Source organism: Cupressus sempervirens, chromosome 9, assembly GCF_028749045.1.
Source record: "Cupressus sempervirens isolate cs-2001-9-10 chromosome 9, ASM2874904v1, whole genome shotgun sequence".
Lineage (NCBI taxonomy): Eukaryota > Viridiplantae > Streptophyta > Pinopsida > Cupressales > Cupressaceae > Cupressus > Cupressus sempervirens.
This window is the reverse complement of record NC_143126.1, coordinates 335,048,812-335,192,990: the sequence shown is the minus strand read 5'-3', so window position 1 is coordinate 335,192,990 and position 144,179 is coordinate 335,048,812. Positions and strand designations below refer to the sequence as shown.

The 144,179-nt window shown below is 36.1% G+C and overlaps 1 protein-coding gene across 1 annotated transcript; it reads left to right on the top strand.

Annotated features, from left to right (window-relative positions):
- The first annotated feature begins 29,333 nt into the window (after nucleotides 1-29,333).
- Nucleotides 29,334-97,220, top strand: LOC149538707 (protein NUCLEAR FUSION DEFECTIVE 4-like). The gene is made up of 2 exons (XM_089800041.1): nucleotides 29,334-29,910; nucleotides 94,812-97,220. Exons 1-2 carry the CDS (start codon nucleotides 29,458-29,460, stop codon nucleotides 96,162-96,164), a joined length of 1,806 nt encoding a protein of 601 aa, XP_089656167.1. The 5' UTR covers nucleotides 29,334-29,457; the 3' UTR covers nucleotides 96,165-97,220.
- Nucleotides 97,221-144,179: the final 46,959 nt, after the last annotated feature.

The window sequence follows — 144,179 nt, the reverse complement described above, 5'->3', positions numbered from 1 at the left end:
GAAGTGGGTTGAGACATCCCTATTCAAAAAATTAATGCGCTAAAGACAGATGAGTTTTTTGAAGGATGCATTCTAGAAGATGGGATATCCATCTCTAACATGGAGATGAACATTGGTCCCCAAAATTCGCAACTAGGCTCAGTAGGTAATCCAATATTTCCTTGCTCCATTACTCAATCAGATGCTAATGTAAACCAGATTAAAAATTTCTCATCTACCAAAAATCTAAGAATCCTATGGAAAATCTAAAATCCTAAATGCATGTTTTCCATCGACTGATAGAAGGTTTCTATGCATAGGCACAATACAAAATAGGAAAAAGAAAAGTAGATGAAAAAGCTCAAAATATTGCAAAACAAAGTAAATATTTTTCATCAAACTAACATTTATTTGTGAGATAATAAAATAATTTGCAATTACATACCAAGTTGAGCTGGAGGTAGAGGATTTGAGGGTAATTTTGGAGGCACCATTGTCATCGTTTGCACTTACTTTTACCACTCGCGTGGTATCTTCGTCTGCACTGGCGTATTACCACTCCCTTTCTTTGCCCAAATTTTTTTAAAACAATATCCCATGCATTCAAAATCATCATCAGGTCACAATTGTTGTCATCACCTATTATGTCAAACAAACTCCCTATCATGATTACACCTGGAAATTTCCTCTTCAAACCCTAGTGAAAAAAATCTTTGATATGACCTCTTCTAGCATCTTAAAAGCATTTTCTGTTGGATTTTCTTGGTTACATGAGACATCTATGACTCATTATCTCGATCTATTTAATTTAGAATATTTACTAGATAATATATCTTTGATATGTTTACAAAATTTCTTGATGAGCCATTCTGAATTAAGGGTCAACGCAATATCTAGGATGTCAACTATGTAGAAATAGCATGAAAGCTAATGTTACAATGTTTGTGCTTTTGATATTCATATATTTTGGTCTTAGTAAAATAATATATAATATCAAAAAATTAAATATTTGACTAACATCATTATTATTTAAGTGGTTTTAATTTTATTGAAGCAAAATTTTAATTAAAATTTTTTTGTTGAAAATCATTACAATTTTAATGATTATTGAATAGAAATTTTCCTACATATCAATATAATAACAATTTAATAGATGTGCTATTTTTCAAAATGATCATTTTAAAATATTATCAAAATGATCATTTTAAAAATTAATAAAATTACAATGATCAATATTGAATAGATGTATAATATATTTTTAATTATTTGTAAATATTTTTCTTATAATAATGGATCAAATTAAAATAGACCTTTAAAATGGATTCGCAAGTAGATGGAGGAAACTCTGTCGTCAAGCATGTTGAAGTCATAGTAGTACTGGGACAGGTGACCTCATGGGAATTTCTAGAGTTTTACCCTTGTGAGCATCACCTAGGTCCAATGAGTGCTAAGTGTTCCATTTATTCTCATGAGAGATGCATTTGTGTGAATCACTACTTCTGAAACATGGTTCCATGAGTTTGACTCAAAAACTAAGCAGTTCAATCCTAATATGTAACAATATTATAATTTGACTTGCTATTGAAAATATCTCTTACTTATCATGAATCATTCATTTAGTCATTTATTTAGGTGACTAATTATTAGTGACCAATTGTTTAGTCATTTATTTGATCCTTTATTTAGTCACTTATCTTTGTGCAATCTTGTGATTTTTCTTCATGACTAAATTAGTCATCTATTTAGTCACTTATATTTATAAATTGCAAAACATTACTAGAATTTGATCAATTTTGGTCACATGACTAAAAAATTTAATCTTGTGACTAAAACTTTTAGTCGCGTGGTCATTTATTTGCCAAAATTCTACTAGTGTAGATTTAATGCTATGGTTAATTACTTCATTCCTACATTGTTATGCTTTATGCGAACATGAGTGATGTAAATAGATTATTTTAGTATAATTAAATAAATAGTTAAATGAGGTGATTTAATGCATTTATTGCTTCAGCTATGTTATTATATGCAATTGCACTTGATCGTGTTGTTTAGTGTGCAAGATTTATATCCCTAGCAGTGGCACATGGAGTTAGTGATTCAGCTATTGATATTTTACCAATGTCATCCCTATATGGTCAATGTATCCTTATTTTAATTGTTTAATTAAACCTTTTAGTGATTATAAAATCTAAATTCATTTGCATTATGTGATTAGACCAGTGAGTTTGTCTATGCATTTAGAGTTTCACATTGTTACCAAAGCAGTTAAGGAAATTTTTGTGTTTTTGGGTTTTCAAGCTTTTTAATTGATTTATTTTAATTTTTGGCAGCTTTGCCATAGATAAATTCCTATTTCTAGGAATAGTTTATTTTTGTTTGGGTCAATTTGGGGGTTTAACTAGGTTGGATGGTTATTTGCCCTAATTAATTATTCACTTGAAAAGTGAATAAATATCCAAAAAAGAATTTAATTCCTCACTTCTCACTTTTGAATTAGAAAGTTGGAGAGTAAAACTCAAAAATCCTCTTCATGAGGATTTACTATTTTTTTTTTTGTGGGAGCTATAGGCATTGGATCGTCACGAGGTTGGTCTCGTTGGAACTAGCTCAGGGAGACCTTGGATTGCCACAATTTTTAGCTACTTCTGCGAGTTTTTTATTTAATGGCTCAGATTTTTGTTTTGCCCTTTTGGCTATAAGGTAGGGCTCTCCTGTTTTATTGTTTCTACTCCATTTTAGCTTCTATTTTTGTTAGCCATTTGTTAGGAGGCTGAGAACTAGTGTTCCCCTCCATTTCTATGTGCTGGTTCTACCCAGTTGGTCGAGTATGAGCATTTCCCTATTTTTTGAGATGAGGTTTTGGGGTTTTGCACCATTATGCTAATCATTTTTGCATACAGTGTTTGAACTTAATTATTTTTGGATTTTTGGGGTTTTGTACCCAAAGGCCAAATGGGTTTTAATTTTGAAGTTTTCCAAAATTTGGGGTTTTTACCTTGTTTTGTGTGTCGCCTTGTTTTCTCGAGTTTTCTTGGCACGAGTTGGGTCGTGGACCTAGATTATCCATTTAGATATCAATCAACAATTGTTGCACCTTTATGTTTGTACTGGGACGCATGTCACATCCATGCTCCCAACTTTGTGTTCGGTTGAGTGATTTTATACCTGTTGTTATGGTTTCTTTTGGACCTTTGTTCTTGTTTCATGGACACTAGGATTCATGTAGAATCCATACTCCCAGATTGAGGCTAGTTGAGTGAGCTCATGATGTTTGGCCTTGTTGCATCATTGGGATTTGTGTAGAATCCATACTCCCAAATTGAGGCCAGTTGAGTGATTTCATGATGTATGGTTTTATTAATTTTTGGGATTCGTGTAGAATCCATCCTTCTGAGTTGTTTTTGATTGAGTGCTATTTTGCATTTTGTTCTCATCCTATCATTATGTTATGATCTTCGTGATGATGGTGCACCACACACGAGTATGTGTGCATACATTTGTCAGGTGACTTGCGAGGCCCAATCTTCTATGGTACTTTTAGAAGTTATGATCATTGGGGTTGGGTTGGGAATATGCATGCCCTTGAGAACTTGTCATAAGATGAGCATGAGTAGGGTAGGGTAACATATGTAGGGGGCTCCTATCTCATAGCCCAGTGATCATGGGGCCATGGGTTGGTAGAGGGAGTTTTATGATAACTAAATAAAATGTGTTCAAGTGGTAATAAAACGTAAGATAATAAAATTTTGTGTGATGGTTCCAAGGGAGTACCTTGTGAGAGTTTCCACACGTGACCCAAGCTTGGGCTTGTTGATGCCAAGCGACTCTCCATGATGTCAGCCCCTACTTAGTAGCCTTTTGAGTGTCTAACCAAGACCTGTACTACTTGCATTGTCTTAGGTTCTTGGTTATATTCATCATACTTTCTGGCACGAGTGTTAGCCATGGATGTTGTTTTGCATGTTTTGTGGTTGGATCTTTATCTCCATCAACATGATGGGTGTGGACCTATAGGTGCCATGTGGTTGGAAGGCTAGCTACCCATACCACTATTAGGGACCAGTGTATAGAAACAATATTTTATCCTAGTACAACCATTGTTGGATGTTTTCACTTGATGCTTTAGGTTTTGAAGTAAGTTTTTTTGTGATTTATGCTTTTATTGGAATGCTTGGATATCATGTTTAGATGATGTTATTTATTGATGCATTTCCTTATTATGATGATTAGCATGTGATAGGTGATGTTATCTACTTGTAGGATTAGCTTATGCTTTATAACTAGAATATTAGATTTCCTTATGCTTATATTGTAGCATGTTTTAGTAGTGACGTCCCTATTATGATAGTACCAATGATCTGATTGGTGGCTTGGAATGTTACATGCAAGGGATGGCTAGGATCCATGATGGTCTTATGATGCTATTGGCGGTTGGGAGGAAATGCATACTTAGTTTGGTTGTTCAGTTATTGTGATGTTATATTCTATTCATTGCGATGTTACTTCCATTTACTGTGATGTTGCTTTCAGTATTCTGCATTGTTTCCCTTCTATTCATTTTCTTTGCTATATGATTAGATGACTAGATTTTATCTCTAGTTTTTCCATCTTTAGATATTTCTTGAGTGTTCATTCCTCAATTTATGTGGATCCAGTAGTCCCTGTGTGGAGGTTTTCATGTTTTTATGCTTTTTAGTCTTGCCTTGTTGTTGTGTTGTTGTGTTTTCTTACATGGGAAGGCAGTTCCTTGTGTGAGAATGTACTTCCTTGTGCCAGAATGTATTTCATCATGTGAGAATGTACTTCCTCATGCAAGGAAACAAGGTCTCACATGGTATGATGTGAACCCTCGTGTGGTTTGGTGTGAATCCTCACATAGTTTGGCATGAATCCTCATGCAGAGTCATGCACATCCTTGCACAGAGAAATGCACTTTCTCATGTGCAATGATGCAAAGTCTCGTGCAAAACTCAAGACTAGTGCACTTCCTCACATGAGAAACAAGGAGTAGTTAGGCTTGGCTGAGGAAGTTTTGAAAGTTGGTTTTGGACACCTTGTTGGATTTCACACCTTTCTAGTTCAAAACAATCTTTCTTAAGGGTTTAAAATATATTTCACACCTTTCCAGTTCAAAACAATCTTTCTTAAGGGTTTAAAATATATCATTTAAGTACAAGTTGATGTATATTTAATTCCTTATACTTAAGATATATTTTAATATACGTGACGAGTCTTTTGAGATAGGTTTCAGACCTCTCTGAGATAAGATAAAGATTCTAGGAAATTTCAAGGCTTCAAGATTTCAAACTTAGCCAAATTTTAGGATTCTGCATTTATCTTCCAGTATGGTTTTTAGTTGATGAGTGATCCTTTCTTTGAACCCTCATCTAATGTGTGGTCATTTTTGGCTTGTGTTTGTGTATGTCTGTTTGGTTGTGGCATTTGGAGATTTGTTGGTTATCAACATTGTGGTGAAGTCTTTTGTTGTGATCTTTGTGATCCTTGTATGATGTTGTCATGTGCATTCATACTTGTAAAAAAAAATATCTTGGTTTGAATTGAATGCTTGTTCCAAGAATCTCCGAGCAGGGCATTCGATTTCCACCCTCTTTCACACACAACTCTCTACAGTCAATCACAATAAATGGGGAATGATTAATTTTTTGTTTTATTTTCATTTTTGCTTATAATCCATAATCCACAATCCACAAGATCTCTCTATATGCATGCATACATACATACATATACATTAATATATACATACATACCTATATACATACATGAAAACAATAATGCACTTTCTAAGAGTTTGCAATTGTTCAAAAAAATTAATGTTTTACAAAAAAATGCATTTGAAGAACTATTATCTCAGAAGAAAGAACATGGTGTTGAAACATACAAAAAGTTCTTGACATGAGAGGTCCGCAAGTGAGGTTGTTGACCAATCTTGAAAACTTGAATGTTGAAATGAAAGCTATTGATGATCAAACCCCTATGCTAGAGTTACAACACACTATGAAGTTGATTTTAGATAAGGTAGATGTAGATATTCAAAAGTTTTATAATCAAAATTTAAGGCACGAGAGAAAAGGATAAGAAATGGCTTTAGAAAGAGAACGAGAAGGAGCGGCTTTAAAAAGTGACCGCACGACAAAAACAACAGTTAGATAACATAGAGGATATTATGGGAGCCACTGAATAGAATCCAAGAAAGTGTTTAGGTAGATACTATGACATTGGACTCACTTGCAAGTGTCTTAGAGAATTTATAGTCCAAATATCAAATGCTTATAAGAGTGTTTCAAGTATTGGCATAGTCTCCCTGTGATGATCCCAAGTTTTAAATGCTTATAAGAGTGTTTCAAGGTTGGGAACCACTTGAACATCCTTTGCAAGGTTTAGAGGTAATGTCATTATGGCAGAGGCTTCTGCAAGGGGATGAGCCTCATGATTATGGCTAGTTTCTTTCTAAAAATATCTACTATGATATGTTTTTGTAAAATTTCTTTCAAACTCTGCCCATTTTTCCTAGTTTGCATTATTTTTGTGGAGGATCTTGAGGTAAGTCACTTAGCACGGGTTGAGTGAGTTTTATTTTTTTATTATTTGGATTCTTGAATATGTATGTAGCTGGATCAATTTTTATTCTGTGTAGCTAATATGTAATAAGCACCTTAAAAAATATCTCTAGATATACATGTTCAAAAGGAGATATAAAGAGATACCTGTTTAGAAGGAAAAGAAACCAACATTTACATGCCCTTGAAGAAAATTGTAGAGCTAGGGCATGGCAACAAAATTATAGAGCAAGGGCACAACAAAACAATGGAATTGTAGAGCAAGGGCACGACATGGCAACAAAATCGCATAGCAAGGGCATGCCAACGAAACACACAAATCACAAGGGCATGACAACCAAATCACAAAGCAAGGGCACAACAACGAAATGCAAAGATATATCACAAGAAATAAATGCACCAAACACATATGCATAATCAAGAGGCTCATTCCCTTGTAAATGCCATAACCTAGTTAAATATGTGTATATATCAACCTAGCTAATCAGCAATTGGACCCATTTAACTGGTTATGGCTTGTTTCTTTCTAAAAATATTTGCTATGATATGATTTTGTAAAATTTCTTGCGAACTTGGCCCATTTTTTGTGGTTTGCATTATTCTTGTGCAGGACCTTGAGGTAAGCCACTTAACACAAGTTGAGTGAGTTTTATTGTTTTATTGTTTGGATTCTAGAATATGTATGCAACTAGATCATATATGTAATAAGCACCTTGAAAAAGATTTCTCTGAATATATAAATAGATACATGTTTAGAAGGAAATATAAATACATACATGTTTACAAGGAAAAGAAAAAAACATTTACATATGTACCCCTTCTCACCCTTGAAGAAAATCACAGAGCTAGGGTACAAAGATCACAAGGGCACAATACGACAATGAAATTGTAGAGCAAGTGCATGACACTTCAATGAAATCACAAAGGGCGGGCAAAACATGATAATGAAATCGCAAAGCAAGGGCACAACAATGAAATGCAGAGATCACAAGGGCACAACAACCAAATGCACCAATCACAAGGGCACACACCATGACAACGTTCATACCTCTCCACCTCTTTTGCTTGCAACTCTCTCTAAAATCAAAACAAATTGAAAATGATTATTGTGTTTCTTTTTTGTTTTGTTTTATGCTCACGGGGGCATCACAATTATGATGCCAAAATCGGTATTGAAATGTCGTCAGGGACAATTGTTTAAAAAAATATATTAAAATGACCACAAATTACACGGCCGTCACAATTTGACCCCAAATGTTGTAGTGTATTTTACTATAAAATAGAAACACTTTTCTTTTTCATAAGGATTTGACCCCCTTAATCTTATCCATTTTTGAAAAACTTTTTTAGTTAAAAAACTAGGCTTAGACTACTACAATTCTCATTATTGTTTTTATCTTCAAAGTTTGAATACAAGGGTCTCAAATTACTCCTCCAAGTCTAGTTCAGTTGATCTAAAAAAATGACCATTTATGACCCCTTTTGTTCACCATCTTGGCACACTTACCTTGATACATGGTATTAAAATTACATTTTAACTCACTTCCACCCTCAATTTTAATTCTATTTCAATGTAAGAATTTTCACAACATTTCTGAAGTAAGATTAATACTTAGTATCAATATTTTTGGTTGATGGTAAAAATAGCTTTTTGTAAGAATTTGGTATAGCTCTAATACCATGTAAGAGTTTGCCTAATAAAATAATTCTACGCCAAGATCAAGAAGCTCAGTAGATAGCACAAGAGAGACAAATGATGATCAAATGAGAATGGATATTTGATGATTGGATATCACATATTTGGATATTAGATAATTGGATGAGTACACTATAGAAGTGCCTTGTATATAAAGACAACTAACATGTCTAGGAATCAACAAAGAGATAAACATAACAACTAAGCACATGTCCACCAAGAGTGGATTATCCTCCATTGTGCATGAATGTATATGCAAAAATGAGATGATAAGAATGCAAAGGTGTATCTCATAAAGAGATGTAGTAGACAACATGTGCTCAATTGGAGTGCAAACTACTGTGTTGTCAACATGACAATTCGTATGAATCTAAAAACTCCTAGGTGTCTACATTACAACTAATATGCTAATGCATTAACCTAAGTAAACTTAAGTAAATGTAATTAGTAAATACTTAATTACACCAACATGCACCCTCCCACCTCTTAAGTGCAACTTAGGGGAATGCACTTAAGCTCACAAATGATAGATGATAATGCAAGATGGGTCCCGACTACTAGGCCATTTTAGGTACCCATGTACAAAATGCAAAAAAAATGCAAGCTCTCATAAAGCAGAGAAAGAGAGAAAATCTCATGGGAAAAACCCTCCCCCAAAAAGAGAGATGGAAAAAAAAGATGCATGGATGGATGGAGTAATTAAGACCCCCCATTAAAATATACATCATGTATATATAATAGAGAAGTATGAGAAGAACATAATCCCAGAAGAGGAAAAGGTCCCCACCATAAGAGAGAAGAAGTAGAAGAAGAAGAAAGGAGAAAAGGTAGTCCCCCCTCGATACATAATTCCCATCAGTGATAGCTGCTCCAAGATGAATGTAGAAGCTGATCCATGATTGTTGAATAATATTCCTCCCCTTAGGAAGAAACAATGTCATAGGTACATATGAGATGCTTCCCCAATGTGTAGAAAGAATCCTAAAGATGAATGGTGTCTCTGAAAATTGCTCAACTATCCTTGTGTCGATACTAACGGTTGCCCCTTCAAACACTGCTGAAAAGAACAATTTTAGATCTAGCAAGGATGGATGCAGAACATTTCCTAAAGAACCAACTGTCTCCTCTAATGATAAAGAAACCTCATACAACTGTTGTACATAAGGATCCATAATCATATAAACCTTGTAAGATTGATCATGTAGAGAATGGACAAGAGGGTCAAAGTGTTCCCTCGCAAAAACTGAAGAAGGATCTTCTTCATCAAAGAGAAGATGTATATCATCAATGATGTCTCCCAAATCTGCTATGTAGGACTCCACAAACAAACCTGAAATATTTGTTATGTAGTCATCCCCTTATGCTGGAACTAGAAGACAATGTGTACCCAACTATACTAAATTACATGGACCTATCATTGTAGCAAGGTATGCATGTGGAATTTTCTGATGTTGTGACCTCATTCTACATCTGTCAAAAGGATCCCCCACAAGTGAACCTATTGAATCACTATCATTGTTGTCACTATTAGTTTTCACAATGTATGAAGTATGGAGAGGATTAGAGGATAAGCTAGGTGAACTTTCCTCAAAGTGAACATTCCTCTCTATGAATATCTCATGAGTCTTAGGATCCATAAGTCTATATGCCTTAACACTTTCATCATATCCAATGAAAGTACAAGGCCTTGGTGGCAATGCCTTGCATTTCCTTAAAGATATGTGTGCCCATGTTGGACAACCAAAAACTCTAAAGTGTTTCACAATTGGTTTTCTTCCACACCATGCTCAAAAGGAGTCATTCCAGGCTTTAGGAATTATTAGGAGTTGTGTTCATAGAGATCTCTTCTTCCACATTTCCAGCTTTAAGGATGCCAAGGGTGCTTGGGAGAAACTTGAAGGTTTGTATGGTAAGGTGGATGAGGAAAAGGGATTCCAAATTGAGGATGATCTACTTCTATTGGATCCTAAGAATTTTGACACAATTCAAGACTATGTCAACAAAGCCAATGAATTGAGATCACTACTTGAAGGGTGATAGATTGATTCATCACATCTTGAAGAGGCTACCTTTAGAGTATGCATCTTTTGTTTCGAGTTACAACACTCACAGGTTGACCATGAGAAGTTCCTCCACTAAGCCTTTATTTGATGTATTTTTAGAAATGTTGATGTTGGAACAATCCAAGGTGATAGATATGGGAATTCTCAAGTCATCCAAGTCTACAACATTGGTGGCTAGTAATGAGAGCCAAATAGATCAAGGTGGAATAAGTTTTACCAACAGAAAGAAAAAGAAGTGGAAGCCAAAATCACAATCAGAGACACAACAATCTTCCTCCTCACAATAAGGCAATTATTCTTCCAAAAAGAAGGGAAACAACAAGAAGAAGGATAAACAATTTTGTGCATATTGCAAGAAACCAAATCATGATGAGCATCATTGCAAGACCAAGAGAATAGATGAGTTGGAAAACTTACTTAGGAAGAACAAAATCAATGTGCCAAATGCTTCCAAGGATTCAAATCCATCCACTTCAAAGGGAAAAGGGAAAGCATTTATGACAAGTTCAAGTTCTTCAGGGGAATGGATTCTTGACTCGGGTGCCTCATATCATATGGGTTCTTCAAAAGGACACTTTTCTTCATTGAAGTAGTCTAAGGTACCTCACATCTTTGTAGGGAATGATACACAAGTGGAAGTTGAAGGGAAAGGACAAGTTGAGATAGCAAATGGAGAGTTAAAAGATGTTCTCTATGTTCCTAACCTTAACACTAATCTCCTTTCAATTTACCAAATCATTCACTATGGAGAGGATTAGAGGATAAGCTAGGTGAACTTTTTTTAAAGTGAACATTTCTCTCTATGAGTATCTCATGAGTCTCAGGATCCATAAGTCTGTATGCCTTAACACTTTCTTCATATCCATAGATGATAATTCTTACATGGTATCAAATCTAGGTTGTCCTTAATTTTTCAATCAACTTGTGCATCAACATCAGTGGGTTTTACAATTTTGCCATCGACATATAGATTTAAACCTTTTTCCATCAGTCTACTCCATACAATATCTTTCCATGTACTATAATTGTGTGAAGTAAAAAGTGGAGTTTTAGGTGAACCCATGATGGAAAAAATTAAAAGAGCACAAGAGAGAAAGAGAGACACAAGAACAAAAGATACCCCGCCACTTGTCAAAATGAACCAAAGTGGACTTCTAATTTTTGATATTTACAACTGAAAATATGAAGCTATATATGACTCAACAAGATAAGACACAAGACCTCTCAAGGATCTAATTAATTACAAGTGCCAAAATAGGCCAAAAATGACCAAATCCTGAAAGTACTATGTCTACTCAAAATTACTCCAAACTGATACCAGATCTGGAAAGTAGACAAAAATTATGCACTTAAAAAAAAAGCACTTGAATATGTGTCCATGTGAGCCCAAATGAAGCCTCTAAAGTTGTAAAAATTGGGATTGACAATTTTTAGAAAAATTCAGGAACAAATATCACAAACAACCTACACCAATGTGTACATCACAAAATTTTACCCCAAAACGAAAAAAATTGCACGAAAAAAGGAGTTTGTATGAGGAAGATATCGTTGTTTGAAAATCACCTCTGTAATTGTTTTTCTTGAATCGTCACCAACGCACCTCCAAAAATCAAATGACTCTAGATTTCACCTCAAATGTCCAATTTTGATGAAACAAAAGTCAATTTGGGAGTTTTTTGACCTTCTAAATGTGATCTTGTTTGCACCAAAAAGCTCCAATTTTGACCTACAAAAAAAATCTCTCCAATGGCTATACAATGAAACTCCTATGGCTCTGATACCATGTAAGAATTTGGTATAGCTCTGATACCATGTAAGAATTTTCCTAAGGCAATAATTCAATGCCAAGATCAAGAAGCTCAGTAGATAGCACAAGAGAGAAAAATGATGATCAAATGATAATTTATATCAAATAATTGGATGAATACACTATAGAAGAGCCTTGTATATAAAGGCAACTGATATGTCTAGGAGTCAGCAAAGAGATAAGCATAACAACTAAGCACATGTCCACCAAGAGTGGATTATCCTCCATTGTGCATGAATGTATGTGCAACAATGAGAGGATAAGAATGCAAAGGTGTATCTCATAAAGAGATGTAGTAGACAACATGTGCTCAATTAGAGTGCAAACTACTATGTTGTCAACATGACAACTCATATGAATCTACAAACTCCTAGGTGTCTACATGACAACTAAAATGCTAATGCATTAACCTAAGTAAACTAAAGTAAAGTTTAATTAGTAAATACTTAATTACACCAATAGTTTTGAAGGGACCTGAAACCCTTTACAATCTCAAACTAGATAGGTATTCAACATTTTCACTACATACAATTGTTACCTCACAGAAAGGTAACCCTACACATGACTGAGAAACAAACCATATGATCCACTAAGCATAGAACAAACTCAAAAACCAAAGCAAAGCCAGCAAAACAAGACCACAAAGCACCTGACTGGACTAATTGCATTAGGAGACACTTAGTCTCCTTGTCCAAGCCATGTAGCCTTTGCATAGACTCAATAACTTTAGATTTCACCTTGGGACTCTCTTTGATCTAATTAGGTTCAACTTCCATCTTCTTTTTAGATCTAGTTCTGTTACCAGGACCAATATTCCCTGCATTAGCAACTTCCTTGTCCACATTGATAATCTCCGTTGCCTTGAAACTTTCGAGCACTTCATGCAAACTTTTGAGGTTAACTCTTGAAGCTTTGAGACTTTCATGGCATACATGTTTGTGTACTAATATTTTTGGAAAAGAAAGCATGACGAAATATCATAAGCAAATGTCCAATTATATAATCAATTCTATTCTATTATGTGCATAGGTGGTTTAGAGCTCACATTTATTTTATTGTGATCCATTGCTTTCAAGCTAACCAATACATGTTTTATGTTACATGGGAAGAATAAGATAGAAACTATATCCTTTAAGTGTTTTAGAAAACAATAGATAGTTGAGCCCAAAATGTATTATATTAGCTTGGACATAGTCGGTTTGTATAATTCCTACTACAACTATAATGGTCCTTGGTAGCATATGAACCTATATCTAGTATTTAGAGGAAAATTCTTCCAAATAGATCACCTCTATCTATCATCTCTATCTTTGGATGATCCCATACACAGAATGGAGCAGGAGCAGGGGTGTTGTTTGTTTCCCCTCATGGTTATACAATCCCAAAGTCCTACAAATTATTGTTCCCATGTACAAACAATATTTCAGAGTATGAAGCATTAACAAATGGGATCAAAATGGCCCTTGAATGGCAAATAACTGAGCTACACATCTATGGGGATTCTCAACTGGTTGTGAACCAAGTGAATAATGAATATCAAACAAAGGATGACAAGTTGATCCCTTATAAAAAGTTGATAGATGCTCTAAGGAATTATTTTACCTTTGTAACATTCCAACAAATTCCTAGAGCAGAAAACAAGGTTGTTGATGCTATGGCCACCTTAGCATCTATCCTCCAATTACAAGAACATGAATTGCGATTTGAGTTCCTGGTGGAAGAATTGCGTCATCCAGCCTATGATTCCTCAGATAACCAGGTGATCTACACTGTTGTGGGTCACGATTCCTCCCGCTATGCAGCTATTTTCTCCTACCTACATGATCAGGTTATTCTTGTAACCCTCACGCGCAACCAAAAATGCCAACTCCTTCGTAATGCCTCACACTACACTTTGGTCTCTGGTGACTTGTATAGGAAGGGTCTAGACGGAACGTTGCTTAGGTGTTTAGAGCTAGAAGAGTCCAAGAAGGCACTTGCCGAAGTCCATGATGGCATTTGTGGGGCGCATTCTAATGGCCTTGCACTTGCCCGAAAACTGCTTAGGACAGGTTATTACTGGCCCACCATGCAAGCTGATGTTGTGTGCTATGCAAAGTCCTATCAGAAATGTTAGCTCCATGGCAACTTGATACATGCTCCCGGGCGAGAGTTAATCCCTTTTGTGACATATTGGCCATTTCAGCAATGGGCCTTTGACTTGGTAGGAAAGATTCATCCAAGCTCATCCAGCGGTCATAAATTCATCATCACAGCAACAGAGTATTTCACTAAATGGGTTGAAGCTGTACCATTATCTGCTGCTACAGGCAAACATGTTGCCCTGTTTATACTAAATCACATCATTTGCCGATATGGTATCCCATCCTCTATTGTTACAGATAATGGAGGGCGGTTCAAGAATAAGGACTTAAAATAGCTATGCAAAAAGTTTCGAATTAAACAACACTGGTCCTCCATTTACTATCCCCAAGGGAATGGCCAAGTTGAGGCCTCTAATAAAACACTGCTGAAAATCCTACACCGCACAGTTCACAAGTCTGGGAAAGATTGGCACTTGCAAATAAATTCGGCACTTTGGGCCTATAGAACCTCTATTTGTACTCCTACAGGGGCTACACCCTTTTCTCTAGTCTATGGCTCTGAGGCTGTTCTCCCATTAGAAGTCGAGATACCTTCTTTGCGCGTCTCCTTACATGGGTTAATAACCGATGAAGATCATAGAGCTATGAGAGTACAGGAATTAGAGACTTTGGATGAACGGCGCAAGGTTGCTTTTGATCACATGAGAGCTTATTAGAAGTGCATGTCTACACAATATAACAAAAAGGTTCACCCCCCGTGAGTTCCAAGTTGGTGAACTCGTGCTTAGAGAAAATCCCAAAAATCAGCAAAATCAAGAACAGAAAGGGAAATTTGAACCTAATTGGTTGGGTCATTACATTATCACAACAGCATTTGGGTCTGGTGCTTACCAGTTGTCTACTTCAGAGGGTGAAGAACTTGCAGAGCCTATCAACATCCTACACTTGAAGAAGTTCTATACTTAGAGGCTTGTTGCTCAACTATCTTGTATATATCTATGATCCTGAAAAAATCTTAAAAAATCAGAAAATGTCCTGAAAAAATGATCATCTTAGTGAAAACCTAGCAATAGGTGCTTTGATGTATCACCAAAAAAAAAAAAAAAAAAGTCCTGAAAAAATCTGTCAAGTGGTGAAAACCTGGAAACAGGCGCTACTTGAAACCCTTGCACCTATGTCTATCAATCTCAATCATCCACTTCGCTACACATTTCCTAGCTTGGAATTGTTTCTTGTCCTCGTCTTGGGGGCACAACTGCTTAGCCTATTGAGGTATTCTTGTGCATTAGAGTTTCTTGGACAACTCACAAAATAGTGTTTCTCAACACTTCCCGCACCTTGACATCAAGTGTTTTTCAACACCTTTCAGATAGTTACCTACGGTCTCCGATGTCGCGATATTTCTCACTATCAGAATCAAGTCTTGAAGAAATGGTCAAGTGACTTACACACACGCACTTTAGCACTTAAACGACTAAACTATGCTAATATTTATCTACTTTGCGTGCTATCTATGATGATTTCTTTGCCATGTGTTCCCTCCCTAATAGTCTTTCGAGGATGTCATTGACTAGAAGATTGGGGGCATGGGGCATGTCTTCTTGATTTCTGCTTGTGGGTATACTTTGTTTGTCTATAGTGTTGTAAGCATTCGTGCTTGTCCTATTCAACACTTTGACTTATAAATGTATCATCCTTGACTGTTTTACAAGACCGCACTTAGGGTTTATCCTGGCGCTTATGCCTTGATACAGGTGTAATCTTGCTAAATTAAACTTAGGGAATCTAATCGCGTAGTTATCTTGACTTACATGTCTCTGATGCTTAGATTAGATTTCCACATACCTATCTGATATCGATCATATTCATATCCTCATAGTTATACTAGTGATGGTTGTATGATCTCATGATGTCCCTAATAACTGCTTAATGATGAAATTAAGAGTCTAAATGTTATGCGCTTCTTGCTGGTAAACCAATTTGCATAGTAGCTTGCATTTTAGGTTGCACATTCCTACATGTGGAAGAGCTCTCTCTCTTCATCTTTTTCATGGACATATCAGTTAGCTGCTTTTATCTTTCGCTTCTACTTATCTTTTCACCTTCTTAATCTTTCGCTACATTTCTTTGCTAACCTATCATCACAAGGGGTTAATCCAAAAAAATCATCACATACGATCTATCCAAGTGTCACATTTTCACAAAAACATTTAAATCTATACCACCCATATGAGAGATCAAAAACAATACGCATAAGCATATACACATACATGAGCTAAAAACAAAAAACTGAAACATCACATGAAAGCTGAAACATACATTTTGAGACAAGTACACAAGAATATCGATAAACCCAGTATCTCATATATATATATATATACCAAATGTGTCATGGTACATATACAAATGTGAGATCCAAAATCTGGATATATGTCTCAAAAATACATAAGGTACAAATCAAAACACAATGTCATGTCTGACTGCCACCCTCTACGGCCGGTGCTAGCCCTGGCGGAGGAGCCTGTCTCCTATCTGGTGCCTGCACTGCACCCTCTAATCTGCCTGCTCACTCTGAATAATCAGGAAGACCCTGTCCTGGTGGTACCACACTCCTATAGGCAGCATAATAGTATGCAGCTTGGGCACCATGATGCGCTGCCTCTCATCTCGCAGCATCTCGCTCTCGGCGCAGCTCATCTGCTCATGCTCGCTCATCCATCAACTGCTGATCCCATACTGCAATAGTCACCCGAAGTGCCTGCATCTCTACCTCCAAGGCACGGATCCTCGCACCCTCCTCCTCTCCTCTTGCTGGCTTCTCTGCAGGTGCCTCTACCCTCACCGCTCGCCGTCTCCTCAAGGGCACCTCCTCCTCCTCACTCTCCGAGGACTCCTCTGCCGCATGCCTCGCCTGCGCTTGCATCCTCCTCTGCCCTGCTTGGGAACTCTCCCCCTCCATCCGCCTCCCCCCTCTCCCTCCTCCTCCGCCTCCTCCTCCTCCGCCGCCACCTCCACCTCCACCTCCCACTCCTACAGGTGCTGCATCTGGATGTGTGAATCGGGGGAACGGGTGTCTCTGCATCTCATAAAGATACCCCGGATCAGTCCTTGCATTTGCCACATCTGGGCGATAATCCCAGGGAGTCGCCACTAGTGCTACGATATCCCGAACTGCTGTATGATAGTCCAGCATCGGCAACCATCCCAATCCCTCATCTATGCGCATCCGGGCATAGGTATTAGTCTCCACTGACACCACCTATCACTCTGCAAACTGTCGCCATACGCGACTGATCACAAACCGCTCCACAATGTCTGTGCTCCGACCCACCAGCGGTCTGCTATACCGCATGTAATCTAACTCCCATGAATCTGACCACCGCTGACACTCCCGGTATGGTCGCCATGTGAATGTTGTCAGCTCATCAAACACGCATCGGTAATAGGTCACATCTCCACTATGCCTCTGTGGGATGAAACCTCTATAACAAAAAATGTACGGCTGGCTGCACCCGTGGTCGGATCACAGCGATGTGCTCCCAAGCCCAGATCTGTGTTAACACTGCTCCACATGCCCATGATCCACCCTCATGATATACTATCTCATGAAGCTCGTGGTACATCTCTACCAATATCGCAGGCCCCCATGCCATCCTACGTGGTCGGGAGATCAGATCATATACCAGCCGACCCCATCCTAGTGGAAAGCCCTTCTGGCCTTGGTCTGTCACCAGGGCCTGGGCTACCAAAGAACATAACAAGCTGGGCAAAGGATAATCATATCCATACTCAGTCATCAATCTCTCCCAACTCAGGTGACGATCCAGAATGGTCACATCTTGGAAAAGCTCCTGCACTCGCGCTCGCCCCTCTGTCGGGGTCGTATCATAGTACACCTGTGCCATCATGAAAACTTAACATCAGTACACCTGGCATCCAACATTGAAATGGCTAAATCAACAAACTACTAACCAAGTAACTTACCAGCTCGTCGTGGCATGGCACTCGCAGAATGCGATATACGTCCTCTAAGGTAATCGACGCCTCGCCGATCGGTAAGTGAAAGGTGTTATGCTCGCTATGCCACCTCTCTACCAGCGCAGACAACAAACCGTGGTTTGCCCGAATATGGGGCATCTGTACAACCCAGCGCAAGCCCATAGCCACTAGCGCAGTCTTCTCCTCATCGCTCAAATGCTGCACAACGCACAAACCAACCACCCTGGGAGCTCTAATCTGTAATGCCGGGAATACCTCCTGTCCAGGTAAAATAAGCAATCATCAGTAATAGTCACATGACGAAAAAAAGCATTCAGAAAAACAACAAAACAATCTGTACAACACTTTTTACAAAGAGAGTGCGACACTTTTTTAAATAGGAGTTTGACATTTTTATGTCGTGCGACATTTGGGTGTGGCTCACGCGACACATTTTCCTGAACGGTGCGACACTTTTTTCGAAAAAAAGTGTCGCGCGATAATATTTCTGAAGCCGTGTGATACTTTAAAAAGTATCACGCGACTTTTTTTCAAAAAACTTAAAAATGTGCGAAAAACTCACAAAAAGCTCGAAAAAGCAACAAAAAGATAGTCACTTACCGGCGCCCCATATCGCTCTGGCTGGTTGTGCAACCGGCTGCGCTCGAAATGGTGTTGATGAAGAGGAATGTTCGCCTGAGCCATGATGCTATGTGGACCACACAAAATCTCTCAAATCACAAAAAGACAAATGAATAGTGAAAATGACACTTGGACCCCTTTTATAGCCTCCAACCTCATTTTGACCTAATTTTTAAAACTCCTTAGAATTGCACGAAAATTGCACCCCTAGCTAATTTCGACGTCCTAGATCCATTTTCAGGATCGAAATCAAAATCTGAGTTCATCTTAATGGTCAAAATTGTCTTTTAAAATTCTACTTTCTTCTAAGCAGTTAGCTGACCTTTTGAGGTCTAATCTTCAAATCATCACTGGGGCATCTTCATTTCTTCATGTCTTCATCATTTCCATACTTCATATCTACTTCAATTCACTGTTTCATGTCTAAAATCATCTTTCTAATATATTTGACCTAATTTTTATGCTATATCCTTCAAGGTCAACTCTAGTCAAACTGGGGCATTTCATTAGTTTCTTATAGTCATTCTTGGGTTCTAATCATTTATCTGTCATATCAAACATTGCTATATCTCAAATTTTTCATGTCTATCTAGTTTCTGCTTTCTCTTACCTCATTTCAATTTCGATCCCGAGGGGGCAGAAATACTCTATTGCTGATTGTTATAGCTATCTATTTCTTAGGAGCATTTGTTTGACCTAATCACTTGCTCTCGATCTATTCGCTTTGCTAGATGTTAGAATTCTTTTCGGATCCTAACATCATCTTCCTAATGTTCAGTACTACTGCTATCAGGCTGTGCATTCAGGACATGCTATCTATTTCTGCATTTCATTCTTTGGAATCAGATATCTATATCTATCATCGCCTACTTGGCTTTGGTTTTCTTTGACATAATGTGTTCCCAGATCGATCACACATTAGTCAAAGAGGGGCAAATGTAATCACCTAAAAATGATCATCTAGACTATTAGCCCCCTTTTTAGCATTTTGGCTAAATTAATTTAATCATTTACCTAGACCAAATTGCTAATAATCAATTTATTTGATCATAACCTATAGTTTGACTATGTTATCCTAAGTTCATTATTTGATTAAAAGAGCATGTCCCCTTTTAATTAAATAAAACACCCCATTCTTCTAACCCACTTAAAGTGCACACATAAAGTCCTTTTTCTATTTTGCAATTAAAAGAAAAGGCTTTGTGACTTTTGTCTTATATGACAAGTCAACTTATATTCTATTGGTTGACTTGTGTGTGCACATGGATCAATCCTATTTTCAAATTCCACTGTTGATCATCCACCATCTTCATCTTGATCTCTACCCTCCGTACAACTTTAAAAGGGAGAGAGCTTTCCCCCTCAAATCTATCTTTTGAATATTGTCATGCTGCAGGTTTTCTAACAGGTTTCTTTGGAGCTTTGTGGAGAACTTCTCATTTCTTGTCTCATTCTCTCATTCCATCATATTAGTCTTAAGATCATATTGCATGTTAGTGTAGTTTTTTCTTTGGAAATAATTAGATCACATAGCTTAATAGTTGGATTTGTAACATTCTCATCTCATTTTAGTATAGCTTGCATTGTGCATCTCATCCTAATATAGTTTCATTTTTGCATTGCATGATCCAAGAGTTCTTTGACACTAGCACTCTTGCTCTTGTCTAAAGAATCTCCCATTTTGTGGTTTACTAGCAAGGGTTGCGTTTCTAAAGCTCAGTTGAGAGCTCTTATATGTTCATTTGTATGCCCCTTGCACTCCATGACTAGGGAGCTCTAAGTCGGCATTCGAGCTTTCCAATCTATGGAGAACCTCGGATAGAATGATTTAGAGAAGTGCACCTTTTCGAGTGTACACTTGCTATATAAAAATATAAATATTTATCTCTTAAACACTAGAGCGACTTTAGATGCTAGAGGATCTATAAAAGTGAGATATATAGGGTGGAGGACTAACTTTAATTTTTGTATTTGAATCTATACTCTTGAACTTTGATACTACTAAGACAATTATAAAATATTAGTGAAAATCTTCTAACAAATAAAAATGACTAGCAAATAACATTTCAACCTTCTATTATATTTGTCTTACCACATTAAAAAAAATATTAATCAAAATTTAACACTTTAATATTTTTAAAAATGTCATAACAAAAATATCTATTTAATACTAAAAAACCAAACCAAACAACTATTTAAAAGCTTTACTCAGATCTATAATTTTTATTTTAAATGGTTTATAATATTATAATTCAAATATTATATTGTTATCCAATTATATTTGATCCCTATTTATACCTAGATGATTATGTCAACTCATAGATCTAATGTAGCTTCTAACTTCCATGGAGAAACATTTGTAAGAGCACCATGATAATTTGCAATAAAGAATTTATTTGTATCAAATGAAAACTTTTGAAGGGACTAGTGCAATCTAAAGAAAAGAATAACACATGCCATTGAAGCTAAACAGTTTTTCTTATATGAGAGTAGCGATACCTGTGTATTATTTGGAAGTAATTTGTAAAGATTGGAAGAGTAGAATATAAATATAGAGAAAATAGAAAAGTTTTAAGACAATATTTTAGTAGTTTATAGTTCCCAATTACTGAGAAATTAATTAGGTGCTCAACATTATTGTGGAAACCACTTGGATGTTGAACATTATTGCAATTAATTATTAGTCTCTGCCTTATATAAGGCAGAGAACTAATGTTTTTGTTTGACCCCCTTTCATTTCTATTTTTAGATTAAGCAAAGTATATTTCTAAAGTTTTAGGCTATATATTTTTTAATTCATTTATGAGAATCAAAATCCCTTTTTCTCATTGCTTAAAACCAATTGTCCTGGGCATAAATTCTTTTTTTCAAATTAGAAAATGTAGAAAAAATAAGAATGTAGTTAATGATTATGTGAGAAATTATTTAATATTGTTAGAATGTAGTTAATGATTCTGTCAGAAATTATTTAATATTGTCTTTTCTAGTATTAGAAAAAAGAGACGATGGGTAGATGTGATAAGAACACATTTAATGCGTATTTAATACAGAAAAAATTACAAACCAAACTCTATTTGAAAATAGAATCAAACAACATACAGTCATATCCAAATGAGAGAATCATCACCTATGGCAATAAGAAATTGATTTGGTTAAAAAATATAAAATTTTATTTTCCCAAACTTATTCTGGCCAAAAATTTTGTTTCAATAAATTATTGCATACTCTTGTATAAAACATGAAAAACTTTGGCAGTGTATTTCACAAAATAGTAGAAGTTTTGGTCTAAGGTAAAAAAATTTGCTTATCATATATGAAGAATTATGGATGCACATGTATGTTGATTCTGATTTTTAATTTCTTAATGAATATATTAATATCTAAATTCTCAATAGATATTGTTATGTGATTCAAAGTCAACCTTGGTAATAGACGATTTAGTGTTTGAAAACAAAAATATGAGTTGCTTTGATTATTGTTACTCACATCAAAAGGATAACATGTATTAAGTTGTATTTACTATTTATAATAAAAAATCATGGATGAGTTCTGGTTTTTATTTTTTATTTAGCATTAAATTAAATGTATTTTTCTTTATTTATTTAAGATTCAAAGTTTTCATAAATATATTTAAATAGTTTAAATTTGTGAATTTAATTTTATACAAGTAAATTTATATAAATAGGTTAAATTGGTGAGTTTGTTTTTTGTTTTTCTTAAATTGAATAATTTCAATCGATCCCTATCATTAAAATATATAATCACACAAAAAATTATGTTTTAACATGGATCTAAATAGAAGTTTTTTAAGGATAATATTGGATAGTTGTGTGACACCTAATATTTGGCATTGATTGTGTTAAACATCCAATTTGAAAAGTACAATTTTTTAAAATTAAAATATATTTTTCCAAACACTTATCAAATTAACTAATTTTTTTCATTTCAAATTACTATTTTAGTTAAAATTTATAAATTATACATTTATGGGATCAATGTAACATTTTCACCACTTATGGATTTGTACAATAGATTTAATGTTTTTCCTACGTTCTCAATAATTGGTGACAGCTACAATCCCCACTATGAGTCCTCACAACTACAATCCCCACTATGAGTCCAAAAGGAAGGGACTCTAGCTCGCAAAGAGCTCTTGTTTAGCTGGTGGAATGAAATCAACAAAATGATAAAAAATAAATATCTTGTTTGCATTACATGTGCCCTACTCCATTGCTTTTGTTGCCACTTCACTATACTCCTCACATCATTGGGTTCACTATAGTTTTTCCCCATGAGGAATCATTGGATACTTTTTATAGTTAGGGCTTTATTTTTAATAAAATATGTAACTAAAATAATAAATTTAAGTAAAGAGTATTTAGTGTATAATGTGTATAACTTTTAAATTGCATGTTTATTTTGTTATTTAAGTATTTAAAGATAATGTAGATTACATAAATGGTTCATGTAATTAAATGGTTAGGATAAGAAAAAAATATTTATTTATTTCTAATTTAAAGATATGTTTATTTTGTTATTAAGTATTAAAGATAATGTAGATTAGATAAATAGTTCAAGTAATTAAATGGTTAGGATAAGGAAATTATATTTATTTATTTCTTATTTAAAGATAAGTATTATAATTGTTTTTTTTTTCATAATAGTTATTGTTTATATAGACATTTGGTACATATCAAATTGTAATAAATTTTTTTGTACATTTTATATATTTGAATGTTTGATATGAAATATTTGATGATTTAGAATTCAAGTTTAAACAATTATATGTTTAACAAATTATTATAAAAATTATAATTTAATTTGAGAGATTTCAAGTTAGGTTGTTCAATTAATTACAGGCAATATAATTTCAAGGTGATTACTTCTCTTGATAAGCAAGAGTTATTTTTGACATTGTGCAAAATTATTATGTATTCGGATTCAATGCATAGTTTTTAAGTCAACCTCATTTACATATATATTCACGAATTATGAATCCATTTCTCATGAGATTAAATGATTTTCTTAGCACACATTGTGTCTAAGTGATGTTCACAAGGGTGAAGCATTTGAACTTCTTGAGAGGTCTTCCATTCCAATATTATTTCAACTAAAGTAATCTTAACCCCATAGTTTCCATGAAGATCAAATCTACTCAACATACTACAATTAATAAGTGTTTTGCCTTATGGACCATTCATTGTAGAGCCTCTTTAGCTAATCAATTCATGAATATGAGGTATTCTCATAGTGTATCAGCTTAGGATATTTATATTAGAAATCAATCATAGCTTTTGAGTCAAAGTCATTAACCCATATTTGAGAAGTAGAGGCCAATATAAATCCATATATCATGAGAATAGATGGTTCACTTAACACTTGTTGCACTAGGGATTGCTCATAAATACTTGTATTTTGACTCAAACATGTTTACTCATAGAGTTTCCTTCAATGTCAATCCTATTTAACTTTCTACCCCATTTGCAAAGCCTTCAACAAGTGTTGTGCCTAATGTACAACCCATTATAGAACCCTTTTTAACTTATCAATTGATAAGTTTGAGGTTTAATTCATTGATTAACATTGAGAGGCTCTATAGTGAGTAATTCATAAGGCACAATGCTTCTTGAAGTTTTACAAATACGGTGTCAAACTATATGGCTTGATTTGAGAGGAAAGTCCATGGCTAAGAGTACTCGAGATTGTCTTATGGACTATTCATTATAGAGCCTATTTACCTCATTAATTGATCATAGGAGAGTTAACTTATTGATTTATAAGTAGGAGGTGTTTCCTATACAAGTGAAGGAGCTCTATCATTAATTAATCATAGGAGAGTTACCTTATTGATTGATAAGTAGGAGGAGTTTTCCATAGCATGTGAAGGAACTCTACAATAAATGGTTCACTAGGCACAATAATTGTTAATATTTATCAAATGAAGTAGCAAATTCATATACTTGATATTGAAAGTAATGATGAGCTTAAGGGGCTTTCTAATAAATGGTTCATAAGGCACAACACTTGGTGAAGGTTTTGCAAATGGGGTTGCAAGTAGAGTGGGTTCCACCATGGAGGAAACTCCTTAGTTAAGCATGTTAATCAAGTTGGAGTAGTATTGGGATGGGTGATCTCCCGAAAGTCCCGATGCTTCACCTTTGTGAGCATCACCTATATCCAATGAGTGCTAAGTGTTCCATTTATTCTCATCAAAAATGGATTCGTGGGAATCACTACTCATGAAATATGGATCAATGAATTTGACTAAAAAACTACATAGTTAAATCATGATAACAATATCATGATAATGTTGTAGTTGAATATGCTCAAACCTAAACATGAATGAAATAAATGACTTGAAAAGTTCCAAACTCCCAATACTTTACGTAAATGCAAGAAATATTCTCTTGAAAAATAATTTTGATAAACCTATGTCTACTTGAATCTTAGCATAATATACAACTTTGAAGATTTTACAAATAAAGTAAAATCTAAAATCAGATTTTACAAATAAAATAAAATACAAAACTAAAGACTGCCCAGATAAGGTTGAAATGAAATGAATGACTTCTGATATTTTTCAACAAATGGAGTCTACATACAATGAAGGGTTGGCAAACCACACGCTGAGAGAAATAGGCCAATCAAGGTAGTCATGCTCAACATTAGCGACAAACAAAATCTACTTAACAAAAAACAACTCTTGAGGGGTTCTCGCTTTGTTTTAGAGGAGGATTTAACTATGAGACAACAAGTAGAAAGAAGGATGGAAATGGAAAAAATCAGGAACAGCTATAAATGAAGGCAAAAGAGCTTGGATGTTCAAGGGAAAAGCAGTTATTGCTCATTTTGGCCACCACTACAATGAAGGGCAACAAGAAGGCAACAAAGGTGCAACAACAAACACCTTAACAGGCAACGATACAACAAGATCCATAATCACACCTAGCGATAATAACTCAACTTCGAGTCTTTCACATCAAAATAAATAGCAATCAAGCTTAACCCAGGCGTCCTTAAGTTTAGTTTGTTGGAATTGCAGAGGTTATCCTTGGAGGCGTGGGCCTGGGTTAGGGCCTATTGCGGAAGGCAAAGACATTATTTGTCTCATAGAGACACATGAGCATGAGGGATGTAAGACCCCATTGTTTGAAGGCTACTGGAAGATGGCAGTGTGGAATGAGGCAGCGGGAAATGGTAAAGGTCATGGAGGTATAATGGTTCTAGTAAAAGAAAGAGAAGGTCGTGTCATTCAGCTGGAAAAGACTGATTCTAATAAACAATTTATATGGCTCAAAATCATGGAAAATAACACTCTTCTCAGGATTGCAGCTTGTTACTTTGCTCCACAAGTATCTAAAATTTATAAAAAGTGTGGTTTAGATCACAATGACCCTTATGCTACGTTAAAGAAAGATGTTGCTATTTTTTCACAACGTGGGGATGTCCTTCTTGTTGGAGATTTCAATGCTAGGACAACAAATTGGCAAGCAAGTATTTTAAGCTCCGAAGTAAATGATAACCCTATTTGGCTCACAGAAGAGAGAAATCATCAATGGGATAGAATATCCGAAGATGCTAAAGGTTGCAATCATTTTGGGGAAGAATTGATCACTTTGTGTGGCACATTTGATCTAATAATCTGTAATGGTTTGGCTAGATGGGCTAAGTCGGGCAATTTCACTTGCAACACATACAACGAGGCAAGTGTGGTAGATTATGTAATTTGTTCGCAGCATTTGTATAACAATATTAAAGAAGTTGAAATTGGAGAGCACATTTGGGATCTCAAATTAGATCATAGACTGCTGTACGTAAATTTGTATTGGGCAAAGGATAGGAGGATTGGGGCAAAAATCTAAGGCCCTCAACATCCACCTTCTCAGGGCAGAATTTTGTTAACTTTAGAAAATAGTAACACTTTCAGGGCTACTCTTGAGGAACTTTGTATGGGACACCCTATGTATAAGCATGGTGTTAACAGTCATGATTTATCAAATCTGATTCACGAGGCTCTTTCAAAATGCAAGAGAGCAAAAAATAGAAAATCTGAAACTAATTGTTTTCTAGCCAATGCATGGTTTGATAAGGAATGCAAGAGGGCTAGGAGAAATCTAAGGGAGTCAAATAAAACTAACCTTGACATTAAGACCTACAAACATATCCTAAAGAAGAAAAAAATCGATTTTATGTCCACAAGGAGAGATGAGCTAATTTTCTTGGGCAGAAATAACCCCAAACATTTTTGGAAAGAACTCCAACCAAGGAGGAAGCAAACTGAAAATAATATTACTGCCACCCAATGGTTTGATTATGCTAAGAAACTTTATGAACAAGAGGGTGGAGTGGGACAGCCACCTTTGGTCAATGATACCACAAATATATTTTACTGTGCAAGAGATAGAGACATGGATTAAGAAGTTGGGTGGAGGCAAAGCAAAAGACCTTGTTACGCTTCAAGCTGAATATTTGAAGTGGGGTATGAAAACTCTTGCAGCGCACATCACTGAAATCTTCAACAAAATCTACCAGGAAGGGTTTCCGAAAGATTGGACAACCAGCCTTGCAATACCACTTTTTAAGAGTGGTGATGTTAACAATCCCTCCAACTACAGGACTATAATGATCAATCCCCTCTTTGCTAAACTTTTTGGCAGTATGATAGAAACTAGGATCAGCAAATGGGCAGAAGAAAATCATAAACGTGCTAAAGGGCAAGCTGGTTTTAGGCCAAAGCACTCGATAGTGGATCACTGTGTCACTCTGAGACACATTATTGAAAAAGAGTGGGAGAAAAAGGAAGAGGTTTTTTGTTGCTTTGTTGACTTCAAAAAGGCTTTTGATACCGTTCCGAGAGACAAGCTTTGGTTGAGGATGGAAGAATTGGGGATTCCTAGGCATCTGAGAGCTGCTGCTCATAGGATGTACGAAGAGGTGAAAGTCAAAATCAGAACTTCAGATGGCATTTCAGAATGTTTTAGGAGCGATATCAGGGTCAAACAGGGCTGCCCTTTATCCCCTACTTTATTTGGTTTATATATTGACAAACTGGAAGAGTGGTTAAACACGTAAAAGCGTGAACGCATTCAGCTAGGGGAATTTGTTATAAAGCTACTCCTATATGTGGACGACCTCATTTTAATTGCCAAATCTGCTTGTGGTTTGCAAGACCATCTATCTTCTCTTGAGCGCTTTTGTAGAATGGTGGGGATGCAGGTCAATATCAGCAAAACCAAGGTTATGATTTTCTCTAATAATAAAAACCAGCATCAACATGAATTTTATTACAATGGAAGTGTTCTCGAAGAAGTTGCAGAATATAAATACTTTGGCATCGATTTCAACAAAAAATTAAGCTAGTCTAGCTGCAGGTATAAAAGGACATTAGGTGGATGGAAGGCTTTCTACGCTCTTTAGAATAGGTACCGTGAAGCGGAGTTGTGGGATTGGAAAACTATTCAAACCTTGTTCGGTCTTCTTGTGTTGCCAGTTGTTCTTTATGGGTGTGAATTATGGGCCAACAACACTACTATAGCACAATGGAAACAAATCGAAAGAATCCAAAAGTGCTTGATTACAAGCAAGTTTAAAATTAAAAGCACTATTCCATATGACATCATGCTAAGTGAAATGGGGGCTGCGCCTATCAAGGCACTTGCTATGGTTCGCCTTTTAAGCTATCTAAAAAGAATTGAAAAAATAGAAGAGGATAGATGGCCGAAAGTTGTCTTTAGGGACACACTATGTAAGCGAAAAAGGACATGGATGCAACAAACCATCAAGTGGATGAGTAAATGGAATATTCATTTCAATATGTGCCCCACAAATAATAAAGAAATAAAGGTCTTTGTTATGGAGAAATTCTACAAGAGAAATTGGGGAAGCAAGATTGGGAGGAAGAAATAATATTATATAAATGAGTTCAACCCCAATTGTGATCAACTCGAAAAAGTGTACATAGGAGCCAACATTTCTTGGAGAGCTAAAATTCTTATTGCTCAGCTGAAAACCAACTCTCACCAACTTCGTTGTGAGACCGAGCGTTGGAAGAGGCCAAAGGAGGCTTGGGAAGAGAGAATTTGCAGATTTTGCAACTCTGGGAAAGTGGAAACTGAACAACACTTTATTCTAGAATGTGAGGCCTACAAGGATAGCAGGGATAAGTTTGCGGATACTATATGTGACAGTTCTTGACATAACCTGTTCAACGAAGAATACATTGAGCAATTGGGAGGGCTCATCATTAGTCTACACAAGAGGCGAACAACGCTACCTAAGTCTGCTTGAGTTGTCTTGCTGTCCCATAGGCTATTTTTAGCCTCGTGGACGTTAAAATTTTATCTATCTATCTATCTATCTAAGCTGCCTATAAACTTCACAATTCGAGTGAGTATTAGCTGCCTATAATCTCTGTCAACGTCGAGAAAGTTACGGGCTTACATTAATGTTAGTATGTGCCAATGAGGTGACGTGTTTTTAAAAGGGATTACGTTCGCAACAGATGTCAATCCAATTCGAAACCCCGAGGGCACAACCTACAAAGGACCTTCAAGATGGCATATAATGATAACAGCCTTCTCCAACAGAGAGGGAGGGAATTTTTTAAGAGTGAAAAGATCGATATTGTTTCATGGAAAAGCTGGCAGAGAGGTTATGGAGAGTGATAAGGAGCAAATGGTTTGTGATTGTTGCAGGAGTGTGGATCCAATGCACGAGCGGATCGTCATACACGTTTGGTCTCTACTCAGAGACCCTTAAATCCAATCTTAACTATGATCAGTCTACTTTGGACACCATCAGCTGGTGCAAAGACATTGGCGCAAATATTGGGATAATATCAGGTTTTGTTTATGGAATATCATACCCATGGGTTGTGCTCTTAGCAGGAGCGCTGCAGAATTGTGTGGGTTATGGCATGATATGGCTCTCTGTCACTCACAGAATTCACCGCCCTGAGCTCTGGCAAACGTGTTTCTACATGTTCCTTGCTGCACATGCTCAGACATTCTTCAATACAGCCGTGGTGGTCACAAGTGTCAACAACTTCCCTACCTACAGAGGGACTGTCATAGGCCTTATGAAGGTAAACCGCACGTTTCCTTTTGGGGACCATGATTTCATCAAATTTCTTTTCATAATTGCACAATAAGTTTTTAATGACAGAAAAAAAAGAAAGTCCAAACAGAATCCTGCAACTAAGCTTCTACTAGGTAATATTTATTGGCTTTGAAGATCAGACTATAGAGTGTGGTCTTATATCATAAACCTCACAGCTGCCAGTATAATAGATTTTTTTATTACCATAGAAGTTCCTCATTCCTGGCGCCCACCGCAGTTCATCTTATGCATATATCATTTCTTGGCTCTTGAGGGTATTTGCAGCGGTTTGTATTTTTCGTTCCCCTGTTTCGGCGCCCCACCTAAAAGGTACACTGTTGAACATTGTAATCGAACAAAAGAATGGAGAAATCATCACTACTTATGGTTGTGTATCTATCTACTCCTTGGTATATTGTTGATGTTCTTTTACATCATTTTTGTAGGCAGATCTGTAGCTTAACAAGGCATCTTCATGGGGAAAAGCTAATCTTTGTATGTGTGGAAAAATCAGGGTTCTCCGAGTTTTACGGATAGGGGGATATTATGATGTTGATATGTAAACTAAGACAGAGTTCCTATACTAGAGTTTGCCAATTACAGAGTTAATAAAAGGAATTAAAATACTTCAAGCTACTGAAGAAGAAGGAACCAGAACAAGCAACGCGAGAGTGAGTGACCCAAGGTTTTACCTTGAAGAATTGAATTTTGAGAGAAATATCCAGCAAAAGCGAGGTATAAAGGCTTCCTTGTTCACTATCTCCAGTCTGATTACGATCTTAAGCCTCTTTGGCATACGGCAACAAGAACAGTATTTTCCCCTTAAATCAACCATTAGATTATATTCCATCCTGATTCAGGCATCCTTATGTCTTTTGATTGGCTTATTGAAGACTCTGAAAGTGGCTTGAGGTTGGGAATATCATTGGGTTTAACAATTAATGTTTTTGGGGTGCGCCTCTTTCAGATTGGGCGTAGGTGGGGGGTAATTGCACTGCGGGGAAGATAGTCAGGGCCGCAGAAATGAAACTCAACCGGAGCCAAATATGGAGAGAGGGTTGCATATTAGGTATGCATAGTGCGAGGGCTTCGACGTAGAGGGGGACCAAGAGGAGATAACGGGGGTTGCATGGGTATGAGAGAAAATGTTTGCAGAGTTTAGAGGTGCTAGACCTGTGAAGAATGAATGGGAATGAGGAGATGAAATTTGGAAGGATGCTTGCTTGGGAATGAAGGGCACAAAGTTAAATTGAATAAGACGTTGATGCATGAGGAGCATCTGACGTTGAAGATACTGAAGAGTTGCATGTTATAGTTTGTGGGAGAAAGTAGAGGTCAATATGAATTACATTATTTTTGTGAAGTTATTTTAATATAACTGTTAAGAAATTTGTTTGAACAAAATTGTTTCATGTTGTGGTGCAGTGTGAGTTTTACCTGGGGGTAGATAGTCTCTACATTGTTAACAGTCTAGTGTTCTATTTTTGTGTTGTGTATTCAAGAGGCATTACTGTCTTGCGTCAGTTGTATCAAAGGGGGTTGGTTATTACTGTGTAGACAAATTAGTTGTAGGAAGCCAGTTTGCAACAGTATTGAGCTTGTGGGTATTGTGGAAAATATATGTGAGAGGTACCCTGCCTGGTTAAGGTAGAGGTGGAGTTAGAAGTAGGGGAAGAAAATCTCCAAATGCTGTCCGTGGTGATGATTTCAAGGCTTTGAGAAGACAAGTTGAAGCATTATAAGAAGAAATTAGGATTTTTTCTCAAAGGAGACAACTTGAGAGTGAAGAAGATCAAACACAAGTGATGAAGAAGATGGAACAATTGTGAATGATCCTTTAGTGGGGGTATTGTCAAGAATAGGGAAAAAAGACCAAAGATTGATGTCCCTACATTCAGTGGAAATCTGAATTTTTGAAGAATTATTGATTGGATAAACGACATGGACCAGTATTTTGAATTTGAAGAAGCTGAGAACCCCGGTAAAGTGAGATTTGCAAAGGCCAGATTGAAGGGACATGCTTCTATTTTGTGGAAATAGGTGCAACAAGAAAAAGGGGCGAAGACCATATTACTAAATGGGATAGAATGGTGGAAAAATGCAAAGGCAGTTTATTCCAGTTGATTATGAATTAGACTTGTTAGAGAAGATGCAAAGTTTCGGACGATGAGGAAGATCAGTTAAACAGTAAACATAAGAGTTTCGTAGGATTTTGTTCTGGTTGGTCATTCAGAGGCCAGCAAGGAGAAGGTAGCCCATTACGTTAATGAGTTGAAGCCAAGTATACAGGAAGAGATGGGTTTGGTGAGAGTTTGCACAATGGAAGATGCAGATGAGTTTTCCTTGAAGATTGAAGGAAGATTGAACGAGAAATTTGAAAACAAGCAAGGAAAAAGAGGCTGAGATGAAAGGCAAGGTGGAAGATCATATGGAGATAGGGATGGATACTTAAATTTAAAAAATCAGAAAAATGAAGACCAAGGCACGTTGAGAATGAGAGATATGAGGATTCACATCGTCCTCGAGATCAAAGTTCAAGAGGCAGAGGAAGATGGGATAGAGGTTATGGGAGGGTAAATTGCGGGATTATTTGTTTTGATTTTGGTGAAGGACACAGAGAAAGTTCAAGAGGCAGAGGAAGATGGGATAGAGGTTATGGGAGGGTAAATTGCAAGATTATTTGTTTTGATTTTGGTGAATGTCCAGAACATGAAAACACAAGAAAAAGAAATGAAGGCAAAGTGAGAGGTGCAAATTTGAATGAGGAAGATGATAAGTCATCACAGTTGGAAGATACAAAAAATGGAGAAACACTTGTTGCAAGAAGAGTCTTGATGAATGTAGGTTGAGAATCAATTCAAAGGAAAAGTTTATTTTAGACAAAGATGTAAGTGTAAGGGTAAGGTATGCAATGCCATTATTGATGATGGAAGTACAAACAATCTTGTTTCAGAAGAAATGTTAAGCAAGTTGTAGTTAGAAAAAAGGCACCTGCATTCATATTAGATTGCTGGGTTGCTAGATGATCAAAAAGTTTTGGTGAATGGACAATGTTCAGTTGAATTCAAGAGAGGAGATTACCGTGATGAGGTCTTTTGCGACATCATGTCAATGAATGTTTGTCATATGTTATTGGGAAGACCATGCAGTTGGACAAGAAGGCAATGTATGATGAATACATATATATTGACGAAGGATGGAGTTTGAAAATTGAAACTGTTGAGTAATAATGATGGAAAGGTATGTAAGAACATTGTTAAATATATGATCAATGGAGTTAAAGAATTAGTCAAAGAGGATGAAGATGAAGATTATGATTTACTCATGCAAGTTGTAGCAGTGTTGATTGCATTCCAAAATGGCAAAATAGCAAAATGACAGTTTTGGTGGAGAAGAAAAAAGAGGTACAATCTGATGTTTATGAGAACATTCCTGAATCTAATTTGTTTAAGGATGATGATATTGTTATAGGAGAGAATGTTGCAGTAAATATTCCATCTGAATATGAAGTTATAAATGAGGAAGAAGATGAGCAGGTGAATGGTGAATTGATGGATGATCGCCTACTTGATAAAGAGTTTGTTGAAGATGATGGTTTCACAACTAACAATTTGTTACAGGATGGGAAATAAGATTCCCTTATCTATTTTCCTAACATTGATCTGAATGCAGAAAAGGAAAATTTTGCAGCAAAATGGCATCTTTTAAAAGACATGAACAAATAGGAATACAATGCTGCAGAAGAAAAAGATGGTGGACAAATTGTTGCAGCAATTTCAAGGAAAGATGTACATAAATTTGATTACTTCACCAAAGAGGATGACTTTGGAGCTTATGATTGTTTAGAGTCTCCTAATGCATATTGAAGGGAGTTGGATTATCTGAAAAGAGAGAGAAAGAGAGGAAAGATGAAGGATGGAAGAGACATCAAATTGCAGAGACAAATATGGCAAAGAAGTGGATTCAGAACAAGCATATAACTAATAGATGTTAATCAGTTAAACTCCTGAAATCTACCTTAAGTGTCTGATGCAAGACATCCATGTGGAGGGGGAGAAACTTCAGTCTTGAAATTTCAATTTTTCTTCTTGTAGTTATTAGATTAGGGTATTTATGTCTTTTGATTGGCTCATTAAAGAGTCTGAAAGTGGCTTGAAGCCGGGGAATTTCATTGGTTTTGCAATTAATGTTTATGGTGCATCTCTTTTAGGTTGGGTGTAGATTGGTGGAGGTAATTGTGTTTGGCTGCATGGGATTGCAGGAAAGATAGTTAGGGCTGCAGAAGTCAACAACCTGGGCCAAATTTGGAGGGTGTGTTATGAAGGGGCTGCATATTAGGGATGGATATAGAGGGTGACCAAGAGGATATAATGGGGGTTGCATATTATGAGGGAAAATGTTTACAAAGTTTAGAGGTGCTAGACTTGTGAAGAATGAAAGGGAATGAGGAGAAGAAATTTGGATGGATGTCTGCTTGCGAATGAAGGGAGCAAAGTTAAATTGAATAATGCGTTGAAGATAGTGAAGAGTTGTAGGTTGTAGTCTGTGGGAGAGAGCAGGTGTCAATAATAAATATGACATTATTTTTTAAAGATATTGTAATGTAATTGTTGTTTACAAATTTGTTTGAATACATGTTTTTTTGCAATCTGAGTTTTGTCTGGGATTAAAGAGTCTCTACATTATTAACAGTCCAGTGTTTTCTTTTTGTGTTTTGAATGCAAGGGGCATTGCTATCTTGCATCAGTTCTTGTCTGGTCTGTTACAACCTTTGTGGTACCAAATTCCAATTACTCACTATAGAGTGAAAAATTGCAAATGTACATCACTCAGATGATTCTTTTATATCCTCTATATACAAAAATGCATTTACAATTTTCATTTATGCCTATGTTCCACGGAGTTTCCGGGACGGGGACGTTTTAGGGGACGGGGACGTGTTTCCGGTACGGGTACGGGTCGAAGCCAAAATTTAGGGGACGGGACATCAGGGGACGGCGATTAAAAACATAGGGGATTTTTTTTAATATAGAGACAAAATTCAAATATGTATATCATAACATTGATAAAACCATTCACCATAGACATTTTAGAAGATAAATACATGGAATATTATCAAATGGCAAACACTAAGTGCTTCCATTATAACAATATCACATACATATATAGCAAAAATTAAAATGCCTAAAGGCTTCAAGTATCATGCTGAAATCAGAATGAAATAAAGAGAAGTCCAACTAAAATAGTTAGTAAATAGTAAATACCGAACGCAGTCTTGCCTCACTAAACACAATCTTTGCTCATTGCTGCTACTGCTCTTATGTTTTTTTCCTTCCTCTTAGCAAGTATGTTAAATCGAAAAATGAGTAGAAGAGTTAGTGTTTTAATGGACCAAATATGGGTTGCATAGTGTTATTATGTCTTTAAGATGACTAGGGGCCACACGAACAACAAAAATTACGAAAAAATGTTTTTTTGGGGATGGTTTGCCTTTACCAGATTGACTGGAAAAAAGGGGACGGCCAGCAGTTTCGGGGACGGATAGGGGACGGCAAAACTGTCCCCGATAATGCTGGCCGTCCCCAAGTTTCCTGCCCAAAAAAATTGGCCGTTTCGGGGACGTTTCTGAATTTTTCAAAAAAGGGACGTCGCAGGGTACGGCCAAAATCCGTACCCGCGTCCCCATTTCGTACCTGGTACGGGTACTAGGGTACAGAGGCAGGGGACGCGTCCCCGTGGAGCATAGATTTATGCTTTTACAAGCCAAAAGAGAAGGGGAAAGTACATGAGAAAGTTAAATAATGTAGAATTTGAAACAGCACAGGCCATTTTTCAATTTATGAAGAAATTGCCACTTTTTGGAACAATCAATGGCATGATTGCTCCAGCAGAATATAGAAATTGGCACCACCCTTCATCAGAAGAGTTCAACCAGAGGAGTTTGTCAAGTTGTGTTCCACATTATCATGGATCCATTGTGTGACTAATTCATTTGCTGATCCATTTATGGATTACACCTCCCTAGCATGGAGGCTTTTGATTTTCAAAAGCTATGAAGACCCTGAAAATGAGGGATATTGGATAACTCACTCAATGGAGGACACGTCTTCTCTTGAACCCCACACCACTTCAACCAAGGGTCTCAAACTTTCCCTATTCAACTATCCAAAGATATCTATATTGTCAAAATGCTTGGACTAGATGGAGTTACGCTTTTATGGTATCAATACTTCTTCCTACACTCAAGCAGAATGGTTGTAGTGCTCTTATTGAGCATTCTCCTCTCTTGAAGATTAACGATGTGGGTTGCTTGGACATGCCCTTGTGGGTATGCAACATGAAGTTGTGCCTACTGTTGAATAAGCAATATTTATTGTGCCCACTGTTGAATAAGCAATATTTATTTTCCCATTTGTGGTAAATGACCTGTTGCAGATGCAAGGGCTGTAAAAAAAACTCTAGGCACATCCAATGGAACAACATCTATCCACTTGTCATCAATAAGATGCTGGTTAACACCAAAATTTTAATCAACATTGCTAGAATTGAACATTTTCAACACCCTTTTTTATCAAACCCATTTCATATGGCTCGTGCCGTTCAATAGTTTCTAAACAGATATTTAGTACCGATTCTTGAGAAATAAGTTAACTTAAGAATAATAATAAATTTGTAAGCAAATTTAATTACCTTGATCCGAATATTAATGTTAAACAATTATGTATGCTCTTTTCCTTCCTGTGCTTCATTATCAAAACTTAGTTCTTTCTAGTATGATAAATTTTAGAATTTATCTCTGATCTACAATCATTTTCCTTTTGATTGATGGTGGGCACAATGGTTTTTCTTATATGTTGCCACTCTGATGTGAATACTTTTTTGGACATAGTTCCCAATATGTTTTATCTATATGGCATTTGACATCACAATGGCTGCAATATCTTGCAGGTTTTAGAATTTGGTATTCACCTTTTTGCCTTTTCAGCTCCTTGTGCCGTTGGAGAGAAAAGTAGATCATATGCTTTGAGGTGGGGATCATCTGAGCATGTTGTCGGTAAAAACTATATTAAAGCCGACAGGATTAGTTAGTGTCCGAAAGGTTGCGTGACAGTGGAAGATATATGTACATTGTCCAAATGGAATTATGAAGCATCATTGTCCTCGTGATTGTATATTTGCTTATATGAATAAAGAATCTTGTTCAGTGTTACATTCTAGTCTCATAATGCGATAACTATCCGTTTACCTTGTACAGTAAACATTTGGCGTTGTGGCCAGTCGAACTTGGTGCAAAAGATGTGGTATGAAGATTAATGCTGAATTTGCTCAATAAAGATAGAAATAAATAAAAGAAAAGGATGATGCACGTGTAGCACAGGAAGCATTAATTCTCACACAACAGGCGGATCGAAGGCAAAAGTTTCAATAGCTTGTTGCCGGGCACCGAAGTGGTGAAGGAGCACAGATCAATAGAGTGCATTCACCTAGCAGACCAAGGAGTGCTGATGACTTGCTTGAGGAGATGCAACAAAGATTGAATTTAGTGGAAGAGACAAGGGAAGAGTTCTTAAACTTGTATACGCCAAGGGTAGAGAATCCAGATGGAAGAGAAGGATTCTGCATGGCTCGAGGTGCCAAAGGAGCACGAGCGCGGGGTGAACTCTTCGTTCTCGATACACTAGACAATTGGATACAAGTTGAGAATCGAACAACTTCGCTTGTAGAAGACCTCTTCACATCATAGAGTAATGCGGTTGTGTAGAACAAAGTGGGTGCTTAGAACAACGCGAGTGTGCAGAACAACGCGGGTGCTTAGGAAAGTGCTGGTGTACAACAAGTACAACAGATATAAAAGAAGTTAACAATGGCAGGGCCAAAGGAAAAGCTACTAAAATTTAATGGCAATGGGACGGTTGATCTAGTTTGACATTGTAAAACGTGTGAAACAATCTTGACTGCGAATGGCGTAATGGACCAAGATGACTGGATCTGATAGTTTCCAGCTAACCTACGAGGTGTAGCGATCGATTGGTTTTTAGATCGACCCGAAGAAGCTAACTACATGGGTGAACGTCAAGAAGGAATTTACAATAGAGTTTCAACTACTTAGGGATGACAATGAAATCGTAGTGGAAATTTACAGTACAAAACAGAGAAAGAATGAAACAATCCGCGTATATGCGAGGAGACTGAAGGAGCTGGTAGGAAAAATGGAAAGCCAACTAGCATACGGGTTAAAGAAAAGATGATTCGTCGATGAAAAAGAAACCTAGCCAAACGAGAGAAGGGAAATTATGGTGTACGGATTGCAAGGAGGGCCACACAAAGGGCTCTTGCCCTAAGAACCAATTTTGTGATATCTGCCAAATCGCGGGACATTCCACCAAGGAATGCTTGTTCGATATGAAAACAAAGTGACACCAACAAGTGGTGCTACTAATGTAAGAAGTGTCTATTTCGGGAGTAGGAACAAATACAAACAATGACACAACAACTTTAGGAGGGTATCGAAACAATAACCGACGCAGACAAGGCGGCAATAGCAATAGCAATAGCAATACCGAGGGCCATAATCGGATATAGTACGATCCATTTAGACAACCAATGATATGATGCCGTGTAGGCAACCTTTGGGGCCACTTTGCCATAGACTGTACTATAAAGGGAACACCACAACTGTTGTGCAGATGGTGTGGTCCTGGAGACCGTCCTAGAGACCACGAGAACTCAAAATGCCCCTAAACTCGGGGCGAACCTGTTGACCATAGAAAGATGTGAGGAAGAAGCCGTGGTAATCACTTGCACAAAAGTGAAGAAGGCAATATACCCGAATCTAGAAGAAGGAAAGAAAAGGATGCAATAGGCAAAAACGGAAATAGAAAAAGAGATGGAGGCTGAAAAATCGCAAATGAAGGACACTGCTGGCACCTCAAGGAGGAACTAGACAAAATAAAACATCATACGACAGGTAATGCAAGTTGAGGTTCCCATGAAATTGAATGACCTTTTTACAATCCCTTAGTTACGGACTGCAATCTTAAACATGATGCCATCTTTGAAGGTAGTGGAAGAGCTAGGGAAGAGTACACAAGGTGGAAGCGGAAAGACCACGTAGACCCAATGCTACTTGTGTTGAACATAGGAAGACACCCTGTAGTAGTCGAGATGGGTATTTTTGGGACTAACCTCACGGACACCATCATAGATGGAGGGTCGGGTGTAAATGTTTTGCTTGAATAAACATGGAAGAAGTTGGGACAACCTACCCTATGGTCACCTACATTCCAATTGCTCATCGTCGATGAACACGGAATCAAAGCCCTTGGAACTCTAATGGCGCAACCCATAACGATTGGGGCACAACCCTTCTTACTTGACTTAGTGGTCATTATGTTGAAAAGGGAAGGGTACGATGCCATCCTCAGAAGGGGCTAGCTGGTGCAGGCAAAGGTGAAACACGATTGGAAAAGGAACACTTTGTCCACGGAAAGAGGAGGTCGTAGGTTCGTAATTGACCTACACACCTATATGGTGGTAGAAGAGGTGACGTCGTCAGACTCCAAAGGCAAAGAAGGAGACGACGAAGGAAAGAAAGAAATGTAACCCAACGAAGAAGGAATCCTGAAACTGGAAGGAGAGTTCGACGATGACGACTTGGACTTGGTGAATGGCCTACTCTATTTGCAAATGGAGGACTATAAACTCTTTTAGAGCTGTCACATGTTAGGGTTCGAGGAAGAAAGTAAGGGAGAGGAAAAGGATGATTTTCTAATGGAATACAGAGAGGTCAAAGAAGGGGAGGCTCAGATAGATGAAACAGACATTTAGCGACGAGAAGCCTATTTAATACGAAGAACTCGTAGTGAAGATGGTGAACTTAGGGGATGAGGCTAATCCAAAAGACATTTGTGGGAGATGATTGGAATCCAGTTTTGAAAGCAACAACATTCATTTATGATATTTATGGAGTATAAGGATGTTTTCGCGTGGATAGGGGGTACCTCTAGAATTGTGTGTACACTGCATCCCACTAATACAAGGAGCAGTACCCATACGGAAGCGACTGTACTGCATGAACAAAAACTATGCCACACGGGTCATAGACTAGATTAATCGGATGCTTGAGGCAAGCATTATTTCTCATGTATAGACGAGTGAGTGGGTATTTCCAGTTGCAATATCACTAAAACAGGATACCGCCTAAATAAGGATATGTGTAGACTTTCGTCGTCTAAATGCAGTAACAATTAAGGATCCATTTCCAATACCGTTTACTAATAGTATTTTGGAGGAAGTGGCAGGGCATGAAATATATTCATTCATGGATAGATTTTCCGATTACAACCAGATATCCATTACAGAGGAAGATAACCTCAAAATGATCTTCGTGGTAGAAGATGGAGTTTATGCTTACAACAAGATGCTGTTTGGTCTGTGCAATGCCCTGATAACGTTTCAAAGAATCATCTTGCACATCTTCGACAAGATGTCAGTAGGGAACTTCAAAGCATTCTTGGACGATTGGTCAGTTTTCAGTGCGGAGGACAAGCATCTGACTGCACGCAAGGAATGTATGGAAAGATGTAGATAGACAAGACTAGCACTAAACCCTAAGACGTGCAGATTTATGGTACCTCAGGGAAAACTGTTGGGACACATCATGTGCAAGGCAAGATTGAAGACAGATCTCGTTAAGGTCTAAGTAATTTTGGAAATGCCACCTTCGACAGATTTGACTGAAGTGAAATCATTCCTAGGACACATAAGGTTTATTAAGAACTGTGCCAAAATATCTTACCCTCTTGACAAGCTAACTTTGCAAGGGAGAACCCTATAAATGGGAAACAGAGCAAGATGAAGCCTTTCAGGAATTGAAAACACGGCTAGCCACAACACCCATTCTAGCTTATCCAAATTGGGAAAAGGAGTTCCATGTACATGTCAATGCGTCAAACTACGCAATCGGAGCAACGGTGGCACATACAGGTGATCATAGATTGGAACACCTAGTGTACTTTGCAAGTAGACTATTGTCAAAAGCAGAAAAAAATTATAGCATGACGGAGCGGGAGGCTCTTGTAATGGTTTATGCCATACAAAACTTTAGACACTACTTACAAGTGGCTCCATTCGTGTAGGTCATCAGGCCTTGCTATATCTGGTGAATAAACAGATCATTTAAGTACAGATAAGCAGATGGCTACTTCTCTTGCAGGAATTTACATTTAAAATTGTGGTATGACTTGGGAAAAGCTACATGAGTGCGGATCATCTATCCAGGATCAAATCGGGAAAACCTCTGGAGGAAGTCAGTGATGACTTTTATGATGCACAACTATTTCAGATCGCCACACTACCATCTTGGTATGCGAGTATCGGGGAATATCTTTCAATAGGGCTATTTCCTAGGGAAATGCCACCAAGCGAGAGGAGGGAATTAGTATTGAGAAGTTGAATGTTCCAGTTGATCAATGCGTTGCTATATAAGATGTGACCCGATCAGATTGTACAACGATGCACTTAGGAGGAAGAAAAATTGAAAGTATTGAAAGAAGCACACAAAGGACCCGTAGGTGGACATATGGGGCCGGACACAACTACACGTAAGATACTTCTCGCAGGATTGTGGTGGCCAACCGTGCACAACGATGTCAGGGAGTGGGTCGTTGCATGTGATACATGCCTAAGAGCCGAGAAGCCATTAAAGAGGGATTTTATACCTCTGAATCCCTCACATGCGCAGGAACTATTCGAATGGTGGGGGCTAGACTTTGTTGGGCCACTGAAGGTAAGCAAAGTGCGAAGATGCATAGATATTGTAGTAGTAATCAAGTACCTTCCAAAGTGGGTAGAAGCACAAGCCCTACTAGACAACTATGCACCAAGCATGACAAGATTTATCTACAAATAGATCACTACGAGGTACAAAATCCCGATACAGTTGACAAGTGACCGTGGAGGACATTTTGTCAACCATGTCATCCGGCTACTCACCACGGAATTCAAAATCTACCATTCCTTGTCAAGCTCGTACTACTCGAGAGCAAACAGAAAGACAGATTCTACAAATAAAATCTTGGTTGCAGTAATATACAAGTCTTGCGTAGTTGAAGGTGAAGATTGGGTGGAAAAGTTGCCATCGGCGTTATGGGCATACCGTACCTCTTACAAAGTTACCACAAGACACACCCCATTTCAGTTACTGTATGGTCAGGAGGTTGTGGTACCGACAGAGTTTATGGTACCGAGTTTGTGAGTAGCGACTGAAAACAAATTAGGAGACATGGAAAGTCTCAGGGAAAGGCTATATAACTTGAATAAACTTGACAAACGATGACTACAAGCACAATGGGCCACCGAGGTTTCACAACATAGATGCAAGGTTTGGCATGTCAAACATTTGAAATTGAACAGGTTCCAACTAGCACAATTAGTATTAAAGTATAACAGGCGTAATGAAATCAAACTTGACAAATTTAAGGTGAAGTGGGTTGGGCCATACAAAATTCGTGAAATGGGCAATAACGGAGCAATCAAATTATGGACATTGGATGGGAAAGAGGTGGCTGATGTAGTAAACGGGTTGAAGTTAAAACCTATCACCAATGGAATGAAGTCCGGGAAGATAATGACACCCGGACGAACAATTAAGAAAGAACGTAAATAATTAATAATAATAATATAATTAATAATAATAGTAATAAACTATAGAAGAATACCAACATCAAAATTATGAGATGGAGATAAAAGTAGTATCATACAACTATATTAGCCATACCGTATGGTGTCCTTGCATTACACATTCTTAGCCGTACTTTACGGTGATGGTAAAATAGAAAAGCCTTTGTGAAGTCACGTGGAAAATTGTACGGTAGTATAGGAGATACTGTACGGGCACACAATTAGAAGCTGTGTCAAGAGGTGCGAGTATACACATCGTACGACTAGCTAGACAAAGGCATTGTACAATCAAATGAGTGAACGACACAGACAAGGTAAAAATAAAACAATCGTACGACCAAACCTACCATACAACCTTAAAGAAGGCGATAAGAGTAGAAGCATCACCATCGTACGAACGACCTCGAGCAAGAAGGGAGGAGGTGTACACCGTACTACTGTATGACCACAAAACACCATAAAGCAACACAAAAATATTGTATGGTCATAGGACACCTGAGATAGACAAGATATTGTATGGCTAGAGGGAGTTGCTGTTTAATGTACGACCCATGTGGACATCATCGATTAGGCACACGGTTAGAGGAAGTGGTTGAGCGATGTATGGTCCTGTACAAACATTAGTTAAACACAACCATAATCAGACAACCAGTAGTGATGACCCCTGTGATAGTGCGGCTCAGTCGACTGCAGTGACCCTGACCATTGCGGAGGTTGTGGCTATAGCTCAGATAGAGTCCTACCCATCATCGCCTACAACCTTTGCCAAATGAGGTGATGGAGTTACCGGCACATGAGTGAGGTTCTTGAGAGTTAGGGGACACCACAGGTTAGATTGGAGGTAGTGGGATCCGATGCGGTGGTCACGATAGATAATGCATTATTGGCTACCATTGAGGGTGTTGCAGCACAAGACTTGAGCGAGTGGGACTTGAGCATGTACTTGAGTAGGAGATTCAACATTAGGCCAGTAACACCGACATCTGCCACTCTCTCACATATGAGAGAAGTACCTCAGGTGATGGATCCTCCAGCCCCACTAGAGGAGAGTCATCCAATTGTTGCAGTTGAGCCACCACCCCCACCTTTGACAGGGAGTACTGTGGAGAGGATTTTAGAAGTAGTAGAGTCAGCGATGGTCATAGAGCACCCCACATCACCAGACCCCTCGATAGCTATAGGGGAGGATGTTGAGACGTACTTAGCAGATGTGGTGACTTGAGGTCACCAAGTAGTAGTTTCAGCATAGATACGTGCTTTGGAGGTAATTGTGAGAGTGTTAAGCAGGTGGTGTCATTCGTGCGAGTTGGCTATCCAACAACCTTCTTAGTATGTTTCGAGGCACGAAGATGGCCAAACACAGTGATCCCTGAGATACTAAGGAGCTTGTAGTAGAGAACAGAGTTGAGAACTTGATGCGAGAGATAGTACAAGTATATCTGGAGGCGCACCATGCTCTACAAAAGAGTGAGGTAGATTAGGTAGCAGTAGTGAGTGCTCGGGAGGAGACAATTACCAGATTAGTCATTGTAGAAGTCAGTTTGGCTGCACCGCAGTCAGCTTGGGAGGAGTGGAATACTAAGGAGCTTGTAGTAGAGAATAGGGTTGAGGACCTGACGTGAGAGATAGTACAAGTATATCGGGAGGCGCACTATGCTCTACAAAGGAGTGAGACGGATCAGATAGCAGTAGCGAGGGCTCGGGAGGAGACAATTACCAAATTAGTCGTAGTAGAAGCCAGTTTGGCCGTGCAACAGTCAGCTTGGGAGATTGAGCAGGCAATACTCATTGCTAAGAGGGAGTTGGAGAAGGCAACATTCGTTTCTCAGTTGAGGGGCGCGATGAGGGAGTTGGATGCAAAGGAGGAGGAGCTCTGAAACATTAGCTGAGATGATGAAGAGAGCATTAGAACTTTAGATGCAAGCTAAGGTGAATTTGGGTGCCCGAACACAACGGGTACATGAGTTTGCGGGAACAACTGAATGAGTTACGGGCACAGAGGACATCTACTACACCAGCCCTACCAAGGACACACCCCTCTTTTTCTTAGTTTTGAGTCTTGATGTACTTAGTAGTTTAGTTGTCTCTATTTTGTCGTCCGCAGACGACTTTTCTTTTGGGGGGATAATGTTGTCGGTAAAAACTATATTATAGCCGACAAGATTAGTTAGTGTTCGAAAGGTTGCGTGACGGTTGAGTCACCCCTTCAGAAGATATATGTACATCGTCAGAATGGAATTATGAAGCATCATTGTACTCGTGATTGTATATCTGCTTATATGAATAAAGTATTTTGTTCGGTGTTACATTCTAGTCTCTTAATGCGATAACTATCCATTTACCCTATATGGTAAATAGAGCATGCCTCAACAGTGTCCTTAGGTTGGAGAGAAAATATGAGCCTTCAAAGATGGATCTGAAAGCCTCCGATGAATTTCATTACCACCTCCTCATAATCCAGATCCTTGTCCATTTGGACAACCCTTTTTAAAATTCACTAGTATGCGTGTACACACTTTGTCTTTTGTTTTAGAAGCTGTCACTCCATAGATTGTGCCTCTCTATGCGATGCTGTTGTTCCATTGTAATTGAGTTTAGTGGCTAGGATGTGTACTGACATTTGGTGTAGATCTGCAAAACTCTGAATAATTTCTAAGTCTTTGATTGGATTATATGCCTGAATCTAGAATAATTGATTTTTTTGTGCTGCTTTTTTATCATCTAAACATAAGGATATAGAGAGGTTCTCTTGATTGTTTGACATACAACTTACAAGCCCGTTGTTGAGTGTGTAACAGTGAGGTCTATGAAGTTTGTGTTGCTGGACTGCATGCCCATGATATTGACATGTTATATGAAAATTGATTAATAACCAGTGTTATTTGTTGTCGCTTCCATAATCTGTGTTGGGGAGGTAAAAGTTTTTGCAATTTCTGAATAACTAAGTGACTGTAAGTAAATGGGTGAGTGGGTGATTGGAATAGTTGCTCTTCACTGGCTGCTTGATCTTGTGACTGGATTAAATGGTATGAGAGCAACTTTTCTCATTGTGATGTGTTTGAGATCACATTGGTCGCGTGAGATTTTTAAGTAAGATTTTTTTGGCTAAAATGTCTCTCAAAGGCTCCGCTAAGGTTTTCATTATGGATTTTTGTGACTGTAGAGTTGTGTGTTCAAGAGGATGTATTGCAGGTGCGCAGTTCTATAATTGCAAAGAGCTTTGTGTTGTAGTGGATTTGTTGCAGATCTTTGTAATTGTAGAGAGTTGTGTCCTCTAGTGGGTTTGTTGTAGGTATGTGCAGACTTGTGATTGTAGAGGGCTGTGAAGAGGTGAGTGTATCAGAAAAAGTATTGTTGTCAAATGTGAGAGTTTGTTAAAGGAAAATGTAGGTATTGCAACCAAGGAAAGATAAAATTGGGATTAAGATCATAAAGTGAAAGGTATGAAGTGCATGAAGTTTGGGAAAGAAGTTAATCCGAGTTGAACACAGCCAAATCTTGAAATGAACTACAGTGACAATTTTAAGTGCGATATGTTTTTGAAGGTGCTGAAATATGGATTTGAGAGTGAAAGCTAGAAGCAAATTTGATCTTGACCATCACACCTTTGATTAAACAAATTAGATAATTATACACATTGAAGAATCTGATTTTGAAGAGAATGAAGTTCAAACAAAGAAATGAATTGCCCCAAAACACTCAGATGACTTTTTCTCATGATCTATTTGGGCGACCCAAACGTCAGAATTCTGATCTCCTTGGAGCTCCAAAGCCCAACACCATGCTTATCTCTGCCCAAGGTTGATCATGAGCATGACACATTGTTAATGTCCATCAGCCTTTGGGAGAGAAATTAGAATGTTGTATGGTGAAATCAGACTTTCACTTAGCAATAGAACATGGCAATGATGGTTTAGGAATCAAATATAAAGTAAAGCTGGGTATCTCTGATCTGATTTGAAACATTTCAAAAGGTTATCTAATGACTGATCTCAGCACTTGAATATATTGAACTCAATGAAGTAGGCCCCAAAAAGCTCTAGAATCCACTCAAAGTAAGCCTTAACACAAGTTGAACTCCGATCTGGATTGAATGGAACCTAATAAGAGGACATTTTCCGGTCTACTACAAAGCCCAAGGACATGACATTCTCCATTGAACTTGTGAGTCCGCCTAAACAATCCTCCATTTCTGCAAAGCACTTGGAGTACGAGCCCCAACACCTTCTGATTTTTGCCATGCTTGAACACAAGCCCAAGAGGGCTGCTGCAATTTCCACCCAAAGTATGGAGCCCAACAAAGCAAGATGTAGAGCCGGAGACAATGATGATTTCCACTTTAGTATATGGGGCCCAACAACATGACAATTTCCAATTCGCAATGAGACGTTTGCCCAAACATAGGAGAAATTCTGCCTTGGTGTTCTGGTTGAGCCCAAGAGATGGACAAATTTTTCTTTTGATTGAAGCCATGAGGGCCACAATTTCCACCTAATACTCAAGTTGAGCCCAAGAGGGAGGTAAAGTAGAAAAATGCAAGCCTAGCAAGAGTACAATTTTTGCTCCTATTAATTGCAATTTAAATCCATTAGAATTTATGCACATATCCTTGAGTAGGTTGGCTTGGAAAGAAAGTAAATTGAATTTCGAATTTAAATCAAGACCCAAGCATAGTTAGCCTACATGAAGACCAAATGATTTGTAATGTAATTATACACCTTATGATCAAGGGAAAGAGCATGTCGTTTGGATCACATGCCTCTATATAAGAATGGGTTGAGCTTACAGAAATTGTGTATGTTAGAGTAAAGCGTTAATTTAATTTAATTTATTAATTACCTTTACTCCCTTCTTAAGATTTCACTTTATGCATTTTGCATTTCCGTTTAATAATTAATTAGTAATTATTAAATGTCATTTACCTCTTAGAGTTTCCCTTTTAAGTTTTTGATCTCCTTCTATAAGGATTGATCTTTTGTAATTATCTCTCATCTTTTTAGTCTAATAATATAGTTCTCATATTTTCAGAGCAAAACCCTTGCCTCTTCTTTCGTTTTTCTTCTTTGTGACAGGTTCTTGCAATGCCGGTGTTCTTCGGGGTTTGTGGATTTGTATTGCTCAAATCCTTCATGGTATCAGAGCCTGACCTGCTGTAGCTTGTTCAGTATTTGGAGAAAAAAAAGAACGAGGCTATGACAGAATAGATCTGGCGTTTTTCGGGTATTTTTTGTGAAATTTTCAGAGCACTTTGAGGCCAAACAAACCTCATGGTTGGCCTTAGAAGGTGTCAAAACCCCCATTCTCATATAAAATTTGTTGAATTTGGACAGTTGGAATTTTAGGCAAAATAATTTTTGCTTTCAGATTGGACACGTTTCTCGAGGCGATGATTTTCTAATTTTAAGCATGCAAATTGAAATTTTTCGGCTTGAAAATCAAGATTTTTGGCACGCAAATCAAGATTTTTTGGTTTGAAATCAAGATTGTTTGGCATGCGAATCAAGATTTTTGGCACACATTGAGATTTTTTGGCATGCAAATCTAGATCTTTGGTGCACAAATCAAGATTTTTGTATGCAAATCAAGATTTTTTGGCATGAAAATTGAGCTTTTTGGTACGCAAATTGAGGTACTTTTGTAAGAAAATTATTGCATTTTGGCACGGATCTCAAGACATTTGATACTTGTTTTTCGCTCGAAGTCAGATGATCCTTTTTAACTTCTTGGGGGCATAACTTGTTCATTTTAGCTCCATTTTTCGATCTGAAAGAAGCGCTGGAAAGATCTTTTTGAGCCTTACCCAAATTCTCTGTTATTTTCATCAGTATTTCTCAAAGGTACACGTGTTTCTCAAATTGAAGCCATTTTGCTCTCTTCTTGTTTACACATTCCTACTAGTAACTGGGGTTCGGGTTTTGGCATTGTGGGGGGGTGTTTTGTATTATTGTTTCTGTCATTTACATTAGGAAACCAGAATTATTTCAAAAAACAATTCAACACCTTCTAAAACAATGGCTTAGACGTCTTATTGTCTAGAACTTCTGACCCCTCATAACTATCACACATGGAAGATCTTGATGACATAGCTTCTTCGGTCAAAATGGTTGTGGTCTTGTTTAGATGCAGTGCAACTAGTTTTATAGAGGCCTTTTGAGGTCGTGTAGCACAGGAAGAAGATGGATGAGGTGATGGGGTTGATTGCTTTCCAGGTATCCGACAATCTACAGTTTCATCTTGATGGGTGCAATATGCCTCTAGATATGTGGACCAAGCTTGATGGCTTGTTTGGTACAGTGAATAAGTTCAGGGCACTTCAGATCGAAGCAGAGCTTACCTCTCTTGTACCAAATTCTTTTCCTTCCATTGAGGACTTCTTGATGAAGTTCAAACAACAAAGAACTTTATTGCATGGTTGTGGGAAAACCAAGACTAACACTGAGTGCATTTACTTGATTCTTTCTAAGCTTTGTGGAAATTTTCAGATTTTTGCTTCTACCTACCAAAGATGCTTTGGGTAATAGATTTACCATGCCATCCTTTGAGGTTTTTTGTGATCGTTTGACTTGAGAGCAAGTTAAGCTCTCTTAGTTGGATTCTCGCACAGGCTCATAGATGTATGCATTAGTAGCTCAACCATCTTTTGGGACGAAGGAGAAGACGCAAAAATCACATTCTACAGAGTCTTAGATTGATACTAGCCCTCACAGTTCATCAGGGCCACCTCCTCCTAAAGGGGGTAAACCAAAGCCGGAAAGACCGAAGTGTGCTTATTGTAATAAGCCTAATCATGATGAGTCACATTACTATACGAAGAAGTTAGATGGCTATGCTAAATAGGTTTTAGATTTGACTGCTCTCCTTCAGATTAGCAACATTGATATTCCTTCTACTTCTCATAGATCGTCTTCATCATCATCATTTCAGTCAGATGGTAAAGATATAGGAAAGGGTCATGCACTATGACCAACTACTACTCCACATTCTTCTAGATGGTTACTAGATTCAGGTGCTTCACACCATATGGCATCTTCTCAGGATTTGTTATCTTCTTTTGAAGCTTCTCTTGCTCCGCACATTTTGATGGGGAACAACACTGTTATGACTGTATGTGGGAAAGGTTCTATTGGCATTGATGATGGTACAAGTCAAGATGTACTTTGTGTTCCATCTTTGTCCTCTAACCTTTGTTACAAGCTAGGGTTGCCGTTGCACCAAAAGATCGACTTGTTAATGCGCGATACAACTACTAAACTTACAGAACATAGGAGGTGGTTAAGTCATGTCACAAATCTCGAAGGGGAAAGTTGGCAGTTAGTCCAACAACTTTCTCTTTATTTATCACATTACACACAGTAGGATAGTGAAGATGGTTGAGTTTGTACAAGATTCAATGCAAATAAGAGATAGTGAGACAAGCAATATTGTTGCTATAGGGATTGTTGATCACTCTTCCCGCCTATACTCTTTCTCTTACTATGGTCCACCATCTCCACTATCAAAGATTCACTCTCCTTCACGAGAGACTACTTAGGTGAAGTCAGGTCGCTTGAACTTATATGTTGTTCCTGAGACAAGTGTTGTGACTTCTACACCTCCACCTCTTGTTCAGAGTCCATCTGTCGCACAGGATTACTCTTCAGCATTACCTACCATTGTAGCTCCCATCGAGCCACCTACTGTAGTTGTTGAGGACATTCCTCTTAGATGACAAATTCAGCACACTTGTTATCCCACCTCCATTGGAAATTCCATTTCAAGATTCTCATTCATTCTCCTTTGAGCATTTGCTAGGACTTCCAGCTTCACCTTACATTCGTGGGTTTTACCCTCCTTGTCCACTACTTTTGTTTCTTTCAGATTGGAGACACATTGGAATGTTCATCGACATAGGAGTTCTGCCATTCTGGGGGGGCTATGGAGTCTCATGCTTCTATCATAGGGGGTTTTATTGTACTTATGGTCTTGAGAGAGTCTCTTGAGATATTTCATTTGTGCATCCTTTTCTATCTCTTTTTGGAGTAGGGTTTTTCGCACTGGGTTTTCTCTATTTCTCCGTTTCATAGAGATTTGGTTGTGATTGAGTATCTCAGCAGGCCTTGTTGTCGGGACCCAAATTTGCTTTCAGCATTGCATTGTAGTTTCCTTGCTTTTTCTGCATTGTTTGTAGTTGCATTGCTGCTCATCTTAAGGGGGGTGTTACAGTAAAGCATTATTTTAATTTCATTTATTAAATTACCTTTACTCCCTTGTTAAGATTTCACTTTATGCATTTTGCATTTCCATTTAATAATTAATTATTAATTAATTAAATGTCATTTACCTCTTAGGGTTTCCTTTTTAGGTTTTCAATCTCTTTTTATAAGGATTAATCTTTTGTAATTATCTCCCATCTTTTTAGTTTGATAATATAGTTCTCATATTTTCAAAGCAAAACCCTTGCCTCTTCTTTGCTTTTTCTTCTTTGTGACAGGTTCTTGCATGCAGGTGTTCTTCGGGTTTTGTGGATTTGTATTGCTCAAATCCTTCAGTGTATACCCTAGGATCTCAAAACTTGGGAATTCCATTAGGTATGGAGGAGAATTGATTTTGGGATAATTAATACACAAGTTCAAGCAAGGTCTTTGGTTAATTTTTGAAGAAGAATAAATCTCTTGAACTCAGCAAAATAATCAGGAGTTCAAAACCAAATTTTAAACTTAAAGACCAAACTATAGTTTCTAACATGTGCATGATGAAATTGATTAAAAAATGGTTCTAGAGATAGGGGTTTTCAAGTCAATTTTAACTATTTGAACTTAGAATGTGAGGATGACATTGAATAGATGTTTAGAGATCATTTGAATTAGAAAATGCAAGGATTTTGTGGGGTTTCATATATCCATTTCATTGGTTTAACACAATTGTTTTCTTGTTTGCAATGTGGAATGGAGATGAGTATGGAAGAGAGGAGTTTCAAGCAAGATTTAGAAAAATGGGAAGTATGAGTGCAATGACAAGAATCTCAAGACTTGAGGAAATCATTGATAAGACGAGGCAACCTAGTAAAGAGATGAAGATGCATGTTTGAGATTAGGTTCAAGTCATCAAGATGGAATTCAAAGAGCAAGTTGTACAATGACAATGAACAAGTCTACAAGTAGAGAAGACAATCAAAATCTTGAGTTTCCTTCGAAAATCCAAGTTCAAGTAAGAATGATCCAATTGCATGAAGTACCTCATCATTCTAGAAGATTAATGTGAAGACATCAAAATTTCAACTATAAGCAAGTTCGAAAAATCATATCATTAAGAAGATTTCAACTAATTCATGGTGAAGAACTTCCAAGGATGGAAATAATGCACGAAGATGAAGCAATTTGGGAATATGAGCCATCACAATTAGTTGAAGGTTTAAAATTGTTGAGAATCACAAAATATTACTAGAGATGCAAAAAATTCTTAATGATGGTGGAGTAGTGGAATTGATGAAGCTTACAAGATAAACATGCTAAGGTGGCACCTCACCATCTTCAACCAATTAGATGATTCTAGTTTCACATATTGAAGATTATCCAATCAAGGTATTGGAATGTATTTAATGCCTAATGGCAATGCAATTTTCTTATTGAACCACACAGTGGTGTCTTCTTGTAATTAGATGACATGTAATGCTTGTAGCTTGTAGTCGCATTAGGGTTATGTGGACACAATCTAGGCCATTGATCTTGAATCAACCTATCTATCCATTATACTTGGAGACTCTATAAAAGGCTACCTTAAATCATTTGCAAAGAGAGAATTGGACAAATTGTTGCTAGAATGCTGCCTAAGTAATTTTAGGTTCATTTGTGTTATTGTGGTGAATTACTTGTGTTATTTTGGAGTATTGCATGCTTTTTGTATTTCCTCACTTAAATTAGGATTTTATTTATGTTGAACAGAAGTAGAAATAGATGAATTAAAAATACTATTGTTGGCGAATTATGGTGAAAATTATGTTCATACCTGTTGGGTGGATATTTTACAACCAACTGTTCAAATTCAGTCCCAAAATAGGATGACCAGCCTTAATGTGTGAGACAAAGTCTCCCCTACCATGAAGGGAAGGCTCCCCCTTCTCATTGTTCCTTGGATCAACTCAAAGTAAACAAGAAGTTAGAGGTATTTTGAAGGGTGTTGCTAATATTCTTTCCTCTTGTTTCAGGAAAGAATCCACTTACTCATGGAGTAGGTAATGGACAAGAACCTCTAAACTACACTTCTATCTAGAGATTGGAAACAATGATATAGATAAACCAACACCAACTCAAAGGCTGATCAAAAGTGTGCCGGATTAGATCCAAGTCCATTTGTTCTACACTGTAAAAGTAATTTTACTAATTTACTACTATTGGGATGCAAAGACTTCCAGAGGTAGATGATTGGAAACAATGATACAGATAAACCAACACCAATTCAAAGGCTGATCGAAAGTGTGCTGGACTGGATCCAAGTCCATTTGTTCTACACTGTAAAAGTAATTTTACTAATTTACTATTATTGGGATGTATAGACTTCCAGAAGTATGATTTCTATGCTATAATTCTATAAGTTATTTCAGTTCAAAGACATGGAAGTAACTAAAATCTAACAAAGTGTGTAAATATCAGACAATAATATAACCCACAAAGAAAGCTTCTAGTCTTATATTGCCACAATTGCTCCAAGTCAAAGCTTTGGCTCCAATTGTTTGTTTTACTCACTCGTATAAACATACAATAGTAACATGAATCAAAGACAATAGACACAAATTATAGTCAAAGCTTCTAATTTTCTCTATCACAATTGCTTCCAGTCAAAGCTTTGAATCTGCTTGCCTCTTTGTATTCACTTTTCTTCCAAATTGGTACTACACAATCAAAGTTATGTTTGCATAAGTTTGGCAGAGCTCTCTTGCATAAAATAAAAGATGTTTTTTACAATGAGGGGGTACTCTTTATATAGGAAAAAGGAGTGACAAAAAGGAGAAAAAGGTGGGAGTAACTCAACCACCTTGACTCGGTCATACTAGGAAAGAAGATTTATTAGATTACATGTACTAAAGGTTCATGTAATCGAATTACATGCAATTTGGATTACATGAAATCTATCTTTTGAATCTACAAAGCTGAAAATGCTAAAAACTAAAAGAAAAAGATGGAAAAATTTGAATCAATCCTATAGATTGTCAACAAAAGTCTTATACTTGGAAATACAATCATGAAGCATAGGAAGACTTAGAATCTTCATCGTTTTTGAAATGACGTCAACTTTGACTGCATTGGCATGTCCTGTTTTTACAACCCGATAGTTTTCCACAATGGAATTTTACAAGTGCTTTGCCACAGACTTATATGTGGCGAACTTAATCCTTTGAATCAAATTCAACATTAACTTTGTTTGTGAACTCTGAAGTCATTTCTTCTTCGTAAACAAGTTGTCATCCTTTGTGAGGACCTTGCATCCCATTTGTCTTAGATCACCCATGATCTCTATTTCTATAGCCTAGCAGATTTCTAGCACTCCTTGTGTCTTCGTCAAAAGCTTTTCCATCACCTACGCCTTGTGACCCACGAGTCTTTGATATTCATAGAACATATCTAGGGATGGAATGATATTGTATTTGATCAAGACATCCAAATCAACCTTTGCCATTTGATCCTAGGTGCCCAAACCTTCTTTCAGGGTACTGATCTCTTGATTGAAATAAGCAATCATATCATGGAGCCTTTCTTTAACACCTTTGATACATTTAAGGACTTTGAGCGCATCTTTAATCGATTGATCTCCCTTTGAGATAACCTCCTCGAAACAGGCCTCTACTACCTCAACTCTCTGATTTTCTTGAGCTATTTGTGATGTGATGACCACGAGATGTGAGGATTGTTGGCAAATGGTCTTGTGAAGACGAGCATTCTCCAGCTTTAATTGAGTTTTCTTTTCCCAGAGCTCATTACTGGTCAATGACAAATTATAGAGTGCATCATGGGCGTCCTGTAGACACCCCAACTGTGATTGTTTCCCAAGTTCAATTTTGGTTAAATTCTAATGAGAGCGATTAAGCTCTTCGGCTGGTTTATCCACTAGAGCCTCTACAATCTCAACATATTTGGTCTTCTCAGAATCAACAAGGATTCTTGAGACAGCCTTTGACTTTGGTAGCTTAGACTTGTTTTTCTTTGTAGTGTGGTCATCTAGGGCAGCTTGATCTTTCTCCTTTTCATGGTGATGTTTCCTAACCATGTAGGGAGGTTGAAACCTTCATCCGCTGAGACTGGAATAGTGGCTATGACAAACATTGATCCTGATTGTGTTTCCATTTTCATACTGTACACTTCAGTTTGCACAATTGGAACCATGGATGTTTTTGGGAAATTGTCAAACACATTTCCCAAATTCTCACATTGTTTAGTTGTGAGGATAGGAGCTACAGAAGTGATAGACAATGCTGACATATTCACTTTAGATATTGGAATTGTAGGCGTGATAACGATGGAGAATGAATCCACATCATTGTCTACGACAACTACGATAACCAAAAATGAATGTTTCCTCTTGGGTAGATGACTCTTGGTTGCTTGGCGACTGTGGAGGAGATATTATCATTATCTCTTCCTCTTCCTCTTCTTCATTTGATTCTTCTTGCAGGTTTGCTTGAGAAGAGTGTGAGGGTGGAATCACAACTTTTCCACCTTTGAGCTTAAAATTGAGAGTTTTAGTTGGCTCTTAGGAGGATGAAATGTCTTTCCTCTTGATCTCCACTTAAGACTTCTTATTGTAATCTACTTCAACCTTTGGATGAACTCTTTTAAGACCTTGCTTTTCAGCCATTTGTTGATATTCAACAAAATAGACTGGAATCTATCAAAGATAAAAGTTATTTCTTTTTGTTTTCATTGAACAGGAATGGGAAAAAGCTTTTGGAGTTGGCTATTGTGATATTCTGGATCCAAGAGTTCGCCATCATCCTCAATCTCAACCCCTTCTAAAATTTGGACAATGTTGAGGTCAATAATTTGCTGCAAAGTAAGCTTGGAGTAGTTCATCTTGATAATGTCTACCTCCCTGCGTAGGTCAATCTATACACCCTCCATGCGATGAACATGGGTGAATGCCATTTTCATCTTTGAATGCATACCTCTGTAGTCAATGTCGGATTTGGCCTTAAACTTCTTCAGGGTAATGAGTTGAAGCTCGAATTCCATAGCTTTTGCTGAATACACTGAGGTACGTGCATATTGACCAATCTAGAGAAGTTTGGTGGTGGTAATGCCAAATCTTGGCTTGTGGTGGCTGGTTTCAGATGTTTGCGCTTCCATAAGCTGTTTGGCCATTTCCATGAGAATTATCCTATCAATAGGATATCTCAGTAGAATGTATGGTTCTCCTTCAAAATAACCAACTCTCGGGTAGGTGAAAGTTGGAAATTGCAAGAAAATGCACCCATACTGATGTACTCTCTCTCTCATGCCTCATCTAATGCTCTTTTGGTGGCCAACTCTTTGTTGAAAAGGCACTTGAAATGCCCAAAAAGTGCATCCTGAACCCTCCTGTAGTGATGCTTGTTTTGTGTTAGCATGAGTTGATCATAATAGTTCTTGATGGGAACCAGAGACAGATCTCCCTTGGTAGAGAGTCCTGAGAACGTCCCCATAGCTGCAGCAATATAGCCCAAGTGTGAAATGTGGAATGAGGATGATGTCCCCACATGAATCAATTGTTCGCACAATGGTGTTCTTATGATCTCTCCCCAGTAGATGGGTTCTCTGTGTTCAAGAATCTGATAGATGAACTTAAACAATCGGATCTCAAAGTGATTGGATTCTTTGAGACTACAGAGCTTGCTAGAAGAGTTATCAAATCATTGACCTCTTGGGAGAAGTCGGATCTGGTATTGTCCTCGGTTGTCTAGAGAAATTTGATCTCTTATTGACCAGCTATTTGTCATTTGTATGCCTTTGATAATTCACCTTGTTTTGATTCCATAGCTGCACAAATATTTGCTTGGATAGATCAACACATTTTGGAGATGTAGGAACCTCTAAGATTTGTTCAATTACATCCAAATTTAGTCTAAAAAGCACTTTGCCATCTGCATCCTTAACTGTTTTTGACTTGAGGCTAAAATGATCTGCACATTTCTAGATGAACTTGTTTTCAAGGGCTGCCATAGGAAAGGTGGATACTAGATGGGTATGACTCCTGATACACTGCATATCTTGGCTGGAAGAAGTTTCAATCCTTTGCAAGAAATTTGCCATGTCAACATGACCAATCTTTGTATCTGAGATTTGATCAAGGGTAGATGAAACATGTGACGGAGTTGCGTGTGCTAATTCCTTATCATATTGATACTTCATTTTTTCCTTTGGCCTTGGGAGGTGTGGACATATCTCGTGTTGCAAATCCAAAGAGTAAATACATCGTTTGATGGGATTGGATCCATGAAGGCTTTGGATTTTGGGTCGTAATGGTGGATCTATGAAGAATAGGTGTTCGAAGTATGAATTAGATACTCTTATTCAACACATTTGATGGTTGGAAATGAATGAGAGAACATGTATTTTGGACAAAAAGGGCCTAATAGAATGATGGATTACATGTAGGTAGAGTGGGGCTTTTGTTTTGAATGGTCAAGAATGCAAGTTGTATGCATATGGATATGTACAAAATGATAATTTCGGTATTTAAAAGTGTGACTTTTCACCAAAATCGGGTTTATGAGAGTTGATTACATGTGGTAAAAATTCATCATTTTTACTTGAGGTAAATATGCAATTGGGTTTGGGAGGTGCAATTGCATATGTAGGAAGATGAAGTTGGAATGTATTTGGAAAATGGATTGAGTATGGAAGATGAAAGCATGGATACGCACTTGCATTCTTGGGTGAAAATCTTCAATGTTTCTCAAAAAATAAACCAAAACAAAGAACAAGATACATACAAAAACTAAACCCAAAAAGAAAGACATACCTCTCGCTTTGACTCAAAACTTTGAAAACTCCAAAACTTCTCTTTGCTTGCAATTTTGTTTTTTAGATGGAAGAGCTTTGCATTTGCAACAAAGATAAAGATTTCAAGCTTATTTAGTAACTTAATGCATAAAACTAGGGCTGCATTTGAACAAATGGATAACAAAGAGCCAAAGAATGCAGCAATATAGCAAAACAAGCAAGAAATGCAAGCAAAATCGAATCCTTACACTTACTTGGAGACTAATGAGCAAAATCTAGAAGAAAAAGAAGTTGGGATGAACTTGTCTTCTTCAAAATCGGGTTCTCTAAGTGTGTTTGCATATGGTAACCAAAGATCTTTGAAAAATTCAAAGTTTAGCTTCAAATCATGGTCTCCAAGGGCAAACACAATTGCATGAAGTTAGGCAAATCCTTTGAAAATCCTTTTCCCTTAAACGTTTTGTGCCAAATCGGGTGTAAAAGGCCCTAATGCATCAACGTTTTTGGCTTTGGAGCAACAAATTGTGCTATTGGAAGTTCAACGCATGGAACGTTTTTGGTGTTAATGCATGCTTTCAAGGCAAAACGTGGTCTTGGGAGTCAAATGCATAAAACGCCTCCTTGCATGAAGCAAATCAAGGTCTTCAACTCCAAACGCATGAAGAGAAAAATGAAGGTAAATTCATATAACACATGTTTTAACCCAAATTGCACTCCCCAAGGGGCATTGCATGTGATGTTTTTAGCAAAAATACATGCCTTCAATTTAAATCGTGGTCTCAAGATGCAATTGCATGTATATTGCTTAAGTTCAAACATTTTCACTTGGAGAGCAAAAACAAACTCTCTAGATGCAATTGCATGTTTTAAATATGCAAGGTAAAGGCATGTTTGACCATTCAAGAGAAAATCAAGGTCTTGAGATGCGATTACATGCTGCATTTTGAGTGCAAGAGGCAAATCACACTCTCCAATGGCATTTGTGTATTTTAAATATGCAAGGAAAACACATGTTTAGGCGATCTTGGAGTCCAAGAGGAAAAACGTGGTCTCCAAGGGCATTTGCATGTGCATAGAGCCAAATTCGCACTCCCTAGATGCGAACGCAAGTTTTAAATGGTCAACAAACATGCATGTAGCACAAAATCGCGGCCTTGAGAGGCTTCAACATGTCATGTTTTTGAACTTAGAAGAAATTCACACTCTCTTGATGTCATTGCATGTTTTAAATATGTAATGCATTTGCATGCATTTACATATCTAAGCCAAATTTGGGTTCTCTAGATGCATTTAGATTTATTTTATTTTCAAAAAAGAATGTAATGTAGTTACATTACTGAAGTTTTCTATTTAGTACACGTCTAATTGATAAATGAGTAAATATCAATTAAAGGGGTCAAATATAATATTGAGACTATATAGTTTACATATTATGTGTAAATATGTTCAAAAAGTAACATTTCACTTTAATGTTTTAAATTAAAACGTTAAAGTAAATCTCAACATTAAATTAGACTATATAGTGCATGAAGTCACTTAAGCGAAAAATCAAAAAGCAACTCAATGTCAAAGTATAACATAAAGTGCACTATAGTGACTTAAATCACTTAGGTGATAAATCAAAAGTGATAAAGTAACTTTAAAACCTAACATAAAGTCATTTTAATCTATATTTTTCAAAAAGTGCAACTCAACATTAGAATATAAGACCATTATTTTAAATATGTAATTGGACTTGGAGAACCCACTTTTTAGGCAATTAAGCCTTGATATCTTTTGACTAATAACTCCGATTAAGCCCCAAAAGATATCAAATCAAGAGCAAGAGAGTGAAGGAAATTAAAATATTCAATCTAAACAAACACTCAAAAATGCAAGAAGGGACTTTGAAGGCTTCAAAAAGCAAGTACCTGCTAACAAACTGAAAAACGAAAGACTTGATGATAGCCTTCAGTAAAAGGACTCTTATATCAATTGAGAACAATTGGTTGGTCAATATTGGCCAGTTAAATAACGAATTATCTCAGAGAAATGCAAAACTCTATTGAAAAAGTTTCGTATTGTTACTTGCATTTTGTAATGGCAAATTGCAGGACACCAATACCTTTTGGTACTTTTTGATTGCAAGTAGTAGTGTTAGGTTGGTTTTCTTATTGCAAACGGTTAACTACAATTAGAAACGTTCATTTGGATTGTGTGCCATCATTGGGTATTTGAATGAACATTGACAATATGAAAATCACCTAAGCATTCTTAGAAGATTGCACCCTCCTATGCTAGTTGATTTAGCTATAAGCAAAGGACTGCTTAGTACCACTTCACCATCTATTTTTTTACACATTGCTAGAGTTAGATCAGAATCCTACACCCATATCTTTTTGCACTTTTTTTCATTAGGAGTTGCTGAGGAGCTCAAATTGCCAAATCATTCACAATTGCAGAGTTGATAAATTGCCCATGCATGAATAACCCAAGTCCCTGCATGGTTACCAACGAACCACATTATAAAATTGGGCTGTGTCCAATAAGAGTAGGAACCTTAAAGTTGCCTCTGTGTTCATTTTTTGTAATCTTTAGCATATGTGGTGTCTTTGTTCAAGAGAAGATTCAAAATATGGTGTTTTATCTTGAAATATTAAGTTTTTTGTCCTGGACGTTGGAGTGGTTACAAAACTCATATCAACACTTCTTGCACCCTTACTTGTTGATATAATGCCTTTTTTCTTTGATGAGCTCACCCTTACTTTTGTGGCACCTCATTGTGCAAAACACTTAGCCAACCATGATAATCTACTCCATTCTTAATCAACATTAACTTCTTGACCAAATATGGAATCTTTGTGATGCCTTCTACCATTCCAACTATTGATAAATTTCAACTCTACCTCCTTAAGACAGATGCCAGGTCCTTGCCAATGCCATCAGTTCACAACCCCTTCAAACCATGGTCCAGGAAAATTGGTTTCAAATAGCATAATAAGGTGACACCAAAGTTAGCAAGGAGATGCTAGCCATATAGACTACAATGAGATCTAATTAAAATCAGGTTAAATATAGTAGGGGCAATGTTGGATACGAAAGGTTTTGACTCTTTTATGGTGAAATGATTGACTCCCTAAAACATAAGATGTATAGGGAGATCATTAACTTGTACATAAATCAATCAACTTGAAAAATATGAAGTGATTTATAAATAATCACAGCCAAAGATGGGTAGTAGCGTTGGAAAATTAGCTTAATTAAAAATAAACTATAGTTCTCGAAAGGCAACAACAATGCGCAGTGACTCATTTCTTGTGAAGGGTGGTGTATCCTTCAAGAAATGGATATAAAGGGTGTTATTCTTGTAACTTCAGTTGGATTGATTTAACCATGAGATACATTGTTATAATTCTGATTAGTAATCATTAGACAATCAATGTGTATATATATATATATATATATATATATATATATATATATGTATATATATATATATATATATATATATATATATATATATATATAATTAACAATTGTCTAATAATTACTAATCATAAATAATGAAACAATACATGTTAATGAATAGACATGTCACATGAAGGGACATGTTTCCCCTTGTCTCATCCACAATAGAAATACAAGAGAGATCACTGCCTTTGGAAGACACAAATTATCAGCAGTGTTGTAAATTTGCAGCGATCCTACTTTAACATGGTATTAGAGGAGGTTCTTTGCCACCCCTGTGAGGTTAGATACGAGGTTTAAAATTTTATATGTATTGATGCAAAATTCACAACAAATATTTAGAAAGGAGCTTTGGTGTAAATTGCATTTAAGTGGATATGACTCTGAATTCATGGATAGGTGTAATATTAATAAAGACAACTTTAGTGCGAATTTATGTTTGCAAGCCATCACAAAACTCTAACTGAGATGTGGAAGTTGTGAGGCATGTTTCTAACATCTTTTGGCATTGTAGATTCTCTGCAACTATTTCCATCACTATTGTTGGGCATGTCAAGCAAAGCCAATTCTCAATCTCCTCCCTCAACTTCATCAGATGCATGATAACTCTTAAGGACAAATCAAAGTTTGGATTCCCAAAGCCCGAGCATTGGTTTCCTCAATTCCATTATCGAAATGGAATGAATTCCTTCATTTCTGCAACAATGGAATTTAGAGAGAGCAAGAAGACAAAAAATTACACTATGTAGGGTTTCTAACAATATGCTGAACAAACAAGAACCTGTGCATCTGTTGAAGCCCTTTCTTGTAAACCCTAATAGAAATGGCAGCATAAAAAAGACCAACTCAAAGAAGGAATAAGGCATTCTACAAGTCACAATCGCTCATGATGAACTTAACCACGCTTTTATCAACTTCACATTGAGATTATCCTTGGAGAGAGGAGCACAGTCCAAGAGAAGCCTAAAAACCTTGTGCAAAGTTGCCAAATGCTTGAGCAAATCCTTTTATTCCAAACGACCAACAATTCGCTTTCTCTCTTTTACCAAGTCATATTTGGTGTGCATAAATTCAAGGCAGAAGTGCAAGTAAATAAATAACTTCTTATCAAGGCTGAGTATTCTTTGACGCAAGAATGGGAAACGTCAAGGAAGTGTGAAATCTGGTGGAGTGAGGACGTGAAGATTTCCTGCAACTGGGCGACTTAAGTATGGTGGGGTTGTTTGATGATTGTGTTAAACACTGAAGGAGATTAGAGAGCAAAATTCCATGAGCTCGTGTTTGCCAACTGTCTCTCCATAAAGGTGGCGAGGAAAGCTCTTTTGCGAGATTTATGAGGAAAGGTGGTGGCAATGATTCTTTAGAGGTGCTTTTTTTGGAATGATTGTTGTGCTTTGTAGCCTTTATAATAGCGACTTCAAGGTCATAGAAATGGCTCGTGGCAGTTTCCATTGTTGCAAATGTTGCATCTTTCAAAGAATTCCAAAGCTTCTCCAATCTCCTCATTCTTGCTTTATTTTGAAGTAACATTTAGGGCATGTCTCATGCTTGCATATGAAGACTATGAAAAGCCATTTCTTAATGTTTGATGTTGTGAGCAAGTTTATTCGACAAGAGTAATCGTAAGGAATGAAATAAGGTTTCACTGTAAGATTTGGGCTAGTGCTGATAGAGGCACCTAGTATGTGTTTTCTAATATATTGGACATGAAGGAAGCTAAGAATTGGTGAATTGGAGTTTGTTATTGACTGTACTATATATGGTTAATATTGAAAAGATAAAGTTACTCACCATCTCCAACACATTTTGGTTGACTTCATTGGAGGTCATATGCAGAAGGTGTAAGGAAATTATTCTTGGAATGTGTGGAGAGTGAAGTACTAGATCTCCATTGGACTAATGATTGTAGTTAGATCATATCAGCAAGTATTGACAAGACTCTATGAGCTTGGGATGCAATTGCAAGCATGTAAGGAAAGAATATGGAAGAGCACTCATCATTTGGTAATTTTTGTTACCCTTATGTAGGGGCCCTCCACTTGTGGTGTCTCTGATGTTGGTACAAAAAAGTCTTAGAAACACCCTAAGTCACTATGGATGAAAGCCTTTAAATAAGATACCCGTTTGTAAATTAAAAGGTTCCACATCATCAACATTCATTGCAATATAATTTATCAAAACAATGGTAGTGCTTTTGAGGCATGTCTATGTTGTACATATCCCGTAATCATAGAGTTCCACATTATCATGTGAGAAGGGAACATTATAGCCTTATCCTGTGATATTTGTGGTTATCATAATTCTGAGGTAAAGCAAGGTGGTAGTATCCTAAAGAAGTTAAGGAAGATTACTACCTTTATTTTATATATAAAAGAACTTGGTCGGGATGTTATGATCACATCGTTGCTGAATCTGGAACTTGCCCCTAGTACTCTTGGAGGTCTTGTTATGTTTGATGAGAAACTTATTGTCACAATTAGTGAAAGATTAAAGAGGGCACGCAGATTCAACATTAGTGACAAGTCAATGAATGCAACGACTCCACTATCTTAACAACATGGAACATTAGGGGGTTGAACAGTACTCATAAATTGGACATTGTTAGGAATTTTGTTAGAGAACAAAAGCCTAATTTTCTCCTGCTTCAAGAGACTAAGATGATTAAAGAGAAAGCAGAATAGATCAATGCTTTTAAAAACTATTCTTTAAAAGCTAGCAGTTCTGAAGGAGCTTCAGGAGGAACTTTGATGTTATGGAAGAAGAACTATTTCTCTGGAACTATATTCTTTGCTAGTAAAAACCTTATGATAGCCAAAGTTTCTAGTTCAGACCAGAAGGAAGAGTGGTATCTTGTGAATATTTATGCTCCTAATTCAAAGCCTTCAAGGAAAAAGGTTTGGGATTTCATTTCTAACTTTAAAAAGAATAACTATTCTGCCCGATGGATCATCATGGGAGATTTTAATGTCCCTCTATATGACCACGAGAAAAAGGGAGGAAATGCTACTCAGTTGGAAGGAAGATTGGATCTAAGGGATTTCATCAATAATGAGGGCCTTATGGACTTGGACCTCCATGGAATCCAGTACACGTGGAGCAACAAAAGAATTGGCAATGAATGTATTCAGGCTAGGCTTGACCGTGCTCTTATAACTCCTGATTGGACTAAAGACTTCATCTGTAAGCTGGAGGCTTGTCAGAAAATTGGTTCGGATCATTTCCCTCTTTTATTCTCTACTGATAAGATTAATCTTAAGAAGAATTTTCCTTTTAGATTTGAGAAGATGTGGTTGTAGCACCCTTAGTTTGAAAATAAACTGAAAGATTGGTGGAATATTGAGATTGAAGGTACTGCCCTTTTTAGAATTGCTTCCAAGCTAAAAAATGTTAAAAGGGAAGTCAAAAATGGAACAAGAACAGCTTTGGGAACATTTTTGAGAACAAATTTGTGGTTGAGGAGGATATTCTTAATATTTAGGAAAAAATACAGAAGGAAGGTTATACCTTTGATCTCCTCCTTGAAGAGAATGAAAAGCTTGTCCAATACCATGACATCATTACTAAAGAAGAATTTTTTTGGAGACAAAGATCCCGATTGCTATGGTTGAGAGAAGGGGATAAGAATACTAAGTTTTTCCATCTTTCCACTCTAAAGCATAGGGCCAAAACTCGCATCTCACATCTTAATAGGGGTGATGTGAAAATTGTTGATGATAAGGCTATCATGAATGAGATGGTGACTTTTTTTTCTTCCCTTATGACGGTTGATTCTAACATTAATGTGGAAAGTCAGGCTGAACTCCTCAAAGTGATTCCACCACTGATTACTAAGGATCAAAATAAAATGTTATGTTCAATCCCTAAGGATGATGAAATTTTCAAGGCTGTTAGTTTGCTGGGAGGAGATAAAGCCCTTGGCCCTGATGGTTTCCCCATGTTCTTCTTCCATAAGCTTTGGAAAGTGGTTGGTATAGATGTTTGTGATGCGGTTAAGGAATTCTTTGGGGCTAAATAGTTGCTCAAAGAACTCAATTCCACTTTTCTGTGCCTTATTCCTAAGAAAGTTGGGGCTGATTCTCCGGATCAGTTTCGTTCGATCAGCCTTTGTAACTCTTTCTATAAAATTATTTCCAAAGTTCTAACTTCCAGACTTGTTAAGGTGATCCCATTGATAGATAGATAGATAAAATTTTAACGTCCACGAGGCTAAAAATAGCCTATGGGACAACAAGACAACTCAAGCAGACTTAAGTAGCGTTGTTCGCCTCTTGTGTAGACTAATGATGAGCCCCCCCAATTGCTCAATGTACTCTTCGTTAAACAGGTTATGCCAAGAACTGTCACATATAGTATCGGCAAACTTATCCTTGCTATCCTTGTAGGCCTCACATTCTAGAATAAAGTGCTGTTCAGTTTCCACTTTCCCAGAATTGCAAAATCTGCAAATTCTCTCTTCCCAAGCCTCCTTTGGTCTCTTCCAACGCCCGGTCTCACAACGAAGTTGGTGAGAGTTGGTTCTCAGCTGAGCAATAAGAATTTTAGCTCTCCAAGAAATGTTGGCTCCTATGTACACTTTTTCGAGTTGATCACAAGTGGGGTTGAACTCATTTATATAATATAGTTTCTTCCTCCCAATCTCGCTTCCCCAATTTCTCTTGTAGAATTTCTCCATAACAAAGACCTTTATTTCTTTATTATTTGTGGGGCACATATTGAAATGAATATTCCATTTACTCATCCACTTGATGTTTTGTTGCATCCATGTCCTTTTTCGCTTACATAGTGTGTCCCTAAAGACAACTTTCGGCCATCTATCCTCTTCCGTTTTTTCGATTCTTTTTAGATAGCTTAAAAGGCGAACCATAGCAAGTGCCTCGATAGGCGCAGCCCCCATTTCACTTAGCATGATGTCATATGGAACAGTGCTTTTAATTTTAAACTTGCTTGTAATCAAGCACTTTTGGATTCCTTCGATTTGTTTCCATTGTGCTATAGTAGTGCTGCTGGTCCATAATTCACACCCATAAAGAGCAACTGGCAGCACAAGAAGACCGAACAAGGTTTGAATAGTTTTCCAATCCCACAACTCCGCTTCACAGCACCTATTCTGAAGAGCGTAGAAAGCCTTCCATCCACCTAATGTCCTTTTATACCTGCAGCTAGACCAGCTTAGTTTTTTGTTGAAATCGATGCCAAGGTATTTATATTCCGCAACTTCTTCGAGAACACTTCCATTGTAATAAAATTCATGTTGATGCTGTTTTTTATTATTAGAGAAAATCATAACCTTGGTTTTGCTGATATTGACCTGCATCCCCACCATTCTACAAAAGCGCTCAAGAGAAGATAGATGGTCTTGCAAACCACAAGCAGATTTGGCAATTAAAATGAGGTCGTCCGCATATAGGAGTAGCTTTATAACAAATTCCCCTAGCTGAATTCCTTCACGCTCTTGCGTGTTTAACCACTCTTCCAGTTTGTCAATATATAAACCAAATAAAGTAGGGGATAAAGGGCAGCCCTGTTTGACCCCGATATCGCTCCTAAAACATTCTGAAATGCCATCTGAAGTTCTGATTTTGACTTTTACCTCTTCGTACATCCTATGAGCAGCAGCTCTGAGATGCCTAGGAATCCCCAATTCTTCCATCCTCAACCAAAGCTTGTCTCTCGGAACGGTATCAAAAGCCTTTTTGAAGTCAACAAAGCAACAAAAAACCTCTTCCTTTTTCTCCCACTCTTTTTCAATAATGTGTCTCAGAGTGACACAGTGATCCACTGTCGAGTGCTTTGGCCTAAAACCAGCTTGCCCTTTAGCACGTTTATGATTTTCTTCTGCCCATTTGCTGATCCTAGTTTCTATCATACTGCCAAAAAGTTTAGCAAAGAGGGGATTGATCATTATAGTCCTGTAGTTGGAGGGATTGTTAACATCACCACTCTTAAAAAGTGGTATTGCAAGGCTGATTGTCCAATCTTTCGGAAACCCTTCCTGGCAGATTTTGTTGAAGATTTCAGTGATGTGCGGTGCAAGAGTTTTCATATCCCACTTCAAATATTCAGCTTGAAGCGCAACAAGGTCTTTTGCTTTGCCTCCACCCAACTTCTTAATCCCTGTCTCTATCTCTTGCACAGTAAAAATATTTGTGGTATCATTGACCAAAGGTGGCTGTCCCACTCCACCCTCTTGTTCATAAAGTTTCTTAGCATAATCAAACCATTGGGTGGCAGTAATATTATTTTCAGTTTGCTTCCTCCTTGGTTGGAGTTCTTTCCAAAAACGTTTGGGGTTATTTCTGCCCAAGAAAATTAACTCCTCTCTCCTTGTGAACATAAAATCGATTTTTTTCTTCTTTAGGATCTGTTTGTAGGTCTTAATGTCAAGGTTAGTTTTATTTGACTCCATTAGATTTCTCCTAGCCCTCTTGCATTCCTTATCAAACCATGCATTGGCTGGAAAACAATTAGTTTCAGATTTTCTATTTTTTGCTCTCTTGCATTTTGAAAGAGCCTTGTGAATCAGATTTGATAAATCATGACTATTAACACCATGCTTATACATAGGGTGTCCCATACAAAGTTCCTCAAGAGTAGCCCTGAAAGTGTTACTATTTTCTGAAGTTAACAAAATTCTGCCCTGAGAAGGTGGGTGTTGAGGGCCTTGGATTTTTGCCCCAGTCCGTCTATCCTTTGCCCAATACAAATTTACGTACAGTGGTCTATGATCTGATTTGAGATCCCAAATGTGTTCTCCAATTTCAACTTCTTCAATATTGTTATACAAATGCTGCGAACAAATTACATAATCTACCACACTTGCCCCGTTGTATGTGTTGCAAGTGAAATTGCCCAACTTAGCCCATCTAGCCAAACCATTACAGATTATTGCTGATCAACAGAATGGTTTTGTCCCTGGTAGACAAATCCTTAATTCTATCATCTCTGCTCATGAGAATATTTGTTCCTTGTCTTGTTCTAACAATCAGGGTTTCCTTATGAAAGTGGACATTGCCAAGGCATATGATAGAGTAGATTGGTCTTTCCTTTGTAATATTTTGCTTGCTTTTGGCTTTGATCATAAGGTTGTGGGTCTGATTCGCCAATTGGTTTCTACTGTCTCTATAGCGGTCTTGGTTAATGGTAGTTCCTCTCCCTTCTTTTTTCCTTCTCGTGGGCTAAGACAAGGCGATCCTTTATCCCCCATCCTTTTTGTTATTATGGCTGATTATTTGGGGAGATTTATTGGGAACTTGGTCCAAAAAGGTCTGCTCAAGGGCTTACAACCTTCTTCTCAACCGTTAACTTGCTCCCATGGTCAATTTGTTGATGATACTATCTTCATGGGAAAGGCTGAAGTGAAGGAAGCTAGAATTTTAAAACAGGCTATTAACTTATATTCTGCTGCTTCCGGTCAAGGGGTTAACTCGAGCAAAAGTGCTGTGTTCTTCTTGAACACCACTATCCACAGACAAATCAAAATTGCTAAAATCTTGGGTTGTTCTATAGGTTCTCTCCCTTCCTCTTACTTGGGGCTCCCCCTTGGTCTAAAGGTCCTTGATGCTTTCTGGGAATATCTTATTAACAAATTCAGCAAAAAGTTGGCGGGATGGAAAGGTAATCTTTTAAGCCAAGCTGGTAAGTTAACTCTTCTCAAAGCCTGTCTCCAGAGCATTCCTACTTATGCTTTAAGTCTTTGTAGAATTCCTTCTAAATTTGCTGAGTTAATTGATAAAATTCAAAGAAATTTCTTATGGTCTAGCTCAGAGGATAAAAGGAGAATGCCTTTAATTGCTTGGGACCAAGTTTGTAAACCTCGCAGTGAAGGGGGATTAGGAATTAGTAAAACCAATAGTTTGAATAAAGCCCTTCTTGCCAAACAGGGGTGGAGAGTGTATCATGACAATAGAGAGTGGAGTTCCATATGGAAACATAAGTATCTCTCCAGTGCCTACTCCCTTCCTGATTTCCTTAATTCTCCTGATGTTTTTCATTCTTCCTCCATATGGGCAGTTGTTCAGGGGACCAAGAATACTTTAAAAAATGGTTGTGCTTGGAAAGTTGGCAATGGATTTAAAGTGAATTTTTGGGAAGATATCTGGCTTTTGGATCACCCTTTGACTGAAGATTTTAATGACAAGACCTTTATTGATCGTTGCAAGCAGAGATTTGGCCTTCTTGTTTGTCATTATTGGTAGAATGACTCATGGGTGAATTTAACTAATGTAAGCCAAGTGTTCAAGAATATCCAATTATCCCTTAATGCTGTCTCTCTTTACCCCTGTCTGGAGGATGAGATTATTTGGTTTGCTGAACCTAGTGGGAATTTCAAAGTCTCTTCTATCTTTGCTCCTAAGAATAAGAACAATCAACCTCTTTGGACTCTAGCTTGGATTAAGGGTCTTATTCCCAAAATTAACATTTTCTATTGGACTCTTCTCCAAAACAAAATTCTGACTCTGGATAATTTGCAAAAAATAGGTATAAATTTGGTTAATAGGTGTTCTTTATGCAGAAAGGGTTATGAAGATAGAGATCATATGTTTTTGAGTTGTTCTTTTTCTCAGGAAGTCTGGACTGAAATTTTGAACTTTTGGGGCATGACATGGGTTCATCAAAACAATGTGGAGCTTGCTTTCAAGAGCTGGAGATGCCCCTCAAAGGATCCTAACGCTCAATTTCTTTGGAAACTAACACTTCCCCATCTTTGGTGGGGTTTATGGAAAGAAAGAAATAAGAGGATATTCAGAAACAAAGATCTTCCAGGTTGGGTGCTGGGTCAGAATATTATCAGAGCATGCAAGGAGAATTTTTTGTCCCAGAGGGAGCCTGCTCAGACCTTCCAACTTGATCACCCTTTAAGATCTCAAGATCCTAAGTTGAAAATTGATAATCCTAGATCGATTATAAAATGGCTTGTTCCTCCTAATGGATGGATCAAAGGAAATTTTGATGGAGCCGCCAAGGGCAACCTGGGAAGAGCAGGATGTGGAGGTGTTCTTAGAGATCATATGGGAAATGTTATTGATGCTGTTGCAATCCCTATTGGTCACTCGAATAGTCATCTTGCTGAAGCTACTGCTGCCCTTTATACTACCAGTTTAGCTGTTGAGCTGGGGTACTCCAAATTATCGTTGGAAGGTGACTCTCTGAATATTATAAATATCCTTAATAAAAAAAAATACTATCTCTTGGACTATAGAGGCAACGGTTATGAAAATCAAAACTCTTTTTCAAAATTTTGAAAAGGTGGTCATCTCCCATACTTATAGAGAAGCCAACGGGGTTGCTGATTGGATAGCTAATCACACTGTTCAAACGGGGCAAAAGATGAGGTGGCTTGATGACTTGCACAAACAAGTGGATCTTAAAGCGGTCATTAATTATGATGTTATTCATTCCAGAGTGGGAAAGATTTGCTTGGATTAGAAATTTAATGATTTGCGGGAGTGGCCTTACGATTGTTAGTTCTGCAATCCCTAAGAGGTACATTCATGTGAAGGCTATTTGCTCTTTGCACATATCCTCAAAAAGGCATTATTGATATCGTGTCACGAAAAACTGGTCTCACTTCTTTCTCTCTGCGTTTGATATCTGGGTGTCTCTGGTTTTTTGTCTGCTCTGCAATATGGGAGGTGAACTGAGGAAGCAGGAACCCAAAAAATGTGATGATTAGAAGGCTAGGTAGGCAGGATGTTTGGAAGATTCTCCAGAAAGAGAAGGTGGCCAGCTACCTGGAGCGGTTGCATGGATTCAAACCCCATGTCACCACTGCTTTCTTTAAAAATTGGGCTGACGACAAAGTTACCCTACATGGAGTGTCTGTTAAGCTGACTGAGGAATTCATTGCCGAAGTCACCGGTCTTCCCATGAAAGGTATCAAGTTTTCGAAGCAGACTAGTATTTCCAACGCGGCCTACAAAAAATTCCCGAAGACGAAAGAAGAAGAACTGCAATTGGAAAAGAGCGGCGACTTCTTTGATATGCAATAGATAAAAGTTATTTGGCGTGATGTGCTTGGTTGTATTCGCGAATATTTCGTCCTTGATGGTAGAAGTAAAAGGGTGCACAAATTCCATTTTGTTTTCCTTAATCATTTTAGGTACAAGGACAAAATCTCCTTCCCTTTCTATTTGCAGTTTTCTTTGCTCCAAAGTTTGAATGCCCATAAAAAGAAATAGTCTCGACCCATATTACATGAAGGTCTGATTTTACTCATTGAGGGTTTTTTTAAAAATAAGTCCATTGCTTCGTCCTCGTTGATTGCCAAGAATAAGAGTCCTAATCCTGTTACTGGAAAAACGGATGAGAGTGTTAAAAAGACAACAAAGGTTAAATTGAAACCCTCTAGTTCTCAAAGACATATAGAGGAAGAGGACACTGAGGTGGAGAGCACTGATGGCTCTGATAAGGACGCCCCTGAGGAAGAGGAGGGGACAGATGCTGGGGAGTTTAGCTCTAACCTGGATAGTTACTCGGACTCGAAAGACAATAATGAGGAGGGGAGAGAGGAAGAGACTACGGAGGTGAATTCGGAACAGAGCAAGTTTGAAAATGAGGACACTCATCTCGAGTCTGGGGGAGGTGACAAAGAGAAACAAAATAATGATTTAGCCATTTTGAGTGAGGAGGAAAACACGGGGAAAGCTTCCACTCCTTTGAAGAAGACTGAGGGACATGATAAGGTGGGACAGAGCCACCATATTCAAGAGGAGCTTGGTGAGATGGAACCGTTGGACGGGGGGATTCATATTGATAAAGATGGCCCTGTTCCACGCACCATTGTTGATGATGCAGGTGACTCCTCGGAGAGGGAAACCAGTCTTTCCTTCCTCCACTCTGCTAAACAAAAAGCTGACTCTTTCCTTCAGGTCGACTCCTGGTTATATAATGAAATAATGGGGCTGAAGAAGAAAGTGGATACATTGCAACATAACCAGGAGGCTGACCGAGCTATTATTCAACACATGGAGGTGCAAATGGGAGATATCCCAAAAAGACTAAAGGACTACGAGCAGAATCTTAGACTGCTCATCAGGGAAAGTGGAACAAAAATGGAGCAAGTTACCTCAAGCCTTTGTGTAGCTGCGGCAACTCTGGGTAAAAGAGTTAATGAAGGAACTATATCTTCGGAGGGCCCAAGCAAGAGGACAAGACAGAGTTCGAGGAAAAAAGCTTTGATTGATGCTGCTTCTTCGGCTGCTAACTCCATCCAGGATACGGCTAAGATTGGTAAGGAGGCTGTGAAGATGCTTACGGAATTGCAATAGTTTCTTGGGTCTTCTTTTCTGGTCAGGTTCTTGTGCAGGTCCTGTTTGCTGGCTGGTTCTTCTGGCTCTTGTGTTTGGTCTTGGTTTCTGGTTTTTAGTTTTTTATATAGACTGTCGGTTCCAGGTCCTTGTAAAACCTGGGTTTATTATCTGGACTTTAATAGTGATTTCAGGTCCTTGTAAAACCTGATTTTGATGCTACTTTTTAGTAGGTTTATGGACTCTTTCCTTTTGGTTAGTGTGTTTTTTCCTTTTTTGAGGATGTAAAAGGGTTTCGGGGTCCCTTCAAAACCTGTTTTTATCGTAATCTAAAACAACATGGAAGCAAATAGTATTTGTAGACAAGGTCAGTGTGATATTTGTTGTACAATCTGTTTTGAGCCGATAGCCTTTAGTAGCAAAAGATTGAAAAGTTTTGGTTTCTTGAACACGACAATATTTTGTTGTGGGATTGTTGTGCCTAAGCTTGCTATTGCTTCATTTCCAAAACACATTACTTTGAGCACTTAGCAATTATTGCATGGTGAAAATTCTTGATAAGCTATGATTTAGCAAGGGGGAAACATTTAGTGGTGGTCGTTCATGTTTGGATGCATCTCTTTGTAAGCTTGGAGAGGGGAGACAACTTGTACATTAGGAACATAGATGGTCTAAGTGATGGTCAATAACATAGCCTATGAAGACCTCATAATCTATCATATAAAAAGGACGAGCCAAAAAGTATAAGAGATTGCATTCAAGGAAGAAAGATCTTGATGTGTAGAGTCATGGGATTAAATAGCGATTGAAAACTCTATAAAATGGAGTAAATGAGAATTTTAGATTGTGGGGGGGATAGTAACCAATGTTCTAGTCCCATTGTTTGACAAATGCTTATATGGAGGCCTTTTTTGATTTGTTACAAATGGACCCTCATTGGAGCAACTTGTATCAAGGATGTATATGTGCAATAAGTACTTATTATTCTTGAGTTTTACATTTATCTACACATTATAGGCTCTCTCTTATTTGTACTTATAGACGTAGTATAAAGAGCTATTTGCTTTGATCTTTTCCTTCGTCTTTGGGGATGTTCTTGTAGGAAAAGAAGATTAGTACATTAGGCATGCTACCAAATATTGTGTAGGACTCAATCTTATGAGAGCAACTTTTAAAAAGTTTTGATCTAGGATTCATTAGTCATTTGATGATGTTGCTAGATAAAGTGATGCTCTTTAAGTGAATATCTTTGATAATTGATATCTTCTATATCAAGAGGGAGCCTGACATTTCATTAGAGGCAACCTTGGAAAGAGAGGGAGAAGAAGATATGTTTCAGTTGACTTTTGAGGATCTTGATCATATTTACTAGAGGGAGTAGACCATGTTAAGATGGATTCTCTAGTGATCAAGAAATTGTAGCAGTTAGAGGACTATGATTCATGAGATGAAGTTCCATATGTGTAGACTAAAAGGCCTTTATGCAAATGCCTAGACTGTAGATGGATACTTGGAATACTATTCATAGAGAATACATTATCATTGAAGATTTGACAACCATAAGTTTTTCCAAGCCTTCTTCCAAAATGAAGTTTGTACATTATTGAAGACAAGCTTGAAGTAATGGATCAAAACCTTTAGTGAGAGGGAGCCTCAACATTAGAGATTACCTGAGATGTATTATAATGCATCCTTCTCTATGACAGAGAAGTTTGAGGTGAAATCCTTTGTTCGACCCTTTGGAAATGTTCATGGTGGACATCATGTGAGTTACTACACGACTTCAAGAAAACAGCATGAAAGGTAACAATCTTTTATTGATGTTTGTTTATGGTTAGTACAATAAGGTAATGATCTTACAATAGTCTAATCTTCTATCATGATGGATGTCATGTGGTTGATATCTAAGTAGGTCATGATAGATTAAATCTTGTAAACCAATCAACTAAGAGATAGATATCGTCACGTAGATATATATCATGGTGGATTAACATCCGTAAAGTAACCATGATTATAATTTTCCTATGGTAAGTATCATAAGGTGATACGTGTGCACATACCTTATGAACATTGGAGTACTTGGTGAATTTCATGCGACTTGATATTCCAAGGCCATTACTTTGAGTATTGGTAAATATCATGTTAGTTGATATTTGTAGGCCATTACTCTCAATATCATGAGATGATATCTAAATTAAGATATCCGTGGAAATGCCATACAATCTGATTGTACATATCTTATAGATAACTTTTAAAGCTGTGGTACTGATATATGACATGGTGTACACTATGAGACATAGTATTGGAGACACCATATGTAGATATTTTCGTGGTAGTCATCATGGGACTCGATGCCAATGCACATACCAAGGAAATGTAAGTATGATGAATATCATATGGTTGATATTCCTCATGTAATCATACTTCTGATGATATTGAAAGATGACATCTAAATTGGCGGGTATATGTTGATATCCTTAAATATGGCATTTCCGAGAATTTCATATTGAGATGATATCTCTTTGTATTGCTTGAGGGTAAGGTGTGTCAATAATATAACAATCCTTCCTAACTAAGAGGGAGTGTTAATGTTGTAACTCTAGTTAGATGGATTTAACCATGAGATACATTATTATGATTTTGGTTATTAATCAATAGACAATTAATGTGTGTGTATATGATTTAACAATTGTCTAATAGTTACTAATCATAAATAATGAAACAATATGTGTTAATGAATAGACATGTTGCCTTTGGAAAACACACAAATTACAGGCAATGCTGTAACATTTGCTGGGATCCTACTAGAACAAAGGGCTCATTGAGAAAATCATCAATTAGGGGAATAAATATTATGATTGTATACTAGTTAACTACAGCCAAAGAGGATGAAAATTCTCCAATGTAAATTAAGAGTTTTAACAGTGTAAACCCTTAAAAAACTTTGAGCAAGTTGAGGATGAACACCTATTATTTTTCCATAATAGTCATACAATAGTAAATCATCAGAGTTTGAAATAGAAATCTAGGACAAATTGTATTTAAGAATTATTTGTTGAAGTATAATGTTAAATATAATAATGAATTTCATCATTTTAGATTAAGTTATATTTATAAAGATAATGCAATCATCAAAGTTATGCTTGCACAATTTCTCCAGAGCTCCCTTGCATACAATAAAGATTGATTTTACAGTAAGAGATCACTCCTTTATATAGGCAAATGAGTTGAAAAAAGATGGAGGAAAAAGTGGATGCATCTCAACCAATTTTGACCGAGTCTAACTAGAAGAGAAATTATTGGATTACATGTAGCTGCACATGTGATTCGCATTACATGTAATTACATAATTCCATGCAATACATCCTCTTAGATCTACAAACAAAAAACAAAAACAAAATGACAATCTTAAAGATTGTTCTTTAGTGCCTTGAATTTGTGGATAACATCATGCACTATAGGAAGATCATAAATCTCCATTGTCTTTGATATTGCCTCTATTCTTACTGCATTTGCATATGCTGATTGCACAACCTTGATATTTGCCGCCAGAGAATCTTGCAATTGTTTTGCCAAAGATTTATACAAGGAAAATTTGTTCATTGTGTGAGAATCAAAATCCTCAGAACTTAAATCAACATTCAGCCTAATTGTATATACTGTTGTGATTTCTTCAACTACAACCAAGTTATCATTCTCATCAAGAACTTCACATTCCATTTCGTCTAAATCACACATGTTTCTAGTTTTGATGGCCTGAAAATCTCCAAGGGCTGCTTGCAACTTTGCTATCAGTTTTCTTATTGTTTCTTCTTTGGAGTCCATAAGTCCTTGTTGCAACTTTGTTATCAGTTTTCTCGTTGTTTCTTCTTTGGAGTCCATAAGTCCTTGACATCTGAAGAACATTTCACAGGATGAAAGAACATCACATGTGACCATGGCGTCTAAATCAGAATTGGAAACTTCATCCTAGTGATTCATAATCTCTTTTAGGATGTTAGCTTCTTGACTTAAAGAGGTAATCAGGTCATGTAGCATTTCTTCAGCACTCTGATACATTCAAGGACTTTGACTGTATCTGTAGTGGCTTGTACCCCTTCGGAAATGACTTCTCCCATCCAAGACTTCGCAACTTCCACTATCCTTTTCTCCTTAGGTGTCTGAGATACAACAACTACATGTTGTGAGGATTGTTGTTGAATTACCTCGTTTAAGAGAAACCTCTTGGTTGAGCTGATTTTTCTTCCCATAATTCATGTTTACTTTTTGACACATTAGCAAGTGTGTCTTGAACATCTTGTAAGAAACCCAGTCATGATTGCTTTCCAATTTCTACCTTAGTGAACTTGTAATTAGAACGATTAAGTTCCTCAACTGACTTGTCTACCAATTGTTCAACAACTTCTACAAACTTGGTCTTGATTCTAGAAACAATCTTATTTTTCAAAGATTTAGACTTTGTTTTTTTTACAGGAAGGTTATCTAGGGGTACCACAACCTTTGTTCTTTTCATTGTAATCTTACTCAACCATGTAGGCAAGATGAAACTTTCATTTGTGAAAGCAGGTACAGTGGAGACCATTGGCATTGATTCTAATTGTATCTCAGTTGTAACTGAGCATATGACTCAATTTGCATTGTAATCTTACTCAACCATGCAGGCAAGCTGAAACTTTCATTTGTGAAAGCAGGTACAGTGGAGATCATTGGCATTGATTCTAATTTTATCTCAGTTGTAAATGAGCATGACTCAATTTGCACAGCTGAATTCATGGGTGCATGATAAGAAGATTCTATCAATAACAACTCAAAGCCAGCCATAGAAGTGTCAAGTTGGGAAACTCGACCCTCTGTGAAGATTGGAAAATCCTCAAACACATTTCCGAGATTTTCCCGTTGCTCAACTGTTAGAATGGAAGGTGCTGCCAAAGATATAGGGAGTGCAAATGTATTTACTTCCGATGATGGAATAGGTGTGAAGACCGTAGAGAATGAATCCACATCATCATCAATTGTATTCAAAAAAGGCGCCTCCTGCATAGATGGTTAATGAGTTTGTGCAGGTCTCAAAGGAGATATGATCATGACATCTTCCTTTTCATCCTCTTTATCAGATTCTTCATCAGATTCTTCTTCCGTTTCTTGAGCTTGTGTAGGTTTTTGAGATGTTTTAAATACTTTCCAATCTTTCAATTTGAACTTGAGGGATTTCTTCGCATCAGAGGAGGATACACCATCTTTACCCACAACTTCTAATTGGGACTTTCTTCCAAATGGACCAAAACTTCCACAATCCAAACTCAATTTCAGATTTACCCTTTGAGACCTTTGATCTTCAACCATTTGTTGGTGTTTGCGAAAATGGATTGAAATCGATCAAGGATAGAAGTGCCTTCCTTTTGTTGCCATTGTATGGCAAAAGGACATTGTTTGTCAAAACCAGCACGATGATATTGTGGATCAAGAATATTACCATCATCTTCAAATTGAAAATTAGATGGAATTTCAAGCATATTCAAATCAACAATTTGCTGCAAAGTTAGCCTGCATTAGTCCATCATCATAATATCCAACTCTATTCTCCTATAAATCCAAATGTCTTCTATGCGATAAACATGAGTGAATGCCCTCTTAATTCTTGAATTCATTCCACGATAATCAAAGTCATATCTAGCCTTGAACTTCTTCAATGTGATCTGCTGAAGTTTTGTTTCCATAATCGTAGCTTTGTAAACTGAATTGATCGTATAATGACCAATTGCCAAAGGCTTAGCAGAGGTGATACCAAAACTTGGCCTATGTAGAATGCTTTGATCACATTGTACCTCCATGAGCTGTCTGGACAACTCCATTAGAATGATTTTGTCAATGGCGTACCTAGGTAAAGTTTGAGGTTATCCTTTGAAATATCCAACTCTCAAATAGGTAAAGGTCGGAAATTGAAGGAATATGCAGCCATATTGATTAACCTTATCCCTAGCCTTATCAGACAATCTTTTAACAGACAACTGTTTATCAAACAAACACCGAAAATGTCCAAAAAATGCATCTTGAACTCTTCTGTAATGGTATTTACTATTGGTTAGACTAATCAGATCATAGTATTCCCAAACTAGAATTTGAAGACGATATCCTTTGGTTGAAAGTCTAGAAAAAGATACCATAACAGCAACAATTGTTTACCATACAGGGTAAACGAATAATTATTGCATTAAGAGACTAGAATGTAACACAGAACACAATAGTACTTTATTCATATAAGCAAATATACAATCACGAGTATAATGATGATTCAGAATTCCATTCGGACAATGTACATATATCTCCCAAAGGGGTGACTCAACCGTCACGCAACCTTTTAGATACTAACTAATCCTGTCGGCTACAAGATAGTTTTACCGACAACATCATCCCCCCCAAAAGAAAAGTTGTCTGCGGACAACAAAATAGAGACAACTAAACTACTAAGTACATCAAGACTAAGAACAAAACTAAGAAGAAGAGGGGTGCGTCCCTAGTAGGGCTAGTGTAGTAGATGTCCTCTGTGCGCATAACTCATTCAGTTGTGTTCGCAACTCGTGTACCTGTTGCGTCTGGGCATCCAAATCCAGCTTAGCCTGCATCTGAAGTTGAGAAGCATTGGAAAGCTACAACAAATGACATTAGAGAAATGTGCAACACTAAAACTAAAAATGATAAGAACAAGAAGTGTAGAAAAAAGATGAGCACAACAATGCTTCAAATGATATATTTCTGTTTGCAGATCAAACTAGAAATAACTCTCTGTTTGAAGAGGATACTCACCATGAATTGGGGAATGGTAGAAAACATATTCAGCTTGAGGGAATCAGAACGATGTTTATTAGACTCTTACACTTATATAATACCACTCTGTGGACTTGGAATAGTTGAAGGATGTATGTCAAGAAACAAGTTGAGAAGATATATTTTCATGCTATTCGAAAAGAAGTATATATGTTAGTTTGAGTCAGCCGTGCAAACGATAGGGAAGATGATAAAATTTTGTGAGCCAACACTCAAGAGGAAATGTCAATCGAAGGACAATACAATGAATTTCCATGAAGAAGACAAAGTTTGATGTCTCCAATATTCAGCGAACTTCATAGACAAATCTCAGAGACAAGTATGAATGGATAAAAGGCAGCGTTGGCAATCACTTAAGTACCACTCTTAATCTATGCTAGATAACCCGGAAATAAGGAGACATCGTGAGTTTAATATATGCATATATCCATACATGGAGGACATGATTAAAAAGTAGCATTGAGGGCCAGTAGCATATAAAAATTCCAATAAATATATTGGTCAATGGTGAGACCATACAGGTCCGAAAGACGAAGACTTGCTCATATATACTTAATATTCTTAGCAATATATATAGTGGGTGTAACTGAAATTGACACATCTCCCTTAGTTTAATCTCATATGGTTGCTATCGCATGAGGAAATAAATAAAAGAGAATTTGTTGTCCATGTGTCTACAAGAAAGGACTACACATGTTTATTCCATACTTGTGATGAGCAGTGAATGGACCAACGATGGAGCAGTATAGTTTATTCTTTCAAACAATTTAAACCTTAAATGCTTGTCTAGGCTATGCAACGTCAAAAGCAGCTTGGTGTTCAACAAAATATTTCATACCCAGTCAAGCAGTGAAATGGAGGAAACAAACAAATTTTGTCGGAAATTGAAAAGTTATTGAACTATAACCTTATACAGTGGCATTTGAAGTATATATCAATCCACTATAAAACAAGATTGTTGGTGACAAGATAAACTAAATTTATAAAATGATGCGATCAATTAAAAGTGATTAGTTGATTAAATTGAAGAGGGTGCGATTAAAAAAAAGGACTAATGAAATGGTATGTGATATGACTTTTCATTTTTGAAAAGTCACATCTTTAAATAAGAGGAATATAATTAGGAGTTATTTCATTTTGAAAGAGAGATATTCAACATTCGAACAAGCAATTATAGGATGTAATATATTTATTTGTATAGAAGGAAAGTGAATCTTAATATGACTTTGTAATAGGATTTCAATTCTTTTATTTTAATGATAAAATAAAACATCCTTTGTTTATTTTTGCTAAAGGCATGGAGATTTAAATTGCAAATGATTCATCCTTTATAAATATTTAAAATTTTGTGTGCAATTTAAATATAAGAAAAGTGGACACGGTCGTTTAGCTTCTTGAACATGATCATCATAGATACAGTGAAATATCAAATTGTTTCCGTATCTGTGTCCAGTTTGTCTCCCTACTAGAGGAGTTAAAGTTCAATTTGGACTAATTTAAGATTGCATATATATCTGATCTATTGCATCTTGATTATTTAATTGTTGACAGTATAAGTGCATAGAATTTTATAAAGTTGTATGTGAAAATATTCATTGTAGTTGACTCTAATTCCTGAATGAGCAAAGACACTGTTCTTTTTATTATTGAAGTTAGAAAATCTATAACTTCCTTCTTGAAAGCATCAAATCCACTTTTAAAAACTTTATACAATTCATTTATATCAAATACATAGCATTCAATTTCATTTTAATTGAGTTCAAGGACTTTGCCAACTGAAGAACTCTTCAAAACTTAAATTCGCTTTAGAAATGCTCTGAACCAAGTGATCAGGTTCGAGGAGAAGGTCTACCCGCCTAGGTGTAGTGGAGCTTGAATTCAATTTCATTTTAACTGAGTTCAAGGACTTTGCCAACTAAAGAACTCTGTAAAGTTTAAATTCGCTTTAGAAATGCTCTGAACCAAGTGATTAGGTTTGAGGAGAAGGTTTACCTGCCTAGGCGTAGCGGAGCCTGAAGAGTAGGGGAATCAAGGTGATTCTCGTTCATTGGCCATAACTGATTACGGAATCCTATCGGAGAAGTGATAGGCTCTTGGATTTCCAATCTGCGGTTTTGGGTATGAAGACAAGGTATACTTTGTGTTTTCTAGTTGTTAAATCCTTCACCAAGATGATTAGAACCCATACTTGCTGGCCTGTCGATGGACCTTTTTGGTGCCACATTCTTTAAATCCCGTTTAGCAATGTGTTCACCCCTTTTCATCTACTCTTACATCTAGAAAATAATATGTCCACGATAATACCATATAACTCAATTTAGATCAAGATAACTATAAACAAAAGCATTCCATAATTGTCACAACGGCTAACCACCACACCACTAACAACTATCTTTATAATTTCTTGAAATGTAAATATTTATTTTTAGTTGTAATGAGAAATTAACAAGTAGTTTTCACATGAATCAAAATGGTTAACCATAATTTCCATTTCACATGACCATAACATTTAATTTCTTTTAACTATGTAACTGTCATTCACATGAAATATATAATGGCTATATGATTATTTTAAATAGGCAAAAAATTTGGGTTGTAACAATACATATAAAATAAACATTAATTTGATTACCTTTTTATTGTTAAGATCTTTGAGTCGTCACTAAAATGTATGTCTAAATATATTGACACCATGTTATCTTAACGCCTGTACTTGCACCTACATATATATATATATATATATATATGTGCATAAATCAATATGTTGATTAAAGGAGTTACATGATCTAGTTCACGTATATATATATATATATATATATATATATATATATATATATATAGATAGATAGATAAAATTTTAACGTCCACGAGGCCAAAAATAAATAACATGATGCCAATATAATAAAATATAAAAATCATGAGAAGTATAATCTTAATGTCTTTAATATTGGCTCCATATTGATGAGTGACTGCCACCTTCATATTGTCTTATATTCCTTTTGAAATTTTAAAATTGGTGGAGCTACTTATGATCGATGGTTGGCCATGCATAGCCACTCTCTTCTTTAAATTGGCAGAATGTGTGGATGATCTATTTATTCCTTCTCCCCCTGCCTGAGAAATGTTCTTTCTCTCTCCTCGTATTTGGCTTTGAGTTTTATATCTAGCAAGAACTCGCTTACGGCTTCAAGTCGACTAGAACTTCCATCGACAGTATTTCATTAATCCCTGTTCCATATCGTGATCATTCGAGCTGCAAATTAATCAATGCTATTGCTATTAGTTCTAGACCTTATTCATCGTGTTGGAGCTTGTTGATTCCGAGTCGCGATAGAAAAAGCATAAAACTAATCACAGGTCATGCAACCATTTGTTTAGACTATATTACCTTATGTTCTTTTTTTCTTGTTGATTCAGTTATGGAATCAACGATGTACTTGAATTGCTGTAGTATCATTGTTCATCCTCAATCATGAATGAAGCAACAATGGCCATAAATAAAGGTTATAGAATGTTGAATTAGAAAGTAATAGAAATTTCAATATATCTCTTATTACCATGCTGATCCGGTGCTGATGAGCATACATACCCATAATTGTAATGGAACAGGTTTTCATCACTATGAATATTCAGCAAGTACATTGCTAATGGCATACTTGTGCATGAATATAAGAAGCAAGCACTAATGTATTACATCAGACATATACAGTGGTATTGACCATATACCACTGAGATAAGATCAGTTGGATGAAGTAAATCTGAATTTTTAAATCTAGATTTGCATTATACATGGCTTTGAATCTCCTAGGATGCACCCAAGACCAGGATAGTCAAGCGTTAATGGGACGGGAGGAGAGGTATCCTTGCAACAACAATTGAATGTCAGTAAATGAATAATTAAATTGTATATACCGAGTCAGCTCATGGTTGTCCAAATTATATTCTTGTTGTCAAGTCGACCGGTGGGTGATTGGGTTCTTTAATAGCCCACTGAGATTCTTGGCTAAGGTAGGATAGTGGCATGCTCACCACAATTGATCACTAGAGGTCAGAGTGCTAGTTGACAGAGGGGAGGTTGATGGAGGATATCCACTGCCTTGTTTGTTACTTAGCCAACACTCTTAACACCGGTATGCTCAAGTGGCAGGACCATGGTGTCCCAAGCCTAACCCTAGTGTAGGGAGAACCTTTCTTGAATGAGATTGTGTGGCGATAAGCTAAGGTCTGCGGTTGGAAGGTTAAGCCCGTGCCAATGCTTCTCCTCTTCACTAGATGCCTTGGCTTGCACAACACAGTGATAGTTATTTGATACATGTATGACACTTGTTCCTTTCGTATGCTCTTTATCTTAATTTAATGTTTCCTTGAGATATATATATGTATTTCTTTGATGTTCCTAGCGAATGTATTGGTAGAAGATAGTTATGGAAGTTAAAATAGTTTCCTTTCATGTGAACTAGCAAAGGGTCGTTATTTTATTTCTGTTTATTCATTCTTGTACAATGAAATTAGTTGTGAGCTCTTTATTCTAAGTGAAGTAATGAACATAACTACCTTTATGTCATTCTGTTATGAAATCCCATTTTACCTTAGAATATGTTTCTTCTTTTAGCTTACGGAAAATGGAATGTTACTAGACTTAATTGGCTTCGGTGGCATCTCGTCATCACTAGAATAAGTTTGGATCTTCTTAGGTTCCACGATCTTTACCTCAAGGATCCTTCCTATAGCCTTACCTCCTTTGATGGTGACCTTTGGAATGGATAAAACTCGAGGCTTAGAGGTTGAGGTTGACATACCACCCTTACCCTTGCTTTTAATTTTAGACCTTAAGCAAATTGGACCAACAGGGTCAAAGTCTTTCCCTGGCTTGATTTTGATACATTTAAGGTCTCCTCTCTTTAACCAAATATTGTATTTGCAAGGATGGATTGAAACTGATCTCAGATAGAGGTCTGCTCCATGGATGACCAAGAAGATGGAGGAATGGTCAAGTTCTCCACATGATGCTTTGTGTAATCTAGATCGAGGATGTTATCATCATCTCCAACCGCAACAAGGATCTTTGCAATGTTGAAGTCAATGATTTGCTTGATGTCATTTGGCAATAGTCGAACCTTTAGATGTCCACCTTTATACACAAATCAATCCATTGGTCTTCAAGGTGATGCGCATGCTCAAATTGCCTCCTCATTGTGTCATTAAGGTCTCTCTAGTCAAAAGAACTTCTAGACATGAACTTCTTGAATGTGATCCTTTGGAGTTCGAGCTCCATGTTCTTTGCCTTAGGTACCATGTTCAAAGAGTATCCACCAATCTATAATGGATTTCGTAAGGAAATTTCCACCCCTAGTTTACACAACGTGGGTTGATATGCTTGTACTGCCATGAGATGTCTCGCTAACTCCACCATGATCTTATTGGTGGGCTACTGAGGCAGTGTATATGGTTCATGTGTAAAATACCCCACTCGCAAATATGTGAAGTTGGGGGACTGTTTGAACCCGCAACCATATTCATTTACTTTATTTTGTGCCTCATCACACACGTTTCTTTTGTAGCTCATTATCAAACAAGCACATGTAATACCCATAGAAAACATCTTGTACTCTCGAATGCATATAACTGGCCCTCAAAGGCAACTGATCATAATCCTCCCAAATAGGCACCATTGTCATATCTCCTTTGGTGGAAAGTCATGAGAAAGATGCTGAAGCAGCAACAATGTACACCAAACAATAATTCATGTAGAACATCCCAGTGGTAGTGACCTAGGATAACTGCTCGCAAAAGATATCACTGATCATCTCTCCGCATAATATCTTCTTTTTCTTGGTTTTGACAATCAAAGAAATGTATTTTTACATCCAAGGCTCAAAAGTATCAACTCCTTTGAGTCCCTTGATGTGGCTAAGCAGCGTTGATGAGATCATTAATCGCCTCTTTGAATTTTGAGTGGCATACCCACTTTTGTCGTCTCGTGAGGTTGGGCCTTTTGTTGATCAACTAATTATCATTGATGCATTTGATGCAATACGTACTGGCTTCATTCCACCTGTCCAAAGCCTTTTTCTTCGAGATTTGGTGACTAGTGGGGAAGGAGGAACTCGGAAAATCCTATCAATAGTCTTAGGATGTAGACTTAAGGTAGTGTTTTAGTCCTGATCTCTAACGATTCTAGATGGATGATTAAAGTTTTTGGCACAAACAAACATGAACATTGGTTCTAGAGCAGCCAAAGGGAAAGTGGAGACCATGTGTTTGCTACTCTGCTTTATGTAAAACATATATTCTACCACTAGGACATCCACTCTTTCGAGAAAATCTTCTATTACCATGTGTGGGATATTTGTATCTTTATCTCTTCACAATATGACTTAACCTGTGAAGGAGGAATGGAGTTTTGATACTGATCATATTGGTATTTCATTTTCTTTTTCTCTTTCCTTTGGCTGATGCAGCTTCTTTTGACATGGCAATCTTATGAGTGTGAGTAACTGTGACATGAAAACTCCTCAAGGTGAGAACATTAGCATGGGATGGATCCCTTGCACGCTTTAAGATGCACAAGTATGGGTTTTAGACTGTTGTGAGCAAGGAAAATGGCTGGAAAACTTTACAGCAATGAAAAGGTGATTGGATTTGGGACAAAAATAGTCATTTATATGGTGGGAAAAACCAAAATTGGGGTTTTCAAAGGGGATTGCATATGCGTATAGCAAGCTTTGTGATGGAAGAATGCATCAAAGACGAATGGTATGGTGTCTACTAAAAAATGTAGTTTTGAATTTCCATTCCAAGTGAACTGGTAAGCAACTACCAATGAGAAGTTTAAGTTACGTGGCAGCAGTAGAATGAGTACGGAACATAAAATGCGTGAAGGTGGGTTTTTGAGATGTATTTGCACGATGTGACAAAGAGCTTTCCTTTTTGTATACTTCATTCATAGAATTGGGTTTTTATTTTTTAATCCTGAATGCATATGCAAGCAAGAGTAGGTACTTGCATATGCAACTTAGAGAAACTAAGATGAAAGAGAGAAGAAACAACTCATAAACAAAACATGTGCAAATCTGAAAATGAAATGAAGAATTTGCAACTATCAACAAGAACAAAATATTATACGTAAAAAGCCCTAAGATAAACACAAGAAAACTTGCCCCCCTTCACTGAAAACAATACAAGAAGTCTAGAATTCTTTGAGTGCAAAATGTGAATCAAATCCAAGAAATTTTCACATTTAGAAAAAGATCGTAAGAAGCGGATTATATAGACAACAAATTTCGACTTAATCCTCTAGAAATCGATGCATGTTCGTGTCAAGATTAGCTGCTAGACAAGTATGCATAATGGAGGAATAAAATGCACCAATATAGCACTGTTTTGAATCATTCAAACCTAGAAATGCTTGAAGAGATGTCAATATGCATAGACAGCCAAAAGCGGTGTCTAGTGCGTCAAAACGTAGCTTGCAAAGAATGAAGAACAAGCTTGAAGTGCCATTTTTTTTCCATAGACGGCTCCCAAATCCAAAATGCATGTGTATCAAACTTGAAATCAATCTCTTGTAATCTGTTTTTGAGGATTGGAATGCCCTAGGCAGGCTGTTTTGGAAAACGTGCATGCATCTTGAAACATGTAAATGCTTCTAAAATTGCCACCCAAGTCTGAAAACTCAAAACACAAAGATGAAAGGAAATGGGCTTTCCACACTTGTTTGCACATAAAAATGACATGTAAATACTAAAAGGGCTGGAAATTGCGAGCAAGCCAAAACACCTTCCATATGAATGCAAAACCCACTTTAATAACATGCAATGGGCTTCAAATTTGCCACACAGCTCTTACTAACTAAAATGCAAGTGAAAAATGCATATAGACGTGCTTTTTAGATGAAATTACATATGCATATGGATTCCAAATTGCCACCCAGCACTTGTATGCATAAAAATGTGGCTCTTAGGAGGAAAAACGTATAAAAAGAACATTCAATCCCCTCTCAAATTGCCATCCAACACTTCAATGGCAAAAGATAACACTTAAATAAATAATGGTGGGCTTTTAGATGCCAAACATACATGCATTTTGACTTGAATTTCTCATTGTGCCCTTTAACTCTAAAGGTGTGCTTTTCATGCTCAAACCCATATGTATTTTGATGTGAAATTTGCCACTATGAAGTTTTCAAACTTAAAATCCATAAAAACATGCTTTTGAAAGTTACATAGGCTCACTTTTTGGGATCATCTACACATGTATTTGATTTTACAAATGTTAATGTATGCGAGTGTATAATGATGTTCTTTTGAAATCACTTTGCATATATTTTATAAACACGTGTATTTGCATTTTAAAACCCCACCTTTATGACTTCAGACTTAAAATATATTGATTATGGAGATTAAAAGATGATTTGTATTACGATGACATTTAATGTTGAATAAAAACCCCACTTAATTGCATCAAAAGTGTCTCATGTTATTATACTTATATGTAACTAAAATTTTTAATGATAAATATGCAAAAGGACTTGAAAAACCCATCTTAGCATTAACAAATCATTAAAAACTATACTTAAAACTTCTCAGAATGATGTGAAATTTTAAATTGGGGTTCTAAACCCACTTTACATATAAATGACAATCTTATTTTGTCCAATTCTCAATAAAAAACCCCACTTTTGAGGGATTTTTTTATATAAAGACATGCAATTGGGCCGAAAACCCCACCTGAAGCATGCTTAAAACCTTAATAACTTGAGGGAGACAACTTCGTTTGAAGCCTAAGAGAGTTCAAAACAAGCGGAATTTCAAAGGCTACAATCGTAGGGTAAAAATAAGACTAAAAACTTAACACAAAACCAAGAAAAACAAAGCAAAAACTTGAAGATTGCCAAAAATCAAGTGCGTGCAGTCAGAGAAGAAAAACCGGTCCTGACAAGCAATGAGGAGATTAACTTTATGGACACCGTCAAAAAGGGATAGATAATGCTAAATAAAGAACAATTCAAGGATGGCAAATTGCTTTCATGACACCTTATCAATACATCAAAAACATAGAGGATACACCTACAAATCCATGAGAAAATTGCGTAGGGTTGCCCCAATTTTGTGATGTCGAAATTGAGGATAACACTATCTCTATTTTCCATTGATCGCTGCCTTTATTGGATGCTCCAAACACACTCTAGACTTGATTGTAGCCAACGTGGAATTTGCAGAGGTTTGAGGAATTTTTGAGGTGGGTGGAATTCTCATATGGTTGTGGATTTCATGATTTGCTTCCCACACCAAGGGCAAAAATCAGCTCCTTGAGCAGACAAATTCCTCTTGGGGTGGCTGAATTTGCCACCCTTTGAAGATTTTCCTAATCCAAGGCCAATGTCCACTAGTTAAAAAATGCTCCATAGCATTCACTTAATTTATCGAACACTCATTTTGTTCCATCATTGCATGAATTAGAGGTGAAGACCCTATGTTTCCAAACCCAAGAGATTTCCAATTTGGCAGAAATTTGACATGTAGGAGGATAATCAAGTAAAACTTTGTCTCCCATCATGTTTTCATCACTCCATCTTACCTCATTCTCCCGTTTCAACTTGCTTTCAACTCATCAACAAACACGAAGACAGTGTCATTTATCCCCTATCTTCGTTACTCCTCAAAACACCAAGGCAAAATCAGGAGGTAAGGAGGATTTTATTTTCATAAGATTAGCGGAAATACAAGGGAAGCAAGGAATTCACCTTGTTGTCAAGATCGGCCTTTTGAGCCTTCGTGGGAGGGGGAGTTTATGCTGGATGAGGACAAAATCCTAGGTAGTGGGCAGATTTTTCTCCTACCTAAGGATCCCATGGTTTTTGCATACGATCAAATCTAACTCTATTAATCTCCTATGCATCATCCAACCCCAAGGTTTGGTCCCTCATTCACTAGCTTGCACTATGTGACCAAAATTTGTTAAATTGTCCAAGTTTTTGAGGTGGCGAAAATCTGGTAGTTGTCCGGATAAAATTCTAGGCCAGGGGCAAATTTCGCCCCTTCTTGAGGATTCCAACACTTGTTCCTAAAGTTTGTCTTCATCAACTTGCATTTCACCGAAATGGTTCTAAGGTGTTTATATTAGTGAAACCTAGTGACTCGTACCCCCCCAAAACCTCAAAGTACTTGTCCCTAGGATGTCCCCACACTGGGTACTTGGAGTACCTGAGTATCCCCACCTTCATCATTCTGCAACCACATGTTGTCGGGACGGGTATCTAAATTTCTTTTTGAATTTTGATTTTTAAATGTTACTATTGGGTATGTACTATGTCACTATGTTGAATGTTCAATGGTTTTGGTTTGTGTTGCAATTTTTCTATGTTCATTTATTTCAATTTGGTATGTTAGATTGAAACATCAATCTATAGCTAGCATTTCATATTCTATATGTATAGTATACAACACTCCTTGCCCCCCCACTGTACTGAAATTGAGGCCCTTTGTACCTCCATCCCAAAAACTCGTCTCGACATCCCCATGTACCCCAACACCAGTGTTACATTGGTTTATATCAAGGGAGGTCTAAGGAGTAAGCCTTGATTTGTATTTAGAGAGGGGGGCATAAATCTTCATGTAAAGAGTATTTTATCCTCAAGTGTAGTCAGATTTTGCCTACACCGAGGACTCCCTCACTCAACTAGCCACTCCCCACACTTGGTAAACTTTGCTATTCTCTTGAACTCCTCAAGATGATCATGGATTGAACTTGAATGCTAATATTCTCACTATCTTGAGACTATTTGAAATCAATCTATCCTATGCCTAAAGGAGACTTCTCTCTATAGCTCAAGGATTTGACTAGCTTTAACCTCCCCTTGACTCTAACTTAAATTGTTTCCCCAGGGGGTGGAGACTTGAAATTGCTGCTAGCTAGAACCCCTAAGACTATCTACTCCTGCAATTGAAATGGAAAGAGGGGGTCCCCATTTACAATGGAGTGATGGTGTGAAAACCTCACAATAGGTCTCTAATAAACTATTCAAGTGCAAATAAGTTGTTTCATTTTAAGTGTTGGTGTTGCTCAATTACAAATACTTATTCACTTGTACATGGTAATTGATGTTTTTATTATTGTGTGTAAAATCTTAAGATTCCATGTAGAATTACAAATAACTCCATATTAACATGCTATACATCAAATTTTGACTTTACACCCTAGTAATGTACAATAGCACATGGCAACAAGAATATCTACCCATTCATGGTGGATTTGAGGAAAATCATGAGATACCATTTGAGAATAACACATTTGATAGAAAATTCCAAGTCATGTTGGTCGTCTTGGATCCAGTCATTCTTGTCATGTTATTAATGTCGATGGGGTTATTCTCGACTCCACTTGCAAAGATGTCTAGTTGTGGTTTACAACATAAAGGTCGTCTTAGATCTAGTCATTCTTGTCACGCTATAAATGTTAATGGGGTTATTCTTGACTCAACTTCCAAAGATGTCTAGTTGTGGTTCATTGTTACAACTAAAAACTCTTGCAGATTGTTTAAGTAAAAGATGAAATTTTTCTTGATAAATGGAGGAGGTTTAGCTAGTGAGATCAAAGTTTATATGGCTTACATTTCTGCCTAAAATGATCAAGTTTTGGCAGATGGCTAAGAGAAATCATCCAGTACTCCATTCAAGTGACCAATTGGCATAAGGTGAAGCAGGGGTAAATTGTAGTTTTGGTGCACAATTTTAGTGGCAATGCCATAGGAAATGTGGTGAGGTGGAAAACCTAGTCCAAAATGGTGCCAAGGGTGAAAGGGTGTCAAAGACATGAACGACCTGCCCATGTAAAGGAGTCAAGTGAAGATTATGCCATAGTGCAACTTTTCCTTGGCAAAGCCAGTCTACAATGGCGATTAAGAGACAAAGATGAGAAATTGCAACAAGAGTTGATTTTTTTTCAAGTCAACTTTCAGCTGGCAATTTTAATAGGAAATGCTGATCATGGTGGCAAATTTGATCCAAACCGTGACAATGAAAGGAGATGAAAGAATGAAGTTTATCGTCCTTTTGAGGCGGTGCAACCAAAGGAAAAGTGCACAAGTGGCTGCCCCCTAAGTGAGTTGTGACCAGCACAAAAGACTAAAACCAAAAAGTGTAAGTGAATTGCATTATTAAATGGTTTTGCCATTACAAAATAGTGATCAGGATGGCAGATTAATAAGGCATGACTAGGGAGTTGCCATCTAAATAGCACAAGATGGGCATGTCTTTCACTTGGAATTGCCATCTAAATAGCACTACTAAGAAGTTGATTTGGCTGTGAACAAATCCAATGCACATTTTCAAGTTTTAAAAGCAAAAACCACTTAAAGCAATGGTAGTAGGTGATGGAACTCTAAAATTTGCCAAATTTTAGAGTCCCAAATATCATACCAAAGAGAGAATTTTCAGATCTTACCGACTATTGTGTTCAAACAATTGTTGGAAACTCCTGATTAAATATTGCAATTAATGAGCCAGATCACACAAGTGTCAGCATAAATGTCAAAAGGAGGACTAGAAAAGATGCAGTTCTTGTATTACAGCAGAGGATTCATGTTATTCAAGTTTTTCAAAGGGTGGTCTATTTAAACATACCTATCAGTATAATATGCCAACAGCAATCCATTTAATCAGATGTGAAGAAATGTTTTCAATCAGTAAGGAAATAATACATACAATAATACTATATATATGAATACATCATGTCTTGAATAGTGACCAAATGATGGGAACATTTTTCTATCTCAGATTACAGAGGTGAGAAAACATATTGGACTGTGGTATCATGATGTAAAGAGATATATTACAGCTCATACATTTTCACTTCGTGAGTGGGCTGTGGCAACTTCAGAATGCTTAAGCGAGGATTGTTTTGGTCAGGTTCTGGCTATTAAATGGCTTACAATATTTACAGAACTCATCATATGCTTCAAAACAATAATCAGATTTGTTTTGAAGCTGAAAAATACCAAGCTCCAAATGTCAATACATAAAGATTAAAAACAACGATATATGCTACTGTTTTGCACAGAATACTCTAAATAGTTTGTGGTAACTTATATTCATTCATTGCGGACTCTTGGTCTCCTATGTAACTACAAATGTTTGCTTTCAGAAGTCCACCAAAGGAAGGTTAAAAGCACAGATTGATTATGAACAAAATGACGAATTTGCATGGAAAGTGTGAGACAAGGAGCCATCGTGATTTTGCAAGGGACAAGGAGCAAAGTAATATTGAGAGTCAATGAAGCACGAGACACATATATGACTTGGCGATATATACCTTAGCATATCCATTGTCATATCATCATCTGTAGCAGATGGACTGACTAATAGTTGACCTTTGAGCATGAGTGAAGACAATCAGATTTTTAACTCGCAGACTGGGACAAACAGTAGCAAGAGATAGTAATGATGACCAAGCCAGCCTGGACATCACGTGTTGCTTCATTTCTGAGGAAGCAAATGAGGGCATGGTGCGAGGAGAAAGTTGTGGTATCAAGCGCAAGAGTTATCGCAGAGCATAGAGTTCCAACGCTATGACAATCACAAGAAAGAAGTGACTACTGCGAATTCCTACGCCATGGCATCCAAAGCCAAAGTGATTAAGCAACGGATTAATCTCCAGCTATAGTTTATTGAGATACCATAAATATTTAAAAGGGCTCGGGGTGCAATTATAAAGGGTTCCGATGCATAAAGGTTAATAATCTTAGAAATTAAAATTTGTTTATGTGCCAGCAATTTCAAAATAAATTTGAGAAGGTGCGATTAAAATGACGAAGGGTATAATTTGCAACTAGTTATGTGTGAAAAGGTGTATCTTTTCAATAAAGAGACACTCATCAATTCATATAAAGACATAAATGTAAAAGAGAAATGGAACAACAATTCAGATTCAATATTCGAACATCTATATTCACAAGAAGAGAAAGTATTTTATTATTTGTTTGGAGGAATAAGAAGCATAATATGACTTTGTAATATGAATTCAATTATTCTATTTTAATAATAAAATAAAAGGTCCTTTGTTTATTTTAAAATGACATGGAGATTTAAACTGCAGATGAATCGTCCTTTGTAATTATTTTTTGGAATTCTGGAGACAATTTAAATGTCGGAGAAGTGGACATGGTCATTTAGCATATCTTGAATATGATCATCATAGATATAGTGAAATATAAAATTGTTTCCGTATCTGTGTCCAATTTGTCTTCTTACCAGAGGAGTTAAATTCAATTTGGACTAATTTAAGATTGCATAATATTTGGTCTGTCGCATCTTGATTATTTAATTGTTGGCAGTTCAAGTGCATAAGAACCTTATAAAGTTGTACGTGAAAATTCACTGAAGTTGACTCTATTGCTCGGATGAGTAGAGGCACTGGTCTTTCTATTATTGAAATCAGAAAATCTATATATTCCTTCCTACAAGCATCAAATTCATTATTTACAAATATTATACAATTCAAACATTCAACATTCAATCCTATTTTGATCGAGTTCAAGGACTTTGCTAACTGGAGAACTCCAAAGCTTAAATTCGCTATAGAAAAGCCTTGAATTAGGTAGTCAGCATTTGAGGTGAAGGTTTACCTGCTTGGGTGTAGTGGAGCCTGAAGAGCAGGGGAATTGAGAAGTATTCCCGTTCATTGGCCAGAACTGATTGAGAAGTCCTATCAGATAAGTGGCAGGCTCTTGGATTTCCAATCTGCAGTTTTGGAAACCAACAGTAGGGATCATCAGTTCCATTGGTCAATCATAAGGAGAAAGCAGATTTTTTAGCGAAGAAAGCCTATTTTAGGCTATTGAAGTATTTTTTTTACTCCCAAAAGATTAGAGAACTGTTTTCTCTATAGCACAACTTTTTTGAAATCATTTTACTAATTTTTGATCCCTAAAAGCTTCTTCTAACAAGCTTATAAATTAGCACAACTTTTTTGAAATAATTTTATTAATTTTTGATCCCTAAAAGCTTCTTCTACTGATCTTATAAATAAGTGCCTTGAGGACATAAAATAGAATGAGATTTTTTGCCAAACTCATTGCTAGAGAAAAAACTGTCATTTAAACCTATGTTGCAAAAAGTTGAGGTCATTGGTTTTGTGTTTGTGATTCTGAGAATTAAATTGAATTAACTTTCTTAATCTTTGCATTGATGTTTGTTATTTATTAAAGTAATAAATTTGTGTATTCTCAGCAATTTATTTTCTGGAATTGTCTGCTGTGTATCCATTTAATCATTTTTTGTTGATGTAGAATACTGGACTCTAATTTAGTCAATGCTTGGCACCCATTGGTGTTATCCTATTAATTTTTTTTTTACAGCTTTACTAGTCTTTGTTTTAACCAATAGAAAGTTGTTTATGCATGAATTGATGATCCTCCTTAATCTGAGCATCTTGTTGCAGTGCTTGATTGTTGACGGTTTTGCATTTACATCTAGGGAAAGAGCATTGCCAATTGCAATTTACATTTGATGCAAAATCCCCATGAAATCTTGTACAGTGTATATACTTGTAAGTCCCTTTATAATTTGAAGAATAAGCAAATTAAAATGGAGTTTTGTTTTTGTTTAATATTTTACATTCACATTTTCGGTTCTTTTCTTGATGCCCACATCTTTTTATGGTTTTATGCATTCAGAATATTAGGAAATTTGAATTATAATTTTCACATTCTAAGACGTACTATAATATTTTGAACACAGGGTTTCCTTGGATTAAGTGGTGCTATACTTGTACAAGTTTATCATATGGTGTACGAGGGTAATCAAAGTTCATATATCTTTATGCTTTTTTGGTTGCCCACACTTGTGTCTGTGCTGCTTATGTTTGTACTACGGATATATCCATCTCATGAATGTGATGGGAAAAAAACATTGGACTGGTTTTCTGCCATTGCAGTGATTATTGCTTCTTATCTAATGGCAGCTATCATACTTGAGAATGTCTTGCCTATGAATTCCTCAAGTTATTTGATCATATGTGTGGTTCTTCTCATTATTCTGCTATCTCCTATGTTAGTGGCTATTAAGTCTGAACTTGACTATTCTCCAGTTGTGCCTCTTTATACTCCACTAATAATTTCACAAGAAAATTACCCAGAAGCAATCCCTTGCCAAGCAGAAGTTGCAGCGCAGAGGCCTCCAGAATGTGCAGTTGGGTTTGATTCTGGTATTGCAGAGGCAGATGACCAAAGAAAGCAAAGTACTCTGCCATCAAGAAGTCTAATATACTCAGAAAAAAAACAGATCCAAGATGCACAGATGTGCTCAAATGGTTCTAATAATGTAGCCCAAGCAAACAGGGGGAATCTGAAAAGAGGACAACACTTCAATCTTATTCAAGCAATGGGAACAATAGATTTCTGGCTTCTTTTTGTGTCAATGGCATGTGGCATGGGTTCAGGACTTACTACAATCAACAATATGAGTCAGATAGGCTCATCTCTTGCATACAAATCTACAGAGATCAGCACCTTAGTTTCTTTGTGGAGTATATGGAATTTTATGGGCCGTTTTGGAGCTGGTTTTGTTTCTGAAACGTTTCTGCACTCAAAAGGTTGTGCAAGGCCCATATTCATAGCGATATCTTTGTTTGTAATGAGTGGTGGGCATTTAATTGTGGCATCAGGTCTTCCAGGTGCCCTGTATGCAGGCTCGGTACTAATTGGTGTCTGCTATGGTTGTCAGTGGTCTCTGATGCCTGCAACAACTTCAGAAATTTTTGGGCTTCAACATTTTGGTACTTTATTCAATGCAATTGCCACTGCAAGTCCCATTGGTTCATATGTTCTGTCAGTAAAAGTTGCTGGGTATCTATATGATTCAGAGGCAGAGAAACAGAACCATTTAAAAATTGTGCATATTGCAGGTTTTACTAAATCGTCAAAGCTAACATGTCACGGTTCTCAATGCTTCCGACTAACATTTCTTATCATGTCTGCTGTAAGTCTTTTGGGTTGCTTTATTGCACTGGTATTATATCAAAGGACCAGAAAGTTCTATAAAAGAGAAATATTTGAAAAAATTAACTCCCAGAGTTGCCCCACTGGAAAGTAATGTAATAATATTTCGGATGCAAGGGTGCTATTTTAAAAATTGAATATCTCTTCCTTCAGAGCTCTTTAAAATCACCAGAAATGGTTGAACAGCTTATATGGTATTTGTACCATAAGTAAGTTAAAATACATTTCTACTCTGCTGCTACAATAGTTTCTTTATAATGGCAGGATTGTTCATTCGTACTTGAATAGTATTAGCTGTATACAAAATTCTAAGAGAGGTTAACCAACCAAAATATCAGGGACGGTTATTATGAAGCAGAAGGGTGTAGCTTTGAAGATTCATTCATTTCCTTTTTCTTCAATCAAAATTGATAGTTCATGTCCCAATACTTGGTTTCATATCAGGGTCTCTAAAGAATGCCGAAATGTGTTCATGCAAGAGTGTATAATGTATATGAAATAGAGAAAAATGACTCGGATAAGTGACAGAACGATGCTATCAGGTTTGTTAGGTGGTGTCTTCGAACAGAATACACGATTGAAAATATCCCGTTGAAATTCCATAGCAGCATTGGTGAGAGCACTATGAAAAAATCCTTATTCTAGTGTTTGGTATTCTGGTTGAGTTTATATGTCTGCTAAGGAACATATTCGAGCATTATTGCAGCTCATAATATCTGCCTTTTTTGCATATTTAGCTTGGATAGGAATCACGGTTCAGACTGATGGTTTTACAAGTTGGGAAATTATTTCTCGCCATGTGTGTATATCTGGCAATAATGGATTTGGAAACAGGTTATGTTATTGCGGTCTAGATGGTGATCATGGGGTTTAATAATGATAATATGTTTGCAACCTTCTAAGGTGGAGCACATTTATCCATATTCTGTAGTTTTTTGTCAAGAAAATAAATGTTTTTAATGTAATATTGGCTTTAGAGACATGTCTGTGAAAAATGTTTCTTGTAGCACATCATGCGGACTGGCATCACTTTTTTGTAACATCTACTTCTGTAAAAATCACTTGTATGAAAAGGGTTACTGCTTGTACTTTAAGAAAAGACAAATATTCACTTTCAGTTCAATAAAAAGGTTTGTGACAATGACATCCATTCAAGCTGTGGGGATATTTTATAATCAAACACTTCTAAATACTCTATTTGAAGAAGTGCAGCTAGAGATCAACAATGTTTATGATTAAAACACATTGTCAAAGAGATCTGAAGAACAGGTTACCAAGTGCTAAAGACCTTGGCACCGTATTCTTGGGTGTGTGCCTACTTAATAGGTCGCTTCGTGGACGTTATAATCTGTCATTCTTTCTTTCATTCATTCAATCATGTACTTTGATTGAATCCAGCACATACTAATCTTGTGGTTTATCATTGTTGGAAACACTATGATGAGCAATTTTCTGTTAGATATTTAAAAAATAAAAATAAATTTTTTTGGGCATTTCAATGATTTTCCTGTGGGTTTAAATATATACATGTTTTAGTTTTCTTAAGAAAATTTATCTGTTGACTGTTTCACCTTTTGTCAAACTCTAAAGCAAATAGATCGATTCAAAATTCATATGACAATATTAATAGAAACATGTGGCGAATAATTTTGAGGTACAGAGTTTAGAAATAGCTGTGATTCTAACTTAAAAAATTAATTTCTTATCTTGACGATTAGCTATCTGTATATTGTTTGAACCAGGAAGTAGACTTACATTTTCAGTAAATAGTATCTGTTACACGGCTATTTAACCAATAAATAATACAAGCACTAAGGCACTACAATTCGTATACCAAATGTTTAGACTTTGTATTTGATTAAAATTTCATGTACAATGAGTGGCGTTTTCAAAATCAAGAATTAGGACTTATTTGATAACATTCTAAGGCTATACTTCAAAGATAAAGTATGTTAATATTTATTTTTGTCAAAAGATAAAAGTATGTTAATTTTTATTTTTGTGTAAGACTTATTACTGAGAAATAATTGAAAATGTATTTCTCTCTCTCACACACACACTATCTATCACTGTCATATTCTGTTTTAATCAATCTATCTATATATACATTGACTCTTTATGTTTCTCTATGTATTTCTGTCTCTTTCTATCTTTTTACCTAACTACCTCTTTTTTTCCTTTATATTATTCATGTTACTCACTCTCACCCCATCCCCTCACTCTTTTCTTACCTCTTATTATAATTATCTATCCCTTTAACTATTATTTGCTATATTAAATGGAAAACTTGCTATATTAAATGGAAAACTTAGCTATTTTTTATATTGGTACCTGTAATTTGCACATTCTCCAAGTATCTACCTCCATATCCTTTCTTTTTATATATTTCTTATACGAACATGTACTCCTTTTTCCATTACTTCCTTTAACTTATCTTACCCCTTTCTTTACAATTCACTTCTCACTATCTATATTTTATTTTTTCTATTTCTCTTTGATCTTCCACACATATCTATTTATATACTATCTATCATCTAAAATTTATGTATTCTATCTCTCCACCTCCCCACTCTCCTCTTTACTCCTCTCCCACTACCCCTTCGTATTTACTCTCTCATAAATGTACACCCCCTCTTGCTATTTTTTCCTTCTTATTTTATATTAATCTCAAAATTTTCACCTATCTCTCTTTTCTCTTCATATTATTCATCTTATTCACTCCCTCTAGTTTCTCTTCCTATCCCTTTCTATCACTCTGAAATGAATTATAAATATCTTATTTACAAATAATATATAGTATTTTAAAATTTTCTTTTATCAATCTTATTATATTAAAATTAGAATATGTTATATTATTTTATATTATATATTATTTAGTTATATTTACATTTGCCTTTACCATGCTAATTAAAATTCATCAATTAAAAATAATCACTATAATTCACTAACTAATTAATATTTAAATATATATTCAAACATGTTAATTAAAATTCATCAATTTAAAATAATAACTATAATTCACTAACTAATAAATATCTAAATATATATTCAAACACTAAAAGATTAATATATAAAAAATATTCAAATAAAAGAACCGCTACATACCAATGAATACCAACGTATAAATAGAAAACCCACAACTCCCATACCCCATACACCATTGCCCCTGACCCTACTATACAAAGACTTATAACAATAGTGGCGACCATATTGAAGCAGGAGCTGCTCTACATCGGAACAAAGGAACCAGTGAGATCGGTATATTAGTTAGGCAGATAAAAGACGAGAAATGGAAGTATATCACTTGCGGATTAACGCTCTTTCGCCTCACTTTCCCATTTTTGGGGCTCTATTTCGCTCATTTACATTCCATCACCAAATTGTTAACTGTCATGATCCGTTTGTTGGCTTTTTCCTCAATTTCTGGGGTGCTCTCCTATTTTGTTTATCGAAACATCACCGAGGAAGAGTGATTCAAATCAGAGGGAAACTCAGAAAACAATCAAAATTTTAGTTGCCCAGTTTAGTTATGTCTTTTTAAGACAACCATCACTTATGTTCTGGTCCCCGTCAATGCCATCGACAAATATATTAGTGCTCACAGGCCATAAATTGTTTGGTTTTTTTTTTGGGGTGTATATAGAAGTCTTTGATATGCACAAATGATCATATTCGCACCACAACTACTTCTTTTTATTGGTGTTTCTGACAACCACCGCTAAATGGGTTTTCGACCGTTCCTAACATCCACCGCAAATTGTTTTTTCAATCATTCACCGTCCGGCTATGCTGGATTGTCATAACAATCCGGCAGCAACTCTGATACTAATAAGCCTATCGACTGAATATAAAAGTCACGAGGTTGCTTTTATATATGTTAAGAGTTTTAAAATGTTATTTTTCTTTTCATGGATGGGCCAACAATACCTCTTGTGAAAGACTGAAGCAAGTTTCAACGAATTAAAATATTGGCTTCATCGAACTCGAGTTCAAAACTTGGGAATTTTTGGACTTATCTTGTGTTAGCTGTGTAGCTTGAATTTGGTGGATATATTTTAGTGCAAAATATACCGGCTCGTTGTAATTTGTAGCTAAGGTGCAAAAAGGCTCGTTACATTGATTAATCAGAGGAAATGCAATTAGAGGAGAATGCAATTAAGAAATATTACTACCTTATATATATAAAAAAGCGGAGAGATATCTTTTTCATAGCGTCTATTTTCATAATCCATATCATTGAAACCCTTTCTTTCCTTTAATTTAAGTTTTTTATTTTCATTTCAATAGAGATCTTCAAAAGAAATTCATCAAGATTTATAAAACAGTGCCTTTGCCTATACAAAATTTACAAATTCATTCTTCAATCTGCACAAACAATTTCATTCTTCATTTTGCACACAAATTTGGTAGCAAAATCTTTACGAGCGATTCCATTGAAAATGCGCAAGAAGATCTTGCATTTGAGCCAATTGCTGTTTAAGAAAATTGATTTGCTGATTATAATCTCGAGTCTGAAGGATCGATTCTGCCTCCAAATCCTCCAGTTGTGAACACAACCACCCCTCTGCTTCTTCTGTTTGTAACAATCTCATCCTCACCTTCTCCAAATCTGCCATTAAACCGTTGGCTGTCCTCCACAAGCCTTTGCAGTTTCACATTCTCAGATTTGAGTGCCTCTATTTCTGACCTTTCGATCTCTACACTTTGATCATCAATGGCGATCTCCTTCTTGTATATCGACAAAATAGAAGGCTGTGAGAAGGAAAAGAAATTCACAAATACAGAAGCCATGGTTATCACGATTCAAACGTTTGCATGAATATAATCAAATGTCAGTTATGTCTAATCGTTTCCACCGATCTCTTTATTTCTACATGCACTTGTAAAATCATGGCAGCTGCCCGTCAATTTTTTTAAGATGTTGGATTGTTTACAACGAAGGATGCTCCCATTGTAGAAGCCTCTCGGCTTAATTAACACAAAAGTAAATGTCTCTGGTATATTTTCAGCCATCCTTGTTCCAGAAATGTATCAAAGACTTCGACTTTGACTTCTAGAACAAATTAGACTTCAACTCTCAAAGTAACACAAATTTGACACATTGCTTGAATTTCTAAGCATTGGGAACCAATCTTAGATCATGAAGTACACATATTTTTGATGGCTAAAGGATTTTTCGTAATAAAGTTTAAATCTGTTGAAGACAGGAAGTCTATTTTGTGCAATAACAATTTTTCATGGGAGGACAGATTTTCACTTATGGCAAACCTTGGCATATGGATTTCGATCCGCTTACTGAATCCTTTAACAGGGTTCCTCTCTGGGTCCGGGTCCCGAATCTCCCGATGCATCTCTGGCTAGATTTATGAAGCTATTGGGGAGGCCATTGGTGATTTTTTGTATGTGGACTCAGACACTTCAGATATTCTCCATTCGATGTATGCGCGTTTTCTTGTTGAGATGGATATTTCTAAGGGCCTCCCCGAGAAGGTTTGTTTGGAATCCTCGCAAGGATCTTGGACCCTTTCTTTGGATTATGAAGGTATCCCTTTTTGCTGTAGAAAATGTCATAAGATAGGTCACATTGTTGCTTGCTGTGCTGCTGGGAAGATTAAATTAAGGTGACCACCTTCTTGGTGGTCAGGGGCCTCTTCTGAACACTACACGGTGGTTAAGTCCATGGATGCACCTTTAGATTCAGTGGTTGTCTCTGCGGATGATTCCTTTGCCGATGATCTTTTGGTAGAGGAGTTTATCCTCCCTGTTCCTACTCCCACCTCTGTTATGGATGTTCCTCCTAGTCCTGTTGGGGACCAGGGCCCTGTACCCTCTCCTGCCCCCTCCCCTGTATCGGACTCTCTTGGTTCAGTGGGGGGCTAGATGGCTACGGGCTCTTCTAGGGAGATTACTGTTGTTTCGGATTCCCCTGAGCTCCAAGATTTTGTTTCTTCAGGGGATTGGATTGCTGAGGCAACTAAGGTGGAGTATGGTTGGACTGTGGTAAAAAGAAAGAAAACTAGGCCATCTGCTCCTCCTTTAGTAATGAATGTCCAATCATGCAAGGGAGGCTCTAAATCAAAGGAAAAAATGTGATGTATTTGGCTCTGCCTCCTTGTTGGATCTTTGCTTTTGGTCGGTGATAGGTTTTTTGTCACCTTGGTTACCCTTTGTTTGGGGGGTGACCAGTTTCACATTGGTTTGATGTACTTTTTTCTTATGCACTTATTGAAAATCTTTAGACTTGTATAGGGTTTCAGGCACCCTTCAAAACCTGTTTTACTTAATAAAAAACACAAATTTGACATATGAATTCTGTTGATTCTTATATTTTAAGGTTGTATTATGCATTCGTACATGTTTTTATCTATATTTTCATATAATTATATTAAATTTCTCTATATATTTTAATTTCCTTATTGTTAAATATAGTCATCCCCATTTGCCCTCAACCCCCCGGACCCCAAAATTGACAAAACTTATTAGCATCTTGAAAATCATCCCACTATCCCTTGTTGTCCTCATCCCAGAAACTTGAGGGAACATAGAAAAAGTATACAAGAAGATATACATGAAAATAAAATCTTGTTTGGTAGAGAAATTCCACTCCGAAACATGACCAAATCAACTTGTGTTATCAATAATAAAGGGTATAATATTTGTTGCTACAATACAATGTTTATGTACACATCGTTACAATAGTTGGAACAGTGCTAATAGCATAATTTTAGAAAGGTTAAAAGAGGCTACCATTTCTTGGGTACACAAGAACTTTTTGGGGCTAAGATTTGACATTTTTTATGCTTCTAATAATCATAATGGTTTCAATGAGGCTATTAGAACAACAGATTAAACTTTTAAAAAAGAGAGGAAGCAATTGGTCAAATAAGAGGTTCACTAGGGACTTAAAAGTTAAGCACTTCAGCTCAACAATGATAACAAGAACACAAAGTACTTCTGTAGTTTTGCTAGCTATCAGAAAAGGAAAAACATTATATGGAATTTGACAAAGGAGGATGGATTGGAGGTGGATACTTGTGCAAAGCAATTGCTTATTTGGTAGTCATGCATTGCAAATAATTGTGTAAGGAAGTAGACAAGGTCAACATTATTGACATTGTAAGTTTTGTTGATGAGGCAGATATTAAGAGACTTATGAGAGAAACATCAATTAAAGGGGGCTGGGGAGGGGTGAGGGGGATGCTATGTACTAATTAAAAAAAAAAAGTCCTAGATTTGATGGTTGGATGATAGAGGTTTTCCTTTTTGATTTATTATTCTCTTGGTACTCACATCCTTCACTTGTTTGAAGAATCATGACAATGTAAAAATGTTATTTGGACCTTTAATAAGACCTTCATTGCTCTCATTTTTAAGGACTAGCTAGAAACTTTGAAGACTTTTTTCCCTGCCCCCTCTTGTCTTTGTAACTGCATATATGAGATTGTTGTGGAAGTTTTGCTTCTAGAGTTAAGTGCTATCACAAAATATATTTAGTGAATAATTTGGTTTCTTACATGGAAGACATATTCATGAGTCCAATAGGGTTGAACAAGAAGACATCCACACTAGTAAAACTATTATCCTCTCTCTCTAATTGCATATATGAGATTGTTGTGAGAGTTTTGCTTCTAGAGTTAAGTGCTATCACAAAATATCTCTAGTGAACGATTTGGTTTCTTACATGGAAGACATATTCATGAGGCCATTAGGGTTGCACAAGAAGACATCCACATTAATAAAACTAAGAAGTTACCAAGGATGGTGATAAAGGTTGATTTTTGCAAGACTAATGACAAAGTAAATTGGTTATATATTGAGATATTTTTGATACACCTCCATTTTTAACAAATGGTAAATTGGATTATGGGCTGTATCACTTCTCTCTCATATGCCATTCTCATAAATGAATCGGTTTCAAAATTATCTAGCCCTTCTAGAGGGTTGAGCCAAGGTCGTCCACTCTCCTTAGATTTTTTACTTCTTGTTGATTTGGGGCAACTAATCAAGAATGTACTATTGATTTTTGGTTAACTCGTCAAGCATTTTTGAGTTGACTCATTAACCATTCCTAAGGGTGACTTGTCAAGTATGTTCAGGGTTAACTTGCTAAGGTGACATAAATCATGTAATATTGTCTTAGGGCTAAAGTGAAGGTATAACTTCTTGCAACGTTATTGAACTATAAGGGAGGTTGAAGATTGTAACATGTTGAAGTTATTGGATAATAATATTAGAATCATTGTTTGGTGGACGTAACCTAGTGATTGGGCAACCCACATTAAATCTCTGTCTTTTATGTGTGCTTCATTCCTTTGTGATATTGGATATATTTACATGTAACTGTTATTTTCTCTCTATCTAATCCTAACAATTGGTATCATAGCCTAGTTGTTTTAGTTATCCTTTGTAGGAAGGTCTCAAGGTTGAGTGGGAGTAATGTCAGACAAGGGTAAGTTGAAGGTTGAGAAGTATAATGGGTAGAACTTTTAGTTATGGAAAATGCAAATGAATGACTATGTTTAATTAGAAGGATTTATGGCAGTTATTGGGAGGAAAATCCAAGAAAGAATCAAATATGTTAGATGAGGGTTAAGATATTTAGGACAGAAAGACACTTGTAAGTATTTTTTTTATGCTTGACACAATTAGTGGTATTTTATATTATGAAAGAAAAAATAATTGAAGAGTTGATGGAAACCCTAACAAAGTTTTATGAAAACCTTTCGCTTCGAACAAGGTATTTTTGAGGAAGCGTTTATTTAATTTGAAGATGGTATGAAGTGGGTCTATTGTTGATCATTTAAATGAGTTAAATACGGTTACCAATCAATTATCTTATGCAAATTTTAAATTTGATGAAAAATTATGGCTCTCTTAATTCTATGTTCTTTGTCTGAAAGATGGAATGACCTGGTAATAACAGTAACTTTGGCTCTAGTTCAAATACCCTAAAATTTGATGTTGTTGTTGGTGTTATTTAGAGCAAATAAATTCGTAGAAAAAGCTTAGGTGGATCTATAATAGGTAGTGTTTTGAATGCAACAAGTAGGGGTAGAGGGATAGAGAAGAAATAATTTTAGAAATCATGGGAAATTAAGAGGAAAATCAAAGGGAAAGAGGTCTCAATCCAAAGGACCAAGAGATTGTTGGTACTATGGGAAACCATGTCACAAGAATTAAGATTGCTGGTCTTGAAAGAACAATGAAGGAGATAAGCAAGGATACAAATGTGGTAAGATAAATTCAAAGAGGATGCTTTGTTTCTTTCCCTTGATTCACGGGTTTTAGATTCAGAGGATTCATTTCATGCTACACCACATAAAATTTATTTTACTGATTATGTCCAAGACTATTTTGGGCTAGTTTATTTGGGAGATAATGAACCTTGTCAGATTGCTAGAAAGGAAAAAATTAAGATTAAATTGTAAAATGTGAATCATTGATTATTAAAAGAAGTAAGATATGTTCCAAGGATGAATATGAGTTTAATCTCAATAGGGCTACAAAGTGACGAGGGTTGTACAATTACTTTTAATGATAAAAATTGAAAGATTTCAAAAGGTTCCTTAATAATAGAAAACAATGTGTAAGTAGACACCTTGTATATTTGTACAGGTCATAATGTTCCTTCTACTTTAATTGTTATAGAGAAAAGTCAATGTTTAGGAACAATTATTGTAATTGAACATGATGAACGTCAAACAATTGTTGTAGATTCTAAAACAACACTATGAGACAAAAAATTTGGGGACATGAGTGAATAATGTCGAAAACTTCATTCAAACAATTTTTTACCAAATCTAAAATGTGTCAATATGGATTTATGAGAAAGTTGTGTGTATGGAAAAAAAAAGAGAGTTAGTTTTGTGAGGAGTGGGAAGGAAAAGGAATATGAGAAATTAGATTTGGTGAATACAAATTATGGGGACTAGCTTAGGTATCTTCCCTTGGTGGCCCTTAGTATCATGATACTTTCATAGATGATTTAACTAAAAAAATATGGATTCATTTCCTTAGATAGAAATCTGATGTATATGAAACTTTTAAAAAATGAAAAACTTAGTTGAGAATGAGACTGGTAAAAGACTAAAATATCTAAGATCTAACAATGGTGGTGAGTATTGTAGAAAAGATTTTGATGATTATTGTTCTACTAATGGTATTAGTAGGTGGAAACTTGTTCCAAGGACTCCATAAGAAAATGGAATGGCTGAACACATGAACAAGACAATAATGGAGCATGCATGAAGTATGAGGTTGCATGCTCGACTACCCTTAAACATGTGGGAAAATGCATATCGTTGTAGATTTAATTAGTGGAGGTCCCTCAACTCCTTTGGGTTGTGGTATTGTAGAGAAAACATGGACATGTAGGAAGGAAAGTTATTCTTTTTTCAGAACCTTCGGTTTTGAAGCATTTGCACATATAGATTCTAAAAATAGAATCAAGCTATAAATTAAATCTAAGAAATGTGTATTTGTTGGATATGACATTGACAATTTTGGCTATGGCTATGAACTTTAGGATTTTTAAAATCATAGAATTGTAAGAAGCAAGGATGTCATATTCAATGAGAAAGTATTATATAAAGATCTATTGCAACAACACAAGAAGAAACAAAATAATTATGTAGTACTAGATGATACTCCAAAAGACGATGTTCCAATGGTCTCTCAAGCTCTACAACAAATATATATATCACAAAGTCCATTGAATGTTAGACAAGGCCAAGTAGACCTCCAAAAATATTTTCCCCTTTATATTCTCTTTTATAAAGAGATACAAACAAACTCAATTGTTATGATGAAATTGTGTAGCTAGATACCGAGTTTTAGTGAGAGCATGAAATAAAAGAAGAAATGGACTGTTTGTTGAAAAATTAGGCTTGAGATTTATTTAAGTTTCTTGTAGGTAAAAGGGCTTTACAAAATAAATGGATTTATAGGTTGAAAGAAGAGGATGGAGCTAACAAAAGATTTAAAGAAAGGTTAGTTGTCAAGGGATTTTTATAGAAAAAGGACATTTATTTTGATGAGATCTTTTCTCTAGTTGTTTAAATGACTTCTATTCACATTGTTTTAAGTATTGTGGCTATTGAAAATTTGCATTTGGAATAACTTGATGTTAAAATAATTTTTTTTATGGTGATTTGGATGAAGAATTATGTATGGAACAACCACATCAATTTGAGGTTAAACATAAGGAGAATTTAGTGTGCAAATTAAAGAATAAATTATATGGTTCAAAGGACGTGCCTTGACAATGGTATATTAGATTTGATAGTTTTATGACTAAGTATGGATATAGTTAGTGTCATCCAGACCATTGTGTTTATTTTAAGAGGTTGGATGATGGAAATTACATTATTTATATTTATATGTTGATGATATACTTGTATCGAGGTCTAACATGGATCATATTAAGGGATTGAAACAACAATTTAGCACATCCATTTGGTATGAAGGATTTGGGGGCATCAAAACAAATCTTTGGTATGACAATTTATAGAGATAGGAAGAACATGAAATTGACTCTATTTCAGGTTGATTATGTTGAGAAGGTTTTGTAGAGATTTTATATGGTGAATGTGAAAATAGCTTGCACACCTTTACCTAGTCATTTGAAATTGACTAAGGAGATGTGTCCAAAGACATAGGATGAGGAGGATAAATTTTCCAAGGTACCTTATGCTTCAATAATAGGCAGTTTAATGATTCCATGGTATGCACTAGGCCATATATTGCAAATTTTGGGGAAGTTTTTTGTAGATATATGGGTCATCCTAGAATTGAACATTGGAATGCAGTCAAATGGATTCTCAGATACTTGAGAGGTACATCTAGTAAATATTTATATTTTTGGGGTTCTACAACTAATTTACAAGGCTATATTTAATCATATTTGGAAGGGTGTTTAGATACCAAAAGGAGTACTATAAGATATGTATTTACTATTGGTGGGATAACAATGAGTTTGATTTCTTGATTGTAGAAGGTGAATGCTTTATCCACTGCAAAGCTAGAGTATGTTACTATTGCTAAGAGAACTAAGGAGATGCCATGACTATATTTTTTCATGGAAGAGTTGGGACACTCATAGAATAGAAATTATCTATATATAGATAGCTAGAGTATCATCCATCTTGCCAAGAATTTTGCTTTACATTCATAAAAAAAACACATACAATTGCGATATGATTTCATTTAGTCAATTTTGGATGGTGGGTAGTTAAAGATGGAAAAGATACATAAAAATGGAAACCCAACAAACATGTTTATAAAATAATTTCCAAGGGAGAAGTTGAACTCATCTTTAGCTTTGGTTGGTCTTGTCGACTAAAAATAATAAAAGAACAATAGAGTCCAAGGTGCAACAATCTAGTGGGAGCTTTAGGGGTAGCAATGTGGCTATAGGGTTAGTCTCGAAATGGAGATGGTTTAGTGTGGAGCCTAATTAGTCATCAAAAAGGAGACTATTGATTTATGGTGACTAATTTGGAAAGTACTTTGTATTTTTCATTAGCTATAGGGTTTGGGGTATCATTCTGATTAAGTATTTTTGAGTTGACTCATCAAGAACTAATAAAATTTAGTTATATTTTCGACACAAATTCATTTGTATTTTGACTAGAAAATATCATATATATGGCCATTGTTATTGTCACTGATTTTTCTTTGGATAGAAGGAAGACCAACTTGGTCATCATAATTACAACCAACACCTTGTTAGAAAAAAGGCAAACATGGTCAAAAGACGTCATCAAAATCAAAGAAGTGGATGTTGGGATTATGACCAAAACTTTGTCAAAAAAGGTGAATGTGGTCAAGAGTTGTCATCAAAATTAGAGATTTTTGATGCTAGCAAAATTCAATTTTTTACGAGGATGCTATATAGGTGACGCAGTCTGATGAGGCCAATCTAAGGCTTATTTAGTTCATATTTTCATATTATTTATATGGTTAAGACTTGAGAACTTTATGAGTTTTTGATGAACTTATTCATACTATTTATAGTTATACTGTTAGATGTGTGCACTTTGTCATTTTTGAAATTAGATTAATATCCTATATATTATATGGTTACATAGAATGGAATGCTGTATCTTTCTATCTTGCATTAATTGGGTAGTTAGTCTTGTAGCCACATGATATGAGAAAAGATAATATGAGAAAACTTATTATGAATTTTATCTTGGGTATGTATTGCAATTTTTGCATGTTAATATTTTGTAGGATAATGGTGAGTCAAAAATCAATGAAGAAGTCAACATCAAAAGATAAAGTGTTGATAAGAAAATGGTTGACTATTGTGAGTTCACAATGATCCCATGAAATTTTAGTTATTGGTTATTATTACGGGTCGAGTCAAAGCAGTTGTCACTCATTATGGATTAATGGATCTATAAGCCATGTACTCATGAATTGATGTAAAAATGAAGTGTAACTTATTCCTATATTAAATAATATTGTGTGTTGTCAATCTTGTCATATCCTTGGCATTGAAGGTACCTAGATCCTAGAAGTTTTGTTTTATGTTTATGTTATAAATAAGTTGGAGTTTAGATTCTGAAATGTCCCTTTCTCTGATTTTATATGATATTTCAAGCCTCAAATTAGATCTTTAAAATCAAACAACCAATATTTCAAAGATCCACCAATTTCTCAATAAACCCCAAATCGGGTATGCCGAAAATAGTGCCAAAAGCTTCATAGCTTCACCTATTATTAATAAATCTGAAAGTGGACATTTTTACAAAAATTTGAGCAGCATAACATCCTATAAAATTATATTTCTAGATCTGTATAACATGCACACAATAGCTCCCAAACGGAGGACAAAAACAATGCTCATCGGGCTCTCGAAAATAGCACAAAATAGCCTGGAATCACCACAAAAACTTAATAATCTATCACAGAAGTATAATCATATCCAAATAAATATATTCAGATCTATTTTAACATTTAAAAGTCTGATATACAGCAGCAACCCAAACTGATATGAAATACTCAATCGAAAACACCAAACTCTTACAAAAATCACACCTGAAAATCCACAAATCTGCACTGTTCAGCACAAAGGCAAACTCTGTATGAGCATGCACATGGAATGGCTTCAAACCCCCATCCTTAGCCTTCCTAAAAATCTAAAACCTAACATTATTGGGTCTCCTTCTCCACAGGTTTGGCAGCCTCTGAAGAACAACAAAGAAATGAGCAAAAATCAAGTTCTGGAATGAGCCCAAAATGCCTCCAAACTCCTTAAAAGAGGGCATAACCCTAACTCACGTCCAAGAGGGGTTAATAAAATATAATTTAATAATAATTTTTATTTATTAGTCCATTGGTTTCCAAAGATTAGCCCCTTTTGCCAAAACTTCACCTATTTGGAGCTTGCCTACCTTAGCAAAGTTCATTATTTTTAATTATTTGAAAAGGGGACATGACAAGTCCTCCCCTCCCAAATATTTCTTGTCCTCAAGCAATGAAGGTTGGAATTCTCAAGAATATGTGCTCCTTCCCAAGTTGCATCCTCTAGTGGTAATCCTTTCCATTTGACCAAATGCTCTATGACGCTCCTATTTCTCAATCTTTTCTCTCTTGTATCCAAAATCTCTTCTGGTATCAAAACTAATTTCCCTTCATCATCAAGAGGTGGTAATTCTATAGATACTATGGTTTTCTGGCCGAGAACTTTCTTTAGGAAAGATACATGGAAAATATTATGTATTTTGCTATTTTGTGGGAGCTCCAATTCATAAGCTACCTCTCCTACCTTCTTGATGATCTTATAAGGCCCATAGAACCTTGGCTTGAGTTTCTCTGCCCCACTCCTCTTCAAGGTGCTTTGCTTATATGGATACAACCTAACAAATACCAAATCTCCCACCTCAAAAGATCTTTCAATCCTTTTCCTATCAGCATATAACTTTTGTTGGTTCTATGCATGTTGTAGATTATCCTTGAGGGACCTTATTATGTCTTGGCTTTGCTTGACGAAATCACTTGTTGCAGGTACTCTGCTATCGAAAAGTATTAGATCAACAAAGGAAAGGGCATCATAACCATAAAGAGCACAAAAAGGAGGCATACCAATAGACATGTGATGAGACGTATTGTAACAATACTCCCCTAGGTGTAACCATTTCACCCAAGCATGTTGTTGATTTGAAACATAGTTCCTCAAGTATCCCTCTATCCATTTATTAAGTATCTCTATTTGTCCATCTGTTTGAGGGTGATAGCTAGTACTGGGAGTGAGTTCAGTTTCTGCCAAATGAAAGAGCTCCTTCCAAAAAGAGCTGAGGAATCTACTGTCCCGGTCACTAACAATGTTTCTAGGCAAGCCATGTAATCTAAAAATTTTCTTGAAGAACAATTCGACCACTTGTGATGCCTTGAAATCAGATGTGATAGGAAAGAAATGTGCATACTTAGTTAGTCTATCTACCACCACATATATGCAATCCTTACCTTGAACCTTGGGCAACCCAGTGATGAAGTCCATGGAAATACTTTCCCATTTTTGTTCAGGAATATGAAGTGGTTGCAACAACCTTGCAGAAAATTTTTGCTCACTCTTGCTTTGTTGGCATACCATACATTCCTTAATGTGTTTAAGGACATCCTCCTTCATACCCTTCCATGAAAACCGCTCTCAAATTTGCCTGTATGTCTTGAAGTATCTCTGATGACCAGCCAAAGGTGTGTCATGAAAGGCCCTCAATATCCTCTCCTTAGTTTTTGATCCTGGCACTAAGAAGATCTTGTTCTTGTAATAAATCAATTCATCAACAACCTTGTACTTGTTATCATCCACTAACTTATCCAAAATCGTGGTGGCAAAGGAATCTTTAGCATACTCTAAAATTATGGAGACTTTCCAATCAACAGAGATAGATGTTAAGGAACACAAAGTGGGCTTTCTTGAGAGAGCATCAACAACCACATTATTCTTTCCTTTCATGTATTCAATATCAAAATCATAAGCTTGCAATTTGCTTACCCATTTTTTTTGATGATCATTCAAATCCCTTTAGTTCAAGAAGAACCTGAGGCTATTATGGTTTGTCCTTACAATGAATCTCCCACATACCAAATATTGTCTAAACTTATGAAGTGCATGCACGATTGCCAACATTTCCTTATCATAGATGGAGTAACCTTTCTCTGATTGATTTAATTTTCTACTCTCAAATGCTATTGGATTTCCCCTTTGAGTTAGGACAGCCCCTATACCTTCTCTAGAAGCATCACATTCAACAACAAAAAGTAAAGAGAAATCTAGAATTGTAAGCACAGGGCATGAACTCATTACCTCCTTAAGCTTATCAAATGCTTTTTGTGCCTCTTCTGTCCAAACAAAAGCTCCTTTCTTTGTCAAATTAGTCAAGGGGGCAGCAAGCTGAGAAAATCCCTTGGCAAATCTCCTATAGTAGCTACACAACCCAAAGAAACCTCTCAACTGTGTAAGATTAGTGGGTGGAAGCCAATCCAAAATTGCCTAGATTTTTTGTTGATCAACCTGTACTCCTTTAGAACTTATAATATGTCCCAAATATAGGATCACTGTCAAACCAAACTCACATTTAGATAGCTTACCATAGAAGGATTGCTGCTCCAATATTCCCAAAACAGTGTCTATGTGCTTTAGATGCTCTTCCCATGTTTTACTGTAAATCAAGATATCATCAAAAAATACCAAAACAAATTTTCGAAGATGCTGGCTGAATACCTTATTCATACAAGATTGGAATGTTGCAGGTGCATTAGTGAGGCCAAATGGCATAACACGAAATTCAAAGTGCCCATAGTGACATCTAAAAGCAGTCTTTTCCACATCTTCACTCCTCATTCGGATTTGATGGTACCCTGATCTTAAGTCAATTTTTGAGAAGTATACAACACCATGTAACTCATCAATGAGTTCATCTATGCGTGGTATGGGATTTATTTTTTATGGTCTTCTTGTTTAGAGCCCTGTAGTCTATACACATTCTCATTGTACCATCCTTTTTCTTGACAAGTACCACAAATGATGCAAATGGACTAGAGCTAGGCCTTATGAATCCCATGTCCAGGAGTTCTTTAATAGTTTTTTCAATTTCTTCCTTATAACCTCTTGGATGGCGGTATGGAGTTTTTATAACTGGTTTGGCACCCTGTTCTAACTCTATAACATGCTCAAAACCTCTATCTAGTGGTAATCCTGGAGGCAAGTCATTGAAAACTATACTATGCTTATCAAGAATATTTTGAATTTCAAAATGGAAATTACCTTGATTCTTTGGAGAGCTTGTTAGATGGATTATGACTCCTGCTGCCCATGCTACTTGTCCTCTTCGAAAAGTCCTCTCCATCCTCTTTGCAGATACCGCCTTAGGTGCTCCATTCGATAAACCTCTCAATATGACTTCTTTCCCATTGGAATGAAATTTAAACTCCATAGTTGGATGGTTCATGTAATAGCCTCCAATAGAGTGCAACCATTGAACACCCAATACAAGATCTGTCTCCCCAATACCAACCACATAGAAGTCATCACATAATTCATAATCTCCTAAGGTCATCTTGATTTGTTTCACCACATGTGTGCAAGGCATAGTGAATCCATCAGCTACAGTAACATTGAATCCCTCAAAATCTTCTTCTTTAAGCCCTCTTTTCATGACAAATCCCTCATCAATAAAATAGTTGCCCCACTATCAAGAAGAACTGTCAACCTTTGCCCTGCTAGTACCCCTCGAATTCGAAAGGGATGGTATCTTAGGACTCTGATAATGCTGCTAAAGTGCCATCCTTGCTGATTTCTTTTTCTTTCTCTTCTTCTACCTCCTCCTTAGTATCATGAAATTCCTCATGCTCATCTGAATCAAATTCTGAAGAAACTTCAATATAGTGCACTTGACCTTTCCCCAAACATCTATGTCCTAGAACCCATGGTTCTTTACAATTAAAACAAAGCTTTTTCCTTCGTAATTCACTCCTAGTCTCTTCATCTACCTTCTTTTTTGCCACATTTATAACATCTTTTGGTGGTAGTGTTGGGAAAGTCTTTTTCTGAAAATTTCCCTTATGTTGCCAAAGATTTGGGGGTTTTTGATTAGTGACTGATTTCATAGGCACGCAAGTTTCAAGTTGCAAGCTTCTTTTGATAGCTTCCTGTAAGTTTGAGGGTGAGAAAGCCTTAACCAAACCCTTAACAGAATCTTCTAAACCATCAAGAAAAAGATAAACAATCCTCTTTTCACTCATAGTAGGTACCATAACAGCCACTTTTTGAAACTCTTCTATATACTCATTAACTAATTTGGTTTGCTTCAACTTTGACAATTCTTTAAAGTACTCTTCATCATCCTTGAGGTCAAATCTATTTATCACTCTTTGACTGAAATCATCAAATGTAGTTACCTGATCATGACCTTGAGTAGTCATTCCATGATGCCACCAATCATAGGCTGCATCTTCCAAATGTAGACTTGCAAATTGAACAACAACACTCTCCTTCATGGGGTTAAGTGTGAAGAAAGTCTGTAATTTTTGTAGCCATTCTCTAGCTGAAATTTTATTTGTTCCATCAAAAGTAGGTGCTGTAAACTTGCTTATTTTATTTTTGAGCTCTCTTCCACTTATGTCATGCTCCCTCTTGTTCTCTTTCTTGGGCATCAAAGTGTTCATCATATCCACATATTCTCTAAAAAAAATTGAACTACGAAAGTCATCATCTAAGCCATTGTAAGTAGCTCTTAATGCAATCAAGTTACCTATAACCTCTTCCATGGGATTAATGGTTGGATTTGGTAGTGGTGGCTCATCTACAGGCAAGAAAATAGTTTTGGTTGATTTAGATGGTGTGGATTTCAGATTTCTTGGCTCCTCTGAAGTGCTTCCTTTCTCATTAATAGATGCAACTCCTTGTAGTTTTTCTGACAATATTCACAAAGCCTCTCTAGTTTCTGCCAAACTATCCACTGTTTGCTTCTAAGTATTTTGGATGTCTTGGAAGAATTTCTTTGCCATCTCATTTGGATCAGCCATACTTTTCCCTTCCTTGGATTTTGTACTTTTACTTTCAACTGGAGGTTTGATCAAAATTTCTTTATTCTTTTCTCGCTGCAAATATCTTTTTTCTCTTTCACTTAGTTGCATGCGACCATAAATTTTGACATACAACTGATTAGAAGCAACATGCAACCATAAATTATGACATGCAAGATCTGGGTAGTTGTCAAAACTGACATGCAAACTTCTACAAACCCTCAGGCTGGCAAGATCATTGCTCTGATACCATTGAAATTTCCCTTTCTCTGATTTTATATGATATTTCAAGCCTCAAATCAGATCTTTAAAATCAAACAACCAATATTTCAAAGATTCACCAATTTCTCAATAAACCCCAAATCGGGTATGCCAAAAATAGTGCCAAAAGCTTCACAGCTTCACCTATTATTAATAAATCTAAAATTGGAAATTTTTACAAAAATTTGAGCAGCATAATAGCTTATAAAATGACATTTTCAGATCTGTATAACATGCACACAATAGCTCCCAAATGGAGGACAAAAACAATGTTCATCGGGCTCTCGAAAATAACACAAAATAGCTCGGAATCACCACAAAAACTTAATAATCTATCACAGAAGTATAATCATATCCAAATACATATATTCAGCTCTATTTTAACATTTAAAAGTCTGATATACAGCAGCAACCCAAACTGATATGAAATACTCAACCGAAAACACCAAACTCTTACAAAAATCACACCCGAAAATCCACAAATCAGCACTGTTCAGCACAAAAAAAAACTTTGTATGAGCATGCACATTGAATTGCTTAAAAATACCATCCTTAGCCTTCCTATAAAATTTCAAACTCCCATTCTCGGGTCTCCTTCTCCACAGGTTTGGCAACCTCTGAAGAACAACAAAGAAATGAGCAAAAATCAAGTTCTGGAATGAGCCCAAAATGCCTCAAAACCCCTTAAAAGAGGGCATAACCCCAACTCACGTCCAAGAGGGGTTAATTAAATATAATTTAATAATAATTTTTATTTATTAGTCAATTGGTTTCCAAATATTAGCCCCTTTTGCCAAAACTTCACCTTTTTGGAGCCTGCCTGCCTTAGCAAAGTTTATTATTTTTAATTATTTGAAAAGGGGACATGACAGATTCTTGGGTTCGATTATTCCATGGGAACTCTTTTGTAATCCATCAACAGTGATAAATACAATTCTGTTGTTTCAATATGTACTTATAAGTTTCTCATGAATAAAAGGATACTTAAAATTCTTAATCTCTGATTTGTTATTTATTCATTCTTTCGTGGGGGCCCACATGGGAGGTGAATGTAGTTCATAGCTAGGAAGGATCAATCTTTCATTTCCATAGAATAGACGCATTTTAGAACTCTATTTCTCCTACAACCATATAGTAACATAACTGTTGGTTGTTTCCTGCAACATAAGTAAAAAGCTCAACTTCATGATTGTAGCCTCATTTCTGAATACTAAGGTAGATTTATATTTCATTTCCTAGTCAAGTGTTTCTTTCAACATTCTTGTTGCAAGGTCTCAATGACATATCAAATGAATTAAAACATATACTTTGTGGGCATCATTTCAAGTTTACGTCCTTGGTCGATAATTTAATGAGTTTAGTACATGTTATTCTAGTACATTACTTGGCACTGATAAGGTACAAAGTCAATGCAAAGATGATGTCCAATCCTTAGATATAGAGTCATTATATTGACCAACCATTTTTGGCACTGTTGGTGAGGATGGTGCTAATTTAATCCATATATGAAGTTATTGCTTTAGTTTAGTTTGTGCATTTTTATGCCTAGAAGAAGATATTACCTTGGGAGATTCCTTCTCTAGAATATTCAATTTCATCTAGAAGACATCTTTAATCATGAACCCGAGGAACCCCAAGTTAAGAATGAAGAAGAAGAACTATTTGAAAATATATTTGCTGATGCAGAGGACCAATTATCACCACCATTTGCTGAACTTGAGTATCCAGATAATCCATTAGCCCTTATTATTTATCCACTCCGACCACCAGTTCCATCACCAAGGATGGATCAACCTACATTTTCTTTCCCTATCCCTGATTTGCATGATAACTATAATTTGAAAAATACACCCACCTCTACACTTCCCAAGTTTTATGGCCTCATCACAGAAGACCCCAAAACCTTCTTTTTTGAATTTGATATACTCTGTAGGAGCTATGATTATACAAAAGAATCCCACAAGGTGATTTTTTTCCATCTACTCTTAAGGAGGCTACTTTAAGATGGTTCATGGGATTGGGTGCCAATGTTATAAGAGATTGAGATGCAATGAAAAGTATATTTATTGCTAAATATAAGGAGTATTATAGGGGTCATGATATGAAGGGAGATGAAATTTTCAAAATGTCATAGAAAGAGCATGAGACCTTGGAGGACTATGTCTCAAGGTTTATGTTTAACTTGCAGTGTAATACCCAACACTCGTTGAATAAGGAATCCCAGGAACATCTTTTTTTAAAAGGTGTAAATGATGCAAGTATAAAGGCTTTATAACTTATGGTAGGATGAGACATTACTCAGAGGAACTGGAATGGCATACTAAGTATATGCTTGAATTAATCAAGAGCTAATATGAAGAAGGGTAGAAGGCTCAGGGCCATGCCTAGTAAGCCTAATAGTTCATGAGTATCTAAGGTGGAGTTGCCCAATCTCTTGTCTAATTTGAACAAGACATCATTAATGATGTTGTGATTCATCTAGACAACATGCATGCAAGAAGGAAGAAGTTGACAATATGTTAGCTAAATATTGTCCACACTATAGAGAGAGGAAGAGGAACTGCAAATGCAAGATTGTTGCAAGCTTGTAGCCACAAGCAATGCTTATTGAATTTAAAGCTATTGATGAACATACGAGGTACTATATGTTTCTCAATGAAGGCCATGGGCCCAAAAACTAGGTATGCCACAAGACCGTCTTCAAAGTTATTGTAACAATAGTCAATGGAAAAATTATTAGATTAGTGGTCCTCAAGGCTTTAGTGCTAACAAAAATTGGTAACAACCTTAGCAAGGTTGGCAGTAACCTCAACAATGGTCTAAGAAACCCAATCAATAGGTCATGGCACCACCTTAGCAACATGCTATAATGCCTCCTCTTGCAGCCAATAAAAACCAACTAAAAAAACCCAACTTCTAGCTCAGCCTAATCCTAATCCTAACAATAGCAAGCCACCAAATTAGCAATAAAGTTATGCTATCTCTTTGAATGACATCCATTTAAGGTTAGGACCACTCTTGCCTCATCTCAAGGTCCTATAACCACAAAGGTTGAAGAGCCTTTTGATAAAAAGGAGGATTTTTCCTCTCAACAAGTTCCTCCTGTAGCAAAAGATCTACCGTTTCCTCAAAGGCTTGTAGAATCAACTATGCCTATGTAAAACCAAAGTGTGACAATTTTTCTTAACCAATTGAGGAAAATGATTGTGAAGATACCATTACTAGATGCTATAAAAGAAGTTCCTATTCACAATAAAGTCACTAAAGAAGTTTTCATAAAAAAACTAGGGAGAAAAAGGAAAGATCCTAAAACTATCCATGTTGTAGGACAATTGTTAGACCTTATGTTAGAAAAGTTGACAATACCTAAATATTTTGACCCAGAGAGTCTTGTAGTTACTATCACTATTCATGGAAATCAAGTACATAATGCCTTGGTTGTTTTAGGTACATCTATTAATGCAATGAAAAAAGAAGTCTTATCTCACATGAACATTATTGGCCTTAGAGAAACACCAACCATTCTACAGCTAAATGATAGTTCCACTATTAAACTAGATGGAATGATAGAGGATGTTATAGTTTCACTAAATTCTTGGGAATATCTTATAGACTTTGTTGTCCTTTTCCCAAAGGCCAATATGGATGGGTATCCTCTCATTTTAGGGAGACCATGGTTAGCTACTATAGATGCCTATATAGCTTGTAGGTCTAGAAAGGTGACGATATCTAATGGGATGCATACCAAAAACTTGACCCTATACTCTTGTGCTTAGCCTTTATTACAAGATGAACAAGTAGTGTGGCCTGATCTAGGAGATGAGGAACTAGAACTTAATTCAGTCCATTAGCTTATGATGATAACTAAAGATCCATTTGTAATCTCTCAAGAAGATGATAAATTTATCTCATCAATTGTCACAAATGAGTACAGAGTCAGTTCTCAGTTATGTTCACAACATGACCATACCTTGGAAACTATTCTTTCACCTCCAAATACACCTCAAAATTCAATGTCCTCCCAATTTATTCATTCATTACTCCCATATGAGATGCATTCAAATCCAATTTCTCAAATATCCATGATGGAAAAAGTAAGAAGGGTTGAAGTGAGTTCAGGAAAAGAGCAAAAAAATAGTAATGCTCTGTCCCCTTCATTTAGGAAAGTATATTAAAGTTTTTGCAAGAGAATCAACAATAATTTTCTTGGGATTACATAGACATGAGGGGCTTTGATCCTAAGCTTTGCACTCATAGGATTTACATTATCCTAGAATATAAGCCTACGAGACAACCTCAAAGAAGGGTTAATCCTATCTTAAGAGAAATAGTCAAGACTAAATTGTAGAAACTATTAAATGTTGGTTTATCTACCCAATCTTTGATAGTCAATGGGTTCCCCCCCTAGTCATTGTACCAAAGAAAGGTGGAAAATGGAGAGTTTGTGTAGATTACAGAGAACTGAATTTTTCCACAAAAAAAAACCATTTTCCATTGCCATTTATTGACCAATTCCTTGAAAATCTAGCTAGCAAAAAGTATTTCTCTTTCTTAGATGGTTTTACTCACTATAACTAGATACAAATAGGTCCAGAAGATCAAGAGAAAACCACTTTCACATACCCACGAGGAATCTTTTCATACTTAGTCTTAGCATTTGGCTTATGTAATTCTCTAGCTACATTCCAAAGAGTTGTTATCAATATTTTTTCTAACATATCTGTTGAAGGCATAGAAATATACATGGATGATTTTACTACCTATGGGACCACTTTTGAAGAGGCTAAAATAAGTTTGGAAAAGGTTCTCCAAAGATGCCAGGAGTACAATCTTTCTCTCAATAGTGATTTTTTTTTTTTATGATGATGGAGGAAGGTGTTTCCTTGGGTCACTTCATTTCATCACAAGGAATTCAGGTGGATCCAACAAAAAATGAAGTAATCAATACTTTACTTACTCTTGAGAAGAAAAAGAATGTGATAATTTTTTTGGAGCATGTTAGTAATTATAGAAGGTTTATCAGAATTTTTAGTCAAATTGTCATACCTCTCTACAACTTGTTGAAAAAGGACTTTGACTTCTCTTGGGACTTTGATTGCAATAAGTCTTTCCTGTAGCTTAAAGAGGTACTTACAAAAACACCAGTACTAAGAGGTCCCAATTGGGGATCACCATCTCATATTCATATTGATGCCTCTGATTATGCCATATGGGCAGTGCTAGGACAAAAAGGAGTGGTAGGACATGCCATTTATTTCATTAGTAAAAACTTGCAGGGAGCTAAATTTAATTATATTGTAAAAAATAAGGAGTTGCTCACAATCATTTATGAAGTAAATAAGTTCAAGCATTATATTACTAGTTATGAGATATTTGTCCATACTAACCATTAAACTATTAAATACTTGATGAATAAACATACCATATCAGGCAAACTAGCTAGATGGCTTCTGCTTAAGAAAGAATTTGATATCACCATTGTGAACAAACTTGACAAAGCCAATGTATTAGCCAACTTCCTATCTCATTTACATGTCCTTGAGGATCTTGCAGTCATTGATGATAGTTTTCCAAATGAGCATATTTTCTTACTATCAACACAAAATCCATGGTATGCTAATATTGCAAATTATCTAGCCATAGGGAGATTGCTTGTTCATTTTTCTCCCAAGCAAAGGAAATTTTTAGCAGAAAAGAGTTTCAATTTTTCTTGGATAGGTGGATTTATGTTCTACACTAGTCCTGATCAAGTAATGCGTAGATGGGTTAGGGAAGATGAAACATATGAAACATATGACATTCTTCGGGCATGTCATTATGTGGAGGTCATTTTGCTGCCAAAAGAACAACCTTCAAAATATTAACTATAGGATATGTTGGTATACAAATTTTTCCTTTAATAAAAATAAATAATTAAGAACTTCTATGCCCAAATTTGCAAGACAAACCCAAGCTTCCAACAATTGAGGAACTATGATTTCTTTAATTCCTCTCTGAATTTTAGTAAGGTTTAGCTTCCTTATTGTATTTCAATCAAAAATTCCTTCTAAATGAGGGTTAATTTTAACTAGAAAGTAGTAGGACTTCCCATCTATTCTTGGATAGAGGGACAATCAGAAAACAACAAATAAACAAACAAAAAAGAACAAAATGGAGAGAACACACAATTTCTCTATCAATCACTTCTTAGAAAGGTATATAAAATAGGAACTTATTTAACATTTCTACCATATATCATCCAACATCAGAAAGGTATTTCAAAAATTTTACATTAATTCAATACTAAATCAACAATGAACTAATGAAAAGCATACAATCTTCAAATAATTAGAACTTTCTCATTCCAAAAAGAACAATCTTGTTCAAGAACAATGTTGGAAAACCTAAAATATGTATATAATTATTAAAAATTAGATTAAGTTCACAGTATGATATCCATCAAAAACTACCAACCTGTAATGCTACTAAGTTTCAGACTTAAATAGAAAGCTATCTGAGAATCTCCCTCAAAATTGAATTCTCAGACATTTTAAAAGTAGTTATGAAAACTAGCTTAAGGGTATGCAAACCCACAAATTAACTTGTAAAAATAGAAACCAAATGTCTTAAAAGTATTTGAAAGATAAAACTAATCATCCGATGATTGGTCAAGTGGTTCTTCTTCCTCCTCATCTTCAACATCACCTTATCCATGTGCAAGCTTCCATGTCTTGAATGTGTTCATGAATTTGGTCAGGGCAATTGTATTTGGGCTCTTGATGCTTTGCAGTGAATTTTTATAGACATCTCTATCCAATTTCATCTTATTTACGGTATCCAAATAACTAGGAAGTCATAGAGTACACATGCTTGACATTATCTCACTCTTAACCACCTTGGAGAAGTCAAACAATGTGAGATTAATTTTATCTTTCATAGAATTTATGTGCTCCTCATAATGTTTAATCATGATCTCTACATTGAAACCTCCTTCTTTAAGAGGAGTGGAAAAGTCTGAGCCTATGGACTGGAAGTTCCTGATTACATTTTCAAGCCATGTTTTGAATTCTTTTTCACATGACTACATCCTGGAAATAGTAGAACTATAATTACATACCCTTTAGGCTATATTCTTTCTTAAAACTTGAATCAACCCTGTGTCTATGTATTGCAATGGGTTTTCCTTTAGAAACTTTTCTAGCCCATAATCTTCTACCTCTACTAATTGAGTTACCATAGCTAAGAATTTTTTGACTTCAACCTTCCAAACTATTGATTGAATGTGAGATTTGTCGAGTGTGACCCCGGCTAGAGAAATGATTTTATGTAGATTTCGCATGAGTTTAGCAACTTGATTTATAACTAGGCCAATCCAACTAAACATAACTGCCATCATAATTTTTTCCTTCTTTAAATCACCTAGCAATTGTTGGTTTTCAGGGGCACAAGAGTCAAAGGTAAGCCACAGTTGGTCACTGAGAACCAAACTATGACCTTTTAGTGAATTTATGTAATTGGACATTGCATTGATCTCAACTTTTAGTTTTTTCTTTTCAATCCCATCTTTCTGCAATTGAAGCACAATTTTTTTGGTGGATGCTTCCACCCAGCGTTTCTTTGTTTCATGGTTCATCACCCCTCTATGCACGTGATTTCAAAATTGTTTAGATCTGATTCATCAGTTCCCTCTTTTTGATTGTAGGTGACCACTTCAGCTATACTTCTCTCCATTGCACCATCCAAAGTTATTCTAGCTGTGCTTTTAGTCCTTTTAGGTTTTGGGGTCTTGTTGGTATATTTTCTCACAATGTTGTCAATAGGAAAAGAAATAGGAACTAAAATCCTCTTCTAATTTACTTAAGCTATGAGCCAACTAGGAGTAGTAGCATCCTTTTGTGATTAATTACCTTTTTAAGGGGCATTTATGACTTGTATCCTTAGAGGAGATGAACCCACTATCATATAGACTCTTTGGCTATTGTCAATAAGTTCACCACCTAGGTCTTTATCTAGTTCACCATCTACATAGATTTCTTGGTGAAGTTTAATAGGTACTGGCATTTTGGCTTTCTTTTTAGAATAGGCTTTTTTTACAAGAGGTAGATTATGGATCTTCTTCTTAAAAATCCTTAGCAACCTTCTGCTACCTGCAATTGTAAGATCAATAATGGAAATAGGGTCAATCTAGTCACTAGTATGTGTTTCTTTTTTAATTCTCGACCAAGACTTCATCTTTTCAATCACATTTGCTATTCTTTTAAGAATATTATCCTCTTCTTTAGAGTTCCAATCTATAAAAACCATGTTAGAAATTATGGGTTCAATTTCTTGGGGGGCTATGGTATCAATTTTGTGTTGTTCTATGCCTATGATATCTATAACCAGTTTTAGTTGAAATAGGTGGACTTGTACAATAGTTAACCTTGATGACTCTCTTCTTCTCACCTCCAACTCATCTGCACAATCCTCCCAAAAATCTTCCACATTAGGGACATGTACAAACTTTGCATGAGTGTCAAATAGACTATGAATAATTCTTTTACTGTCAAAGTTTGGTCTAACTTGGTATAAGCCAAAACAAGCTTAACCAAGTTAGAGCTTATACATGTTGCATCTTCCATGCTTTCACATGTCAATTTTCCTAACTTAAGTGGGAAAATAATATCACAAGCTTCTTCAGTTAAGATTTTGTTTATCACAGAATTAATTGCCGAGCTACCTTTGCCAAGACAAAGCAATCAAGAGAGAACCTGGGAAGGCATATAGGATCTTCATCAAAATCCCCTGCCTTGAAATAAGTGAATTTAGGGAATTAGATGTACAGGCTACCAAAATATTGAATGAGCTTTTGAGACTCAGGGGACAATCTATGGTGCAAGGGGATTTGAAATTCAAAACACAACTTTCTAGAAAAGACGTCATGAACCCTTCCGAAGTCTTCCAAAGCTCTATCGTTATACAACATGGGGCAATAATTATATATTGTAATGTTATCATTCCAAGGTTTATGGGGTAAATATTTTAAATCTTGAGTGCTAGCTAGCATATACGTCAAATAAGATGACATAAAAAAGTTCTTTTTCAAATTTAGAGCACCCTTCAGTTGATTTCTTAGAGAGATAACTATTAATTCTGCCCAATCTAGAAATTGCAAGCCTTTTAACATAATTTGAATATAAAAATACATCCACTCTTAAAAGAAAAAGACATTGGGAGAACCACAAATTCTATGCAGTAGAACCATTATGTCCTAGACCTGAATGATCATTTGGTTTTTGTTCAAGGTTTTCAGAAACCTAGAACTACCTTTGTTGAAAGACTCATTCCAACTCTTCACTATGGTGTTCCTATAGACATTTAATTTCTCTAAAAATCTAGCCATGAACAATGTAGGGGTTAGGTTATAAAATTGCTACTCCTTTAGGCGAAATAATCTGGATATGATTTTTCTATTGACATCAACAACACACTTCCATATTTCTTCAATATATTTCCCCCAAACACATTATACATATGAATGCACTCTTGAATTAGCTCTAGACAAGGGTAGGTTGGTGGGAAAGTGGAGGCCATGAGGAGGTTAGTATCCAACACTTTAGTCTAAAAAGGTTTTGCAAGTCTTTCACACAATCTCTCTGCAACACCCCCCAAATCAACTCCTAATTGGTGTGTATCAGACACTATAGGTGATTTACATTTCAAACTATGAGTATTCCTCAATAAGTGTAGTGTCGACTTCATGATTTATGAACTTTAATGATATTTGAAAACAAATAAACAACCACAATTATGTTTCACTTAATAGGTGGGAGAAAAATAACTAGAGAGCAGAAGGGTTACCTGAAAAGAAACAACCATTACAAATATGGAAGAAGACTTTAATTTCTATCTCCAACTTTCTTGTGATTGACTATTTTGGACAAGAGAAGAAATTTTATGATATTTTAAAGGTAAAGCCTTTTTCATATACATCTCAATAATAGGGACTAGTCATTATTATGTGGAGGATAAAAATAATTTTAGCATGCCAAAAGGTAGGGTGGTGACATAAATTAGTGACTGACATTCAACAAAAAACAAGTAATTCAAATGATTACTACCCTTTACATGTGCCAAATCCTTATTTCCATACTTCCAAATCAAGGTTCCAGCGTGATCATTTATGATGACCTTACTTCAACCATCAATTACTTGCACTTACCCTAAATCATGACATCACCCACGATTATGTCAAATTTGACGAGGCATCCATCTGTTGCATGTCCTTCACACATGTGTATCCATGAGATGTTGATTGGGCCCACCAAGAAACATTGTCTTTGAGAACCAGATGAAGCATTGAACTTGTGAACTAGTTCAATCGGTACAAAGAGTTCAAGGAAGCTTCGTGGTATCTGAACTTGGTATGAAGAGTACAAAAGGCTCAAGGGGTGCAAGAAGTTTACATTTTATACCAAGAAACTTTCAAACTTTTTGTAAGATTTTTTTGGGATAATCACTCTTGATCAAGGCTTTCTAAGGGAAAGAATTGGTCAATAATAGGCTTAAAGGAAAATAATATAGATAGGATGAAGTTCACTGACAATTGATGATTTACAAGACAAGACCAAGGGGAAGGAAAAAATAATGGTTCAGAAGTAAAAAGCAAAAGAAAAAGTGAACCAAAAAGAAGAAAATAAATGATGACTCTAAAAAATTTTGAACTATTAGGATACTACTGGCCAACACTTCACAAAGATGCATCTCGATACACCAAGAAATGTGATAAATGCCAATACATGAGAAGGCCTAAAAAATTAGATTAGATGCCTTTGCAACCACAAGTTATTGTAACACCCTTTGACAAATGGGGGATTGACTTTGTTGGACCTATTGAACCTACTTCAAAAGGTAAATCCTACATTCTAATTTGTACTAATTATGTCACCAAGTGGGCATAAGCCAAACCAATGAAGCATCTTAGGGATAAAAATGTTGCCAATTTTTTATATGAATATATTTTCACTAGATTTGGTGTTTCATGAGAATTGATATCTTACGAAGGTCCCCAATTCATTTCAAATCTTATAGTTGCTTTGATGGAGGAATATAAAGTTTGGCATTGCAAATCTTCTCCCTACCATCCATAAGCCAATGGCCAAGTGGAGGTCACCAACTGGGAATTGAAGCAATCCTTACTAAAATAGTGTCAGTTCATAAAAAATATTGGGCTACAAAAATTCCTAAAGCACTGTGAGCTTACATAACTACATGGAAAACCACCACTCGATTTACTCCTTTTCAACTTGTCTATGGAAAATCTGTTATGGTGCCTATGGAATTTGAGTACAAGACATTAAGGACAATATTGGAATTACATTTGGATCTTACTACTATCCAAAAAGAGAGAATTTTAATACTCAATGGATGAGATGAATGGAGGAAATCTTCCATGCATAATACATAGATGGTGCAACAACAATGGAAGAAATGGCATTGCAAGTTTATGACTGGACCCTTCTTTATGATTCCATATATCACCATACACTTGGTAAATTTAAAACAAGGTGGTTAGGGCCTTATGAGATTGTTTTTCTTTCCAAATGGTGTAGTTCACTTGTCAACTATTGATCTTGTGCACTTCAAATTGCTCATAAATGAACAAAGGCTTAAGCTTTATCATAAACCTAAAAGAAAAAAAGAGTTCCTATAGTAGTTTCAATTCAATGATACTGAAGATTTTCTTGTAGAATCTAGACTTGAGCCTTCTATTGAGGACCATTCTTCTCTTTAGAGTTCACATCATTTCATAATAAATACTTTATTTTTGGAAGTGCATTATTCATAATAAATTCCACCTCACACTTTCTCTCATTTTAACTCACCACCTCATCATTATTCACTACAAGATGACAAAATTTTTCTACCATCAACACCTCTGATAGGTTCGTACATCCTATCCATGATACATATTCATCATTTGTTTTAATTTATTAGTAGCACTTAGTTCACATGTTCAATTGTGGGACCAATTACTCAATTAAGTTGGGGGCGGGGGGGGGGGGGGGGGGTGGGGGGGGAGGGTATGATTTTTTTTGTTCTTTGTGACCATTTTTGTATATGCTATTTATTTTTTAAATCTTTGCATATCTTGCCACATATCCAATTTTTCCTATGATGTGATAGTTCTGAAATTTCACACATTTTGTTAAGATGACTGGTACATGGAATTTGAGGAGATAATTATGAGAAATGAACTTGAGATATGTTGAAGATTTGTAATTATGGTTCAATAAAAGCTTAACTTATTTATCTTTTTCATTTCCTCCTATAATAATTTCTTTTTCCATCTCCATGATTTAAAATTTTCTTTTCTACAAACCCTTGTTGTGATCTTGAAATTCACTCATTGCTGCAAACTTCTTTGTCTGTGTGTTTGCTACGTTGAGAAGATGGGGGGAGGTTTGATTTGACATGAACCTATAGTTAATTATGTTTTATTAGGATACCAATCATGCAAGCCAATTTTTTAAGCCAAAGGCTGGCTTAACTACTTTTAGAGGCTTACCAGTTGGGATAATAAAGTGGCCACTCAGTTTTTAAGCACATTGAGGAACAATGTAGCTATGGTCAAAGGGTTAAGGGTGCCATTCATAGAGGAAATTGTAGCAAAATTTATGGGATCACTATGAGAAGGTGACCATTTTTTAGACAAATTTTGACCCTACATCAGCTAGAGCTCAATTTACATTGCATTTAGACCCACCATTGGGCATCGACAAGAAACAAGGTAAGGACAAATTATCATTGCTAGACCCTTATATGAATGGTGTGATATATATTATTAGATATTTTACTTGTGAAGGGTGGAAAATGTTTCTATATTCTGTTCATTTCAATTTTTAAAGTTGTCTGTGCCATGATAATAGGCTGGTAAATGTTCCCAATTTCTTATTTCATATTTTGAAGAAAAGGGCTTAACTCGTACAAGAAGGAAATATTAAACTTGTTTCTCATCACTGTTTGATTAAGTTAATTATGGAAAAAGCATTAAGGGAACAAACAAACATTTCATGAGAAGACTTTCTTTTAGGATAATGTGAGAATCAAACCTTGAGTCCTATAGGATAGAAATTAGGAAAATGGGTTCATATTGAACATGGGGTTAATAAGATAACTGAGGAAATGGAATAAACATCTTCCTCTAGAAAATGTAGAGTTTTTAGACATATAAATTCTGAGAATTCTTGTGGAGCCTCTACGTCTGGGTTAGACCAGGCTAAAGACAAGAAGAAAGTAAAATTTTATGAAGAAAAGATTACACCCTCTCCTGCAAAAACTAGGGCTTCTATGAAGAAGGAAAAAAAAGAAAGTGAAATTCCCTCTAGTTGCTATCAAAAGATAAAGGAAGATGTTCCTAGGAAGTGAAATAAGCCTATAAAAGAAGAGGAGATGCCGATAAGGAGAAGTCCTAGGGGGAAAGAAAATTTGTTTGTAGATAAGCCACTTGAGCAAGAGGTATATGAACCTAGGAGTCCTCAACAAAGTTTGTCCAATTTATCACTTGAGGTTGAAAAAGAGAAACCCCCTTCATATAAAAAGAGTGAATAATGGATAGTAATTGAAGATGATTATGGTTTTGATGAATAAAAAATTATATTTTGGAGGATGGGTTCATCTTCTCATGAGCCTCAACTATTTAATGACTCTATGAAGTCAGAAAATGACAATATGTCAGAAGGAGACTTCCTTATGGAAGAAGATATCCTAGAGTCACCCCCTATAGCATTAGGAGGAAACTTTTTTGGGGTTCACATGAGTTTCATAAATGAAGTGGCAGAAAAAATACTTAAATAAGGATTAGATGTAGTGGCCTTAGCTATCTAGTAGATTGACAAACATCAAAAGACAAGAGTAGAGGAGACACACCCTGAAGGGGTTGAAATTTTGGTAAAAAATGAGAATGTTGTTCATAGCATGAATACCAAGTGAGTTACCTCTCATTCTATGTCACTACTCTTTGTTATATTTTAGTTGTCCAATTATTTAACTTTGGAATGAGAACAATGGAGGCATCAACATAAGAGAAATCAAATTATTGATAATCATTACTAGGATCTTGTGGAAAAGGAGGAAGAAGTAGAGAAGTTACAAACTAAGCTTACCAAGGTAACCTAAATGATACATAAAATTATGAGCTACCATTCTCCATCCCCTATCTATGCATTATTATTAAGAGAAAAATTCCTAAATTATCAAATGACTTGTGTAATGAGAGAAAAATCTCCATTCCTAGTTGAACCCCTTGAGTTTTCACAAGCCTTCCATAGTTTTGTTGCAGTTATACAAAACTTCTTGTGTGATTTTTTCTTACATAACCTTGTAGTACCTAACAATAGAGAATAGAATCCCTTCTTGTATGTTGGGGATATTAAATTAAGAGCCCTTATGTCATGGATCTAAAATGAAATCAGTAGGGAAGTACAAGCTAAGTCTTATAGGGAATTAGAGGAAGAGATTCTTCTATACCTAAGGCCTCAATCTAGAGATCCTAAAACTTAGTATTATGATTGGTTAAAGATTTCCCTATTAGATATAGAAAGACATACAATTTATCCCCTCAGGGATGCAACATTTGATGGATATGATAAAATAGGAAACCACATTCACCCCTTAACTTCATTTTGGCTAACATAAGAGCTCCTTGGTATATAATGTTAGGTAGGGTTTGACAGAGTTCCTGGATTCCTCGTACTCTCTAGCTAGCAACGCTTATTTCTCCTTTTCTAGCTAATACTAAAAATTTGAATGATTATGATATGGTAGATGAGGTAAGAAGATGGGAAAAGTATAGAGACACAAAGAGCTTTTACTGGAGCTTTGTAGGAGGAGTTACAAGACAAAAAACTACTGTAGACTATATAATATCGGATAGGGTAAAGAAATTAATGTTTTTTGGAGCTTTGCAAGAGGAGGTACAAGACATAAAACTACTATAGACTATAGAATTTTGGCTAGGGTAAAGAACTTCATGTTTTATGGAGGACCAACAAAAAGAAAAGTTGGGGGGAAATGATGAGGCCAATCTAAGGCCTATTTAGTTCATATTTTCATATGCTTTATAAGGTTAAGACTTGAGAACTTTATGAGTTTTTGATTAACTTATTCAAATTGTTTATAGTTATATTTTTATATGTGTACACTTTGACATTTATGAGATTGGATTAATAAGCTATATATTATATGGTTACATAGAATGGGATGATGTATCTTTATATATTGCATTAATTGGGTAGTTCTTCATATAGCCATGTGATAAGTGAAAAGATGATATGAGAAAACTTATTATGAGTTTTATCTTGGGAATGTATTGTGATTTTTGCATGTTAATATTTTGGAGGAAAATGGCGAGTCAACAATCAAAGAAGAAGTCGACATCAGGAGATAAAGTGTTGATAACAAAATGGTTGACTATTGTGAGTTCATAATGATCCCATGACCTTTCAGTTATCAATTATTTTTGCGAGCTGAGTCAAAGAGATTGTTAATCATTATGGAATGGATCTAGAAGCCATGAAATCCTAAATTCATGTGCAAATGAAATATAACTTATTCCTATAGAGATTGACATTGGAGGGACATGGAATTAGAAAATGAGGACTTTGACAAGTTTTGCGGTGTCTAAAGACAAACTATCAGGATCTTGCTCCACAAGATGTGGGGATGACATTCTTTTTGTTCCCTTATCTGACTATCATGTGCTCAAAAGGGACCCATTGCAGGAAAGTAATTTTTTAGAGAATGTAGATAAGAATGCAAATGTGTGCAAGGAAGAGGAATAGATGAAGGAGAAGGTGGAAAGAGATCAATGGATGTGGTCTTCTTTGTTTGGGAGAAGATATGGAGAAAAATCATCTTTTCCCTTGGTTACATCAAAATCTTGCTAGGAGAAAGGTGAATTTCAAATATTTAGTCTAGATTTGATTGCTGATTTCTCTGTCTCAACTATGCATTTTACTCTAGTTGGAAAACTCTTGGGGGCTAGGCCTGATACTAATTCTTTGAGAAATATGATTAGAAGGAAATGGTTTATTCATGGTCAAATAGACATTGTACCTATGATGAATGGTTTCTTTTCCTTATTTTTTTTTAACCTATAAGGAAGATTTAAATATGGTGCTATGTGGTGGACCTTGGTCATTTGGTAATAGTACTCTTACGATCAAAAAATGGGAGCCAAATATGGATCTATCTAATGCCTTCTTCCTTACCACTTTGGTTTGGGTACTACTTCTTGGTTTACCCTTGGAGTTCTAGCATGAAGATATCTTCAAAGGAATAGCTAGATCTATTGGTGAACTTGTTGTGATAATTCACAACTTCAGAATCAAAACTTTAGTATGCTAGAATCTATATGAAAGTTGCTCATTTGAAGAACCTTCTCTAGAAAGTGGAATTGAATTCAAAACTTGGTAAAAGGATGAAAGAGATAACCTTTGAAGATCTTCCAAATTCTTGTTTTTTTTGTAAAAAATAGGGTGATTGGGCAAAAAATTGCCCTTTGAAAAGTAAAAATCAACCTAAGTTGGCTAATGTGGAAAAAAAGAAAGATCTAAGATCTAGAAAAGGGTATGGAAACCTAAAGAAATGCCAAAAAAGGTGATTAAGGATAAATATATCCTTGATAATCAAGATTTAAATAAGTAGATGGAACTAGAAGAGATTTCTAGTGTGTAGGTTAAAAGAGAATATTGCAGATCCAATGAATCAATTGGTTAATTATTAGAAAAATGAGTTAGAATGGGAAGATTTAGAAGAGATAGATGAAGGATAAATTATTGAGGAAAGGATTTGTACTCTAGATTTAGAGAATAAATAGGTTGATGAACCTCAATTTCAAGAGCCCCCCATTTGTCAAGAGATTATATCCTTTGAGAATATACTTGAATTCAAAGGAGTGGATGTGAATTTAGATAAGAAGTAACCTAAATAGAAACAAACTCAAAGAAAGAAAACATAGAAGAAAGGTAACACTTTATCTAAAGGAGTGGAGACTAGAAGTACTAAATTGGAAATGGGCTTTTCCAAAATTGAAATCTAATGTTGGTACTCCAGAGAAACCTAGAAGAAAAACATCTGAAAAAACTAGAGAAAGTGAAAGTTTACATAAATTACTGATGGGAAACAAACAACTACTCTGGATTTTACCCCTAAAAAATTATGATGAATATTATTACTTGGAATATTACGGGGTTGAATAGTATTCATAAATTAGATATTGTTCTAAATTTTTTTAGAGAGCACAAACCGGATATTTTAGTGCTCCAGGAAACCAAAATGGATAAAGAGAAAGCTAAAAAGCTTAAATCTTTTAATAATTACTCTATTATGGCTAGTAGCTCAAAAGGAGCCTCAGGGGGGACAATGATTATGTGGAAGCTATAAATGTTCTCAAGTATCTTGTTGAATGCTAATTAACATTTTATGATGGTCAAGATAAAGAGTATTGTCCAGAATAATGAATGGTATATTGTTAATGTGTATGCACCTAATATCAAGAGTGCAAAAAAAAAGCTATGGGATACTCTTACTACCATAAAGAATAATGATTACTATGGTAGATGGATTTTTTTGGGGAATTTTAATGTTCCACTTTATGAGCATGAAAAAAAGGGGGAAATGTCAGTCAACTGGATGGTAGATTGGATTTTATAGATTTTATAAACAAGGAAGGTTTAATGGATGTTGATCTTCTCAAGATTGATTTCACTTGGAGTAACAAAAGGGTTGGTGATGAATGTATCCAAGCTCACTTGGATAGAGTTCTTATATCTCCAAATTGGACTAAAGATTTTGTGTGTAATCTTAAGGCTATCCAAAAGATTGGTTTGGACCATTTTCCTTTGATTTTTATAGCTGAGACTATCCACAAGAGAAAGAATTTTCCTTTTAGATTTGAGAAAATGTGGTTGCAACATCCACAGTTTAAAGATCAATTGGCTGAATGGTGAAACATAAATATTGAAGCTACAACTCTATTTTGGGTGGCCTCTAAACTTATAAATGTTAAAAAGTAAGTTAAAGTTTGGAATAAAAGATGTTTTCGGAACATTTTTGATAACAAATCTAAAATTAAAGAGGAATTTCTATCTAAGTAAGATAGAATTCAAAGGGAAGGGTACTCTATGGATTTAGTGATGGAAGAAAATGAGAAGATGGTGGAGTATCATGACATTGTTACTAAAGAAGAGATTTACTAGAGGTAGAGATTCAGATCTATCTAGCTAGAGGAAGGTGATAGAAATACAAATTTTTTTCATATATCTACTTTAAAACATAGAGAAAAAAACTCAAATTTCAAGTCTTAATAAAGGAAGTATGAATTTAACTAAGGAAAAGAAAATTTTAGAGGAAGTGGTTTCCTTTTTCTTTTCTTTGATGTCCTCAAATCCTAGTATTGATTTGACTGATTAGGTTGAGTTGTTGGATGTTATTCCTTCATTGGTTATTGAAGATTAGAATAGAATTCTATGTGCTATCCCTAAGGAAGAGGAAATTTATAAAGCTATTTTCTCGTTGGGAGGGGATAAATCACCAAGGCCAAATGGTTTTCCTATGCTATGTTTTTAGAAAGAATTGAAACTGGTTGGGAAAGATGTTAGGATTAAACCAAATATAGAAATAAAAATTACATACAAATATAAACAATAAAAAAAAATAATAGATCACACAAAAAAGAACACATGACATCAATATTTAACATGGTTCACCCAATCCCTAGACTACATCCACCAAACAACAAGTTCAATATTATTATGATCTAGTGATTACAACCTTATTATAATTTGTAATCCCTTATAGCTCAATACCACTGCAAGAACCAATTTTTGCATCACCTACAATGAAAAAATCACTAACCCTAAGCCCTTTAGTACAAGTATTTATATGCCGTTAGGGTTAAAACATGTTGACCATATGTTGGCCATACGTTGGCCACAATGTCAGATACAACCTAAAAAACCTCAAAGAATTTATGAAGTATGTACAATACTTCCTTGATTAGTCACCACAAACTAACAATCTCCCACCTAAGGACTGATCAGACTCCACACTAGACAAAAATCTCCCACTTGGAGATTGATCCTATAGTAGTATCGCTACAACATGGGGCTCCCACTGGATCAAACCACCCTAGACTCTACTGTTCTTTTATTCATGTTTAGTTTAGAAGACCAACCAAAGTTGAAGAGGAGTTTAGCTTCTCCCTTGTTACTACCTTTGTAAACATATATGCTGGATTATCATCTTTATGTATCTTGTCTAGCTTTAATTGTCCATCATCCAAAACAGACTGAATGAAATAGTACCACAACTATATGTATTTGGTCTTTGAATGCAGAGATGAATTATTTGCAAGATGAATGTCAGTCTAACTATCTATAAACAAATAATTATCCCTCTGAGGGTGTCCCAATTCTTCCAAGAAGAATTGAAACCATATCATCTCCTTTGTTGCCTCTGTAGTAGCAATATACTCTAGCTCTGTAGTGGATAAAGCATTAACCTTCTATAACCTAGAAACCTAGCTCACGACTATCCCACCAACAATAAATACATAACCTGGAGTACTCTTCCTGGTATCAATATCCCCTAGAAAAATTGAGTCAACATAGCCCTATAAATTAGTAGTAAAGCCCCCAAATTGTAAAAACTTACTAGATGTTCCTCTCAAATATCTGAGAATCTATTTAATTGCATTCCAATGTTTAATTCCTGGATGACTCATATACCTGCTAACAACTCCCACTACATGTGTAATATCTGGCCTTGTACATACCATAGCATACATCAAGCTTCCTACAACTGAAGCATAGGGTACCTTGGACATCTTATCATCCTCTTCTTGTGTCTTGGGACACATCCCCTTAGTCAACTTCAAATGACCAGGTAAAGGTGTACTAACAACTTTAGCATTGTCCATAGAAAAATGTTGCAACACCTTCTTAACATAATCAGCTTGAGATAGCATAAATTTCTTGTTCTTCATATCTCTACAAATCTTCATACCAAGGGTTTTTTTTGCTGCCCCCAAATCCTTCATAGCAAATGCACGTGCTAACTAGTGTTTCAGCCCTTTAATCTGATCCATGTTAGAACTAGCTGCAAGCATATCATAAACATATAAACATAAAATAATGTAGTTATCATCATCCAACCTTTTAAAATAAACACAATGATTTAAATGACATCTACTATATCCATGCTCATGCATAAAACTATCAAATTTTAGATACCATTGTCGAGGTGCTTGCTTCAATCCATATAAACTTTTCTTCAATCTACACACTAAGTTTTCCTTACCTTTGACCTCAAAACCATGTGGCTGAGCCATATATATCTCTTCATCCAAATCACCATAAATGAAGGTTATTTTAACATCAAGCTACTCTAAATGCAAATCTTTAGTAGCCACAATACTTAAAATAGTACAGATAGAAGTCATTTTAACAACAAGAGAGAATATCTCATCAAAATCAATGCCCTATTTCTATGTAAATCCTTATACAACTAACCTAGCTTTAAATTTTTTATTACCTCCATCCTCTTATTTTAAACTATAAACCCATTTATATTATAAATCCCTTTTACCTATAGGCAACTTGCATAAATCCCAAGTCCTATTTTTTAGCAAAGAGTCCATTTCGTCTTTCATTACAAACTCCCATTGAATCTTGGTATCCACTTGCATAGCTCCATCATAACATTTAGGTTCCCTAGCATCTATTAGTAAAATAGAATATAAAAAGGGTGAAAATATTTCTGGAGGTCTAATTAGCCTTGTTGACTGTCTAACATTTACTGGTGTGTGTGGTATTTGTTGTTGTAGTTGTTGTACATCATGAGGAATGGCTAGAACATCATCTTTTGGAGTATCATCTAGCACTACATAATCATCTTCTTTCTTCTCATGTTGTTGCAACAGATCTTTGTACAACATTTTCTTATTGAATATGACATCCCTTCTTCTTACAATTTTATAATTTTTAAAATCTCAAAGCCTATAACCAAATTTATTAATGCCATATCCAACAGATACACATTTCTTTGACTTAGCTTTTAGCTTGGTTCTATTTTTAGAATCTATATGAGCAAAAGCTTCACAACCAAGCGTTTTGAGAAAAGAATAACTCACCTTCTTACTAGTCCATGCTTCCTTTGGAATACCATAGCCCAAAGGAGTAGAGGTACCTATATTAATCAAATATACAATAATATTGATAGCCTCCACCCACATGTGTAAGGGCAACCCAAAATGCAACCTCATGCTCCTTGCACACTCCATTATAGTCCTATTCATACGTTCAACCACTCCATTTTCTTGTGGAGTCCTTGGAATAGTTTTCTATCTACGAATACCATCAGTGGAGTAATAATCTTCATATTCGTGACTACAATACTCACTACTATTATCAGGTTTAAGACATTTTAATTTTTTACCAGTCTTATTTTCAACCAAGCATTTCCATTTCTTAAAAGTTTGAAATACATCATATTTCTATCTAAGGAAATAGACCCATACTTTTCTAGTTTTATCATCAATGAATGTAACATAATAATGAGACCCATCGAGGGAAGATACCTGAACCAGTCCCCATACATATGTATGCACAAGCTCTAATTTATCTCTTTTATTTTCCTTCCCAATCTTCACAAAACTCACTCTCTTGTGTTTTCCATACAGACAACTTTCATAGAAATCCATATTAACACATTTTAGACCTAGAAAAATTTCTTTGAATGAAGTACTTTCATACCTTTCTCACTCGTGTGCCCAATTCTATTGTGCCATAATGCTATATCAGAATTTATAGTAGCTATTTGTTCTCCCTGCTCAATTCTAGAAACTATTCTTAAACACTCTTTTTTTTCTGAAACAATTAAAGTAGAAGGAACAATATGACCTATATAAAGATATAAGGTGCCTACTTTCACACCTTTTAATACTACAAGGGAACCTTTTGAAACCTTCCAATTTTCATCATTAAAGGTAACTGCACAACCCTCATAATTGAGTTGCCTTGCTGAAATTAAATTCCTACTCAGCCTTGGAACATGTCTTACCTCATGTAGTAGCCAATGATTCCTATTCTACAACTTAATCTTAACTTTTCCCTTTCCAACAATCTAATAGGGTTCATTATCCCCCAAATAAAGAAGCCCAAAATCCCCTTGGACATAATGAATAAAATAACATCTATGAGGTGTAGCACGAAATGAAGCACCAAAATTTAAAACCCATGAATCATCAATAGTTTTTAAAGACAAAAGAAAAGCATCCTCTTCAAATTTGTTACTTACCACATTTGCCTCCTTGTCTCCATCTAGTTTATCTCTTTCATTTTTCTTTCAAGTCCAACAATCTTTCTTTTTATGCCCTGGTTTCCCATAGTAATAGTAGTTGTTTAGTCCTCTCGATTGAGACCTCGTTCCTTTTGACTTTCCTACAATTTCTAGAATTATTTCTTCTCTCATTTTTTCTTCCTTGACTTTGTACATTCAAAGCACTTCCAGATGTAGATCTTCCTGAGGATTTCCTACAAGTTTCCTCACTCTAAATAACACCGATGACATCATTATATTTTAGGGTACTTGATCTAGGAACAAAATTACTCAAAACCATTACCAAGCTATTCCAACTTTCAAGCAAAGAACACAAAATCAAGAGAGCCCTAATTTATTCATCAAAATTGATATCCATAGAAGATAACTAACTAGTAATAGTATTAAACTCATTTCAATGATTTGCAATAGATCCACCTTCTTCCATTTTCATATTAAATAGACGTTTCATGCGAAATACCTTATTTGAAGCAGAGGGCTTTTCATAATGTATTAACCTAAGTAAACTTAAGTAAAGTGTAAATAGTAAATACTTATTTACATCAACAACCCCCCTTAAGTGAAACTTAGGGGAATGCACTTAAACTTATGAAAGCTAGAATGAAATGCATGATGAGTCTTGGCTACTAGGCCATGTTAGGTACCCATGTACATAAATGAAATTCAATCTCTCATAAAGTGAAGAAAGAGGAAAAATCTCATGGGAAAACCCTCCCCCAAAAAGAGAGATGAAAAAACTATATGCATGGATGGATGAAGTAATCAAGACCCCCCCATTATGACATACATCAAGTATATACAATAGAGAAATGTAAGAAGAACACTATCCCAAAAGAGGAAAAGGTCCCCCTCCATAAGAGAGAAGAAGAAGAGAGACAAGGTAGTCTCCCCCCCCCCCCCCCCCCCCACAAATGAAGAGTGTCAATAAGTGATAACTTCTCTGATGTAGAAGCTAATCCATGACTATTGAATAATGTTCCTTCCTTTTGGAAGAAATAATATCATAGGTGCATAAGAGATGCTTTCCCTATGTGTGGAAAGAAGCCTAATGATGGATGATGTCTCTAAAACCTACTCAACTGTCCCTGTCAAGGATGAATGTAGAACCTATCCCAAAGAATCTACTATCTCCTCAAATGATAAAGAGAACTCCTACAATTGCTATACATAAGTATTCATAATCACATCAACCTATGAAGATTCATCATGTAGAGAATGGACATGAGGGTTAGAGTGAGCCCTTGCAACAACTGAAGAAGGATCTTCTCCATCAAAGAGAAGATGTACATAATCAATGATGTCTTCCAAATATGCTATGTATTACTCCACAAAAAAACCTAAAATGTTTGCCAAGAAGTCATCCTATAATGCTGGAACTGGAAGACTAAGTGTACCTTACTGTGATGGACCTATCGCTGTGGCAATATATGCATGTGGAGTATGCTAATGTCACGACCTCTTGCTATAACTATCGATAGAACCCCACATATCTAAATTTGTTGAAGCACTATTTCTAGTGTTAGTATCAATTTTCAGAATATATGATGTGTAGAGAGGATTAGAGGATTAGTTGGGTAAACTTTTCTCAAAGCGAACATCCTTCTCCACAAAGATCTCATGTGTCTCAGGATCCATAAGTCTATATGGCTTAACACTGTCTTCATATTCGATGAAAGTACAAGGATGAGGTGGTGGTGCCTTGCATCTCCTTGAAGACTTGTTTTCCCATACTAGATAACTGAAGACTCTAAAATGTGTCACAACTAGTTTTCTACCACACCATGCCTCAAAAGGAGTCTTTCCATCTAAGACATTATGAGGAGACCTATTAAGTATGTGATTGGCACTACTAATTGCTTCAACTTCAAGTGATGGATCTAGAGACTTGGCTTGTATCATGCAACTTGCCATTGACTTAAGAGTTCATATCCTTAGTGTTGCAACATCTATCTTATGTGGACTGAATGCTAGTGGATTCTGAAGATCAATACCCTCAAATTTGCAAAAGTCTTTAAGTCTTTTGTTCACATCTTTTCTTTCATTGTTCATTTGAAGAAATTTGATGGCTTTCCTCAATTTGTGTTCAACATGAGTCTTGAAGGCTAGAAACTTGCCCAACACTTCATTCTTGTGATGAAGAAATTAGACCCAAGTATACTGTGAAAAGTCATCAATAAAAGTATGTAGTAACCCTAGCTGACTAATGTCACTACAAAAGGACCTACTGGTACCATATGAACCAACTGAGGAACACTTAGTGCTCTTGAAGACTTCCCTTTAGTTAACTTCTCTTCTAGATGCATATTCACTAAACATGTAGAATAGTCACCTTGGGAAAAGTTGATTGTAGGTAGACCTTTGACCATATTGTTTGAGAAAAGTTGCTGAAGATAGTGGAAGGCAAGATATCCATACTAATCATGTCATAATTTGATTTGTGAAATGGATTGAGTCAAAAAGGCTTGTGAAGGAGACTTTGGCACAAATTGGGAGAAGGAATACAACCTTTTGTCATGATTAACTTTCTCCACTGCAACCAGTGAATCATCTTTTAGAGTGTGCATCATTACTAAATCAAGAAGGAACTCAAATTTATTGCCATCTCTAAGGTGAGTGATTTGGTAATTGAAAGGAGATTAGAACCTAGATTAGGAACATAGAGAACATCTTTGAACTCTCCATTTTCCATCTCCACATTTCCTTTCCCTTCAACTTCCATTTTGGTATCATCCCCTAAAAAGATGTGTGATACCTTTAACTACTTCAATGAAGAAAAATCTCCTTTTGAAGAGCCCATATGACATGAGGCACCTGAGTCAAGAATCCATTCCATTGAAGAACTTGAATTTGCCATGAGTGCTTTCTCTTTGCCCTTTGAATATGAAGAAGACCCTTTCTCTTTATAAGCATTAGGCAATGGAACATTTTGTTTCTTCATGATGTTCATTAACTCATCAATATTTTTATGATAACACTCATGTTCTTCATGACCCAATTTCTTGCAATAGGCATACTTTTTATTCTCCTTATTAGTGTCCCCCTTCTTGTTTGAATTCAAGGAAGACTTGCCTTGTTGATTTGATGATGGTGTTGTCTTTTTTGCATCCTCTGATTTGTTATTCTTCCACTTCATATTCTTTCCATTTCCTTTATTTGAAGATTGACTAGCTGAATTTTGAGAACACTCATTATTTGCCACCAATGCCTTAGACTTAGATGACTAATGAATTCCCATTGATTTCAACTTCTTTTCTTCTTCATCCAACAGTATAACATAGTGAGAAAAAGAGACTTTTTGATAGGCAAACCCTAATGTAGTCTTTGAGGTGTTATAAGAAGAAACAAATGTGGAGCACTCAGATGGCAACTTATTATGAATGAGATAGATTAACCTATGATCTTTAATAGGACTCCCACAATCATCAAGCTTCATTCTTAATTCATTCACCTTTATGATAAAATCATGTATGGAATCAAATGCCTTAGGATCTAAGGAGACAAGCTCATCTTAAATTTTGAAAACATCTTCCTCAAACACTTTATCATATAGGTTTTGGAGGGTATCCCAAGCTTCTTTGGATGTACGAGACTTCTGAATCTGCTATATGATCTTGTCTTCAACCTCGAAACAAATATCACCTAGGGCTTTCCTATCCATTATTTCCCAAGCTAAAATTTTAGTTGTAGATACTTGATCACCTATTGGTTTAGGAAGGGTACCATCTACATATTGAGAAACCCCTTTATGCATTAAATGAAACCACATTTTAATGGACCATGTAGCATAGTTATGTGGAGTTAATTTTGGAAACTCAAAATATCCCATGATGTAAAAAAAGAAAGAAAACAACAAAAAAAGAGGAACACAACACCAAGAACACCCCCCCTTTTCACTCAATCAAGAAACCCCCCCCTAAAAAAGAAGAAGAAGAAGATGCTTTTGGTACTTTATATGTAGTGCATTTACAATGGCCACTTGCCAATTTTGGCCTTAGTGGACTTTTGATTTTTCCTTTTTACAACCTCCTTATGGAGTTCAAAACTAGAACATTATAATGTAACTTAGATATACAACAATTTTGAAGATATATTAAAGTATTACAATGAAAAAAAGGACCTAATTCTGAAAGTGACACTTTTTTCCACGCAACCTTATAATATGATTATAGATCTAGAAAGTAGATGAAAAATAATGCACTTAAAAAATAAAATAGAACCTATTTTCATGTCCAGATGAACCCATACGGAGCATTTGAAGTTGCAAAATGCAGGATTAGAGAGGTACAATTGCCAAAAGATGCAATTTCTAACAAATTCATGCACCAAAACTAGAAAAGAGCTACACTTCTAAAATGTTTAGGAAAATCTACCCAAAATTAAAAAAAATCACACCTAATTTGGAGTTCAGATGACTGAGATATGACCTCCCAAAGTTGGACTGCCAAATTAAAAATCAATTTGGAGGGGGGTTGGATCAACAAAAGACAGGGTTATATTTAACAATCATATGACCATCATAGTAGTTAAAGTTTTTCCTTGAATGATGGTTAGATGGTCATCAAATTTAGAATAGTGAATGGTTGACATCAACGTACTCGGGCCCTTTGATGGTGTGGCACTAACATAATGATGACATCACTTTATATGGATTATACAGATGAGGATGATGTGTCCAAGTACAGATCTAAGCTAGCAATATGGTTGGGTGTTGATGTGGATGTCAATTTGGTAGCTGAGAAGGCAGTGTTGATGTGGACTAGTGTCCAATGTGGCGGTTGAGTCAATTAATGACTGCAGGGCTGGAGGCCATGTGGGTGGCTATGATAATGTCATGTTTCTACAAAGGACACTAGGATATTTGTGCAACAACACTAGATTCTGGTTTACAGGACCTAGAGTTTAGGCCAGGCTGGACTGTGATCGCTGTGCTAGAGGAGTCTTTCCATCATTGGGAAATAGACCGTTGGGGTGTGTAGAATATTCTGTGATCAGAGAATTTGTGCAGGCACCAGATTTTGCTAAATGGTTGCCAAAATTTGTTTTTTTGGGATAGAGTGTGGGGTTTAGTCCCACATTAGGTAAGAAAACACTTTGCAAAGTGTATAAAACTAAACCACCTCCCACTCTATGTAAAGCCCACTGAGAAACAATCGGGGTTGAGGCCTGTGGTCTTATCAAGAATAAAGGGTTCCAATCATGGTTATTTGGTGCTCTCACCAAAATTTAATACTACCCATAAATTTTTGTATGAAGTCCATTGAATTTACAAAATATTAACTAGAATATTCTTTGCAAGGGTCAAGGTGTCATTGCCCGATTCTTGCAAAACAAATTTCTCTGCATGGGCCTATGGGGCCGAAAAAATTCCAAAAAATACCCAATTCAAAAATAATGTAGAGAATAAATAAAATTGTAGCTATGAAATAATTTAAATGTACATATCTAATAGATCATACTAGATTTTCAAATCGGGCCTTCGGGTGACAGTTTGCAAAATTTTTTTGCCTCAAAATTGACTTTAGCCCAGCATAGGTGAATTTATATATGATTTTCATTGAATCAACGTTCTAGACACAATGATGAGTTTTTTTTTGGCTCTAGATGCTCCCAATTTCTATGGATTCTCCAGATTTAGGTTGAGGTGTTGAAGCAATAATGGTCTCGAATAGCTATGTGAAGAGAATCTCCTCAAGCTCTGATACCATGTAAGAATTTGGTATAGCTTTGATACCATGTAAGAATTTTCCTTAGGGAAAAATTCACCCAAGACCAAGGAACTCAAGCACAAGCACAAGCACAACAATAGATCAAAATAGTATGATCAAAATGACGATATAATATTCATTCAATATAGATGTAAGTACACTAGGAGTGCTTGTATATAAAGGCCTTTGGAATGCTTCTAGAATGCATAAGAATCAACAACATGATAAGTCATACAAATAGGCACATGTCCACCAGATATGGGTTATCCTCCATTAAGCACAAAAGTAAGTGCAATGATGAGAGGATAAGCCTACAAAGGTGTAGCATGCAAAATAATGTTGTAGATACCATGTACTAAAATAGGAGTGTGAATAACTATGTCGTCTACATGACAACTCAATTAATTATGCAAACTCTAGTGTTGTAGACACCATGTGCTGAATTAGAGTTGCTTACTCCAGTGTTGCCAACATGACAACTCATAAGAGTATGCAAACTCTTGAGTGTCTCACCTAAGAAATAATAAAATAATGCATAATAATAAAATAATGTATTAACCTAAGTAAACTTAAGTAAAGTGTAAATAGTAAATACTTATTTACACCAACAAAAATAATAATTACATACAAATATAAACAATATCAAAAAATAATATTTAACGTGGTTCACCAAATCCCTGGGCTACGCCCACCAAACAATAAGTCCAATGATATTACTATCTAGTGATTACAACCTAATTACAATTTGT

What these genes read in the sequence shown, in the direction of transcription:
- LOC149538707 (XM_089800041.1), top strand. Translation starts at nt 29,458, where the DNA reads ATGGAAAAGCTGGCAGAGAGGTTATGGAGAGTGATAAGGAGCAAATGG. An exon ending in CTGTCATAGGCCTTATGAAG is followed by an intron (nt 29,911 to 94,811) that starts GTAAACCGCACG and finishes TTTTGAACACAG; the next exon opens with GGTTTCCTTGGATTAAGTGG.